Here is a 144179-nt window from a genome sequence, read left to right as displayed (position 1 = left end):
ATAACAGATGTACTGCTGTGCAGGGGCGTAGCCAGAAATTTTTTTCGGGGGGGGGGGGGGGGGGGGGGTTCAACCATACTTTATGTATGTTCGTGCGTGCGTTTGTATGTGTGCATGCCTATATACGCAAGCAAAACTGAAAAATTTTGGGGGGGGTTTGAACCCCCCCAACCTCCCCCCTTGGCTACGCCCCTGCTGCTGTGGTTCAGCAGGTGGTATATTTCATTCACTTTGTGGGGTAAAGCCAAAGCATCACCTATGGCCACTGTTTGCATTGCACAATAGAATCTCATTAAATGGAACCTGAAGGGACCAGGAAAATATGTTCCATTTAGTAGGAGTTTCATTAACTGAGTGATGAATAGTGGTACAGCAGTCAAATACAAAAACCAATCAAATTAGCGGCAGTTGTGTTTGAGCAGATACTACGCGTGTGTGAATAGTGAAACTTGGAGCCAAATCGAATATGAATCGAATAGTGATGACACCGAATGGAATACGAATACAAACTAGGTACTATTCGAATAGTTTTCAAATAGTAAGGCAACCAATTTTCAAAGCAGCCCCAGAATATAACCATTTCCAAAAGAGTTCAAGAATTGCACAACACTTTATTTGAAACAAATGTTCACATGCTTTAACAAAGGAACATTGCAATTACTTTTAACCAACAAAAATACCACAATTATGTAAACTGAGGCAAGCTTGTGTGCATCAGTGGCTAGAGCCTTAGACGTATTTTGTCACTGCAGGTTGAAATACAGCAGTGATCACAGTATTCAAGGTGGCACTTTGTCAACAGCTTTTAAATAAAACTGTTATATAAATATTAAACAATATTCATGAGCTACGTTCACCATGAATGTCATGGTGAACGTAGTGGACTGATGACTCTGTCGCTTTGGCGACAATGGAGTTTTAAGCAAAAGTGCCTTCTTCCTGTGATCAACATAGTGTCAATAGCCCCATAAAACCTTGGGCTGCATGTGTGTTGGCAACTCGATGATTAAACCAAGAAACGTTATCCCTCTCTGTTCCAATGCTTCGTTTCTTTGAGGTTTTTTCATCGGTGCTTATTCAAAAACTATTTGAAATATATTTGGCATTTTTATTATGCACTATTTGATTCAGTACTCAAATCGAATAGCGCATATTTGTTATTTTGCATAATGTATTTGTTATTCGTTATGCGTAGCATATTCATTATTCAAGATTTTTGAACGTTTGCACACCCCTACCATATGCCTTAGAAGAATATACTGAAAAGAGACAGGCTGAGTTTTGCATTACGTACCACAGTGGCTATGGATTGCACTGTCCAAGGTAGCGAGTTCGATCCTGACTGTACCAGCCACTTTTTGGGGTTGGTGAAACGTAAACATGCTTGGTATTGTGCATTAGGTATATGTTGTGGACTCCAGCAGGTCAAAATTTTGTCTGGAGTCTTCTCCTACTATGTTGTGCTTAATGAAATATGGATTTTAGCATGTAAAACCCCAGAACTTGTTTGTTTTTTACCTCAGCATTAAGTCATTAAGCAGCACGCTATTTGGCAGGACCTATACTTCTTTATTTTTGCATTTTTAAAAATAATTGCAGACGCGTATAAATTTAACATAACTACACTTTTTATACTATGACTGAAACCTTTCTGCATGAAATTTGGCTTACCCAGCAGTAATATTAATGTGCCAATGAAACATTTATTTACAGAAACAATGTGCTCTTACTTCAAGACCAAGCAGGAGTGAAATAGTGCCAGATAGATAGCATGTATGAAAACATTGAGACCAAGCACTAGTGTGGTAATAAATATAAGAAACACTGACAGTCTGTTTGCACATTTATCAGTCAGTAATCAATTAGGTCAAACAATATTAGCAATGCATGTGTCACATGACAAAAATACTCTGTAACCACATAGTTATACACTGCACAAATCTAATCATATAAGGGTCAATGGTAATGCCCATTTCATTTTGTCTGCGTATATTTGACAGAAAGGTCTGGTGAAAAGTCATTATTTTATATATACCTTAACAATATGAAAGTATTACTGCTTTAAAATGTTCCAAGCAAGGCATGTACAGTGAAACTTCACTCGAACGAAATTGAAGCTACGTCAGGAAAAAGTTTGTTGAAGTGAAAGTTCGTTGAACTGAAAAAAAACTATGTTGTAGTTATTATAAGCTGAAGAAAACATCAGGTGCTGAAATGAAATTTAAAGCCATTTATTTGTCATGCTGCTCATTTGCATACATGGGTGTCGTTAGGACTTGGTCTTGGGGGGGGGGGGGGGGGGGGCAACCTCTTTGTCACCCCCTACCAACGCCCATGTTTGCATGTGAATTTATACTTACAGAGGATCTTGTGAAGAATGGAGTAATCTTTTACTACATCTGTGCTTTAACACTGCAATGGTCATGAATTGAGCTATTATGTCCAAGCTCTCATGAATCTTCTCTGGCGCAACATTCTGCTGGGCAGAAAAGGACTTTAGTTTCTCCAAGTGCATCAGTGCTTCAGTGCTTCTACACGAAATATCCAGTTTTAGGGGCGAAGCACCTTAACTAAGACCTCACAATGTCCATCCGTCCGCTGTAGTCTACAGTCAAAGCGCAGGTGCAAAACAGCTGTGCATAAACCGTCTACAGAGCGAGCATAGCGTGCATATGGTTTAAAAATAGACCGTACTCGGCATGGCGCCGCTCAAAAGCTGCTCGAAAACAAGCGCATCGATTAACAGGTGACAACGTGCGCAAAACCTTCTACAGAGCGTGCGTAGCGCGCACATGGTCCCAAAATAGACCGTTTTCGGGCGCAGCGCCGCGCGACCTCATCTTTGCCAACTTCAGGCTAGATCCGATCAAAGAACCACTGGCTCTGCATTTCACGGATCACAAAGCAGTAATAATGAAGGCAAAGTAGAATCTACAATTGAACACAACGTACGAGTTATGACCAATAAAACACATACTGTATATAACTGTACACACGCATTGTCACTAATTTACATGCGTGAGTGGGCAATGTCATGGAAGAATCACGATTACGGAATGATCCCCATTGCTTCGCCCACTCATCATCATGCACTTCGTAGATATGCGTGGATTTTTTCCTCTAGAGGCATGCACTTCCATTTTGCACTCATCATAACCTGCGCGCATTGTAGGGCTAAAGCTGCAGCTGTCACTGCGGTTATCACTCTGGCTGGCTTTGAAAATATGTAGGCAGACAATTATTTCAAGTGGGCCAATAGAGTACACATTTCATCATGTGGTAATGAAGCGTCGTTGTCAACGTAAAATTGTGGCATCCGCGATTAGATCTGATGGCACGCCGCTTCAGAGCATTGGAAATAAGCTATATGCTACAAGAAATGCAGTTGTACTTGATCAACATGACCTGGGTAGCATTGGATGGTGTAACAGAATATGTTTGTAGCACTCAAATAGACTACACACTGAACTTCGTTCAATTGAAGTGAGTTAGCCTTGCGTTCAGTGGCGCTTCCGTGGGGGATTTTAAAAAAGTTTGTAGAACTGAATAGGTTCGTTTAACTGACGTTCATTCAAGTGGTATATTACTGTAAAGTTGTGCAAATGATAGTGGTGAGACACATGTGATGGAATGGTTTCAAATATTTGTGCTTTCAAGATGGAATAGCCATTGTGATAGCTTAGCAGGAAAGGTGTCTCACTGCTAAGCTCGAGGGCACGGGTTCAATTTCTGGCCACAGTAGCCATATTTTGATGGGGATGAAATGCAAGAATACCCATGTGCTTAGATTTAGGTGCACGTTAAAGAACCCCAGATGGTCATAAATTGATCTGGAGTTGCCCAATATGTCATGCCTCATAATCATGTCTTTGGCATGTAAAATCCCAGAAAAATAATTATATTATATGGTTGTGTTCAAGATGCAGTGACTGTTGCATTTGTTCTATAAAAATTTTCTGTTATTGACTCATGGCCATTTATGCCATTGCTGATGGAAGTGCCAGCTACCTCCTTTCTACATTTCGTGAATTATTCAGAGCATTGGAAATTAGGAAGCCTATGCATTTTGGGCTTAAATGAAAGTTTACTTTTGTGTCCGCTTAAGCCTTATTTCTTACTGAGCAGCCTCACTTATACACTTACAAGTCTAGGCAACACTTCGTAGTGGTGAACAGAAGCAAGTGCAATTAACTTGGTTAATTTTAAACTGCGGTAATCCACTTACAAAACTGCTACCACCATACGGTGATGCTAGTTGCAGTCTTGCTCAAAATGAACCCCAGAGAACATTTATAAATGGCTTGATGTCGTTTATTGCATCGTACATACCTCATGCATACAATGGTGCCATCACATATAGTATGCAATGGCACCTCCAGTGCTAAAGTTGAGGAATAAAATCAGAAATAAGTGTAATGTTTATAGGGCTTGTCAGCAATGTTTTATGCCCAAGTTCCCGAAAGACTTGTTGTTTGTTACCACTGCTGAAAAACAATGCAAAAGAAAAATAATCTAAAATTTAGCCAGGGATGAGGCTCAAACAAATGCCGTCATTGCCTGCTCATTGGTGCATGAAATGAACATACAGTAGACTCCTGTTAAACGAAAGCTGAAGGGACCAGGAAAATATGTTTCATTTAACAGGAGTTTCGTTTACTGAGAGATCAAAAGGGGTGCAGAATTCAAGCACAAAACCAATCATGTTACAGGCAGTTGTTCCATTTAAGCAGCAATTTCATTTAAGAGATTTTCGTTTATTGAGAGCCTACTGTACTAACATAGCTTCAACTGCTGGGTGCAATGCATATACTGAATTATTCGAGGCTCTTGAGAGGTGCACAACAAAGAGAACAACAGGGGTCTCAGAATGGAACTGAATGAAGCGGTAGATAATAATAATAATAATAATATTAATAATGCCTTTTATTTCTTCAAATAAAGCAGTACATGTGGCTAGGCCTGCCAAAGCCAATTGGTGGCTTGAGTGGCAGAGCCTGGCAGACAGCGAAACAAACCGAACGCATTACAAGGTTGTAGTACATGGCATAAGAGCGATGATAGGACAAAAAACAACGTGCACATTAGATTAGAAGCAACAGGGCATACAAGCGATAGTTATTAGCAATATATAACAATTACAGAAATTGAGAGTGAACAAAAAACATAAATACAGCGAAAGTTTCTTAAGCAAGGTACCACACTAGATGACTGTTCAGTAGCATGCTTGCAAATGAGTACATATGAGATAACACCAGACATGACATGCATTAAAATTATCGACAGATACGCCGTAGCAGTTTCTTTAATTTGTATTTTGTTTTTATGCGAAAAATGCTGGGGGGTAGCACATTGAAATAAGTTGGAACATAATGGGCTCGTATTCTAGTTCCATACCTTGTTGAACACCGCAGTCTCCAGTAACGGACTTTGGGCCTTAGAGAACGGGAAGTGACATATGGAACCAGGAATTCTTTGTACCAGAAATGTTTTCAAAACAACCGTTTGAATTAAGAGATCATTGAAGTTCGGCATTAAGAGCACTTTGAAAATGTCTCTCTCTGAGTTCATGTTCAAGTCATAAGAAATATTTTTTAAGATCGAACGTAATATTCTGTTTAATCTATTGTGCCATCGGACAGCACAGTGCCCGTAAATGGTTATTCCATAACGCAGTATACTGTAGCCTAAAGCCTGTATTATCATTTTACGTACTGAAAACGGCATGTAGTATCTTATATTATATAATAGACAAGACACAGCGCGAAGTCTTTTGCAAACGTAGGCAAGATGACTATTCCAGGAAAGGTCACTATCAATGTATAAGCCAAGGTACTTCACAACAGATGAATACTGTAATGGCCTACAAGAGCAGGATGAACAATTCGAACAATGCAAAATGAAAGGATAGTCAAGGGTTACTTTCTTCAACGGATTATGGAAGCAGATTAAATTAGTTTTAGACACATTTATATTAATAAGGTTGTCACGAAACCAATCCATGGCTTAGTGGCAGCTGACTGCAGAAGAGTAATCGCCTCATAGAAGTTGTTAGCAGACGTCAAGATCACAGTGTCGTCGGCATATTGATATAGAGAAACCGGTATCGCGCTGTGAAGATAGCTCAAGATTCAAGGCTGCACATTTCGTCTCACACATAATGAAATATGTATGCTTTAAATCCTCTGGTAGCCTACCTCTAAGCAGCGGTAGTAATATTTGCATGATAAATTGAAAAAAAGAATGCCGTAAATTCTGCCTAATTTATTTTGACAAATTCAGTTTCGACCAAAAATTGTCGATTTCTTCAACAGCCGGGCGCAAAAGTAACTGAGTTTCTTAAATGTTCCTGACTGTTCTTGTCGGCATGTCAAGATACCAACGGGTGGATCTCCTATCTTCATTATGGAAACTCCTTGTTACGAATGTCTGAAAGCACCAGTAGTGTACGTACGCTTCTCTCAAAAGGTGAGTGGGACAATGCATATTAATGCTCTTGTGATTTATCTAGTTGCTCACGCCAGCTGTTACAACCATTATACGGCAACGGGGTGGGCCAAGCCCGCCCTCCTCTTTGCTTGATTTTGCTTCTTTCTACCGTCCATGTCTTCACCGCGTTCGAGAAACCTCCAGCCCTTTCTGGTCATGTGCAAATACGCAACCACAATACAGTGTGTATAACAGTGAGATTAGGTAATTGTGACTTGATTGGAAGTAAAATGTGTGGCTGCTGTACAGACTCAATGTCTCACTCGCTTGTACTAGCACTTGGGTATGCATGCTACTTCATTCCTGTTCTACTTTGATGAATAAACAGTCTGTACCTTATGACTGTCATATTATGTCATTTTATTTTAACAGCAATGCTAAGAAACCAGGATATATATTTCCAGAGAAAAAGGAAACACTTGTTCAGCTGTATACAGTGTTGTATGCGTTACCAAAAAAAGTAACCAAATACGTTACCTGTTACTCTAACAAAGGAGGAACGCGGTGCCGCCCTTTATTACCCTCAAAAAAAAGGTAACGCGTTATTGTTACCATTACCAAAAAAAAGTCACGCATATTAGTTCTGCCATTACTCCAGGGTCAGAAACTTGAATCAGTGCGCCCTCACTGCAGGAAGCAGAATAACAATTTAATATACCTTATATTTATATTTCACATAAAACCTCTAACCAAAACAACGATTTAAGGTGAGTTACTGATATAACAAGACACACTTTATATATATATATATATATATATATATATATATATATATATATATATATATATATATATATATATATATATATATATATATATATTTTATCATTATTATTTGGGCATAACACATACACAGGGTTTGCCGTGAAATAAGGCAAAGGAGGACTTAAGCCTCCTGGTTAGGCCTTACCTTGCTGGGGCAGCAGAAGCAGCGGATTTATCAATAAATAACGACATAATCGCTAATACAGTGAGAATATAATCACTAATTACAGTAATAACATAATGAAAGTAGTGAACATAACCAAAGTAATGACATAATCACAGTAAGAACATAACCACAAAGGCAGTAAGAATTAACAACAAGAACATATAATCACTAATGAAGTAACTAGTGACACTTAGTAACAGTAGCACTTAGTAACGTTGCAGTGCAGCCACCAAACATCCTTATTATTATTGAAGTCACACTTAATTAACATTTGTACAACACATCCGAATCCGACGCAAGAAACATATTAATTAATAAATGTTTAAACTCACGAATTGTTTTATAATTTCTCGCTACTTCAAGAACGGTAGGATACATATTGCATAAACATATAGTTTCATACTCAACCGTTTGCATGCCATAGTTTGTCCTGGGTTTCTTCCTTCTGTTGATGTGCGCCGTAAACTGTATCCCGTGTATTGACTGAGGTACCGGTTTGAAAATGTCTCAAAGCTGCTGGAGACTTCTTTAAATAACACAAGTGCGCCAGACCTTAGCAATATTATAGTGGCCTAATGTTTACTGTAGAGTTGCATGTGATGGCTCATCACTTCGGGGCACATGGTAAAGCCATTTCTCAAAGTAACAGTAAACAGAAAATGAGGTTTCACCATCAACGCTCTCCGGGAAGGAAACATCACTGATCTCTCAACAAATTTACAGTGATTCTGACGGTATGCTTCTACTAGCATACAAATCAAATGTGCAGATCTTGTAGGAATAAAGAGGTCCTTAAATTGCATAGTCTCGGAAAAAATATTTGTAGCATAAACCATTTTTGCCGCTTTAACCTATAAAATTGCCACGAAAATTGCGATTGTTTATACGAAGGCGTTCAAGTTCGGCCTCGCTCGCTTAGGAATTCAACAACTAGAGTTGTGTACCCCCAGTAAGAAGCAGATAGAAGCAAATTTTGTTTTGAAAACAACTAATAAACAGTGCTATAGTATTGCAGGGACAACTTGCTGACATCTACAACTTGTAGAATTTAAGCAACAACTATGTCTAAGCTGTCGTCGTACAGCGTGCTTCGCTTCTTAGTGATACACCCGCAGCTACAAATAGGCGCTCGACAGATGCATTAGATGATAGCTCCTATTGTCAACAACACCTGGCAGGCTGATAGCAGTCCGCCGCTGCGACATAAGGATAGCTCTGGGAATGTGGCGCCTACGAGACAAAGGAGTTTTGTGTAAGACTGCCAGAATAAAAAGTAACGATCAGTAACGTCACACATCACGTGAACGAAAAATGTTAACGAAAGTACGTTACCCATTACAGTTACGAGGTGGTAACGAGTACGTTACTAAATTACCTGCAAAAAGTAACGTGTTACCGTTAAAGGCATTATTTGTATGACGCATTACCGCCAACACTGGCTGTATATATGTATTCACCAAGAAAAACCAATAGTAATGTGTTGAAAGTAAAAGCCAAAAAATAGTGAAATGCTTGATGGAGAATTGTTTGTGCATGAATATAAATAACAATGGCTGAGCCAAGTGTGGAAACAGGAAGGATGTCAATATATATGGTGAGGACGGAAGTCTACGCATGCAATGGGTACGGTATGTACATGTATCGAAGAAAACGGCCGGCAGTGCATTAGAATTGCTACGCAGTGGGATACCATTAGCATAAACACAGGTATACCTATTTCTTGTACAACAACATATACAGCAAGGGCAAAATGAAGCTTTTGTTTGCATTTGTGAAGGGTGATGACCTTTTCTGTAGTGTTCTTATGATTTAGCCACATAAGAGAGTTGAGCTAATATTGATAAGAACATCGAGCACCAGCTTTGTCGCCTTTGGGGGAAGTGTATCGCAGTTGTTCGTCCTGTTGCCAAAACTTAATGTCAAGTGGCTGGTACCAAAAGGAGAGAGTACAAGAGTAATGCAGAAGTGGAGCATATTAGGTTCCTGAGAGTCATGGCACTGGCTGAATGGTATATCCCAAGCAACACTTACCTACCTTGATGCAAATTATGCTGGACTGCTGCTGTGAGACCACTATCGCATTGTATGTAGAGATCAATTAAAAAAAACGGATGTGGTGAGGCTGTAGGTATGTAGAAATGTCAGTGTGGTTAACTTCAATCTGAAAAGGCTAATATTGGGGATAATTGACAAAGATTAGTTCAGATTCCTTACTATGAACTTCCATCACCAACTTCTTTGTAGTTTCACTGATCTTGCCTTTCCTTCCAGGATTACTTCGCTGGGAGGACAAGGTTCAATGTCTTCTGGGAGCCAAGGGCTTGGTTTATGGGCTACAAGAGAGTTTGGACTACAGCCTAGAGCTCTTGCATGTAAGGTATTGTGACAGTTTCCTGCTACCTCATGTGCATGCTTCCACACCGCCTAACATAATCGAGATTACTGAGATTATTTGATTCAGATTATTACATTGAGGTTATTTTATTTTTTTTGGCTAGCTTGTTGGGCTCAGTAGTATGAAGCAGGAAGACAGAGCTTAATTTCAATAATAGGGACTTTTAGCTTGTATGTACACTTTTTAACGTTACCATGTTACCGGAACATATGTTTTAGAAAAGTTCTAGCTCGCCATACGTAAACGTTTACGTACACACGTAAACGTACACCTTTACGTTTGTGCAAACCACTAAATGGTGATTATAACTGCATTTAAACTATATTTAATTTAGATAATATTGACTTACCACTGCGGCAAAATCACAAGAGAGGTTTTTAGCGTGTGCAGTATCCCGGTATACGCAAAGGGGTTTAGGAATACCAGGTTACAGGACGATGGTGTCGACAGGCCGGTAACCAGGAATTTTTTTCAGGGGGAGGCCCACTTGCCGAAAAGCTTGACTATTTGAGAAAAACACATATTTTCAATAATTACTTTTAGTAAAAACACCTACTTCACCAAATTTTTGGGAGGGGGGGCCTACACCCAGGCCTGTAGCCGGGGGCCCCCCCCCCTGCCGCCCGGCTACAGGCCTGGGTGTCGACATCTTGTGACGCTTCGTACAACCACAGTCATGGACACGTTTGTTTTTGCCTACTGTTTTTGAGGGGAAAAAATTATTAAAAAGGCAACTCATTCGTAATTATGCCACTGCTAGGCATTTACACTGGAAGTAGAATGCACGTTTCTGCAATAGCAATTTTGTGCTTGTCTGGTTCATCTTAGCCCCGCTAGATGGTGCCACCTATCCAGCCTGTCGGTGGCTTTAGGCCTCTCACGTTTCAGTCTAGATTCAGTAATCCTGCTGAAACAAGGTGATTGCAATTGGCACTCACACTTCGGCTTATTTTGACTCGGCGGCTGGAGTCTCCACAAAGTGGATATTGCGAATAGCCACGAACAAGGGTAGATTTGAGAGATAGAGCCGTAAACGTAAATCGTATCCGGCAAGTAGTTTACATTCCATAGCAGTCTACGTTCCGTAAAGGCTCGCGCATGCGCAGATTCCTTCCAGCATCTGGTAACACGGTAACGTAGAGAAGTATACGGACAAGCTGAAAGCCCCTGATAGCAGATGTTAACTTCGCAAGCTTCTTAGTGCAAAAATTCGCATGATTATTGGCTATCAATGCCTTTGCCTTTTTTTAATTTCTTACTTCAGATATTTGGTAATGATACTTGTGTTTTTTTATAGTAGTTCATTGTTTTAGTTTTAGTGTGTTCATTTAGGTAAACTTGACATATACGCTTGCTCCAGGAAGGTTCTCTTGGTCCATGGCTTCCAGGATTGTTTGCCGGCAGGTTTTACTTCGCCCGTCCCATTCGCTGCGCTCCCCAGAGAAAAATTGTAATGTGTCCTGTGCTCTCGGCTACCCCGAGAAAGCACTGTTAATAAAATGCTCTGCTGGGAATGTTGGTTCATTCTGGAATAGATTTGAGTGCAAAAGGATGAGACACAAGAAGAGAAGATGGTGAAACCACACGAGCGCTCACTGCCAACTGGTTTTATTCGGAAAAAACATGAGAATATAAAGTTCAGTACACAACAGGCACGGCTGTGCACACATCAAGTCAGATAGATGACAAAGGCTTATCATAAATTGCGTTCAATCAACTGCAACTCACTCACCCGCAAACACACCGACGTTTTTCTAACACAGTCTGTGCCTTTCTTTTTTATGTAAAACGCCTCCAAAAGCTCTCATGCCACAGTGTCTCTGCTGCAGCCCGGTACCTTCAGTTCAGAGAACAGAGGCAAACAGTCACACTCTGCACTGTGCGCCGGAAGATTTGCACGCCGATCATTTGTGAGCGACAGCTCATGCTCACGTGCCCGGTCGTTGACACACCGGCTCGTTTATCCGATGTAGGACTTCCCGCAGCTCAGTGGCAACTCATACACAACCGCCTCCGCACAATCCCTGTAGAGCCAGGTGTGCTTTTTTCCACAAGACGCTTTCTTTTTTACCCCGCCAGCTATGCGCGCACAAAGCTTCAACAGCTTGTTCAGCGCTAATATGACGATAGGCACATTGTGCCTAGTCACCACTTTATTGAGGTTGTGCGTCACATTGTGGATGTACGGCAGTACCTCGGGCCTTATGGTGCTCTTCTGTCTTTCCTTGCTCCTCCCCTTTCCTTTAATTTTCTGGAGCAGCGACTCCGCAATGGCCACCAGAAAGGTTTCCGGATATTCTGAAGACCGCAGCTGTTCCACGTGTTGGCAGAAACTGGTTGGGGCTGCGTGGTTGCAAGACTTTTAGAGCGCAGATTCTAAAACGAGTGAGGCAATTACTTGCTTTACTGTCTTAGAATCAGCTGAATTGAACGGCAACAAAGGTTTTCTGGAGTGTGGGTTATAGGTCCAGCAAACACGGGAATGCGACAGGGTAAGCTTTACATCTAAACATTGCAGGTGCTCTTCTGACGGAAGCTCATGAGTAAATGTCAAGCCATGCCCCGGCCGATGGAGGGTGTCTAACACCTCACGCAAAACACTAAAATCGGTAAAATCACTAAAATAGGTAAAATTCTGCTTCTTAAGAACAACTAAAAAGTCATTGACATATCTGCACATCTTAATCACTTTGTCCTAGTTAATAGCATGATCTAAGCGTCTATCTACAGCCGACAAAAAGATATCGCACAGTATCAGTGCCATACATGAACCAATGCAGATACCACATTCCTGCACATAAAGTTTGCCGTCAAAGGAAACAACAGTAGCACCTAAGTAAAATTCCAAGAGAGACATAAAGTCTTCAACACTAATGCCTGCTCTGTCCTGAAACAGGCCCCGCCACGGTGGTCTAGTGGTTATGGCACTCGACTGCTGACCTGAAGGTCACGAGATCGAATACCGGCTGCGGCGGTTGTATTTTCGATGGAGGCGAAAATGTTTGAGGCCCGTGTACCTAAATTTTGGTGCACGTTCAAGAACCTCAGGTGGTCAAAATTTCCAGAGCCCTTCACTACGGCATCTCTCATAATCATATCGTGGTTTTGGGACGTTAAACCCCAGATAATATTATTATTATTATGTTCTGAAACAGTACGTCCCCATAGTTTTCAATACACTCCCTTACGGCAACAATCATTTCTAGGGATGGGCGAATATTCAAGCGTTTCGAATATTCGAATGAATATTGAAGTATTGGAATTCGCTTCGATACGAATTTAGATTATTCGAAATTTTGAAGTATTCGAAATTAACGAATATACGTATATATTTGGTCACACATAGCTTCCTGTAAAGGTGGTTTCACTGCAGCGTCTGGTTGCTGTGCCGTGAAACCACCCATCTAGGTGAACTCTGCACTGCCGCGAAGCCACACTTCAAGGTTAAATGTACATACTTTTTTTTAAGTTTAAAAGCGTGTTATATGAGCTTATATGCACTAAGTCTAGTAATTTTTAAATTGTAACATATTGTACCACTTATAACTTGCACCCTACTGCTATTCAGATTTTTATATACTATTCAAGGTTTCTTCCACTTCATTTCAAACCAAAAAAGTGACATTCACTCATACCTAGTTCCAATTCTTAAAAATATTGTGCAAGGGTCATGACGAAAATGCTCATTTTTCTTAATAATATGTGGTGAGTACTATTTGAACTATTCCATTTGAAATTATTCGACCAAATCACTATTCGCTTCGGATTCGCTTCGAACCTCAAATTTACTATTCACCCATCCCTAATCATTTCCTTATGTAGGATAGAATAAAACAGGTCTCCACGTCAACAGAGAAGAAAAAATCCACCGAATGATTGTCACATACAGATTCAATCACCTCAAAACGAATTTTTTGCTGCAAAAGGGTCATCAAGAGACAAACTACCTAAACATTTCAGAATGTACCGGCTAAGGTACAACTGCCAGGACCCCTTCTCACTGACAAGAGATCTAAAGGGTATCCCATCTTTGTGAGTCTTTGCAGTAAAGAATATAGACAGGCATTTCACATGCAGGAATGTTCTTTGCCAGTCTGCTCAGCTCAAGCTGGTTGCACCTTTCCACAGCTGCAGTTTTTGTTTTAGCTAAGCTGGTTTTCCTCGGGACGAAGTTCTTGGATAAAGCTATGGCTGCTTTTTCTTTGAAACCTTCTGAAGGCAGGACAACGAAATTCCCTTCCTTGTCAGCTTGAAGCTGTGGGAGAGCACACACGCCCATTTCCTTTCCTTAAGGCTGGCGCGATCGCGAACTGACGGTGGTAGCCAAGGGACCACTAGGAGAGGAGCACCGTCGCCCTTTCCTGCCGGACAACCCCTTCTTCCCCGTCACTCTGCGCGCCAATCCTCGCTTCCCGGCTCGCGGAAACAACCCTCGTGGTGGGGAGGGAGACGGGAGGTGAATAAAACAACCGGGCATACGAGCAGACGGTCTCTCGTGCCCTGCTGACCGGCGAAGGAACATCTCACCGCCCCGAGACCCGCGAGCCGATCATCGACCGAAGGTGTAAACCATACCCTTTGTTTTCTACGAGAGCGGACTATCCCTCTACGCGACATTTACGCGTTATTGCTAGCGTAGCAATAAAGTGTTGTTTATTGTTCTAGCCTGTTGCCTTATTCGCCCGAACCCGTCGTAGCTGCGATGACGCGTGCTACGGGAAGGGGACGTTGACACGGTACGACTATTTGCGGCTGGGACCGGAGCTAGGCTTCTGCACCAGCCATGCATAGAGCGGACCCCTTAAAAGCAGACATGCTGTTTTCTCTGAAGAAATCTAATACTAAGCTGTGGACACCTTGGGTCGCTGAGAAGGCTTCTTCAAGGTAGCAGTCGAAATAATGTCCACTCCCTCCAGTAGGCACCATTCCTGTTGCTCTCTCTCAGTCTTGTTGGCAACTCTCCTGTTCACAGTGAGCAGTTCATGTGCAGGAACGTTTGGTTCAATGTAGTACTTTGGTCCCACCTTCAAAACACTGATAACCTCAGGTGGGACAACTACATCCCCAATAACTACTGGGTCATGTTGAACCTCTTGTCTCTTCTCTTGATGTTTAGCCAACTGTGTCAAGGTGTTGCACCAAAGGATCTCAGTGCTCGTCACTGCCTGTTGCCGCCAAGAACACAAAACGTTTGATCTTACCATTTCCCTGTACCTATTGTAGCAGGCTACACGAAGCAAGTCGTTGAGCAACCTCCTCTGCATTCCAACCTCAGAGCAGACAGTGCAGCACACCCTCTTTGCATGGTTCGATGAAGGTTTCACCAAACCAAACAGTCCGAGCACCTCATTGGGGCCAAGTCCTTTCCGAAGGCAGTAGCCAAGGAACCTGATGTGACACGAAGCAACGGCAATCTGGCTTACCAAAAAAGCTGGATCGCTGACTAGTGAAGGAACATAAAAAACAAGGCCCACACACCCTGGAACTGTTAGCTGAGGTGTGTGGTGCCAGCAGAGGCCACGGTAGAAAGCAGACCGCGTGACACCTCAGCGTGCACATTGGCTTTTTTTTTTCATGTTTCACGGTGCATTTTCACATCCAAGGGAAGAAGCAGTGCCCAGGTTTTCCAAATGCACTGAAGGGAAGCATTTTTTTTCTGTTTCTGCAGTTATTTTGGCTTAATTTACAGAATAAAGCACGGTAACTGCTCAGTTTTCTGAATATAGATCATTGTAAGGGCATATCTTTTCATCCGTGGTACTATTACACTATATTACTGTTGTCTGTTTCTTTGCAGTGGGAAATGTTATAGTGTTCTTCCTTGCATGAGACAACTGTGGATAGAAACTGGGCTAATTTTCGTCAGTGAATCATATGGCCCTCTCATCACACATTTCTTTATTATTTGATCGCGCATAGATATTGATGTGGTGGACAAACTCAAGCATGATTACATTCAATGTTAAAGAAGCCCGTTTCAATGTTAACCCATTATGACCCATGTTAAACTTGCCGTAGCGGTCTTCAAAATCCAGAAATAATGATAGAATAACGGAAATATTACATATTCTAAAAATTATTATTCAATGTTCCCTGATTCCCAAGTTACAGTGCACTGGGCAGTGCACTGGGCTGATGAGGTTTCAGCGGTTAAACCACTTCTCAATGCACTTCCATCTGCTTGTATGGAAATTTTTCAAGGATCCTTTTCTGTATTACAAAGTGCACATACACTTTTCGCACAAAACTATGCCCGCTCTTCTATTTTGCATATGTCCTTGTTTGCATGACAATAAACGTCATGATTTATTCAGAAAAAATTAAAAAACTTAGTGAGCGATATTCTTGAAACAGTCTTCACTCTTTGTTTTCAATGCTCGGCTCTATGTGTGTGGGGATCCTGCAAGTATTGATGCTTCGTCCACCTGCATGGTGCCTCTTTCTTTCTTTCATTTTATGTTGCATTTAGATTTAGAAGCCCCCAAATATTTTTCTGACAAGCTGTGGACCTTGATGGTGGCTGCGTATAAATATAGCCTATGTTTGTAATCAAGGAGGGTGGAATACATTTGGCAGGCATTTTCAAATCATGAATGGTAGTTTACCACTACCCCTCAAGAGAAAGGTACATGACAGCTGCATCTTACCGGTACTTACCTACGGAGCAGAAACCTGGAGGCTTATGAAGACGGTTCAACTTAATTTGAAAACGACGCAGCGAGCCATGGAAAGGAAAATGATACGTGTTGTAACCTTAAGGGATAAGAAGAGAGTAGAGTGGGTCAAGGAACAAAGGGTGTTAAGGACATCTTAGTCAAAATCAAGAAAAAATGGGCATGAGCAGGGCATGTTGCACAAAGGCAAGAGAACTGCTGGTCGTTAAGAGTAACAGACTGGATTTATTCCAAGAGAAGGCAAGTTCGCGAAGGGGAGGCAGAAAGTTAGGTGGGTAGATGAGATTAAGAAGTTTGTGGTAATAACATGGTTGCAGCTAGCAAAGGACTGAGTTGATTGGCGAAACATGGAAGAGGCCTTTGCCCTGCAGTGGGTGTAGTCAGGCTGGTGATAATGTAATTAAAAAAGCATCACAGCTGCATTTGGAAATTGATGCAATCAGAGCGACACCTCAAGCACGCGAGAAATTTCCAGTCGGCATATATATACATATATATATATATATATACATATATATATATATATATATATATATATATATATATATATATATATATATATATATATATATATATATATATATATATATATATATATATAGGATAGAAGATTACTTTTAAGGGCTCGTTTTGCTTTCTTAGACACAATATTAATGAGAACTAACAAACAATAATGCCAAGGAAAGTATAGGGGTTGTTATCTGTAATAATTGGGATATAAATGTGAAGAAAGTGAAGTGGATGAAAAGATAACTTGCCGCCGGCAGGGACCGAAAATATATGTATATATGTCCTGATGTGCGCTGTATTCTAGTCACGTGTAATTTTCCAGATTTCGTGGGCTTTCTTTATTAGCAAAAAAAGCGAGAAAGTAATTAGTTTGTTGTTGAAAATGCAGTTAGATGTTGTTTGAACATGCCTACATATGCCTTATTGACATTTTATGATTAGGTGAGTATTTGTCTAGTTAGAAACATAATTAGGGGACTAAATAACTAAACCTCAGTAATGAAAAAAATGAGTAATGGCTACTACAGTATACTGGGAACAGTATGCCCTAGGTGTGCCGTTCCTCTTTTTTCTTTTTTTAAATCGTGCTGCATGATATTTGGAACACCCTGTGTGTGTGTGTGTGTGTGTGTGTGTGTGTATATATATATATATATATATATATATATATATATATATATATATATATATATATATATATATATATATATATATATATTTTTTTTTTTTTGCCCCTTGAAACAATCCCAGTGCTGGCCGGTTCGTAATTTTATATCTGCAGGGCCACACTTCAAGAGGCTGGAAGCAAGTGAGTCGTACATATGAGAACACTCTAGAAATGCCCATAGAGGTGTGCGTATATGCCTGGGACGGTTTCTAGCACGACCTTGGTCAAACTGCTTCTCTGGGTTCACGCCGTTTGAAAGACATGCATTATCTGTTCACCTGCCACAACAGAAAAGCAATAGCAACACGCAGGATCAACAAAAAAAAATGCTCAAAGCAATATACATGTGTGTGTGTGTGTCAAGTCATTGAGGTAAAATCATAACTAATTTTGCCGGAATATTGTTGCAGGATTTGATTAGCTGACCTGCATTTACCACAAACGTCATTCACAGTGAAAGCATTTGAGCTGTCATCGTCACTTTTCTCGCCGTCCCTATGTTCCTTATGTTTTGGTAGCACACTGACAATATCAATATCATCTACATTTCCTGCACTCTCGAGTGCATCCAATGTGTCGTGCCAGTGACAGCACGGCATCCTTCTGGATGTGCATATCTACAGAAAAAAATGAAACGCATTTGAGGATAAATAGTTCCCAGCATCTACTTTGCCCCTCGTACACCTTGAGCTATCATTTCTAAATCAGTAGATCATATAGCAGTGCGAAACCATTTTTTCCCCGCCTCATCCAAGCTGCACCAACAGTACGGCAGCCTCCCCAATGTGTGAATAACCCTGAGCAATGCGGAGGAGGAGTCCGCCACGCCCACCTCTGAAGTTACGCTCTCTCCATCCAGCTGCAAAATAGTTGGAGCAAAACCTGCCAGTGTGCAATCTCTGAGGCCATGCTTGGTCAACCATCTACATGAACCACTAGATTACTATCATCATTATTCTCCCCGCAGGGGCGTCTGCGCAAACAGGCGTTTGGTGTGTAGTGACACCACGGACTCGAGCTAACGGAGGGTTTCGACCCCTCTCACACCTCACCGTGCATGGCTTTGCTGTGTCCGGGGAAAAGGGGATCCTGGGGGTTGAGCCGATGCCGGGTGATTGGACCTTTAAGGCCCCCCGGCGGGGGCCAAAGGGACAAAACACCCCTTTGGCGCCGGCTTCACGTAGACGGCACCCCTGGGCTAACCCACCCAGGGGAAATCAGCAATCGCCTTTTCCCGTCTCTCTCTCTCCTCACATATCTTCATCTTTTCTCCCACTTTTCATCCTTCCTGTCTTCTCTTCTCTTCTATTCCGTTTTTCCTGGCGGCAAGGGTTAACCTTGTGTGTGTGCCCTCTCTTGGGCACATTATATTTGGTTATAGTAGCTGTGTACAGCTGGCGTTGGCATGTCTTAAATAAACGTAAGTGCTGTCGCATCCCCATGTTGGGCTCCATGGTGGGCGGCTGGCATAGCTGCCAAATTTACGCATAATCTATGGCCTCAACCTCCTTTCCCAAAATTAATGATCGTCCTCTCACAAAGAGGGGGCGCACCGAAGGCACTGTAAATATTTTCATGGAACCTCAAGAAATTTTTCCACGATTCCATGTGATCCACTGCAAAACAGTCTACAAAAACACCAGAACAGTCTCCCTCTTTGTTGCATCCAAATGCCTCACCGAAACACTTGGCCATGGTTTTAAGGCAACAAGAATGACTAGCGGAGATCTCCTTGAAGTTAACATCAAAGCACAATGTGAAAAACTTTCCAAGCTTACTTCGTTCGGAAACACACCTGTCTCCGTCACCCCGCATCGCTTTCTCAACAGCTCGCGAGGTGTGGTATCAGACCAATACTCAATTGTAATGAGGGAAAAAAAACTAGACGCCTAAAACACCATAAGAAGGATGAAGAAGCACAGGGGAAAAGTGTCCTTTGACACAGAATTAGCTCAAGTACTTGACGATGCAGAGGTGCTGAAGGTCTTTCAGTGTGTGGAAAATTTTTTAGTTATTTTAAACATTAATCCTCTGTTGACTACCACAAGCTCAGTGGATGAAATTCTAGCACTTTTCAGACATGCTAACGGCCTTTCGTTCACGCATGAGCTTCCCATTGACAATAGATTGCAATTTTTAGACTTGAGCATCACTTTCTCGGAGCGACACGTGTGCTGGGCCTATCGCCCACATTCACGCAAAGAGCTGTTACCTTTTGATTCGGCCCATTCTAATCTTGTTAAAAGGGCCATTGCGACCATGTGTCTCCAGGGAGCGCTGGTGAAATCTTGTCCTCACAGGATATCTTGTCATGCAACATAGTTACATGGATCAGGTTAGGTGGCTGCATTCAGCTGGCTATCCTAACTCTGTCGTTGTATCCGTTGTCGAAACCCTCCTTCAAAAGTTGAAGGGCACAAGGAAAAGCAGGCAGCCCATGGTCAAAAGATCTATGGTGGTACCTTATGTTCATAAGGTATCGCACAACCTTAAGAACGTGGCTAACAGGTACAATGTGCCTACGTAAGTTGCTACGTAAGTTGGCTGGCTTATGTCCACATATTTCTAAACCACCGATGGCCTCCACTTGTGGGAGAAAACACGCTTCGAAGTATGTGGATTGCTCGGTGGGCGTGGTGTATGAAATCTCACTTAGTTGTGGTCGGGTTTACATCAGCCAAACTGGTTGGTGTTTGAATGTCAGAGTTAGGGAACATGAGCTGTCACTTCGAAATAATTCGGCAGCACATTTGCCTGCACACTGCCATTCCTGTTCTTGTGAGGCGAGGTTTTCATGCTTCTGTTTTTGCCAAAAGCTCAGATGCTCTGGCCCGGGAATTAATGGAAGCTTTTTGGATAAAGAAGAAAGACGACTTGTGTGTAAGTGACACATCAGTGGTATTGCACATGTCTGAGTTTCAATTTTGCTCATCGTTGCTTGATTAGATATGCCTTTCTATTGACCTCGTGTATTTTTTTATGTGTAGTGACTAGCTGATGGAGTGCGGTGCGCGCATGTGTGGTGCGGCTTATATATTTTCTGCATTTCTTCTGAGAGTAAATCAGTTGCGAGTGTGACGCTCTTTTCCTGTGCTTCTTCATCCTTCTTACGGTGTTTTAGGCTTCCAGTCTTTTTTCCCTCATTACGATGAACCAACTAGCCCAGCAACAAGTACTTCCAAAACTCAATTGCTTGACTTGACAGAAAGTGAACTCCTCGAGGGCTGGAGCGACCAGCGTGTGATCAATGTGCAGCGAATTAAAATCAGGCGTCACAATAAAGAAATTCAGACAAAACACCTCATTCTCACATTTGGAACAAGCGCACTGCCAGAATATGTCGAAACAGGAGACTTGAAACTAAAGGTCAGAGCTTACATCCCCAACCTGCGACGATGCTTCAAGTGCCAGCGTTTCGGTCACGGCTCTGAGAGCAGCCGTGGCCATCAAACCTGTGCCAAGTGCAGTTCACACGAACACCCTGCTGACAACTGTGTCGAAACTCCACACTGCATAAACTGCGACGGTGGGCACCCAGCCTATTCTCGCACATGTCCTTCATGGAAAAAAGAATAAGAAATAATCACATTCAAGGTAACAGAAAACATCTCCTTTAGGGTCTTTCACTCACGGACATGGCACGCAAGGGGGTATACTGCCACAAAGGTTCACGGCGGCCGCACGTACCACGCACAATTCATATACACAAGAAGGCAAACTCTGAAAACATGATTAGTAGGGTAGAAGGATTGACAAGCACATTAACTGCCTCTAATAAATACACAAGGCAACAGCTTGGAAGACCAAGTGAACATCCTGGGCGCACATTTCGAACAGGTGTCCAGCTCGTCGCACTACTCTGAGGCTTTCCAAAGGTACCAAACGAGAATACAAAAGCAGAAACTAGAACGCAAATCTACAAAATGCGAGGCATACAACCAACCTTTCAGCTTAGCTGAGCTACAGACATTAATTCCGCCCCAGGTTCTGACCGTGTGGTGTATGAAATGCTGAAAAAACCTACCTCTCGAAACGCAAGAAACCTTACTTTCTCTGTACAGTGCCATATGGTTTTCTGGCGAGATCCCTACTTCATGGAAGGAGGCTATTGTTGTTCCAATTTTAAAACAGGGCAAGGATCCATCCTCCGTTGCGAGCTACAGGCCCATCGCACTGACAAGCTGCCTGTGTAAACTTTTTGAAAAGATGATAAACCACCGACTTATGCAGTTTCTCAAAGAAAACAAGTCACTTGACCCATACCAGTGCAGTTTTCGAGAGGGTAGATCTACCTCTGACCACCTTATACATATCGAGGCACCAATCCGCAATGCTTTTGTCCACAAGCAATTTTTTCTTTCAGTCTGCCTCGATATGGAAAAGGCCTATGACACCACATAGTGCTTTGGCACACTACGAGACCTGTCACATTTATAGGTGTCCGAGGAAAGATGCTGACAATAATGGAAAGTTATTTGTCCAATCGCACGTTTCGTGTCCGACTGGGTAATGTCTTGTCCCGAACATTTGTCCAGGAAACCGAAGTGCTGCAAGGGGGTGCCCTGATTTGCACACTTTTTATCATAAAAATGAATTCACTGCGTCTGTGCATTCCACCGAATATTGCAGATATGTCGACAACATGCAGATCAATTTTAAATCATGCAATCTTGCAATGTGCAAGCGGTAGGTTCAACTTGGTAACTAAATGGGCAAGTGAGAACGGGTTCAGCCTTAATCCACATAAAATCATGTGCGTCTTATTTTCAAGAAAGAGAGGCCTCCATCCCGATCCAGACATTGACCTGCACGGCCAGCGGCTACCTGTGAAAACTGAACACAACTTTTTAGGCATAATTTTAGGCATGAAAGTGACACCGTTGTACCTCACATCAAAAATCTCTAAAACAAGTGTCTGAAAGCTATGAATGTACTCAAGGTTTTGTCGCGGACATCATGGGGCAGTGATACAAAATGTTTGATGAATATTTATAAAAGCCTAATACGCACGCACCTAGATTATGGGGCTATAATCTATCAATCTGCGACACCAAGCGTCTTGGAAATGCTTGACCCTGTCCTCCACTTGGGTATTCGTCTTTCTATGGGTGCTTTTCGCACCAGCCACATAGAAAGCCTCTACGTCGTGTCGAACGAGTGGTCGCTGCAACTGCAGAGATCTTGCATGTCCTTTCTATATTATCTCTAAGTGAATGCAGACAAGGAACACCCCTCACACTCCACAACTAATGATTTGTCCAGTTCTGCCCTGTTTAACAACCGTCATTCGGTGAGACAGCCCTACTCATTTCGCGTGAGGGGCCTAGCTGAGGAAACGGGTGTGCCGCTTCTTGAACACTGCTTGATGGCTCCTGCCACACATCTCCCGCCATGGCAGTGGTAGCTCATAGAATGTGATGTATGCTTCGTGGATGTTACGAAACACGTGCCTATAGCACATATCCGTACATACTTCCTCGACCTGCAGCACAAATACACTTTTCCTAAATTCTTCACAGACGCCTCAAAGTCTCACACTTCTGTGTCCTGTGCAGCCGTTGGTCCATCTTTTACAGATGTAGGTGTGCTGTACCCCAATACAAGCGTCTTCACAGCGGAGACATACATGAGATTGGCGGCCTTCAAACATATCAAGGAATTAAAACTACAAAGTGCAGTGATATACACCGATTCCCTAAGCGTGGTAAAAGCTCTGAAAACTCTTACAAAGCACAAGAATCCTGTCCTTGTTTCGGTCTACACACTTTTATGCACAGTCTACACGCTCAAACAACACGTCGTAGTGTGCTGGGCGCCAGGGCACCGCGAGATCAAGGCAACGTGTTGCCTTGATCTGTATCTGCTAACGGAAACACTGCCAACGCATCCATAGCTATCCCTGCACTAGACCTAAAACCTTTCCTTAAACGAAAACTGAGGGCTTATTGGCAGAGCACATGGGATAAGCACATTCAAAATAAACTACAGGCCGCACCTTGGTAACTGGCAGCGAACTTCAAAATCACGCCGCACAGAAGTAACACTTACAAGGCTAAGAACAGGTCACACCTACAGCACACATACATACCTTCTGTCCGATGGTGACCCACCCAGGTGCGAGAAATGTGGTCAACCACTTACGGTCCTTCACATTCTCATTCAGTGCAATGAATTAGAACTTATTTGAAAAAAGCACTTCCCATTACCCTACCGAGAGCAAATACCACTTCATCCATCTATGTTCATCGGTAGGGACCCACTTTTCAAACTTGATTCATTGTTCGCATTTTTAAAAGATCTGCGTAGTTTTCACGTGACATACCCAGGTAATCCGCACCACGACCTCTGAACAGAGATCGCTGCTGCGGTAACTACATCATCGAAAGCACCTGTCTCGCGGCCCTTGAACACAAGGGCATTGACGAGGCATTCGTACTCATACCATGTCTTTATAGTTTTATTATCACGACCTTTTGCCACTGATTCTCACTGCACACATTTCCTGTCACTCTCATGATTTTAATTACCCACCTACAGCATGTGGGATCTTAGGCCCCTATACAGCCACTTAACATAACCATTGCTCACTTTCGCTATCATGTCCTGGCGCTCTTTGGCCATCAAATGGCCCTTGCGCCAATAAACATCATATATCATAATCATTATGCTCAGCCTGTCTTTTTATGTCCACTGCAGGATAAAGGCTTTTCCCAATGATCTTCAGTTTGCCCTATCTTGTGCGAGCTAATTCCATTCTACCCCTGCAAACTTTTTAATTTCATCGCTTCACCTAACTCGCTCCCATCCTCAACTTCTTTTTCCATGGTATCCACTTTGTTGCTGTAAGTGACCACCAGTTGTCTGTCCTACGCATTACGTGGCCGGCCTAGGTCCACTTCTTTTGCTTAACATGAAATAGAATATCAGCTACACCTCTTTGTTGTCTGACCCATTCTACTGCCTTCCGATCACTTGATGCCATTTTCCATTCCATTGCGCGCTGCATGGTCCTTAACTTTTTCTTGAGTTTCCTTGATATCCTCCAAGTTACGGCTCCATATGTTAGATCTGCAAGTATGCAATGATTGTATGCTTTTTGTTTTAGTGACAGGGGCCGTTTGCCTGCCATATTCTTGTAATACCTGCCGTATGCACTCCTGCCCATCCTTATATTAGGTGAATTTCCTTTTCGTGATTGGGCTCTCTGTTAGTAGTTGACCTAGGTATATATATGTGCTCTTGTGCAGACTCTAAGCCAGTGGTCCTCAAATGGGGGTCCATGGACCCCAGGGGGTTCGTGAAGCCATTTTTGGGGGCCTGCGAAATCCATCTTCGAAAAAAAAAAATACGTGTTTTTTTTAGAGGTACATAATGTCCCGTGACAGCGGCCCCTTCTCATTTTTGATATGCTTCACTGCATAACACCTTTACATTGCGGCGGAGCTGATTTATGTTTCCCTTTCTCCATGAGATGGCTGTAAAGCTTTTGTTACAGTTTTCTATGACCTATGCACGTGAGCATACTTTTTCTAGGCCTGCACATTTGAAGAGCCAACATAGAAACAGGTTGAATGTGGCTGCAGACCGCACAACTTATTGACAAGCTTATTGTCAGCTATTGCCTACATCTCATGCAAGAAATCGTTTTGGGGATACTTGTCGCATACGTCGTCAAACCCTTTCCAGCAGACACAAGTGGCACATACCCGTTTACCACGGGCCGTGGTGTATGGGTATGCGCCACAGGTGATTGACAGTTCATTTCTACCCTAGAACGGCGAGAACAGACATCGGTAATTTAAATGTGAGAGCAGCATTAAGAAAAACTGACATCAGCAGCATTGACCCAATGAATGGAAAGAATAAAAATTAGGATCCCAGAAGGAATCGAACCCAAGCATTCTGCATGGCAGTCAGTTATTCTACCGCAGAGCCACGCCAGGTCTATAACTGGTTTGGAAAAACAGCCTATGCAGGCGTAATGTCGGTGCAACGTCAATTGTGGTCGTGGTGCTGGCTATCTAATTTTTACAAGAAAGCAGTAAACACTACATATGTACTCTTACGATACAGGCGACATATCAGATTAATGTCTGTGGTTCCAGTGTTGGCTCCGCTTTTATAGCAGTCTAATAAACATTGTATTTGTATTCCTATGATCCAGCAAGCTATACTGAAGCATTGCTCGACCCCGGAGGAATACATTAACGAAAGTTACGTGTGATATTCACATGATTGCACCATAAAGTGCGCTTAGTTTCGATAATACTGACATATGTACTCTGACGTGAGGGCTGACGTTACGTTGCACCATAAGTTACCCTTTAAACGCGAGTGTAGTCGACTTGCCTGGTAAGCCCACAATGTGCTCGCAACTACTACGTACTACACTTACAAAAACACATCGATGCACCTCGTAAGGCTTGTCTCAAAGCCATAAAATGCAGCTTAGAAGTACTCGCTGACTGCTTCGCATAAAACTGATTCCCACAACGCATGGGATCTGCCGAATTTTTTTTTGGGGGTGGGGGGGGGGCTTATACTGCATCCTGTTTATCTCTCTAGAAAACAGTCCTGACTGTCAGATATACAATACATCAGTGCTGGGCAGTATCGAAGATACATGTATCTTAGATGCTATCTTAGATACTCTTTGGGTATCTTGTATCTGTATCGCAATATGTCTCACAAAACAAGTATCTGTATTTCCGATACATTCAGCAATGTATCGTGTATCTTAAGATACAAGATACTACTATAAAAGCACCACCGTGTGAAACAATAAACGTCGACCGAAATTTCGGTTCTCAAGCTGATATTGCTGCCACTAAGCCACCTGAATAAAACTAATGACAGTTACATTCTTGTATATTTCTGCCAGAGCACTCCAGCGAGCACAGGTGATGAGGTTTAGGCGTCCCTATTGGTGGAGCAGTCTTGTGATGGCGCTCGAGCCATCTCGACAAAAACAAGCGTGCGAACGTCTACGCGCAGCCTACCTTTTTTCCTAGAAATTTTCTTTCTTTTTAGTTGTGTTGATGTCATGACACCAGTTCATAGCCACTGCCCTCTGCTGCGTACTCCAGTGCGTGCGGCACCTTTCGCACAAATTCTGATGCCGCTATACTGTCGCTATTGAAGTTTGTCTAGCGTGCTGCTTTGTTGCAAAGTCGCAAGAATGCAAGAATGGGGCTGCTTTGCGTCTCGCGGCTTTCACACATCAGCGATTTGAAAGATCTCTTGAATGTAAGCTTGACTTGCATAAGTACGATGAGATTGAATTACAAGCAAAGGATATTCTAACAACCGTCCCTCTATTGGTGCCGACGTTAAATGCAATGGAACGAGCATTTAAGTAACAGGTAATATTTTGACGTACTGTGTCTTTGTTCTTCCTGTTAAATTGTTAGAGAAGCTCTTTTAATGATAATTTGATTGTTAGCACAAGTGCTTTCCTTGCTGTCCTCCATTTGCATCCCATACATTACCTAGTCCCCTGCATAGTTTTAACAGCGAAGCTGTTTAGCAAATCGTTCCTTCTCCGACGAACCAAGACTATCATCATCATAAACGAGCATGTGCTACAGAAATTGGGTCAGTTCCCCTACTCACCACTGGTTCCCTAAAAATGAAGAAGGCAACAGTTAACACAAGAAATGACTGCGAAGCGACGGCAGTGAGCCGAAGACCCCGAGTACGTACAACGAGAGAATACTAGGTAACGGGAAAGCAAACGGCGGCTTCTAGAAGACCCCGAAGCGATGGAAGGCCTACGCCAACGAAGATGAAAGGTGCCCGATGCCGTCTGGCTCGTCTACTCGAAAGACTAAGACTGGGGGGCCTACGTCAACGATGATGAAGCTTGCGCCCGATGCCGTCTGCTAGTCTACTCGAAAGACGAAGACGGGTCCTAGCCATAAGCTGATCGGTCTGATGCGCCGTAACAGCAAAGTTCATCCCCGCTACAGCCAAGTTCAAGCAACAGTTCAAGCCAAGTTAAACCAAAAGTTCACCAACGTTACAGCCAAGTTCAACCTCGCTAAAGCCAAGTTCAAGTCAAGTTCAAGACTCGCTACAACCGAGTTCAACCTCGCTACTGCCAAGTTATGCATGAGACCGATCAGCTTCGCTGTGTATCGAGCTTTGCGCCACTTAGATGCAAGCTTTGAGCCATCTTTTTCTCCCGTCTGTTTATTGTTATATGTCTCTTATAAAAAACGTTCTCTGGTTTATACTTATTTTTAAACTGTCTGCGAACGTAGTTTTATTTCATATTTCACGGGCTTTCTTTAAAAGCCCGAAAATATTCACCACACAGCATGTATGCTGTCAAAAAAATGGATCGGTCGTTTTTAAATGCGCTCTACGATGTGTCGAAGCGCAGTTGGCCCTAAAGTGGATATTAAAAATGTCGCATAATTGACCTTATTTAATTAACCAGTTAAGCTTATGACAACACATGCCATAACGAGCACCACATGACGGTACACCAAATACCTTTGGTTTCATTCAGCGGCAGTTAACCACTTGTTTTTTTTTCCATATTTGGTTCAACTTACGTGAAACACCCTGTATTACTTATTCGCTTTGATTGTTTAGAATGGAACCACCTTGCTATTTGACTTAAATATATTGATTTTCCTTTGTTTAGGTCACCTTAAAGTATTCTTCTTGTTACAGATCTGCAGGTAAGCAGAGCGAGAAGTGGCAATAGTGTGAATAGCAGTGATAACCTGTGGCGCTTTGTGCCTCTAGAACACGTCTGAGACGTTTCCTGGCGGCTCAGGTTCTCTCGAAGAAGAAATGGTAAAAGATTGCACGTTAGTGAATATGTTCCCAGCGAACGCCTTACGCCAGCAGATAAGTAAAATATGAAAAATCACTGCAGTTTTATGTCCTCAATTGTGTGATTATATAGTTCATTGATTATATAGTTCATGTCAATTGTGCGATTATATAGTTCATCATCTTCACACGATGCGTCACAAACAATATCGCTACCGGCGTTGTTGCTGCTCTACACCTGTTAGTGGATGCGGCATTACAAAACCAAAAATACGCTTGCGGACAAGGTAAGACTGCACAGCGGTGTTTACGGCATCGTGCGGAGGGCATCTTAATAAAATTCTTGCAAGTAGCTGGCAACCTGCTAGCAGGTCGACAAGTAGAGCCGCGACAACCATAAGTGACAGAAGTGTGAAGCAAAAACCACAAATAGCACAGCGGTTAAAGAGCTGTTATGTTAAGCAGCCAAAAAAATCCCAATAAGTTGTTTAGGAATGAAACTAATATACCTTGAGCAAGAAAGTTAGTATCTTGTGATACTAACAGGTATTTTATTAAAATTAAACAAAGTTGGTCACAGTTAAGAAATTTTTCAAGTAAACACATTTCTCTACATAGGCCTTTGCTGCTTCATTATATAGATCTGTAATAGCAAATTTGCAAATGCATCGAAGTATCTTAAGATACAATTGGGAAGTATCGTACCGGATACAATTATTCCGAAAGTATCTTGTATCTGTATCTCAAATGCTTCTTGCCCGAGCATCTTGTATCGCATCGCGATACAACTTCAAAGTATCTTTGTCCAGCCCTGCAATACATCATACAATTCAGCCACGAAGAAATTATGTAGACCAAGACTGGATGCAATGCAGAGCAATGTTTATTTACAAATTGCTTTCAACTTTGGCACATAAAAGCTTATAAAAAGGTGTTTTTGTATTTGTGTATTTGTAAAGTGCAGCTTTTCTGTTAGTTGATGTCAAGAATGCATGCACATTTCACTCAATAGCAAGGCTACACAACAAAGTTTGAAGAAAGTTTCAGTGAGGCTCTTTTTACAAATGTACTACTTGTTATATTTAACACCTTTCTGCTACAACATATTATATTGTTAAGATGAATGAAGTGAATTGAGATCATGAGGCATAGGTGCTTTCATGTAACTAATACTGTACAATGCAGAAGCATCTGATACACAAAAATGTTCGAATTATCACAAAATTTTCAAGGTACTGCTTTTTCATTTGTATAAATAGCTACGTTTCTGAACACAAGGTGCACAACTGACAGTGATTTTGCCTTTGTTGTGAAATAACATTTGCTATACTTTATAAACAAATGTACACAGCATATGAACAAGCACAGTCAAGCATTAAATCATCACGTAATAACAACTTGTGCTATTTATATCTGATCGCTATACATTATAGTGAATACTGAGTACACAAGAATTCAATTAAAAACATAACAGGAGATATAATACTTAAGACACCATTGCTTGCTTGGCATCTAGGCACAACCTTAATTTTGTGGAAGGTAAAGCCACTTGCTAGATGTCGGCTTAGATAGAACTTCAATTTGTATTGTAGAACTAACAGTGCAAAAGTGCAACATACTTAAGCAAGTGGCATTTCACCAAGTTAACCCTGACAAATATCACAGACTGGGCAGAAGTCCGGAAGAGAATGTTCAGGAAAAAAAAAGGCTATGTCCGTTTTTGGAACCTTGACATGTAAAAGGCACAGTCGGGACAGTACACTGTCGGAGGAGACACAAACTTCTTGTGACACAGGTTGCAAGGAACTTGGGAGCTGTCATGAGGCTTGACCACCGAGTCCACGTGGCAAACACTATCACATGAGTCAGATGAGTGAACAGAACTTATGTCCTCAAACTGTGAAGGCTCGTGACACTCTCTGCTGCAGTCCTGCTTCGCTGCATGCTGCCGATAAACCCGTTCGAGAAGCGGGTTGGGTACATAGTCATCCTCCTCTTCCTCTGCACAGGCTACTAAAACCACTTCATCAGAAAAAGTGACACACTTTTTCAGGGCAGTCTTGCGCATCTTGCCAAGCTCCATTTCTGGTTGAGGTAGCTGCTGACCTTGAAGCACATCTGGTGGTGTTTTTGCAGGAAACTGAAAGGTGTCGGGAGATGTTGTGCGTTGCTGCTCCTTTATCATTTCAAGTCGCTGCAATGCAGTTTCATAATCAGGAGGTCTTGTTGGTCGCTTTGATGAATCGCTGTTGGAAGGTGAAGTCGTATGCAGCGTTGCTTCACCGACTACTGGGACTGCTGGGTGTCCTCTAATCGTGCTAAATGATCTTGTCTCCGCAGGATCAGATTTAACATACGGGAAAGCCTTCCCATATTGCTGCTGTGCTGATGGAGGCTTGAGATGACTTGGTTTCTGTTCATAGCTGGCTGTTCCATAGCTGCCTACTCCGCTGCTGGATGCCCCATGGTTGGATGCCCCATGGTTGGGTGCCCCATGGCTGGATACCCCAATGCTGGATGCTACAAGATTGGCGTCTCCATGGCTGGGTGCCAGATGATTGCCTGGCCCATGTATTGTGCCTATGATCGGTGACGTGCTCTGGATTGATGATTGTGGAACAAGCGGTCGAGTAAATGAAGCATGGTGGCGAACGGAGTTTATGGAACAAGGTGCGGGGGGTGATATTGGAGCTTGGTATGATGGTGGGAGACTGCCACTAGAGCACAATGGTGTGGCAAGATTGTGTGGCTGGCAAGTTTGCCCAGCTGGAGCCATTGGTTGTGAATGGCTTGCCGAATTGGCTGTTCTATGGCATGGAGCAGCAGCTGTCTGTGCGAACTGCGCTGTACCAAAAGGTCGGCCCTGAGGCGTGTTCTCTGAGCGCATCTGTAGACTTGCTGAGGCACTTGTTCTTTCATTGCGCATTGCCAAAGATGAGGTGATCACTGCTTGTGATTCACAAGCAGAATCTCTAGGTGTAACCAAGTTTCCTGCAGAAGCGGGAGCACCCTTGTTGGCAATGAAGGAAGGCTCCTTAGCAGAAGGCTGCTGTAACTCTTCACGCACAGCTGACACTTCTTGATCTGGTGCAGCAGGACGCAGGATCTTTTCAAATTTCAACGCAAGGTCTTTAACAGATTTGGGTTTTATATCCTCCTGCTCTTCTGCACTTTCCTTATGCTGCTCGTCGGAATTTTGAATGACTCCATTAAGAGACTGTGTTGCTTGGCTCTCAGCAGGATATGCCTGAGGAATAAAAGAAAAAAAAAAAGAAATCTCACTTGTGAGGTATATAACGGTACACTGGCATCAAAATTCCTTTTAGTAAGAGGATAAATTATCTTGTCAGAGGAAAAAAGCCATTTCTGCTGACTTCATTTCTTTGCATTGAAACTGCTGCATAGTACTGAATTCCAGTAAAAATTGCAGGTGTCTCAAAGGGGCACTAAAAGAGAGACATTACATTGCATCAGTTTAGACTAATGTGACTGGATTCCTTGAATGTCAAAGTGGGAAGGGGGACGGGGTAAAGTACAAAACAAATTAAGTTCTCCAGCAAACTGGCACTGGTGCTGTGGCATAATTCCACATGCTTACACATACCAAGCAAGTTCGCATAGTTAGTGTGTTTTGGCTTGGTTGCAAGTGTTTGGCCAATGCCCTACGAGGCTCATTGTAGCTGGGTCTAGAAAACGTGCAAGCTGCAAGTGGCCATCTGATCAGAGTTCAGAAAGCGCAATTCTAATCCATCACGCGAGCACAAGCAAATGGCTCGGAAAGCAGTCTTTCCAAACCGTTAACTTGCCCTTGCATGATATCAGAATGCCACTCATGTCAGAAAATGTGCCATTCTTACCAACCATGAGAGAAAAAGTTAATGGATTGCTTTCTAAACTGTTACTATTCAAGATTGCATGGCCTGCTGTCTCACTTCTGGCAGTGATTTGCTTTCCTGCTTTCCTCTAGAGCATTTGTTTGTGAAGGCGACACGACCACACCTCAGCAACTGAGCCATCAAATACAGTTGCTTCTTCAGTATAATAGCATCGTAATTGACTAATACTGCTCAAGTTACTTTTATTTTTAGTGCCTTTTGCATGCACTGCTCAACACATTGGAGCCTGACACCGGGAAAAGCACTTACCAAGATAATATAACAGTGCTCCACAATCAGAATAACTTCGCTGATAAGATGAATGCACGAACAAAGCAGTAGAGTTTTATTTTTCTAGAATAGCAGTGCAATTCGACATTGTTACTTGCTTGATGTAAGAGATGAAAAATTCGTGAACACGAAGTGTCGCTGGAGCCGGCGTTTCGACAAGTCCACTTGTTGAAACGTCAGCTCCAGCGACACCCCTGTGTTCGCAAATTTTTCATCTCTTCAAGCTCTCATCTTCCCCTGAACTTCTGCCTTTTTTGCTTGACGTAAGGAGTTCTGACAACGCCTTAAAGGCACATGAAATAGGTAATTAATTTGCAATTATGCCAAGTTACAAAGATCTCATTTATTTACAAAATAGAGAAAAAGAAAAGATAGCTGGCAAATCCATCCATCAGTGCTAGCATGAAGTGCTTCAAGCCACTACAATTAAATGACACGCATGTTGATGCAATCAAATTTTTGTTGGCCATGCCAAATTTCAACAGAGTCGTGTTCCATTTCCACAGAGGGATACTGATGCCATAAATCTGCCATATACTGTGTCATATATGTATCTGTAATACTGCAAAAAAATGCAATAAGGAAGTTACACCACATACACGTCAACTCTATCAAATCAATGTGGGTGCTCTGTGAGCCTGACCTCTGGCTTCATCAATTTATATCAAGTTCATGTAAATGAAGTTTATGCTACTCGGTGACTTTATGTGCCTCCATAACCAACCAGTATTTGCTGAGCCCCAAATTTTTCTTCATTCTAAAACAACTCTGTAAAACAAATCAACACATGCTAAATCTCAACAAGTTCTGTTTCACGTCAAAACAATCCAGTTAGCGATAGAGCTCTGTTCTCCTGATACTTCGTTATCCTCCTTCAGCCAATGAAATGGCTAAAAAAACTTGTATACTTGCAGAGTGATATGCTTATAGTTGACTGTACCAACAACATGCAGCATTGATTGCAACCGTTTCTAGAATTTTAGCTTTCATTTGTTATTATGATGCACTTTTTTGTTAACTATGCTACACTCTTTTTATCCGCTAAATGTTTTAATGTGCTATTATCAAGCGTTTTGTATGTGGTATTGGAGTATATATGTTGAATTTACTCACATTTTTATTGGCAACTTGGGTAGCAGAATACATCAGTGGGTGTCGAAGAACTTCATCTTTTCCTGAATTAGGAATGAAAGGTATATTAAAGAAAACCACCACAAATTATGATTAAATAATTAATTTTTCAAGTTTCACAATGCAAACATGAGGCATTCTATCTTTTGTAAGCATATTCTGCTATACGAAGTATAAGAGCAATGCATATCACACAAAATAAAAGATTCGTGGCCGAAGTGAACGTGGCCCAAGTGAGCATGGCAAAACGTGATAAGTTTGATTGGCTGAGAGAGAATGAGAACCGTGTGAACTGAAGACAGGAAGGGTAATGGGGTCTGAGAGAGGTCAGCTACCCCGGACTGGGGAAGGTGTGGGAAAGATTTAAAAGGGAAAAAAAAATTCATGCACATCCCCAGTCAGCAACGTGAAAACTTGGGTTGAGTATAGACTAAGGTGCTTTAGAATAATCTCGAAAAACATAGGATGATATGAAACTTCCAATCTTAAAGCAACACTAAATGACATAACCAGAAAATCATTAACACCTGATTCTTTTTCTCCCACAGTGTACACAACTTAACACTAAGAATAAAAGCAGTTACCAGTGCTTAAGTATTGCATAAATTTTTAGAGTCAGGATCTATTTGTGTAATGATGTAATAATCTGCTTACCAGAAGGTATCAGGTCTTTGTCACGTACAGTCTTCACATCATCCACATGGTCCCCTTTCTTGAGCATAGCCATCTGCTTTGATTGAAGTTCACACAACCAGTTATTTCCACTTGGAGCAGGACTGGAATGCTGTTCCAGCTTCACTGGTGTGGCTGGCTCTCCGCCCTGGTGGTTTCGAACATTGTCGGTTGACTTGGGCAGTGATTTCAAGATTTGTGTTCTCTTGTTATGCAGTTCTGTCAAGAAACTGTTTGGCTCCAAAGCCATGCCTTGGTTTGCATTGAAGCCCTTGGGGAGGCTTAGAGCCGGGTTTGCCATATGACTATCACTAAAGCTACATATGTCAACCCCGACAGTTTTGTTTTCAAACACCTCAGGCTGTTGCTGTCGAGTCTGTGGCCAACAAGGTACCTGTATAGCTGAAGTTTCCTGCAGTTCAAAAACAGTGTTCCTGTGATGCAGCATAGTAGAAGAGATCGCCCCTTCAGATGGCTGCTGTCGTGGCTGTGGCCAACATGGTGTCTGTTTAGCTGAATCATCTTGCTGATCACAGACAGTGTTCTTCTGATGTAGCAAAGCAGAAGTCACACCATCAACTTGTGGAGGGTCAACCTTGGTTAAAAGTGGTCTCTGTGCATAGCTCCTGCTAACAAAGGCTCTGTGAGGTTGGTGGAAGCCACGGCGTTTGATTGTGGCAGAGTGATCTTCACGAGCTTCATCTTCATTAGAGGACTCTTGCTTCATGCCACATTCATTTTTAGCATCAAAAATTACAGTGTCATCAAGTGCCCTTGATTCAGCCTGCGGTGCATCTTTGCCTTCCCGAAGGTCAGGCAGACTCCTGTTTTTGCGACGCATGAAACCACCCATCAACTTTCTCCGAATCCTGTGCTGCTTCTTCATTGATGCTGAAACGTTACTGGCATCTTCAGCATCATGGCTCTTCATGCCTGTTGGGTTGGAGAGTGTTCGGTGTAAGGAAGACTTCTTGGACTGCTCCCATTCACTACAATAGTCACTGAATTCAGGGTCTTTCATCTTTGTACCATTGGTCTCACCAAGGCTGCCCACTCCATTTCTAATTTTAGTCTTAGGATTGAGCGTGTATTCTCCATCAGACATCATTTTAATAGCCATATCATCCTGACTGCTGGTGTGCCACTGGTCTGCGAGAAAATCCTTGTAATTTTCCACACCATCTTTTAGACGAAGAGAAGACTGGGCAAACAGTGCACTATTTTTCTTTTTGGAGCTCTTTTTTGGTAGAGTTGCATATATTTCTATGCTTTTCACTGGCTCTGACAAATCAATGACTGTGCATGCACTGTCCCTGCTGCCCTGGCGAGTGTGACGGCTGTGTGTGCTATCTCGGCTCCCTTGACGGCTGTGGTGAGCATCATAACCATTGAATTCCTTCCCTCGGCGGCGTTCTTCTGCTTCTTTCAATCGCTTGGACAGGTTGGATGAGCGCATCACACTCGTGCTATGCTTCATCTTTGCTGCAATCAGTGACTGTGCATTGCCATAAGGAGCATCCATGGCAGCTCTTGCTTTAGCTGTGGAAGAAAGATTAGCATAATCTTAGCACTCATTTGTGAATGAAAACACTGTCACAGAAAGAAATACCAACAGCCAATGCCTATGAAAATCAGATTTCAAAGAGAAAAAGCAAAAATGGCTAGAAAAACCAATATGAGACTAATTAGAAGAGTTCAAGTGCTGTGCTTCAATGGGAACAATACTGCTTATTTACTGCTTAACTTCTTTTCTACTCACCTGCAGCTGAATCACTGAAGAAAATGGCCATTTTAAGGTCTCCTGCTTGCTCCTTTTCGTATGACATCTTCAAGCACATCTCAGCTTGCGAGCACAGCTTGTCACAGTCTTGCGATTCTTCTTCTGCACAAAGAAGCAAAATAATAGTGGATAACTTAATTATATACACTCCTAAATATGTTTTCACTGTACATGTGGAACAGCTGGTGAGTAAATTAAAATTCTACACCTATCGCAGGAAGTTAAAATAAAAAAGCTTTTGGCTTCTATATGGTAACATTGTCGACAAATTACCAAAGTGTGCAGCAAATATATCTTGTTTTTAATTCTTGTGGTCAGCACCCAATCTTTAATTGTTTACCACACATCCTCCCAACCAGCCAGGTTTCCGGCAAACTCTTGACTACATGTAAAAGAGGACAAAGGAGCTTACAGATGTGTTTTTTTTTTTTTTTTTTTTTTGCAAGACATGGCCACAAATGTTTACGTAGAAACTTCAGAATTTTTTTTTTACATAATATTGGTATTCTTCCCGTGACCCAGTACATGCACCAAAGAAAAAAAAAAGATTTCTTTTTCTTATTACTGCAAAATCTGCATAACAATTTTGGATGACTTCCTGTGGCTCAGAAAGCAAAGAGAAAATCTGAAGAACTGTTCTTCGCTTCCCAAGCCTTAACCCTAGCAAACTATTCTTCACTTTCCATTATTCTACTTGATGCAAAGTTGCCCTAAGTGGCATGCCCCAGCAAATGTACCACGTCTGCTTCTCTGTTACACTCGTGCTGTAGAGCCGACACATGTTTACAACAAGCAGAAAATTGCAAATAAATGTGCTTTTTAATTTACACAACCCCTTCTTTTTAAAACCTTTTATGCATATTTTGAAGTTTCAAATAATGCAAAATGATCAAGCAGTCGACATGGCTCAAATAGGCTCAGTGCACGCAAAACACTGCGGAGTGCTTGCGAAATGCTTTTGAACACTTTGCGGCAACTAGGTGCACCAAATGTAGGTTGTTTTCGTAAGACATGGTCACAAATGTTCCCTTTAAAAATTTCAGATTTTTGAGCAAACATTTATCGATGTACTTTGGTGGAAAATACTCTTCTGACCGAAAAAAAAAAAGTGCTGTAGATCAGTTTTTATTTGTTTAATTGCAGAGATTCTGTAGTGTAAATATAGCTTCCAACAGATCTATTACACACGTATGGCAGGTGGGAAGTATATTTCCTATCGCCTGGTTAAAGAGTGGAAAATATGTTTCCCACCGCTCGTCAACTGCAAATCATAAGTGTGTAAAGACATGATACTCACCATCCCCTTTTCCACTGATGAAGACATCATCAAAAACAGAATCTGAGGCTGAGTCGCTTCCTTGCAGCAGAGAGTGGTGAATGGCCCGCTCAAGCCGGTTAGAAATGTGTACAGCCTCTGGTATTTGTTGCAGGCGTGGGTCTGCCTTGGCTGGAGACCCTGGCATTCCTGCAGATGGGTAGCTGTCTGTGCTTGACAGGGAATAAGAGTCATAGCCTTTGTCCACAAGTATCCCTATGTTCGAATACTCGTGCTTGGAAAAGTTGTTCACTGGCCTGCCAGGGCTTCCGCAAGCTCTGTGTAGAAGAAAGAGGAAACAGATACACATTTGCAACCTAAACAAACACTGCACATTAGACACTCATCAAAGAAACTATAAAGACAAAGAACAATAGTGTTAGCAAATTACACGTAGATTCTACAGCCATCTAGATCACAATCCAGTTCTAGACTTGGGTGACCAACCATCTACCATCTAGTCCACAGTCACATATCAATTGTTCTGAAGGAATCTAGTCATTTATTCTCAGTGAAGCTCACGTTCCACACAGGATCAAGATGAATATTTACACAAATAGTTTGAATTAGCGCATCAGACAAGAAATGTAGCATCGACTCGGCTACTTGGTGATAGCTGTTATTTTGTCCAATGATTTTCAGTAAGCCTTAAGCAAGAACTTTCACGTGCATGTGCATTCCCATGAAACACAAAAGCTCTATAAAACGTCTTTAAAACATTTAAAACCTCTATAAACTTCTATAAAACATTTTATAGAGGTTTCGTGTTTTGTGGGTTATTGATAATCCTGGTCCTAATAAAGAAATTCAGCGGCACAGAAATCAATGAATGACTTGCATAATGCTTATTACTAATAGCTAGAGAAATGCACCTTTCATAAATGATCTGCCCGACCTAGCTACAACCAAGAACTCGACCAATATACCACATTCCTTAACTGTTCACACTGCATTTATGTTGTGCACAAATTCGTTAAATAAAATTGAAAAAAAAACAACTTTCACCATGTTTACTGCATTAAAAGAATCTCTACACTAAGTTGTTCTGTGTCTACATAAAAAAAGTTAGTTTATGTTTATTTTATGTCACTTTGAGCTCTGTAATTATACATATACAAAACACATTCATTAAAGTCTTAAGAATGTTCTACTGTCCAAGGAAAGTATCCATACACCGAAAAAACTCCCCCACAAGAACACGGCCTTGCTGCTTCTACATCTTCCAAGTTTCATCCAGATAGCAGCCAAGCAAAGAAGCATAATATTTTTTTTTTAGAAACTATTTCCGTCAACTGCACTGCAATGGCTTCCATCATTACTCACCTCCTTACACCTGAAGCACAGTAGTAAGACCCATCCAAGGAAGTGCTGCTAGCTGAGCTGGCACTGTTTCTATCTCCACTCCAATTTCCAGAGTCTCTTCTCCGGCATGTGCCATCAACACAGTCAGATGCCTTCTCCCTCATGTGCAGCGAGTTCTCAAATGATTCAAGACTGCTGCTGCTATTTCGGCTGCCAGGTACGACTGTGTTGGTCCCGTGCAGTGCTCGTTGCCTCTGCTTGTGTTGAAGGCTCAGTACACTCTCCACTGCCTGCCTGCTGATGTATGTGCTGTTGATATCGACATCCAAGGTGTTATCTCTTCCTGCCTGTCTGGCCACACGGTGTACACCTTCCATTGTGTGCTGAGCTTCCAGGTCTGACCCATTGCCGTGTGGCTCATAGGGGCGCTCTGACATGATGGACGTGTCTGAGTAAGTCCGTGCCCTTGGCTTAGCACAGTGAGCAAAAGCCATGTCCAAGATGGGCAAAGGCTCCTGCACTGCTGAGCGGCCTCCCATGCTGATCCCCTTCTTGTTGCTCAGGTAGCTGCCACGACTCCATAATGCATCACCAGAAATATGCATGCCTGCAGACAGCTGCTCACTCTTTTTTCCATTTTGCTGCCCATACCTGTGCTTTTCACTTGTTGATCGCTTCAAGTCCATTTGTTTTTCTGTAAATACATAGAAAGTAAGAACTTTTTTAATGATTCGCATGAGGTACAACTGACTCCTCCATGTAACTTCACTACGGGTAAATGATAGAATATGCTTTATATAATTATTATGCTACTATCAGATTGATGTATATTTTTATGAAGACCATAAATACCACAGTGTCTGCCATGTGTAACTTCCCAGATGCCCAAATTTCCCAAGAAGTTCTTGAGGTTTTTCCCATGTTCAACTATATTTTCTGACTTCAATTCTGCTATGTGTGACACAAGGTAAACTAACTACTTTTCTTTGTGGAACCAAGTTACAGCAAATGCAGCTACTATTTATGTACTAAATTAAAACAGCAATAGTATAATAATCAAGGAGCACATGCTTATTTATAACTTTTTACATTATGACATGTAAACATGACGGTAAAAACCACTAGCACATACAAGTAGCAAATGAGTGATTTTCTTTGCATCGAACCCTTTTGCAAAACATTTTCTACTTGAATTTGGACAAATGCAGAAAAGCTATTCTACGTGGAACAGCTGGGCATTTCAGGAATTGTCGGGAGAATGAAGGAAATTGCTTGGTGAAGTTACAAGAAAGCATGGTGTAATTTCTGCTTGTAATGACCTGAAAGAGTGGCTCTTCGTTGGTTTGCTAGTACTGTTTAATGAATTAAGTAGCCGCACTGTAAGTACTTGTGGCTCCTTCCACAACAAATTGATTGGTCTTGCAACTTGATAAGTATCTGAGTGCTTTGCCAGCATATTGCGACATCAACCCACCGATGTTGATTAACTGTGTCTACCAATGGCTCTATATTAACATGACAGTGGTAGCTATTTTCACAGTTGATGAGGCAGCATGCAAGTGCAAGAACTTGTTATTCAACTACATGGTGTTTAGTTTAAAAGAGAATATTCACCACTAGGTAGTTGAATACACGGCAATGAACATGACTGACAACACAGGCACCAAATTTCTTATTTTACAAAATGGATGGCAAAATATGTGCATACAAATTATCTTGTGCTGTACACACAAATTTTTAATGCTACTATTCCTTAATTGTAGATGTTAAAAGCATAACCTGTATAAAAAGTCTGTCAAGAAATAGCCAAGAAAATTAGTACCTGTGTAACATTGGGAAAGAATTGTGCCCCTCTCTCTTTAACACTACAGTGGAAACGTTTCTAAAATAGGGCATTTTTTTTTTTTGCTTAAAAGCAAATCTTTTTGGCAAACTGGAACATCACTGAATGAGCAGAAAACACAGTTGGGCAATAAAAAACAGGTAATGAAAAGGGTAAAGGTACTGCAAGAAAGGTTATCTTCATTTGAAGGATGTTGGCATCCATTGGCATAAATACTTATGCTCTGAGTTGTCATCACATTTTGCCAATTCGTGAGATGATAGAAACTTCTGTAGACAGAAAATTAACTTCCAACAAAGCCTCATTGCTTAATGTTTGCTTCTTCATGGCAGTAGTATGAAGTTTATGAACAACCCTCATACTATTGAGCATCTAAGAAAAGAAAAGAAAGCAAACCTTAAATTTTGAAAGCGATAAACCTTTTTTATTAGCCCATCATTTTTTTCTAACCATGTGTATTTCATTCAGTAAAGGTTATGTTCATCAAACAGTTACAAAGAGTAATTGTTTCTATTTTTGCCTGGATTATATTTCAATCAAATAGGAACTAATGAAAAAGTTTTGGAGCTCACTTTTGTGTTCAGATATGTAGTGTATCACAGAAGTTGGTGCAGTGGCTGTAGACACAGGAGTTCCATTAGGGTTTGCATAAAGCAGGAGCAGGGGCTGAAAGTGCCCTCTGTGACATTTGTCCACTACTTGCTGCCAGTGGGGGCCAATCTGAAAGGGAAGAAATACCCATCCCTATAAGCTTCATTGCCACCCAGCATGCATGCAAGCAAAATATGGTTTATCCTAAAGGTTTTGTTGAGCTAAAGGGTGCATGAGCATTCCATTCGTTACTCGACAAATTTTAAATCTTCATCTGATTGAATAGTCCCTGTTACCTAATTTAATTATATCTTCTAATAGTCTTCAAATACTTAACATGACCAAACATGAAATTGAAGCACGCATGCAATAACTCCAGACTCATCCCTAGATGAAATGGACGCCTAAACCGCAATCATTCGTGCTGGAATTTTGTTCAGACATGATGTTCAACAGTGCGCACCATTTGCTAATATTTATGGACGCTGCTGCTGTGTGTAATTGTTTTGGATACCCGTTGTTGCAACAAGATTTGATGTAACAGTGAAAATATTTGTAGTGAAAAAAACAACTAGAGAAAAGGTCAGCTTTTTTCAGTCCATCGTAACCATATATGGTATCAGATTTTTTATTTTGTGCAAACTGTGCATGCAAACTTAAAAACAGTTGCCTAATTGCCCTATCTTTGTTTCATTTCACTGCTCCTGCTAACACCTGCTGCACAGATGTCTCCAAAAATTAACAAGACTCTATGCAGTTTGAGATGCCAAGCTTTGCATGGCTTCTAATACAGCAGTTTAAATTCTGCACTCAAGCTATGATCAAACAAAGAATAAATCCAAATGACAGAACACGAGGACCAATTGAGATAACAGGACACAAGTCATGAAAACATTCTAAACACATGAAATAAATTATCAGAAAAAGAAATTTTAAGAGCAAGTTTTGCTACAAAAGATCAATGTAAATTTTCGATAAAGACAGATACAAACGTTTATTTCCAGATATCAATTATGACATTTCTGCTTTGGTAAACACTGGTTGTTAAAATTAATTAATGATCTGACCACAGTTACTGCATCTCATAGCCCCTAGACCTCCTTTCGTCATCAGGTCTTTTACAAGTAGAACTGCCTTAGGCATGCACATTCATTTAAAATATATACATGTATGTTTACCAGTTTAACATTGACAAATAGGGGAGGATGGTTTTTTTTTTTTGCTGTGCTTTGAACAGTTGAATGTTGGGAAACAAAAATGTAGATACTGTAAGGACTTTTACACTTGCCTCTCTCACAGTGGCGTCATCAAAGTATATCCAAACACACAGCTTTGTGTGGAAGAAAAATGTAGAGTAATGTTTGCCATAGTAGGTCACTATGCCTACAAGGTGATGAGTCACTGTGCTGGCCCACCTGGTATCTACAACTTTGTGAAACATCTGAAAAAGAGATTAAAAGGTTAGCTTTATATTATTAGAACTAAAGAGAAAATCTGATTATAACTACTGTCTTTAGCACCTTGAAAACCAACCTCATACAAATTGCAACTATTTTTCTAACGTGGAACCAAACCATATATCAGGAGATGAATGACTACTATGAATGACTAAAAGTGTTTGGTTAAAGCATGGTTTATTCAGCTTTAATTACATAGTATAAACATATACATGTGGAAAAAAATTGCAAGAGTGGTATACACAGGTGTTTAGTAAAATGTTCTAACTTTCAAATTCCCATGTACTTTCGGAATAATATATCTGACACAATGAAATCCAAAATCATTGAAACGTTCTCTCTTCATCTACTGATTCTGTTTTCATGTTTTCTGCAAAGGCAACTCCATCCACCTTTTTCACGATGCCACGGTGCATGCACCCTTCCCCTAGCTGAAAAGTCGCGAAACGCCTCTTGATCTTGGAGGCTTTCGTTCCGACGATACCGGTTTTCCCGGCCCCTACCAAAACCCTACCAAAATGGCAGAGGGCAGCACAAGAAAATGAAAAAGACAGATTGAATATCTTTTTCTAGGAACACTGTAGTTCAGTGTTTCTCAGCCATGAATTTTCGGGGACCCTTGTGGACCTGTGGAATAGATGAGGGACCCCTTGCAGTGAGAGAAAGAAAAGTGGGGGGTGTGAAGTACGTGGCTTTTATTTAAATGGGCCTCCGCGGACACCCCTGGGTTCTGTAGAGCCCCAACCACTGCTGTAGTTAATTCTTTTCTTCCACAGTGGCTCAAGACCTTTCTCGCTCATCTCCCAAAGCTCAGTGAACACATAGGGCAGATGAAAGTTGCATTCACATTGTGGAACTTTAAATAACCTTTTACAAATGAATGAAAAATGAGACACACCACATGATAATGGGTAATTTCAGTGTTATTGTTCACACATGCAAACAAATGCGATGTCACACATTACCTCATCCATATTTACAGTCATCCCAATGCTGTCGAGAACATCTACAATGTGGTCTACGCTTGGCCTCTCAGAATCCCAAACCAGACCAAGACTCACTGTAACAGGAGAAGGAAACATGTCAATTAAAAAAGATTTCCACATAGTTTAGCAATAGTTTAGCAATTTATGGCAGTGAAAACAAATACCAAACTGCAATTCATGGTTCTTACCTATGTCCGGTCGATTCATGAGGGTCTTGCATATCTGGATTTTGGCACCACATGAGCTCTGTAGTTTAATAAAAGTACAAGAAGTGAATGAAACAACAATCTTATAAGCACTTCCACACTTGGTGCAATTTCAAACATGGTGACAGTGACAACAGTGGCAGCACGCAAGCAAACTAACAAACATTTTCCTTACTGGGCAGTCTCTGATGTCACCCATTCCTCCTGCTCTTCGCAGCAGCTCTCCAAAGGACACTGGCTTTTGTTCCTTACCATGTGCAAGAGATGCCTGCAAGCTGAAATTGTAGATGCAACAAAAAATTAAGCAACAAAATCTCAAGTGCCCGTACAAGCAGGAGATATATGCATGAATTCTCTATTGAAGCCCTACCATAAAGCAGAGGCAGAGACGTAGTGAACCATCTGAGTAAATGGCAGGGGCTCTGATGATGCTCCACAAACATGACATACAGTCTGAAATGAAAACCGAGAGTGCACACACAGTGTTGGCATTGCAGAATAAATATGCACGCACCACTAAAGAAAAAAAGGGGGGAGATTGCAGTGGCACTTACCTGCTCAACAAGTGTCATCGCAAACTTCTGGTGAGGAATGCAGTGTGCAACGTTGCACATATCTTCAACCTCCTGACTGGCAATGTGGAAATGAATCCGTTGAAGAATGTTCTCCTAGAAAACAGAAAACCCATAGTCATTATTAGACACTGTAACAAGCAAGTCTTCAGTTGTACATGAACCGTGAGTTTAAAGTAAAACTTTCTTGCAGACTAGTTGGTAGGAAAGAGAACTAGAGGTGTAAGTATGCCTTTGATTTTACTTTCAGACACGGAAGTTGTTATCCTCAATGGCCATGTATCACGTTTTTACGCTTTCAGATTACATTGGTCTTGTTTTCATCTTCTTTTATCCATTTTGCTTGGTATCAGTTCCTGTTAGCAGCACTGTTGATTGTTTTTCATTGTTGTTTTATAGTATTGTTACAAGGACTATATTCTTTCTTCTGGTTTTTAGTGAAGTAATCATTTTTCTCTGTCATAATAAATGGAAGAGAAAGGTAACTTGCGCACCTTGATGTTTGTTTGTTTTTTACAGGAATATGTGTATGTCTGTGTTTATGTGTTTTTATGATCATTTGTATGATATATTCTTTTCTTTCTCAACATTTCCTGCTCTACATACAGTCAGGGTAACATGCTAATGGTCCCATTTATATTAGCATTTTATCAATGCAAACTTCCTTTGAAGGTAAACAGTTCAATTATTGTCCGGTTAAATGATGTCATGATAAAGGCACAGTTGACAATTAAAACACTTGTCAGTCAGGAAGTAAACTCTCTTGAAGTATGTTCCTTAAGTTTCCAAATGTTCGTGCTGCAAAAGTGTTTAATGCACATTAAGAAATATGAAGACAAGCGTCATGGCAAAAAAATTATCATTTTTGTGTTTATGTAGTATTTCCTTGTCATGTGCCTGTACTTTAATACCCCTTAATACTCAAGGTTCTAGAAACTCCTGAAGTCTCAAGAAAGTCCTTAGAATGGACACACTCAGCAAACCAGCTTTCTAGTTCATAACAGCTGCTTGTGATGCATAAAAATGCTTGTGTTTCAGCTTTTATGACTGCACCATTATCAGCCTGGTAATTTTGAAGAACAAAAACGTATTGGTGGCTGGTTTTCACTACCTCACACCCATCATGCCAGAACCAGCCTAGTATTCCAGACAAATGAAGTGTTATTTGGCTACTGTGCACTTATCGGTCTATATATCCTGGAAAATTCCACTGGCTCTCAATAGCATATGTCTGATGCCACAAGCACAAGGATGGCTATATAAGTGGTGGATGTCACAGACAAATAGGCACATTCAGCCCACTTTCAAGCTCATAAAAACCCACTGCTCACACTAAAAAAGCAAAGAATTTGTTCATGTGAGCTTGAATATGGCGCTAAGTTGGCCTGATCGATTATACAAAATGGAAAACACGACAAGGCGCAGGAGGTGGTCACAGGATGGACTATTAACTATGTATACCTAATTTCTGAAAAAACCATTTCCAAGAAAGGCAGACAGAAAATACACACTTAAAAAAAGTGAACTTTTGGACTCCTACATAAGTCAGTGTCCTTGTTAATGTTGAAAGAAAGGTCATCTTTTCATTTCTCTCTCTCTCTGTTAGTGTGTGTGTGTGTGTGTGCTCATGCATGCACGTCTGCACGCACCAGCTTTTATATACCACTCAAGAAAAGCATTTGTGAAGTAAAAGTGTTCTGTTTCAGTGGTTCTTTCTGTGCCTGGTCTATGTGCTGTCTCCGTCATATGAGTAAATGGTAGGTCTGATCGAAATTTACCATTGAATGTCAATGTTCCAGTGACCAAAATTGTTGATTATGGTGGCATTACCCTAAAACTTAGCTACTTCCATAGTTGCGATGCTGGTAGCTTTTGCATTGCAAATAGATAAGACGAAACAGGCTTTATCTTGGTGTCTAGAATATGGGTGACTATGCAATGATTACTCTCATGTGTGTGCTTGGTTTTTTGGCAAGGGATAGAAAAAAAAATTTGAATTGTAGCATCGCGCTGTGAACACTTAAAATGTGACATGGCTGAAGTGACAAACTTACAAAACATTCAGCAGCATCGTCCATATACCCCAGTTGAAATCTCCTCTGGTCAAAGAAGGTCTCTGCCAATGCCCTCCGTAAAGCATCAGGTGGAAGGGCAGATTCTTGACTGTACTGGAACTGGGCAAAAAGTTCCTGCAACAATGGCATGCATATGTCTTTTTAAAAACTTCAGCTATAAATTTCACTCTTACTGGTAGCAGTAGCCATACACCACCCACTAAAGCGAAACGACATGAAAATAAAATTCCGCAGCATGGCTCACTTGATGCATATTTGATCTACCTACGCTTCAACCCACATTCTAGCTGAACAGAGTCAAAATTAGAAAGATTGTTCATTAAATTGCAACTGTAAGTACATGAGAAATCATTGAACTGGGAATGTCACTAGATCCAATGTTTTGACAAGCAGACTTGGCTTTGTCAGGGCTACCCTGACGAATATAAGCCCAATTGGCTCCATAATTCAATCATAGTTCAACTTTGTTATCACTGTCCTGCAAAACATGGCAGTGAACTGATAATACAAGTCTCAAGCGTCGTTTTACAATTTACCAAACGTGCTTACCTTCAGTGCACAGAATATGCATGAGTCTGACATGCAGATGTGTCCACTCAAGTCTCTGAAGCTTCTTCGAAATATATCCAAATGCCATAAGACCTGCAAGCATGAAAAAAAAATATTCCTGAAGGTCAGCTGCAACAATGTGAGGGAGTGACCAAGCATGATTAAGTGAACAGCTCAACGGAAGGGATGTTCCAACGGAAGTGTTCCTTATATACTCCAGAGGGAATAAAGGTGGGTGACGGGTACGAATGCAGGTTGGTTACTTCAGTATGGAAAGTAGCTAGGTGCACTTGATGACAAGTTGCCAGTCGAACTGTAAGAGCATACTAGCGGTACGATGCTTTCTCGTTTGCACTTTGCTGGATGGCGCAAGTAAACCACAGTCGCTGGTAGATATGAATGTTGCCTACAACTTTTTTTTTACAAGGAAATATAGTTACACCTAGAATAAAGTGATTTCTAGTTCATACCTTTCATGGTACGGGGATAATTAAAGTAAGCCTCCAGCATGAACAGCAACCACCTGTGATGCGTTGGCGTAACTAAGGGCCTTTAAACCATTTCCCTCAACCCCCCACCCTTCGTACCTCATATATGCACAGCATTATGTGTACATACATTCCAGGCATTTCTATAAAAACTTCCAAGTTGTTGTTCAACTTGAAGTCAAGACTTCAATTGTTCTTGCACAGTGCACCCTTTTTTCTTTTCCTTTTTTTTTTTTGACAGGGACCAGGTGGATGCTGGAGATGAAAGAAAGCACAAGGTGACACTGTGTAAACTGTATCAGCCTGTATTTTCGTCCATCGTTGGTACCCATCTTGTTCCTGTCAGAAAAGTAAATTATGCAAGAACAATAAGCAGTAACCTATATAGCCTAATTCATAACAACTCAAGTCATATTTAAGTTTAAATTTTCTTATTTAAATGAAGGGTGGTTGTGCTGGAGACATGCCATCAGTGTTGGCGACTATATAGCGGTGAGTAACACACAGTCATTAGTCCGTAAATAACAGCGATACCTTCATTAACCTTTAGGCTAAGTAGTTTATCAGGGTCATTTTTATTGGAAAATTAAAGCGAGTTCTTTGTAAAAGCCATAGCAATCTTTGCGTATGGAAAAATGCGATTAACTGCGAATCTGCGGCACCCCAGTCTCGTCGCACACGAGACCGAAACTAAACGCAGAACGCGCGCATGGCCACACCCCTCGAGACGACGTAACTGCACACGTCAGCAAACTGCGGGCAAAGGCGCTCGGCCGGCTCGGCTGCCTCATCAGTTTGGGTTCAGTCGTCAATCCGCCTTTTTTCTTTACTTTTTCACGGCGCATGCATACTTTCCCTAGCGGAAAAGTCGCAAAACGCCTCTGATCTCGAAAGCTTTCGTTCTGGCGATACCGATTGTCCCGGCCCCTAGCAAAACCCTGCCAAAACGGTGGAGGGCAGCACAGGAAAATGAAAAAAGGGGGATTGCGGGGCGGCGCAGCACGGGCAGGCTAAACACCCTAGATTTTTCAAAAATAGAAAAAAATCTAGGGACTATAGGATAGGCTGCCTGCCTCTCGGTGACGTAAGCAGCAACGTCGCCCCGAAAGGCGTGGCCACGCGCGCGCTTTTGCGCCCGGTTTCAGTTTCATGTGCTCTCAGACCGAGGACCGGGTAACTCTGGTGCGCCACAGTTCCGCGAATAATCGCACATTTACATGCCGTAAAGCTGCCATGGGTTTTACAGAAAGCTCGTCTCAATTTCATAATTGACAGGAACCCGCTAAGTTTAGCATGAAAATTTACAACATATTTTTGTTCATTAGGACGTGTCGCGCCCGTCACTGCATGGTTAGGTTAGGTTAGGAGGGGCTCCCCCCCTCCCTTTGCGACAATCATTCGACAAGCAGTGGAGTTGATATTTATTGTCAGTAGTGCCTTGCGTGGAGAAATTGTAACTTCAATTTTCCGAATAATGATTTAATCGCGATTATTCATGACAGGTCACACTGAGGTCGTCCCAAACTCAACGTCTGTGGCCTGTAAGAGTTGTGACGAAAGAACACCTAATCACTAATATATATATATATATATATATATATATATATAGAGAGAGAGAGAGAGAGAGAGTCCTAGTTTATGTGGGGCCCACGCTCCAACTAAGGAAGACTTTTAGCCTTGGCCGCCACCATCAGTATCCAGCAGTATTGCCATTTTACAAAGGCACGGATGCATACATATGGGAGGAAGTATGTTGGGACCCCCCCCCCCCCCCGCCCCCGTTTTTCTTCCGAAATAGCCCTGCCTACGCCCATTCAATGAGGCAAGTTCAAGTAGCAACCACGGCTCCAAAGCATCACACGCTTCGCAGAAATGACTACATATTTGCCGTTTCTTTCATATCCACATATTTTCTTCTTTCCGTACTGCTTAAGCTCAGTTTATCGTACAAATGTCGCATCAACTATCCCAGCAATTAGAAATTCTGACTACATATGGGTCGACACGCAGAGATGAAATATTTGGTAACGAAGCAGGTTATAGTTCCTCGTGATGTCGCATAAGCCCTGCACCTTAGCTAGCCGCAGGGAAGTACGCTGTTTTTTTTTTGTTTTTTGTTTTTGCTGAAACTAATTTTTTTTCACTCGCACTTGGTCCTTATTGGCACGTTATTTTATTCATTTCCTTGCTTTCGTTCCTGATCAACATGCACTACTTCGCCTGAAGCTAGTCGATTACAGGGAGATGAACGCCTTTACCGTCCGCCGAGGTCATTCTCACTACATGCGTGCGCCCGCTGTTGTCGCAATAAAAATTAAGACAGTGTGCCCGGCTAAGACGCCCTAAATACGAGGGACTTTCAAAATAAACAGTTAGTGGCATGGTATTAGCTACACAACATTGCATTTTGCAAGATCTATAGTGCTACAAATATTCTTAATTTCACATAACACTTTTGGCGCATTCATTACACCGCATCTGCCAGATGGAAACAGTAAGGTTTGTTGGTTCCGCCCATACTTTCCCGACACCAGTGACCAGTATCTGCAGTGTGTGGCCGTCTGGAGTTTCCGTTGAAACGTGAGAAGGGAGAGAGACATCGAGAGCGATTTGCTGATGAAGTGCATTCTCGGAAAAGCTTACGATCACCTTTATGGTCGTGTGAGAGCGGGCGGCCAGTTCGCTACAATACGATGTCTTCAGGAGACCATGCAGTACCAGTAAAGGAAGAAAAAAAAAACTACGAAAAAGCGCTGTTAGAGAGAATGTTGTCCACCGTGGCGCTTCTGATCTGTCCGCGGGTCGAATGGATCGTCGGCCACACAAAGTTTTCGAGGCAGTGGCGCTATTTCCCTCCGCTTTTCTGCTTAATCATCATCGTCTGGTAATAAGACCACCAGTGCTGGACAGACGCGCCGCGGAGAGACCACCAGGGGCGAGACACGGTGAGAGAGAAAGAAGAAGGGGGGGGGGGGACGCTCGCTGGCGGCTGATGTCTCAATCTAGCCAGGCCAGGGGAAGATGCGCGCCTGTTTCCACCCGCCCGACGGCGACCGTCATCGGCCCCGGTTCGGCCATGAAGCACAGGGCGGCCACTTTTGCCTGGCTGTATTCCGATTCCAGCGCGCCGTGCTCGCAATGGCTTTTCGTGATCCTCCCCTTTCCTGTGGCTGCCCGAGAGAGCAGCGCGGGAGGCGCATGGCCGCGCGCGTTTCACGCTGCGTGCGCGCAGGTGGGTTCAAGACCACCTAACCTAGCCTCCGTGGTCACGCATGGTGCGTCCCTATGGTCACTCCCGGCACAAAAACGGAGCTCAGATCCACAGGTGCTGTCAGCTGGATCCACGCGCTGCTCATAAACGCGCACTAAAAATAAGCTTTTCTTTTTCTTGAAAATGCGAAAAATGCCCACAGAAAAACATTTCCTCTGGACGTAATTATTCTCGCAGTGTGCATTCGGAAAGATTTCCGAATGGCATAATTTAAAATGCATATATACACCTCAAGGCAATCATGATCTGTGTGCAGCGAAGCGTATGTGCGTGTGTATTGTATGTTTAGGGGGCCCTGCAGAAATTTATTTGGAATATCGCAATGAAGCCACTGCTACTCATAAACTAGTTTTCATTGCGGATCACGAACGTTAACCAAAGACACATGAACAGGGAGACAGGAAGCACGTGTCTAAAGTTCGCGCGCTTCACGCAAATATAAGATGTAAGATAACTAGATGAACTACGTAGTCAAAATTGATTCCTCAAGAGGCTGCACCGGATAATTCATAAATCGGCCACGACGTGGCTGACTGCGCTCTCCGCATTTCGCGCTGACCGCCAGGCCTCGTCCGTGCATTGAACACCGGCGCATTTGCTGGATGGTCCCTCGCTGCGGTAACCCGTCGTCAGTCACCTGAGGCCTGCTCGGCGCCGCAGCAGTCGACGGAGCTTCTCCTCGCCGCCGCTCCAAGTAGCTGAGGATGCCAGGGAGGGAGGAACGGTGCCTTCTTTCCTTCAACCGTACGACTACCACAAAATAGATACAAAAGCAACCTGCTGGCGGCGGACCTGTTTCTGCCCTCCTCCTCTACTTTCCACTTTGCAGGCTGGGGAAGAATGGCCATACCAGAAGCAGCGTCTCGGTCGCCATCTTGAAGCGTGCCCTCTTGTGGCGGCGACCCTCGAGCCACCGGCCGGTTGTCCATATGTCCGCGAAAGAAGCGGCATCTCCTACTGCGCATAACCTCAGTTGACTGCACGCTGCCATCTGGACATGCTGATATTGTGGGCGGCACTGTTCTGACGTAGTTGAGGAAGACTAACTCGGAAGGCATAGCACGAAAAAGAAAAAGCAGCAACCGACGAAAATGTGCGAAGAGCACAGAAGATGGGTATATCCTCTCGAATCGAGGAGTATGGGGTACGCAGGTTCTCAACTGTCAGTTTTTGCATAACATTGAATCAGCTTGCGGAAGACAGGGAGGTCATTGGGAGAGGCCTTAGAATAGGCTGATGGTGATGATGAACTCGAAAGGTACACGCTGATCAACGAACTTGTTAGGTGTCGTAAGGAAAAATCTGGGGACACTGAAGCAGTGACCAGAGGTCGAATTGCTTTCGCAGATAACTTTGGCATCAGGCGCCGAATTCAGGAAGTTGTGGGTTCGTAAGTGCTCTTTCCCATTGAATGGCCGCATTCACATATGCCCACCATCATAGTCGCCCGAAATCTTACTCTTCTTACTCAAGCGTAAGAAGATGTGAATAAATAAATAAAACCACAGTACTTTTCGGTCCTTTGTCATCGGTGTGTTTTGCCATCGGTCGGTCGCTTTTGCTTATGATATGTAAGTACTGACTGAAATCTTCTCTCACGAACAATTCCAGCGTAAAAAGTCTTTTCTTTCTTTCTTGTTTTCTTTTTGCAAATTGGGGCCCGGACTGAATGTATACAAACCGTTCGCGAATTCTTTTAGTTATCGGCCATATTCGTTACCATGTCCAACACCCTGATCGGCAGTCACCTGCCACCGCAAACACTTTCTTTGTACATGTGTGAATACAGGCTCTGGCGCCGAATCCAAAATGCTGTTTTCTTATGCGCGATGCTTCACTTTAGATAGTCGCCTTAGATGATATGTTGACATCGCGATTGGCCGGCATTTTTTCTTCTCAACAGATCCGGCCTAGAAGATTATTGTGAATCCGGCCTAGATCAAAGTTCTTTGTTCGTAAGCATCGCTTGCCAATGGCCGGCCGTATTGTATTCGCTAAATCAATCACAGAGCACGAGATGCGTGAGGTTATGACATGACTTGTCATGTTATGTGTAACATGTACAGTTGAACCTCGATACAACGAACTCCACTATAACAAATTTATCGATATAGCGAAGTATTTCACTTTCGGCAACTTCATCTCCATAGAACACCATGTATTTTGAACCTCAATATAACGAAGCGTGTTTATCCGCAATTTCAATATAACGAAGTTTCGGTACTGCCGCAAAGGAAGACCGAGGAGATAAACTGACACTTCTGTAAAATGGTTGAGTGATTCTGGTTGTAGCGTTGCTTTTAAGCGATTTTAGCCCGCAGCTCTTTTGGTTTTGTGGCGTGCGACGGTTATCGGCGAACATGACAGCATCGGCGGCACTACTCCGGGCAACACCCGAGGTTTTGATGACAAGTTGCGGCGACAGAACAGGAACGATAGCTCCGCTTATTCCGCATTACCACAGTGCGTTTGGCCTGCATTTCTTTCAGGTTCACGCGTGACGTTCGGCCGCTGAAGAGGTCTCCACCGGCGCAACATCAAGCCGTGATCGCTAGATCTGAGGATGAAGAAATTTAATTTTTTTTTCACGTTATTGAAATTAGTTCTTTGTACTACCGTGTTGTTCAAAAATTGCCTTTTGTGACTATAATTTGCTTATGAACATCGAATTTCAATTTAACGAAGTTTAAATATAACGAAGTAAATTGCCGATTTTATCCACTTCGTTATATCGAGCTTAAGTCTATAATGTACTATTAAGTAGCACTGCTAACGTCCGCCTGAGCTTGCATTACGTTTGCCACTGCTGATGCCGCAGTGTACGCGCGGTGATTGCGGCGGCGCACCGGCCCAGTTAGCCAGTGTGCGGGCATTTGGCTGTGGGACGCTGGCCGTTCGGCCCTGAGCGTGATGGATAGCCTCCTACACGGCGTCCTCAGTGGACGGCCGTAGGATGACAGCGCTGGCGCCAATGGCCGCAGGCTAGCAAAGCGGTCGCCGCCCGTGGGAGCTCGCACCACGGAAAGCCCAGAGTACGCGTCCTTTGCAGGCCTGCAAGGTTCGGCCGTTGAAGCGCCGGCAAAGTTTATGTTGACTTTTTTTAGATGTTTCATGTGGCTACGTCGGATAAGCACGCAGGTTCTATCGACAATCAAAATGAAAATGCAAAAGAAAAAAAAAACTAAGCCACTGTACTCTGGTAACTCTGCACGTTCGACTTGCAAATCAATATTACTGTCAATGAAACCAAGAATAATTTTTCAAAAGTTCATGATTCAACATTAACTGCCTGCGCCGCTTGGAACATATATATATGAGATACGTAGTGTACCTGGCATATGTGGAAACGCTAAAAGAGAGCGAACCAGAAAACGCCGACATCTGCTGCAACACACAAATCGTGCGCAGTTGGCTCGGTAGTCGGCGCATTGATGTTCAGCTTTCTTCCGATGCCTTTTCTCCTTCTGAGAAACGCGACCGTGAGCGCCGCTGAACACGAAGCGTGCGCTGAGCGCAAGAGAGAAATTAAAATGGAAAAGAAGGAAGAAGCACTCTCTTTCCCACTGACGCTTTTCCAGGGTGTATGGAACAGCTGCGCGAGTGCGTGCTCCGTGGGAAGGAGCCGCGGCGACGCCCGCTTTCTTGCGCACCGTTTCTTTCGTTCGGCCGTCCCTTTAAAGCCCTCCCCAGCTTCCGGCGGGCGTCTCGAAGGAGGGAAGGACACGCGGTGTGGAGACGCCGGGGCGGAGACCGCGGCGGCGACAGGTGGGGACCGCCGCCTCCCTTGCTAGTGGGTCGCCGGGGTGGGGGTTTTCGTGCTGGCGCTTCTATGGCGGTATTACGTGCGTCGGGTCAGATCGCGGTACCCACGCAGTCGTCATAGTCCCAACCACCACTAGATTACGACGAGGTTCGCTCATTCTGTCGTCTCGTACATCGGGCCACCACCACTGGTCGAAAACTTACGCAATCCTCGACGAAGTCCTTCTTGACTCGTACATTGCAACTCCGCGAGAACACGCCGCTGATGATTGTAGAACAATGTGGAAAGAACCGCGCAGCCAGATAATTACGCTTAAAGTGAAAGATTAAAGCAGTTTAGACTGAAGTTATTCTTTGAGAACTCTATTGTCGTTAATTTCGCCATCAAATTCATTAATCAAAGCGAAAATGAACACCAAAATTTCATTTCTGAATTTCGTGCCGAAACTTTCTGTTGAAATTTCCTTTACAATGAACTACCAACTCGGCCAAACTCTCACGTTAATCGAAACTTTAGCAGCTGAATTTCAGTGTGACGTCAGGGATTTCAATGTCTTTTCTCGCATTTTGGCCGCATTGGCTCATTAAAAAATCCCAGTACTTGCTATTCTAGGTGTCTGGCTTCCTTGGAACACAGCGTCATTCCTATTTATCGATGAATAATTATATAGGCCCTAGCAGACGCCGCCAGCTCTTTGACGTCACGTCGAGTTGATGCAGGAATTGATGCCGGCACCCGTTTTTTTTTTTTTTTCTTGCGCGTTTTCTCGCGTACCAAGCGAGAAAACGCGCTTTTGGTATTGTGGAGGGTAATGTGCTCGTAAGAGAAAAGTCGTTTGTCTCTTTATAGTCTCCCTTCAAGTTCAACCCACACGCAAGAAAATGTGGGGGGAAAAAAGAAACGCTCGTGCGCATTCCAAGAACTTGTGGTCACCATTCCCTGTTTCTTTATTCGTAACAAACTATTCGATGTCATCATGCCAGCCCGTATCAAGCATCAGATAAATGGCCAGTCGCAGGAGTTGAATGGAAAACACGCGTGGTTTTTGCCGCCTGCGTCTTGGAACGCAGTCATCTTTTTCGCGACTACTCAACAGCCCTGGCAAACTCGGGAGCGTAGTACAAGAGGCCACATAGGGCAGACGGAAAGAAGAGTAAGAAAAAAAAATGCGATAATGGGTCGCGTAGACGCGCAACTCTTCACCGCGGGCCAAGTAGGGGGGAAGTCTTGCGCGGAAACATTCTTGGCAGCCTGTTCACGCGCTCCTTCAATGGGTCGTTCGCGTCGAGTGACTGAGAAAGCGGCCATGCATGCGATCTCTGCGCTTTATTTTTATAATGCTGCAACGCGCCTGCCACGCAATTAAAGCATGTACGCAATAGGCGCGCAATTGCGTGATAGAGCCGATACTAATTAGACATTGGTCCGCGATCGCCGTCCCCTCGCGAAGCAGGTCAGGGCAAAGCCTCTTTTTTTTTTTTTTTTTCTCCCGCAGGGTTACACAGATATGCGAGACGCCACGACGTTATAAGGTGTAGAAGATCAGCTCGACCTGGTCAGCTCGACCCCCCCCCCCCCCGAAAATTTTTAATTTTGCTTGCGCACACACGCACACATACAAACGCACGCACGAACATACATAAAGTATGGTTGAGCCCCCCCTTCCCCACCCGAAAAAGATTTCTGGCTACGCCCCTGCCTGGCGTATTTCGGAATGGCCAATGAAAAGCGCTCGTGGTGCCGTAGTGCCGGAGGCACTTGCTTAGTTGACTGACAAACATAATTGACCAACAGTATTCCGTATTCCGTGGCACGGCATAGGCTCGCTGCAACACAAATTCCACGTGAGCCTCCGTTACCCTCGAATACACTATGATCCATGAAGCATATTTGTCAGTCACGGTGGAGCTTCGATAGTGATTGCGCGTTGTGTTACGTTCATTAGCGCGTTTTTTTTTTCTGTTTTTTTTACGCAGAGATGCAAACGCTATTCGGCCGGTAAACTATAACGGTAAATTAACTTCAAGATGTAGACGACGTAGCACATTTCTTTAGTTTTTTTTTTAGTTGAGGGATAATCATGATAGTGAATTGTTGAAGCCTGTATCATTCATGACGCAGCTTTTTTTTTTTCTGCTTAAACGTATTGCAATTCAAATAACGTGCTCATTTCGTGTTTTGAGTGAAAAATGCGATGGCTCAGCGAGTGAGACGAAGGCTGATGAGTAACAACAGCCATTAGAAAGAGTACTTTAAGGATTGAAAGTATACGCTTACGCGACAACACCTAGCGCACACTGCACACTATGGGCCAACGGCGGGCAATCGTCGCCCCCGATAAGTTCTAATCAGTCTTCCAGGTACGTTTGGCAATACCTCGGCGTTTGTCTCGCACATCGCATGGCAAACGCAAGTTGCTTTTTGAACCGATTGCCGTACAGGGCGCCCCCTCCTTATCGCACACGCGCAGTGATAGCGTAGCGACTAAGGCAGACTAAGTTGTTGCGCTGCTCGGCTCGAGGGCGCGGGTTCAATTACCAGCCATGGCGGCCGCATTGCGATGGTGGAGGCGAAACGCTAGACACCCGTGCACTTAAATGCACATTAAAGAACCCCAGGTGGTCAAATTCAATCCGGAGTCGTCCCACTATGTCCTGTCTCATAATCATATCGGGGTTCTGGCTTGTAAATCCAGGGTCCGTACTTCCAGAAACGTCTTACGCTATAAATTTTCATAGGAGAATATTTCAGCCAATCGCGATGCAGGACGTATCACTAGCGAAGCCGACTGACTAATGGGAAAACGCACTTGCGAAAGAGAAGTTTTGTGAATTCGGCCCCAGCAGTCGTGAAGCGAGCACATGTAAGGTGCGTGCTGAGTTGAGCATTGTAGTACGCATATTCAGACATGCCGTGTACATTCATGTCAAGACACAGAAGAAAAAAAAAACAAGACTAGCAAATATAAATTAATTAGTAATTAAACTGTGATATTGCCTTAGCGATTCAAGACATGAGGGTATGAAGCTGGTGGACAGTCGTTCCGTAATGCCTTTGCAATTACATGTTTTGCTAACATATGATCGCTTTAGAAGACTTACCAGACTACTAAATAGGTAGAATTTTGTATAATTTTACCTATTTGTAGTGGCACGCCCAATCGCACCCGGTGAATGTTATGCAACAGCTGTTATCACTCACGCACCAACTGCTATACGCGTTAGGAGTTCGGTGCCGAAATTGGATCGTAAACAAGCTTTCGCACGAAAATCATGCGGTATACGGAATGAAGTTTACAACTGAAAATGAACTGCAACCGCGATTTCGCTCCTTCGTATTCGTCAATTGATAAATTACAGCTCACACGCGGTGGTCACCATGATGTAACTCACAAATTACACTCCCACCATCTCGTTTGATGGTTGTTTCCCTTATCAGGCTTCAGTCCCCCCCCCCCCCTTCCATCCCCCCGAAATGTTTCAGCTTTGCATGTGCATATATACACGCAACCGTACAAACGCACGCACGAGCATACATAAAGGGTGGTTGAACCCAGACAAAAAATTCTGACTACGCCCCTCGATTCCAGGTATACGGCATTCAGTGGGCTAAAAACGCTAAACTCTTGGGGCCGGATTCACAAATCTTTACTTTGGTAAGTACTCTTTGCCGTCTGCTGGCCACCTTCGAAATTATACGCTATGGTAGCGTCAGAAGTTTTTGTGAATTCGAGCCTTAGATATCTGCTTCAAGTACGAAGCAAGTGAGCGTGGTGACGTGAACACTTGCACGGCCGTTCGCTTGGCTCGCCTGCGGCTTTGCAGAACAGGTTCTCCGGCTAGGTTCTCCCACGTCACTGCGGATCAGACGTCCAACGAAAAGCATTTCCCAAAAAGCGTGTCTTCGCCTACCAACATGGCGCGCGAGGAAAGATGCCAACGTGATTTCATTTATCTATTTATTTAGCAATTTTCGCTCTGTCGATGCACGTCCCCCTCCTTTATTACGCACCGAGCTCAGTATTGGGAGCGTGACCCTAATGACGTCTGAGGCGTTTACTCAATTTAACAGGTTATGTGCAACACGCGAATGCTCTGAGGCCCCGATCATTCGCGTGCTGCTAATGAACTGTGAGCGCCTCGTGAAGAATAGCTCGCGACTTTTAGGCGTGACCATGAACGCTATATGCACTCCCGTCCATCTTATTCATTTTGTGAAACCCTTTACGGCGAGACGTAGACACCCTTCTCGCGGCTAGTCGTCCACTGCTTTCAGGTTCATTCTCCTGCTCCGCGCACGTTTCTTCGCTCAAGACGGTCAATTCTGTCAACTCATTAAATTAAAAGCCAGAGACCTCGCGTGGTCAAGCCAACATGAAGAGAATATCGGACTGCAAGGTTCGCACGTTACAAATTCTGGGGGCAACCAGTCTGGAAGAAACTAAACTCTGAATTATTTACAGATAATAGTAACGCCATAAGGCTGAATATTATCATAATTCAGGCATACATAGAGTTGGAACACTTTCCTCTAATCAGCATGTGAAAGCAGGCCTAGCCCGCCTGAGATCCGCGTGGTTGCGACACGGCAGGAACAGAAAATTACGAGGACGCGGCAGACTCCGGGCATTCTGCTCTACTACACTCATTGTCTCATCGCGCTTTGCTCCAAACACGAGTCTGCTGATTTGACCTATAGGTTGTTCCAATTTAAGTATATATAGCAGGCAGTCTATATTGGCAAGGGAACACGCACCGGCAAAGAGCGCCAGCCTGCCTACCTGTACGGCGCTGTTGAGGAAGCAGTTGTTCTGGCCCGGCATGTTGAGCAGCCCCTTGGTGCGGGTGATAGACATAGTGCAGCGGGGCATCATCATGCTGTGCGCCAGACTGGTGGCGCTCGCAGACACGCTCTTGGCCGGCGCCATGACCGCCCTCGACGCTTAGGCTCCTGGGGAGCTGCTTCTCACGGGCCCTGCGAGGAAAACGAGAAATGTCTTGGTATAGGCATGTGCCACCTACTTGCAGACCAACAAAACTCAAGGCACATTCAGCAAGTTACTAGCCAACAACCAGGATATGCAAACACGACGATTAATTGTGAGTATAAGCACTTGTTTTTCTACCCTGTGTTGCCACATACAGGTCACCTTTCACTTATAACGTATATCCGGTGAACTGACTTTCTCTGTAGCTGCATGTCATGCCTACTCAAGCGACAAAACACTAACGCTACATGGGCGGCACACCACGTTCGATTATACGTGGCGACAATTAGAAATGCCAGGTGCAACGAGTGAGCATACGCAGCTCCGCCGTCGTCAGTCAACCGTAGTTCGACTTCGCTTCGTCGGTTCGCATGTCGGAAGCTAACTGCACGGTTCGCTTGGTTTACGGTTGTTGACGCACGCATAAGCGTCGGTAATTCCCACGCGCGAGAGCGAACTACATGTCTAAATCGTAACGTATGGCGCATAACAAACGCTTGCATTTCGTGTTGGCATACGTAACTTCTAAGTATACTCCAGCACTATAGTGCTGGAGTATCTCATATACGAGAAGAAAGCCACAGCTATACGATTTACAAGCTAACTGACACCTCGTTTCATGGCCGTTGCTTATTTGCAAATAGTGCTTAAGGCTGCAGTTCTTGTTAGAATTCATCGGCGAGAAATCAGGCAGCGAAATGTCCACACCTGTCTCTAGCTGCCGATGTCCAAAAACGCAGAGTGTGCCGCTGACAACATGTATAGTCATAGACGGATAGTCGCAGCCATGTGCGGCGCGGCGAAAACACTTTCACGGTAACCACGGCTACTGCGCAGCCCAGATGGAGCGGCTGCGCCAAATATGCAACCACTGGTCCAGCAGCGTTACACAACCGCGGGTCCCGCATGCGCCGACCGTATTTCGCGCTGGTGCCGTGAGAAGAGGAGGCTCGCGCTGGCAAACAGCCGTCGTAGTAAAGTGCCCGCGAGCAACAAAGCGGGCGTCGCCCCGCGGGTCTTTCCGCCTTCGGGTGTCAACCAGGCCCGGTGCCCGCATACCGGTGGCATCCATCACGGCGACTGCCAAGCTGTCGGAAATTGGCACTATAGCTCGCTGTCGCCTTTGATGGCTTTATTCGGCGGCATTCACACTCGCATGGCTGCATTAGCAAATCTAGCACTGCGCGTGGCGAACGCGAGGACAATGGCGGCCAGAAGACCCTGGCCATTTCCCGCAAACATTTGGCGTTTTCGGCTTCGGAAAACGCATCACGCATGACTGCACTCATGCTGAAAAAAAAAGAAAAACGGACCAAGTGCGGCTGACGCACGATGGGCGGAAATGCTTCAGCACAAATATGCGCAGGCGCGCCCAACACTCTCGACGAGGCTGCCGGTACAAGGTTCATGGAAGCTCCCGCGTCACGCACGAAGACGTGGACCGGCTGCAAGGCGAGCACTGCATGAGTCGCGGCCTGCGTACACAGCAGCCGAGCTCTTTTCCCTCAATGGAAGACAAGGCATTCCACAGGGTTGTTGCGAATGCCATCTAAACGCAGTGCAGGGTCAGAGTTAAGACTATCCAAAAATCATAGACGGCAGCGAGAGGACGCCTTTCGAGTTGGTGGCGGCAAATGAAAGAAGTGACGCATCGTTCGCCGTACCACAATGCGCCCAAGATCGCGCGCGAAGACAGCACCGTGTATCACGGCGTATGCACGGCGTATCACGCCGTGTATCGCGGCGTACGCGGGCGCATAATTTACGAGACAAAAGGGCGGTAGGGACTCAATGTGCAAAACTTTCTCCGCTTAACCCGAGCGGCCATTTGTTTTGGTCGCCATCTTTTGAGGCTGATGTTTCCTCGCTCAACGCGCGATCTGCCGTAAGGACGCGCGTGCCACGAGCAACGCACTCTGAACCGGTTTCGTGCGCAAGACCTGTTATCGGGACGGACGCATACGGGAGGTCTCCAGAGCAGCGGCCGCTGTGTTCCTGGTCTGTACACCACAACACGGCGCGTCTGAGCTGATGCAGGCATATCGCCCGCTCTTGTATCGCTAAACAGCGTGTACAGGTTGGCTGCTACACATATGCACCGTCATACAAACGGAAATGAATGTTGTGGCTGGAAACCACCGCTTGTTGCTGCCTGCTTTTCCTGTCCCTTGACGCAACAACCAGACCGCTTGTCCTTGTTGAGACTGGTATTCGTTGCTGCTGCTTTCGTCACCACCGGAAACCACCGTGCACAACACAAACTCGACAGCCGTGCGGTTTAAACGTTCGCATCACGAATGTACACCCATAAATGGCTGCAAATGTTTTTTTTTTTTTTTTTTGACAAACAGACAAGTGTCAGCTTTTCGAAATTAGAATGCCTTAGAGCACTGTAGAATCAAGTTTCATTATACTATCCATTCGCTCAGCCACGTATTCGCGTAGATAGGAAAGAGAGAGAACGCTTCTTAACTTTGACATTTGTCTGCCACCAACAAGTATTTGGAGTCAGCACAAGCCCATAAAGAAAAACGCCATGTGTGATATATGTATCTCACGTAACATGCCACCGAAAACTAAATCTGCAATGTTATGTACTATACTTGCGCTACACACGATAGCAGTAGCGTAGCCAGAAATTTTATTTTGTGGAGGAGGGGGGTTCAACCGTCCTTTATGCATGCACGCGTGTTTGTATGTATGAGTGTATGTGTGCGTGTATATATATATATATATATATATATATATATATATATATATATATATATATATATATATATATATATATATATATATATATATATATATGCAAAATTGAAAAATTACGGGGGGGGGGGGGGGTTGAACCCTCCCACCCCTCCCCAACCTGGCTACGCCAGTGCTCGATATGGCTGTTTCGGGCACGGCATAACAATAACGAGCAAGTACTGACTGTATAAGTACCACGTGATGTCGTTCACCCAGCCAGGAATCCTCCTTACGCAGCTTATGGAGCCAGCAAGGGCTCCTTGCTTACTTCACCGAGAAACGCTTACCAAACAGCTTAACCGGACATCATACGTGCAACGCTGAGTAAGAGTAACGTAACTGGACGCACGAGCAGCTTAGAGCTGATGAGAGTGATAAATGTCCAAAGAATTCGTCAAATTATGAAAAGCGGGCAAGCGCTAAAGTAAAAGCAGCAAGTTCATGCTGAGCCCTCATCTTGCAACTGCTCTCTGTGTTGAGGGAATCTATTGTCAAGGGACGCCCGTTCACGCCTTGTGCAGAAACGTGCAAGGAGCTGCCCAAGTATCCGCTGCCGATGCGCTTCAGCGCTTCCGCAGAATAGCGCAGTCGCGATCTGCCGAGGCGGATGTCTCGCCGGAGCTACGTCTGAGTGCGGCCAACGGTCCAGTGGCCCGACGCAGCCGGTGACTCCGACCGCCGCTCGCGCGCCACACTCGAACAGCCAAGGGGCACCCCAGAAACACTGCGCGACCGGCAAAGCGTGCGTAACCAGGCTTAACGGACCCGAGCCGCGCTCTTCTATACAGATCCGCGCCGTGGGGTCAGAGTGAAGTGAAGCCCCGCGGGTTTATTGTTTCCTGGAACGCATCCGCGATACACGACTTCGCTGAGATTGTTATTCTTTATTTCCCTTTCTTTGTTTCTTTCTCAATGTGTTTAAGCTTTTGGCTGATACAAGGCTGTTTAAGGTTGATGAGCGCGCTATACAAGGCGGCGGGCGCTGCACTGTGAAATCGAGTACAAAAGTGATGCGTTGGCAAAAAGTGCAGAAAATGCAGCGAAATCGAAGAGATGCAGTTTCTTAGGTTGATGTCGAAGTGAGAACGAGGCGGCGTTAGTTCGAGTCCTCTTCAATCTTGCGACATCCGGACCAGTATCCGGATTGCGTGAACGAACCATATATCAGCAGCAGCAATCCGCCATTGGGCCTCCAGGCACAAGGGCGCATTGTATAAACGTACAGAACAGCCGCGGTCCAGCTTCTTCGACGACCGGTCGTGTATAGGAAGCTGTATACATATACGATCGGCGGCGCCCCGAAATCGTATAGTCGTAAAAGAGAAGCAACGCCGGGATGCCATGCAGGAGCTGCTCGCCTCGGGCCTGTCACAGCGTACGCATTGCGAAATACGACGCAGACGAGATCAATTGCAGCCTTGCAGGACTAGCATAATCCAACGGTGTTGTCCCCCTCCACCTCATGGGCTCAAAGAATGAAATGGTAAAATATACTGAGATAATAATAATAATAATAATAATAATAATAATAATAATAATAATAATAATAATAATAATAATAATAATAATAATAATAGAAATAGATAAGAAATACGCCTACAGCCATTCGGCCGTGTGTTACGCGATCCCTTGCCTGCAGTACTTGCTGCGCGAGTTCGCTAATTTTTAATAACAGTTATTAACTGACCAATTATTATTATTATTATTATTATTATTATTATTATTATTATTATTATTATTATTATTATTATTATTATTATTATTATTATTATTATATGATCCTAACGTTTTCTAGTATACTGAAGTCATTAGCAGTGTCCACTGTCCCGGGGGCATTCGTTCGCGTAGTCGGTGATGATGTCATGGAGATGCGGCCCGATGATCTCCGCAAAACGACAGAACGCGTGCATCTCTCCGTGCCGACGCTTCCGTGGCCATACTGGCTTTATAGTCTCGTATGGCGCTAACCTCAATATACGAGAGGGATGACGTCACGCCGCGCGTTTGTGTTGCAACGTTCCCATAGCTGGCGACTCTCGGAAGCGGTCATCGCCGTCCATATACCGATGGAGCGCGGCCCGTGAGAATAAACGGACAACGAAGGTCGCAGCGCAAAAACAAAAAAAAAAATAAAAAGAAAAACGGCCCCCGACGCTCCGTTAGAAGGAAACGCGGCCTGGCGTCACCGCCGAGACGGGCCGAGATGACGACGGCCGGCCGACTCTTCTCGCAAGAAGCGATGCACCGCTCTCTCTGGCATTGAACTGTTAGTTTAGCTGAAATTGCACCGAAATTTAGGCCGATAAAGGCACCTTGTAAAGTGCATGCAGCGAATGGAGCCGCAAGAACGCTGAACGCCACGAACGTCAGATAAATGTGTACATACAAACTGTCACTCCCATGCCAGCTGGACAATCGCCGCGCCAGAGTTCGTAATATGAGTGTAGTAAATTCTACGCTGGACGCTCAGTGGCGACCTTCCAACGAGCAGCGCCAATCTTAACGTCAAAGGTATACCTACAGCTTTCTTTCTTTTCTTAAGTAATTCTCTTTGCTTTCTAGGGACACAGCCTGACTTTGATGATAAGAGTTCCTCGGGTTACCGTACATCTACGAAATACTCTGTTAAGCGATCGTTAGGCAACGACTATTTGTCCTATTTTTTTTATATTTGTCTTAATTTTCCTTATCTGAGAGCGATCGCAAAATACGGAAACATTTCGTCCAATTGCACTCGCTTGTGACACAGTGAACGTGGAGTGCTTTGCCTGCCTTGTGCGTTCGGTATCCGCAACTCGCCGTTCCCCATCGCTCGTTTGACGGCGGCTGCCAATTTTCACTACAGCGTTTCGTTCCAAGAAAAGTGGAGGATGTTGTTTCTTTTCACGGAAGTATTCGCGCACACCCTAACGCTGGGCAGCCAACCGTAATCACGTCGCACAAGAATTCCGCGCGAACATACACTAGCGAAGAGCGAGGCCTCGTCTAACCGGAAGTGACATAGCAAACGACCCGCCACTTTCGCGTCCACCTCAGGTTCTTGTGATTCTTTCGACAAGCTTCACGCGATGCGGGAAAACTCGAACGGGACAGATTGGTCGCGCTTATGGACGATGTAGCACACGCCCAGAAAGAAAAAAAAAGAAGGAAAGAAACGTCATAGAGTAGACAGCAGCGATTCGTTGTCAAAAGCATAGCCTCGTGCTTGCTCTGTATCTTATGCATGCGCTACTGTGACATCATGTGACCGTGCTTCAATCTTTTATTGCCGTTTCCCCCTCGATCTCGCCCGAAAACTAAACACGCAGCCAGAAAGGTTGTACTGTCACCAACCACTTCGCGACACTGCGCCGCAGCTAGGTGAATATTGCCCCCTCTTTCTTTTCCTCGTCGTATATATATCCTTGCGGAATATAGGCAAGTCGTCCTATACCCGCGCACACTTTCCACTACGTAAACCTTACAAACTCGCGTAGACTTTCGGAGCGATGATTCACTGCCCACATCTCGGCAGAGTCGACGCCAAGGATAAGGGGCGACGCTCTGCCGGCCGAGTCTTACCTGCATGCGCGTTTAGCCAAATCCGCCGTCAGTCTCTTTTGTTTCTGCTAGGAAGCGCACCGCCAATGCAATCACGCCGGCTCGTTAGGCAGCAGGCTTTTGCGGAGTCCCGGCTGCGCTTTCTTCGATCGGGCTCACGGTCGTGCGAGTCACGGCGTATACCGTTTCTCCGGCCCAGTATTCTCAAGCGCAGCCATTGCTTTGGCTGCCCGCTTTCCCAAGAGGGTCGCCGCTCTCCGCGGCCGTCTCTGCTTCCTCGCAGGGACACTCGTGACCGCAGTCTGCTGCTCCGAGGAGAACCCATTGTCTGGCAACGACGCGATTCCACCGACAGCCATTGTGAGGCCACCAACAGGCAGCTTTCATCGCACGCCACCAATGACATGTGCCCGAAAAAAAAATATACACACGTCTGTGTGCCCGTGCGATTTATAAGCAACGCCAATTCCTCACCTCCACCCACTCGCCTCCTGTCATGTGGGTAGTGGCAAGTCAGGACTTACCGAAGAGAGTAGCACATACGCTTTATTTTTCTAGTGTAGAAGAAGGAAACCAACGCCTGATCAATCGATCATTTTTGTCAAATTGCGCCATTATAAGCAAAACAGAAATTAATTCTAGAGGGGACGCGCGCGCTTACCCTTTATCGTGTACTACATGCGTGGAATGTGCTCGAAAGTGACCCCCGTAGCATAATATTCCAAATCGCTGTGCCCTTCGTGAATGGCTCGCAGATTGCTGCGCCATATTTCTTGCCGCCGGTATCTGTGATACAGCGCGATAAATGATAAGAATGAGGTAGAATGCAATCGTCGTTTCGTTATCCGGCACCCATGCGAACAAAAACAATCGTTGGTGCGCTTTCACGAGCAGTACGCGCTGCTTATCTGCGTGGAAAACAGCAGCTTCAACCAAAGCACGTTGCCAGCCCGGAAATGCGAAATATATGCGCGAACGCCTTATTTTTGCGACTGCCTCACTACTTTGAATTTCAATCGCCGTTTGACCCATTTCCTCCTTGTGGGATATTAGAGAAGCTGGCTTAGTGTACAGCAATCGAAGATGGGCGTGGCCCGTTCATTTACCTTCGTGTTTCGAAGTAAATTTCCAGAACAAGCTCGCTGCACGACGCGCCCAACAGGCTCTGTGGGAACGAGCGCAGCTATTCGCTTGGTGCACCCATCGAGCGACTTCTGCAGCGGCTAGATGTCATTGTGACGGCGTACACCACAACAGTCAGCGAGCTATGAATGTAGCGGTCACGGAGCGACTGGCGCCGAAAGCTTTGAATGTCGTTTCTAGCTGTTTTCGTTGCGGCAGTTCCAAACACGAAACGCGTCTTTCGAGCGGCATCAGCAGAAGGTGCGCGCCTACAACGGCTCGTAGCGAGCGCGCACGCATGCGGAAAGACTACGGGAGTGGACGTTCGCCCGGGAAGTGGGACTCTGGAATAATCAGCCAGCAAGCAAAGGGCGTGTAACGTATGACAGCCCCGGAGAGCGTTGCCTGCTGTTTGACGAAGCCCGTTGCTGCAGAAGTGGCAAATGCTACAAGTCCTTCAGGTGCCACTGCGAGAAGCACAGCCTGCGCGTGCAGCCCCAAGGACAACAGCGTCGCTGGCGAAGGCTCGGCGACTGGTTCCTCGTGAGCGCTGCCCTTGTCAAGACACAGCCTTCGCTGCAGGTCCGTCACACCGAGCATAAGCTTAGCTTATGGTGCTCTATACCTCGGTTGGTTCGCTCACGTCTGTCCATTTTGAGCACCTTTGACTTTTTTTAATGACAACCCTACTGACCGGTCTTGGCGCCGCAACGAACGAGATGGCATGGAAATAAGGGTGTGATGGTAAATTCTTTAATGCACTTGTGTTTAATAAATGCGAGCACGCATTACACCCAAGTAGCAGTGTAGCAGTAAATTTGTCACAAACGAGGTGCCGAAATTAAGGAATAAGATGAAGGGATTGTATAGCGGTTACACAAGTGCAACAATAAAGTAAGAAGAGCGCCTATTGCCTTTGCCAATTTAGTCACGCAGCGGGAGGAAACTGGCGCATGCAAGCGCGGCCCCTGCGAGCGCTATGTGAATAAGCAGCGCTTGTTGACGTACGCAGACTGGCAATAGGCAGTTATTGGGTCCACACAGCAAACTGAATCCGAGAAATCCTGCCGCATGCCGAGCACGTCCCTGCCATGAAGCTCGCCGTGCGGCGAGAGCGTTGGCGAGGGAAGAGAAACGTGCATGCGGCCCGCTGGTCGAAATGCCACGATCGGCACGAGAACGAAGCTGCCGCGGCATGCATGCATCGTTGTATACAGTACCATATCGCAAGCTGCAGCGGCGAACGGACGTTGGAACGCGCGTGTAGCCACCAGGGTTGTACACTCACGCTGGACAAGGAACTTCAAGGAACAATTGCCCTTCCCATGCCCCGCTATCGATCTTTCGCCTTGTGTGGGGCGGGCGGTGCAATTAGACCGGCTTCAGCGGTACAAGTTCACGGAACCGCCGCTCGCGAACCGGGCATTCTTGTGAGGCGCGCTCTTGCCCAACTTGCAGCAACCAACGCATCCTGCACGCAACTGTAGATGACGTTGCCAAGCTTCGAGCCGCTGATCCCGCTTCATACGTTCTCCGGAACGGCACCGGACGTTCCTCCGCGTGCCTTAGCTCTATGTGAAAGATGAAGAGCAAGAAGGGCCGCTCAGCTCGTCCATCGCACTTTCCCTTCACGGAGTCTTGACCGCTGCATGCGCCAGATGAACGGTGCGAGTCCGCATCCAAAGAAAGCCTATTATAAATGGACGGCGCAATCACTCATCGTGTTCAACGTTTCGTCTCATTACCTTTTACGCGGGATAAAAATAATGCACGTAAGCTAGAAGATGCCTGTTCCAAAGCCTTCAGGCGTTCGAAGTAACCTGTGCTTATGTGCCTTCGTCCTTGCATCGAGGCTAATGTTCGCGACAAGACAACACGTTTCCGATAAAGGCCGATAAAGGTGTCATATCATGTCGGCTGAAGCGTGTGACGCAGCTTACTGTCTCGGGGGTTACACTGGCCGACCAGTGTAACCCTCGAGACAGTAAGCTGCGTCACATGTTTCAACCGACATGATATGACACGAGGATTTTAACAATAAGTTTTCCCTTCGCTCGCTTGGGCTTTGAATATACTTGGCATTTCTCGCACAGACTGAGGCTACACGCGAACCGCACATACACAAGTGGTATGTAGCTGGCTCGCATCCCTAATGGTTACACAGCGGCTAGAGCGCCTCGCGAAGTCGTCGAGGGGCCTCCAGCGCCGCTGCTGGCCCCCAACCTGTCGGCGACGCCATTATCGAATTCCAGAGCAGGGGAAGACGCGAGGGACCCTTCGACCGGCCCAATCTCATTTGGCTAGGATGGTAGCCGCGAGGGCCCGTGTAATGGCCGCTCAAAGCCGAAGCCGCGCGGCCGAACCGATCTTCATGCCCTGGGGCAAAAATGGATGACCGCCGCGGCAGCGACGCCTCCTGCCGGAAGGGTCGACGTACCAGCCTCGCATCGCATTGACTGCCGCATGGGCCCCGAAGGGGGTCAATTTGGCCAGCTCGTTGGGTCGCCTCGTGGGTCGAGCTGGCCGCGGTCCTTGGTATTCTGCTCGTCACTGAAGTGAGCGGAATCGCCGAATTCGTGTGGCAGGCTGGCCTTGGTGAACGCGCGATGCGTTTCATCTGGGCATGTATACTACGAAGAAGGAAATGATACAGAATGTCGTGCCGGTGACAATAAAAGAAATGTTAAAATAATATAATCGAAACGAGTCATTCGTTATTCCTTGTACCATATTTGCCCCTTGGTCAACAATATTCTTTTCGACACAAAGCAAGCTCGCCAGACGTCCGTTAACTGGGGCAAGAGTTGCACGCGGCCCGCACGTCGCATTGTCTGCCGTGCAGTTTCGTTTCTTGAGTGCGACCCACTAGGAAAGCTCGACGCAGCCTTGTTGGTGGCGTCCACGAGCCGTGCACGCGCTGCCCGTCCGGTTTGTCCGGCAGCAAGGGGGCCGCGCTGCCCTCCCCGGTTTTACAGGCGCATTCGGAGGGCGCGGCCAAACCGGCTCGCTTTTCCGCGTCGCCCGCTGGCCGAGGCAGCGGACGCGCCGGCGAAAGCGGTTCGCGATAACGTGAGCGCAAATTTCATAGAAAACAAACGGGCTGCCCTATACGCGTCGGCCTAACAGCGCCTCGCGTGCTGCCGACGGACTCCGGAGGAGACGGTCAGATGCGCTGCGGCCACAAGGCCACAACTGTTCGTAAAAGCTGTATACATATATATATACAAGGGCGTCCGCAGAACTTTTTCCAGGGGGGTGCATCAGCAGAGGGTGGGGGAGGGGGAGGGGGGCATACAGCATAGGTAGCTTTTGTTTCATAGTCGTGACATGACCGGCAATATTAGTCCATAGCACTATATGTAACGTGCAAAGTTGGCTGGTAATCCTGAATGATGTTTCACGCAGATATGCGGGACTGGATTGTGCTAATCAAGCTGTGTAGCTTACTGCTACTGCATAGAAAATTATTATCCAAAATTCCAAGGGGGGGCAGCTGCCCCCCCTTGCACCCCCCTCCGGACGCCCATGTATATATATATATATATATATATATATATATATATATATATATATATATATATATATATATAGCGTCCTGTGAGGATATCCAAAAGCCGCACTTATTGACGGGGCGTGGTTAAAGGAGTCCTGACACAAAAATCTTCGCCCCGCGTTTTTTTTGCTGCAATGTGTTGCTGGGGGCCTGTTAGTCATAATACGGCACATCGTTTGCTGCAGTGCGCGACAGATAATTAATTACAAGCTCTTCATTACCGACACAGCCTCAGTTTCGGTTTCACAGAGCTCCAAAAACGACAAGCCGCCGGGTGCAACTATCACCACCTAGCGAGTGAAACGCTCGGTCACGTGAGCACACAGAACAGTGACGCATTTCCGCGCGGTCTGTCGTCGCCGGGCTCATCGTCGTCTGATGGCGACGATTTTCTTGCGGCGGGGATGGAAGGAATTTTCGACGTGGCGAATCACTTCAGGTTTGACCCGCTGGCGAGGGGCAATTCGTCGGGAAGCGCGTCATAACAGAAATGGCGGCTACGACGTCATCATAACTTGTACCGGCTGCAACGGTTACGTAGGGGAAGTAGGGGGGTCACCTCTGGCGGGTCATCTCCGAGGGTGTCAATGCACCAGGTGCGGCCTATAATGCTGGATCGCGCTCGCGAACTTCAAAATTCATATAAGATACATTCCAAGCTTTATTCGCTGCCGATATTTTGCAGATGGTACACGCACGTACACGGGAATCGATCCAGCAGGCTACCTCGGCCGCGAAATTTTGTGTCAGTACCCCTTTAAAAATAGTGGGGATGCACCCACAGATTGGGATGCGCCGCACGCTAATGCAGCCTTACTGTTGTTATTGTCGTGACGCTACTGCTAAATTACACTGCCGAAACGCATCCGCCCGCAAATTAAGGGGCCCGAATATTTTACTGAGTTTTTTCATTCGTAAGTGCTCTTTGCCACTGGCTAGCCGTCTGCGAAAATTATGCTCATCCAGCATCTTTGAGGAAATTTCTTTAACGATTCGGGAATGATAAACGTGTCGCTTGCAGCCGTATCGTGTCCCTGAACATAATCAACGCCATGCCCGTTTCTTGCCATTGGTCGTAAGCGATATATCTATCGCGTGGCTGTTTTAAAGAAACGATACTGCATACTGCACTAAATGTTAAACAAAAGTGTAATAGGAAGGGCTGTCTACGATATATAGTATCCTCGTTTAACGTGGTATATAACGCACCCACAACGGACATCTAGGGGGTGTCAGTATTTCAATCGGCTCCCATCTCAGATCCATTAATCAGGTGGAATAAGCCCAGCCGCCCGTTTTGGATGTGCCGGAAAGCGCGCACGAAAAGACAGGTGCATTTTGTATTCTTATTTTTATTGCTTTTCTTTTTTACCATTAGGGAGTATACAAGCGTGCTTACAGGACCACACTGGTGACAACAGCGCTCACGTAACTGTGCGTGTGGAGTGAGAGGAGCTAGAGAGGTAGACGTGCTGTTTTGTACGTGTGTGTGAGTGTGTGTGAGCGTGTGCTGCGAGTGCAAGGATTGACTGACATTTCAGCGCAGCGCCTGCTGGGGTTACGCCACCGTTCCGAGTCAACGCTCCTTCGGTAGTCCGCACCCACCTTCTGCCAACCAGGTTTTTTTTTTTTTTTTTTTTTTTGCGACGTGCAAACGCCGTCTGCGAATGCAAATCACTCAGACTTCACGTTCCACCAAAAGTTAATGCCCTAACTATCTGCTTAGAGCAGAAAAAGCGCAGAGATATCGCTTACAACGCACCGCGTATGCCGCACCAAGTACTGTGTGATCAAAGCAGATGAGCAGCCTCCCGTGGTCGCTCGTAAATTCACGCGCCACCTCTTCTCCTTCATTTACTGTTACTGTAGCGACAACGCTTTATTTTTCTTTTCACGCTTTATAATTGTTACCTGTTAATCGCTAAAGATGGGAAGCTTGCCTTTCCATCCCGCGTACACTGAGCTATAGCTTCCGAAGTCCCCGCGTCCATTCTTTTACGTCGCCAAGCATTACGGGCCGGAGGCGTTCGCAAATACAAAGCCCGACTAAAGGCCGCCGATAAGACACGGCTGGCCGCCGATGGGACGCAGGTTATCGGGCGCGATAAGCGCAGCGGCGACGAGACCTCGGCGAGCCCCGCGACAAGCATGCAGCGCGCTCGCCGAAGGGTGGGGGGGGGGGGGGGGGGGGTTTGAACAAGGCAGGCCCGTAGTGGCTGCGGAAGTAGGCTCTCTCCCGTGCCGGAAGTGGCTGAACAAACAGGAGCTCTCTGCCAGGAAGTGCGATTTAAAGGTCCCGCCATGGGACCGAGAAAGAACACGCAGGTAGCGCCAACACCCCCCCCCCCCCCTTCTCGCCCCATCGAGCGAAGCTGCCATACACGTACGAGGTGGTTCCGAAACCGCTGACGCGTTCACCCTCCAGGCTCGGGGGATAAACCCCGGATTTCCTCTCTGCCGTTTCCGCTTTCGCCAACCGCACTTTACTTACGCGTCTACATACATACACAGACGAGGGCAAAACTACGACATCGGGGCCGTTCTCAGTTTGCTCGTGGGCAAAAAATATGCCCTTTTCTGGGGCACGGCGCCGGACAATCTCCTTAAGCTTATCTGTTTCCACAAGAGCTGCAGAAAGTGAGCAGATCGATGTGTTATACTAGGGTTCACGAAAAAAGATGGAAAGCCGCTGAATATTCGCGTCTTCTATAGGACTGTACACTCGGAAAATTTACATTAGTTGGTCAATATTTTATTCGGTGACCCTAACCTCTCTGCTTGCAGGTACTTCCGTGAATGCTGAGCAAAATAAGCAGCACTTCGATGAGGAAACGTGCGGGCCTCTTAAGAATGGATCCTTTAATTACAAGTATACGCCGGTGCAAGGGCTCCCTCGAAATGTGGGTCGTTTAGTGCTCTCAAACGATGACGTTGCGGAGCACCATAGGCATTGGACGGTGAGTGAGAGGGCGAGGGAATGTAATAAATTCATAGAGCAGATGAAACTAAGAGAGGCGCGAGCGCCCTGATGCTCGTGTATGAATGCGAACAGCGGGAAATCTGCCGGGCGCGGTGAACCGGGCGGGATAAATGCTCGAGTGCATTGTCTCGTTCGGTCCTCGCTTTTTTCCGCGTTGTTTTCGCCTTTGTTTCGGGCCGCACGCCACGCGACCCATGCAGCTAGCTAGGCAGCGCGGATGCGTGCCGGCTTCACGCTGCACCGATTCTGAGGAATGTTCTATTTCTCAGTGGCAGCACGGCGGCGGTGGCTCTCCGCTGTTGGCGGTACTAACGAGTCGGCACGGAGGCGACGTTGTAGATATAGTATACTGAGCGGCGGTACGAAATGCTCTACGAGGAAACCGCCGCGATGGTGTCGTTTCTACATTGTGAATGGTCTGTGATGCACGACAGACAAGAAAGACGGTATATATACGAAGGAAGAAAACTGTGCGCGAATGTTTGCGTATCAGGACTGTGAAGGGAACTTTTTATTTATTTTATTATTGTTTTTAGGAGGTTTTATCTGTATTTAGCTTTCGCAAAAGCTTTCATCGTCGTTCTATCTTTTCTTCTGTCCCTGTGTTTGCGCTGTTTTATACCTTCCAACAAGTGTCCGTATTAGCTGTCTTATGTCTTCCCCTTTAAATGATGTCCACGCCGATCGCTTGGAGGAAAACATGAGCAATGAAGTACATCGACAGCGGCACCGGTCGTCTCACACCTGGCTGAGTGGCACTAAGCCGTAACTGTATGAACTAATGTTGATTAATTATGGGGTTTTTACGAGCCGGAACAACGATATGATAACGAGGCACACCAGAGCGTGGAACTCTTAAAGGAGTACTGACATGAATTTAAAAATTTTTCGGGTTGTTGCTCGAAATGAAAGCACGGGTGTCGAGAACCCTAAAAAGAGTGTCGTGGTGCCTGGGGATGCATTGCATATATTTTTAATACCGCTTCTTTCAACCAGCAGTTTCGGTTTCGAGAGGGCGGCTTCATAGTGACGTGTCAAGTCTGCCCGTGACGTCACGGGCAGACTGCAACCCACGAAATATGCACCTGCTGTCCTTTGCTGTCAGTCGAACGTGGTTCATGATGAGTGAACTGTCGTCCAGTGCCTCCGACAGCAATTTCTGTGATTTAGGCTGCATGCAGAATCCAGATTTCGCAAACCAAGTGAGCTGACTTGAAACGTCATAGGGCTCTCCATGCGGTGAAGCTGCCTTGCAGATGCTGGGAGATGAAAACTTTAAAATCAAACTTAAATATTTATACGTGTTTCCCGGATGCGGTGTGGGGAGAGCGTTAACACTACATGCCAAGGAAAACAAAAACGTCCGTTTTGCTGCACTTCAAAATCGTGTCAGTACTCCTTTAACTAATTTTGACCACCTGGGGTTCCTTAATATGCACCCAAACCTAAGCGCACGGCTGTAAAAATTTTGACCCCATCGAAAAGCGTCCGCCGTGGCCAGGAACCGAACCCGCGCCCTCAAGCTTAGCAGCGCGACAAAGCTGCCAAGGCGATTCGGTGCGCACCTGCCTGCGATTCTTGATTTGATTTGCTGCCGTGTTAACGCGACGCCTGCAAAACGCATTCCACAACTACAGTGCGCTGTGCTGCGCATCGTGCCGTAATCGAAGTCGCAAGGGCCGGCCACTCGTGGCTAAGCTTCTGCCCAAGGATCTCCAACAGACTGACATTGGCGTTTCTATCACAAACGAAAAGGACCGCAGTCTTTCTGTCACGGCGTTTTTCGCGACGCTTGCCTCGAGACTGGGAAAGCCGTCCACATGGACCAGAACGCACCGTCTTCGTGTGCCGGCGCCGCAGCACGTTCTCGGGGTCCTTTGGCGAGTTGCGTGAACCAAGCAACACGCGCCAGCGTTCCGGAGCGGAGCAAAAAAAAAAAAAAAAAAAACGCGGTTCGAGGTAACGGCATGGTAACGACACTTCGCGGCCCTCCTTTCACTCTGTGACAAATGTTTTGAATGAGATGGCCGTGAGGATTGCGCCTCCGGCGCCGCTGCGAAGGACAGTATACTCTGCTGCTCGCATTGGCCGCGTGCTCCGGGCTTCCTAGCTCTCACGAAGGACGACAGGGCGTCGCAGGATCCCGTTCTCTGCGCGGTGCCCGTCTAACCGGTGCATGGGAGTCAGCTCCCAGCCAATTAAGAAGCGAGTTCCGCTCGATTCGTTTTCCGTCGTCGTAAAGCTGCTTAATAATGCGTGGACATCAGTGAGAGCTGCACTCGAAAAAGGCTTCGGCCTGGGTATCCTTCATCTTGGACATACGAGTAGTTGTCGTGGCTTGCTTGAGCCAATGTTGCACTTAATACGTTTACCTGTCGCAGCTTTCACCGCAGTGTTAAGAAAATTTGATCGCATTTCGAATGTAAGGGCCCATATTTACAAAGCTGCTCGTATCGGTCAAAACCACACAGAGTGCTGTTCGTAGAAAAAAAAAAAGAAAAAGACTGCGGCTAATCGTGACAGCGAATAATACATCATTACGGAAGAAAGTCGGCCAATGACGAACATTTGTTACGAATGAAAAGCCTTGTGAATGACATTTCAGAATTGGAATTTATAGATCATTTCGTACTCAAAAGCGGCTCGTAAAAACAGACGCCAACCAGCCGATGAAAGCGAGAGAAATAGGTTAACTGCACGTTGTCCTCATAATAGGGAATATAATATTAGCGAAGGCGGCCGGCCATGCGCGAGAATTCCCACGAACGAAAAGCTTTGTAAATGCTGTCCTGCAGTTCTAGTATAGATTAGAAAAGGAAAATTTGGCGACATGTAGTTAATGCTTTCTTTTTAACATGATAATGGCCTGCTACTGGCTACGCATCCAGCACATCGACCGAAGGCACATGAGACCCTCGCATTGTGTTACGAAACGCACTGTGCACTGCAGCGTTGTACGACAGAAAAGGAGAACAAAATACGCTGCACCGCTAGACAATGCATTAGATTTACAAACACACGCGACCACGAGAGTGCAACGCAACATTTCCAGAGCGAAGTGCCGGGCAAAAGAAATGTTAACCGCATGACTTATTTCAAGGCACCGCCGAGGACGTCTGAAGAATGAAAAAACGCACACGCACGAGCGTTTTGGAAGGGATATACCTCAGGGCGCGGGGCCGCACAACCACTTGGGCAAGATGGGCCCTCGAACATGCAGCCACATCTCATGATAAATCCTATCGTTAACTACGTACGTGCACAGAGCAAGCACCGCGCACACATGGAGAACGTGGCGCTTGTAATATAGGCCGCGAGGCCGGCCATCCATCCATCATGTCCGCGGCTTGGCCAAGCCCACGCGAGAAAGACTCTGTGATCCCCTTCTGTGCCTTCTGTGCCTCTGCTTTCTATAGTAGTCATGGTCATCCAGATTAGCCGACTAGCCGAAGCTGCTCGGCCCTTCCCCGTTTATTCACTGCGCCATTTGCGCAAACCTCCCAGATTACGTGGACAGCACAGCTATTAAGCTGTAGTGTCTCTCGCGGTACTTGGTACTTGTTGGTACCTCACAGGTCTGTCTGGAGTGAGCTACCACCTTCCAGAACTTGAGAACGCTGGCAATGTGGCATGAGTAACTCATGATAAACAGGGGCTTTGTGTACCGTATTATCGCACCCCTCTGTTTATCATGAACCAACACCAACTCGCCCAACTTTTTACTTTAACGAGTAACTCTACATCGCACGAAGCAAAACGCGATAGCGCGTTATTGTGGTTCACCGAAACTCTGTGAGAAAGTTCCTTTCCAACCGTGTGACTGGAGCAAGATGGCCTTGTTGTCGACTCGTTTGCCGACTTGTGTGTATATGCACGCACACAACGCTGACCTCGCGAAAGCTAAATGCATGTAAGCAACTCTTACATGCATTACAGGCAAGCAGTGGGTGATTTAACGTGCATGCAAGAAGCCTGAGCGGTGACGACGCCGCAGCGGCACCACTTCCCTCCATGTCTGCAGGATCCGCCGAAAGCGCCGCCAACTCGTTCTTTCACGGTCAGAACACATCCGCTGGTCAAGAGAGGCGAACCGCGTAATCTCTGTAGCGGCGGCGGTGGCGACCGCGAAACACACCGCTTCCTGCAACCACCGTCTTCCAAGGTGCGGAATCGTGCAAGACCTGCCCTGGTCTTTGAATTGAGCAAGTCACTTCGTTGCTTCCCGCCGTGAGGAATAATGCGGAGGGACCGACGCAGCGCCTGAATTGAGGAATCGTATATGCTATCCAACATTAGATATCGGAGAACATGTAGGGCCCTAATTCACCAGGCCGTTTTGTTCCTACATGATGCTTGCTATTGGCCGACCGCATTTGCTAATCATACGTACAACATGAGTATAGCGTTTGAAGTCTGCTCTTACGAAAGAGTTTCAACCAATTAAAACAATTGTGAATACGAGCCCAGGTGCCCCGCCAGACGGGTATACCACGCGTCCGTCTTGCCAAATGTGTTGTTTGGCGGTGAAAACTGAACACGCCCCTAAACTTTCGCGTAATAGCGAAGTAACCAGCTCACATTGACCAATTTGCAATGCAACTAACAACGCGCTTGAGCGTACTGTGCTTACTAAAATAAAATAATGGGCAGTAAGCAGCCTGACACATTTAATGTACAGGCCTATAGTTGTTATCGTCTACATGCGAGTTGGCTAAGGGGCCAAATATTGTCCAAGTATGAAATCACCGGCCGGCCTCACCTCCGTATGTTTGCCACTGACGCCGTGGCGGATTCGTGGAGGTAGCGGAGGGAGAGCGCGGCGTTGTACGCGGACCCGGCTTCCCCACGTGACCCCTTTCTGCGGACGAGCCGCCATTGTGGACAGAAGACGCCAGGTCGTCGCCGGAGAAGGAGGAGGTAGCCCCTGATTCGCATGCGGCGGCAGCGCTTTGTTTCGGCAGCGCAACTCTTCGCCGCCGGGCGCTCTTGGTGAAAGTCAGTGGGCCATGACGCCCCGCAGGTGGCGCCGGGGGCTTTGTTCCCGCCGTGCGCACTCTCGGCCATTGAGCTCTTTTGTGGACGGCGCGCGAGCTGCCGCAGGCCGTAAGTCGAGGACGAACAAGAGAGACACTATGAATGAATGGTGTGCACCATGCAGGGTTCGAGATATGCGGCGATACGTTCAGAAGGCGCACTGAAAAAGAGGAGCGTTTTATGAAAGCTCCCAGCCGTAACCGCGGCCAGGAACGGAACCGCAATCAATAGGCGGCGCGAAAACGCACGGCGTCAAGGGTTCACCCAAAGGCCGCGCGCATCATTCCTGACACGGCAACGCCAGGCCGAAAGAAAACCGTGAACCGACGGCAGCCTTCCAGCGCCACTCGACCGGCAACGTACGCAGCTCAAAAGGAAACTGGTAGTAACTATTACGGCACGCAACAAAAGAATGACGCCGAGCGAATCTGCAAGAGGCTTGCCACCGCGGGCTTCCCGGACGAAGTGGCTCAAGCGGGGACTTCACTTATGCATGGTGGTCCTCGACAAAGCGCGCTCTCAGTCGCCCCGACGTGATGCCTCTCTCACTTACTCTAATTGCCGCGCTGGACATTACAGCCGGTGGCCAGAGCTCAGCCGTGATCAGAATGCGTGTTCCGAATGGTCCGGCTCGCTCGCTCCTGGCGCACCGCGTCGCACGCAGGCGCAACCTCGCAGGTTGGGGTACAGCGTCCAGGGCTTGCGCCCTCTCGGCTAGCGCATGTCACGGCTAGAATACTCGTCGAGCGTGCAAATCCCCCTCTTCCGCGACGGTGCGGGGAAAATGAATAAAAGAAGCGCAAATTAAATCGGCCCGTTCCATTGTTTTCGAGCAGCGTGATCTCCGAGGTCGAAGATATATGTCAGTGGGCGCGAATGCGCGGCGGAAAGGACTCTGGATATTGCGTGATCGGCACACGGATCGTCGGTGTCCTTGATCACACAGACGCAAGCAACTGCGGAACGCCGTGCCAGCGAGCGGGAACAACGAGTGCCCGGCTTGGTCGAAACAGCCGAAGCCACGACGGCACTGCTTCGCTGCTTCCGCTTCGCTGTGCGAAGGTGGCCCCGGACGAGTCGCATGCCATCTCAACTCTGACTGTCGACCCCCATTAGCGCATGCAATTACCAGCGAGCATTACAATAAATGTATAACTGTTTTGCTATATATGTGATGCTAGATTGAACTTGACCCTTTCAAAATGCCAACTTTCGCAAGCCTAATTTCAACCAGGAGACAAAAAAAAAGAGCCACAAATAATTCGACCTTTTTTTTTAACAGGCATAATGCACATGGAGGTCAATAACCATGCATCCCATGATTAAAGTATGGCGTAATTAAGAATACTTGACACACTAATTTTTCTCGCGTGTCGATGAAGGTAGCCCAGACGTATATCCTGTCCCGAGAGCATTCAGTAATAACACGAGGCGGTGCTTCCTGCTGAAGTTCGTATCACGATCTTGTTTTCTTCCCTTGTGCTCGTTCCGATAAGGTTTTCTGTCATGTCTTTCTTTCCGTCTCTTTTCGCTCTTCCAAAATAATAAAAGGAAAAAAACTACAAATTCGTAGCAAGAGCCAGTGCTGGGACCAGTCTTTCAAGCTTCCATGCACCAGCTTGCGAGCACAAGAACCCTTCCATGGTTAGGACCAAATGGGCGTCCACGCGGCCTGCGGTACCCCACGTCCGAGCCCGTGACGGAGAAGCAAGTGCAGGACCGCATCCGGCCCTCCTGTCAGCGCTCGGTTTGCCGCGAGGGCATCCACAGACAGACACGACGAAGAGATGTGCTATAAAAGAGGTTCTTTTGCCTACTCGGAGGTCATAGAAAGAGCAGATATGGAAACAGCTAGCACGCGACTCGAAACACGCGCGTCTTCCAAGGACCTGTTACACGAGAAGCGCGCATACGCCCTACGGCTGACTCATCCTCATCGAGGCAAGCGCGGACGCTGCAACGCACGCGAGAGAGGCGCGCGACAAGGAACGAATTACAGCCTGCAGACGGCACACGCTGCGCTTTCGCCGTCTCGCCACCGCGACAGCCATCCGCACAGCGCCCAGCATTGTTCCAGGCGTTTACGTGCGACAGGGCTGGATAATGGATTCGGGTGTTTCCGCCAAGGCGCGACGGCGCCTTCGACGCCAAGGGCGTCACTTACGAACCGCCCCTTAGAGGAGCGGCGGCGAACAACGTTTTTAAAAGGCCTGCGACAAGATGTCCTTTTCTGTGTCTCCCGAGAGACAACGAGTGAGGAGCTCAACAACCAAAGCGATCGGAATTTGCTTAACATTCGCTGCTGTCATGCGTTCAGCTGTTATACAGCACATCTGCTTAAGCAAGCGCATCGCTCGAGCGCCGCCGCCTTCCTATTGAAGAAAAGGCGCGCTTATAACGGAATGTGCAGGGCTGCACATTTTTTTTTACATTTATTTTCCATTTTCCGCGCTTTCGTCATTGGCTCGCCACAGAGCCGCTATCCCTCCAGGATCGGTCAATCTTCGCGACGCATGATTATACAAGAATGGAAAATTGAACGTTACAAAATACGCGCACAGACCACAAAGCCCTTTGTCAAGATGTAACCAATTAAGCCACTGCGTGCGTAAAGCCGATGCTTGATTGTGTTGCGTAACTCGTGTGCCGTACTTGACGCTCCACAGATGCGACCGGGTGAAAAGAAGAAAATTTTGCGCCACCAGTGGTAGGATATCCAGTGTGTACGGCCTGACGATAGCTCTCTGGTACGCGCTGAGTACAAGGCCCGCGGAATCGTTAACTGGTATGTCAGTGCGTGGAGAAACGAACAAACGTTATGTATTCTAGTGACATATATAACAATAACCGAGGAGCTACAACCACGAAGCGTTCTTCCAATTAGCCCTCACCCCATTTGTTCATATCGCAACAGTTAATCTAATGTCACGGGTATGGAAAGGTGACTATATCACTACAACAGCGACAGAGTGCCATACCGAAACTTTACACTAAATAGTGTCCTTTTTATGTATGTATGTATGTATGTATGTATGTATGTATGTATGTATGTATGTATGTATGTATGTATGTATGTATGGTGTATTTTATTCTCTCTCCTGAGTGTGTAATGGAAAGGCCACGAGCGCTCGCGTCGCTCTGCGAGCGACTACCAGGAACAAGACCACCTCGTGACCACCGAAAGCGCACATTCATACGTCCACTCGCAACCATAGCCGTGCGTCCTCGATCCCCGTGCCTGTTGCGCAGTCAGCAACGAGCATTCAACAATCGCTGACCCCGCGGACCCTGAAGCGTGCGCAATATGCACGTACTGTTCCTACACAGTCTATAGGGGAGTTGCAAGCGTGTTGACAAACGCGCCATTGCCAAGCCACCCTGTTCGTCGAGACGGTGCATGGACAGCCAAAGAATCCAAGGCGTGCGCGAGGCATCCGCGTTCAATAGACCTGAAAAGCTTTTCGCGTACGAAATTTGAAAGTTGCGCGTCCTGGCCCTAGCAGTGCGACGGTGGTTGTAAAGCTAGAGCTTGGCCGTTTGTTTTCGTGTTTGCCCGGTGCTCAGCCTCCGCGATTCCTCGTTCGAACAATGCAGCGGCGGGCTTCCATCGTATGTTCGCCTTCCTTGGTCTCGGGCGCGAGACCTGGGTCTTGTCAGCTGTTATTTGTGGAAGTATGTAAGCCTTAAACAAAGCGTGCCGTATTGCCGCCGGCGCTCATGGGAAGGGAACCATTGTGTGCTGGCGGGTCACAGGAGCCTCCTCCATGTGGAGCCGCGTTACTTTCGCCGCCTGATGCTTCCGCCATTGTCGACCGCCCGTGGCTTCGGCCGGCCTCGTTTCGCGAAATCCCAGAGAGACAAATTATAACTGCGAGTTGATCTTCGAGAAGGCAGTAATTGTCGATATAGGGTCGGCCGAAATCAGTGAGAGAACGCAGTGAACCTTTCTGCGCAAGCATTAATTATGATCACGCAGGCGGAAGGAAGTATACGACAGCGCAGGATTGGGCTTTTTTCAGGAGGGCAGTCTGCGCATGCGCAGCGGCGGTGACGACACGCGCGCCATGTTTTTTGAGGGTCAAAGCGTGTCGACAGGAGCGAAGTGAACGCCACCTGGCGTGAAAGAGTTGCAAATTTTCCCGAAAAATACCAGGCCTCCGAGAACGTCTACCGGCACGTGGCGGGCAACTTCGGAGGCCATGGACCCTCAGTTTCGATTTCAGCGATCTCCACTAGAGGCGCTGTTCAGACGTGAAAAAGGCCCAATTAATGCTTCCGCCTGTAAGTCGCGGTGAAACCGTCAGAAAGGGGCACATGTGCTGTTTGAGAAGGCGCCGGCTTTAGAGGGGGCGTTCGTCCTCTTGTGTATGCATTCAGGCATGCAGGAAAGGTACTTCCGTCGTTATACACAATGCCTCTGAGTGTTCTTGGGGTCATGGTGCGAGACAAACGCCGATAAAAGCGCCAAAGCGCATATTGAACGCATTCATGGACGACATATTACCGTTAACGTTTAGAAAACTATAACAGCATTGCATTGTACCAGCACTAATTCACAAAACTACAACTTGGGGTATAGCATTCAAGCTTTCCAAGAAACTATGTGTATATATATATATATATATATATATATATATACAGGGATACGTAACAAGCGATAGGACAGAAGGTGATGGCACTGGTGGGTGTAATGTCGAGGAAATCAGCGGAGTGCTTTAAAAGAGGCAGACGGCGGTAGCGAATATTCTAAAAGTGGTAAGTCATGGTAGCCAAACGAACTTGGTTAGCCACTCCGCGTTCTCTCTCCCTCTCTGGTAGGTTATACGTAGAACAGATAACTGGAGTCCATTCCAAGCTGTGCTACGGGTTACTAATGAAAGGGGATCGCAGTCCTGCAGAGGACTTGGTGGGGGATTAGGGGGCACATGACAGAGTCGGCTGGTCAAAGAGGCCACTGACCATATAAGATGCTACAATACCGCTACGCTGCCGCTGCGGCTGTAGCAGCGTTGCTTCTGTGGCGAGGTCACGTATTCATAACATACCTCGTTTCTTTAAAAAAAAAAACGTTTCTGCAATGGCGCGTCTTTAGTAGGAGTAACAGTAGTAGTGTGTGAGAGAGAGATTAACGGCCTTACTGTGGTATTGTTTCGAGATTTGGTTTCAGGCGGTTGACAGTGTTATAGCTTCTCATTCTTAGTGTTATTAATGTCGTTGTTTTCATACCTATGATTTAGGTATAGGTGGCATTAGTTGTGGCCAAACGTCTTTTTTTTTTTTCACATTTAATACGAAAATGCAGCAGCAGCAGTAGTAGTAGTAGTAGTAGTAGTAATAGCAGTTGGTGGTGGTGGTGGGGGGGGGGGGGGGGGGGCGAGTAGCAATCGTAGTAGTATATATATTGTTGAAATTTGGGCTTGTTGGTACATAGCGACGACGACAAAGAGCGCTGAATGAACGGGGACACAACAAGTAGTATGTTGGCCGTGCTCCTATCATCCTGATTTGTCGAACGTTACAATAGCTTCTTTACGTCACGCGCGCATAAATTGCTTAAAAAGAAAACCAGAAATGCTATCGTCCGACTGAGCACTTCCATGGTTTTCCCCGAAGGGTCCCAACGACCAGGGCACCACAACTCCGCGGACACGTCGCGAAAGAAGGCCCTCTGGGCCACGTGAGGTCACCGAGGCGACCCCACCGGTGGCACGGGCCGGTGCTCGTGGCCAGACTGGCCTCCTCCTCCTCCTCCCGAGCTGTTCGGTGCGGCCGCATCATTTCGCAACGGTTCTCCGGAACTGGTTCCCTTCGCGGAAATCGCCACAGCTTCGCCGATCGTTTCTCCTCGCCGCGTCGTTTGTTCTTCTCCGCCCCGTAAAATGAGGAAGATTCGCCCTGTGGCACGTCCGCGCGGATGCCGCAACATGGCTTTTTGCGACGACGAAAACGCTCCGCCGCACGTGGTCGAGCGACTGGGCGCATCGGAAGTGCGCATTCCTATAGGACGAACCCCCCCCCCCCCCTCCATTTCCCCTTGCTCCCGACACCATCTTCTGCGACCAAGGGAATGTATACAGCCTTGGTTCGCGCCATCGAGACCCGACGCTCCATCATGGCGGTTCACGCGTCGGTGGCATGCGCTACACAACGGACGCGACGCAGCATTTCGGGAGAAGTGCGGCTGATTCCGATAGAAAGAAGGGGAAAAAAGCGAAATAGAATTATAAAGAAATTCTCAAACGCCCTTCGCATGCCATCGAATATGCGCCTTGCGCTGTCGGAGCAGCCGAATTTATAAAAAGGAACGCGGGACGGAGGTCGAAAGGCACGGCATCTACAATGCCACCGCTTTTGTCATGCGCCCTTATTTTTCCCGAAGAATCGACGGGCTTTCCTTCAAAAGGGCACAGATGCGAGAAAGCGCCTTGAGGAGCTCAGTCGCTTTGTGCATGGATGGGGGATGTGCCGCGACTATGACTTCGATGACTCAACGTCGGACTTGGTGCATTCTTATCAAAGAAAAAAAAAAGAAAGAAATAAAACTTGGTACCGACAGGCGGACGAGTTGCAAACTATGCATTCTTTCGCCAGCGCGCGGCAGAGGAACAAAACAAAATATAGACATGGCCAAGCGCATGGTCTGTGTAAAAGTAAACTTGGCTTGCGCACTGAACTGTTTCTATAGATACAGAATTTCGTCATATATCCTGCTTTTATTTTTTCTTGCGTGTTAGGATATATCGGCCCGACGCAAGGTTCAATATTAAGAATATCTCGGGCCAGGCCCGTAGCCAAGGGGGAGGCCCTAGCCCCCCCCCCCCCGAAATTTTGGTGAAGTACGTGTTTCTATTAAAAATAATAAAAATAGGCGTTTTTCTCAAATAGTCAAGGTTTTCAGCAAGTGCCCCCCCCCCCCCGAAAAAAATTCCTGGCTAGGGGAATGTCTAGGGCTATGCATCCGAGCGCAATCAGCGGAAAAGAAATCAACGCAGTGAATTTCTCGTGCGCAGTGATGGAGAGGTTGTAATCAGGCGCCTCTCTTCCATGGCGGCTATATATACTGCTACTGGCGCATGTCCCGCACTTGTCCCGACCGGCAGAACTGAGAGTCGCCCCCAACCCTGCTCCTGTTCGTTCGTTTTCGTCGTGAAGGCACGCACTCACATCGGAGACCGCATCGGAGCGAAGCACTCAGCACATATGGGGTGTTTTTCATTCAGAGCAAACTTACTGATCGCCAGTTTTGTACCAGACGATATCGTTGGTTGGTCTGGACGGACGGACGGACGGATGGATGGATCACTTATCTGTGTGCGTGAAGTCGATCGCGAAGGGTTACGAGGCAAGTAAGCATATTACGGCGCCAAAATGCGCCTTCGGAGCCGGCTTCTACGAAGCGTGTTCTGCTTATATGGTTTAAATATATAGAGCTCCTAAACCGCACAGGACGCGTCGACATGGAGAGCACCCCGCATGTCGAATTCACAAGCCGGTCGTAACCACATTACTAGGGATGTGCGAATAGTGAATTTTGCAACCGAATCGAATACGAATCGAATAGTGATGACACCGAATCGAATACGAATACTAATTGAATACTTTTCGAATGGTTTTCGAATAGTAAGACAACCATTCTCAAAACGGTCCTAGAACTCCGCAGCGTTTTTTTTTTCTTTTTTTTTTTTTTGAAAGAAATATTCACGAACTTTCACCAAAGAGCGTTGCGCTTACTTTTAACTGACTCAAAATACCACGGTTATGAAATCTGAGGTAAGCTCGTATACAGCAGCAACCACAACCTTCGAAATATTTTCTAACTGTAGGTTGAAATAAAGCAGTGACTGCAGATGCTTTGCCGCCTGCTTTTAAATAAAACTGAGACATAAAATCTAAACAATTTTGAACCGAAGGCTACGCATACAGCTAAGGCGGTAATGAAACATGAACCTGCCATCGCAACATGGTCCTCGGCACTGAAGGCATGTAGACATCGGTGTTGAAAGCTGTATCTGCAAGAACAATTTACGCAAACACAACCCTTGCATCTATTGCTATTCATGAAGCTGAATGCAGGTGCACCTTCAGTTCTTACAAGATGACGACAGGAACTGATTAATACGATGCAGAGGCAGCATTGTAAAAACTGAGCGAGTATGGAGCTTTCATAAAAAAAAAACGGCCTTCATACGGTAATCAATATAGCGTCGGTAGTTTCGTAAAAGCTTGGGCTGCATGCATACTGGTAATTTAGTGACTAAAAGAAGAAAAATGGCCTTTAACTATTCCAAAGTATCATTGTTTTGGGGTTCTCCCGTCGGCGCTAATTATTCGAAAACTATTCGAAAAATATTCGGTATTTCGAGTATGTACTATTCGATTCGAGTACCGAATCGAATAGAATGCTATTCGATTCGTTATTCGAAATTTTCGAATATTCGCACACCCCTACACATTACAAAAGGACCAATGCGCCTGAGGTATATTATACGCGAACTTACAGTGAAGCAACTACAACATATATCGCGAAACGTCGGTGCGAATTCCTTTATGATAAGAGAAGGCCAGAAGCTCCTAAGCGGCTTGTGACCGCTCCAAAGCATAACAGGTTGGAGCATGCGCTTGAAGGCGGCTGATTCCGACACCTGTTGAACTTCGATACCTGGAGCTGCGAGCCACTGCAACATGTCCATCACGATTACAGAGGACGCTGAGCCCGGAGGATGCCCCGCTGTGCGTCAGCTGTGCACGGAGCGGGACGGTGCTTGCGCCCCCCTCCGGCCGAATTCCAGCCCGCGGCGGGACGTAATGCTCCGCAATCGTTCGACGGCACGGCCCCTCTCGTGGCCCCACGGGTGCCGAGCTCGGCACCGGGAACGTCACGAAGTGGTCGTAGTCTCCCAATATCTGCCGCTTCCATAAAGTAGATCTTTCGGGCGAACCACCGCGCGTGCCTTATCTACGCCCTCACGGACGGAGAAAAATAAAGAAACGGCACGATCAGAGATTTCGGAGTGTGGTTGCTCGATCGAGGGGTGTTCGCTTCTCGGAACAAATATCACAAACATTCACACTTTATCTTAAATATGGCGGAAGGGATCAGGGTCCGACGTACGCTTTGCATGGGAAATCTCCCGATAAAGCGACAAAACATTCTCGAGTGACATCCGAGCTGACAAGGGAAGCTCGCGAAGCTCACCGCCAGACGCGAGCAGCCTCCAGTGATGTGCCCGTGCCACAAGAGGGAGAAGGTTTACCATGATAGCGTAAGAAGCAATAACTATATACAGTCGTAGTTCAACTTTATAAAAGAGCTCCCAAAACACAACTGCTTGTAATTATAGTTAGAAGCGCTCGCACTCTGGGCTGCGAGTGATTTTCGCTGAAACGCTCTATACTGTCGATATGGGCAGTATAGAGCGTTTCGACCAGGCGGTGTTTTTTTGTTTGTTTTTGTTTTTCACTGAAGGGGTAGTACGACTGAAATGAGGTCGCCGAAGGCATGTGCAACGATTATGTGACGATAGTATGATCACGCGGCCAGTGCGTAAGCACGAGAGCCTCAGTGTCACACGTATAGCGTTCAGTGAACGCTAAGGCCTAAGGCGTATTCTTTGTAAACCTTTCAATCGGCATCATTGCCAATCCATCTCAGCAGCAGTGTTTGGCCACAGTTTGTGCCTAGTCACCGTTCCTCGACTTGGTCGTCGAGTGGGGCAATGTCACGATTCACGAGCGTTGTCCAGAGATGCCATGGAAAGCACGCGAGGCCGTCAACAGGCGTGGTCGTGCGGAGCCTCCCACAGCACTGACCGTGTGCGATTCGAGCGAGGGCTTGAAGGGTCGTCCCGCTCGGCGTCCCGACAAGTTTAGTAGAGTAGACGTCAGCGGGGCACAGACCTCCGTTCTCGTTTCTTCATGTGCAGTTCACGACTTACGGTCCGTTGACGACTACGATGGACGACGTGCTGCCAGAGCAAGGACGGACCTGGAATTTCTTTCTTGCCGGCGTGGCTCCATTTAGACGGGCTTCTGACAACGCCTTTCGTTCTCTCGCAGCTTTTTGCAGACGAAGGAAGCACGACGAATAACAAAAATTGTGGCTCCAACAATTGGTGTCAGTGGGTCGGAAAAAGTCTGCGCTCGCAATACAGAAGACACTAAACACTGTGAACTCATTTGAGCGAAAAAAAGAAACGCAGGAAAAATCTGCATTTTTTTTACTTGCCGGTCTATACAGTGGCTTTCGTGCGAATGCGTGCCCGTATGTTATGTTCCGTCATACTATAGAATGCCACAGTATACTATATACATCAGGTGCAATGCAAAGAGCCATATAACCACGCGGCAGGTTGGTTCTGCTTGCGCATCGTTAATTGATACAGCACGGTCTAATATGATAGGACGCGACTAATTAGTCATGTCACCGATGTCGAGAGTGTTAATACAGTCGACGGCGGTGCCTGAAACGGTGCTGTCTTTTCTTTTCCTTTTATGACGGATAAGCTTCTTAGTATAGCCGAGTGGCAATTAGCAACAACTTCGCCTTCTGAATGCCGACCATATATAATGTGCCGCGTTTGAAGAAAAAAAAAGGGCAAACATTTCTCGCCCTCCCTATGCACTCCAATATTCCCGCAACTTAAAGAAATTAATGCTACCGTCGGCGCCGGTATGTTTAGGGCTAGCTAATAGTATAACAATAATCATATAGCAGCACGAAAGCGCCTAAGCCATTGGCTTAGCCGGGGGGGGGGGGGGGGTCCCAAATGTATACATTTTGTATGTGTATGTATTTTGTGCGTGAAAACGTCGACTACAAAAAAAAAAAGTCGGACCTCTCCTCCCCCCGAAGAAAATTTTTGGCTGCGCTCTTGATTCACTGCAGCACCGCGTCGCCATCCATACCGCAATACTACGCAATACGAGTCCAGCCATCAGTCGAGATCACGTGATAAGAAGTTGTTGACGAAGGCGGCGTCCTCTGGCAGCACGGTGTCGTCCTCTGAAGGGCAGGTACGCCGCGCAGTCCGTCGGCGACGCGACATCCGATGGCGTCGCGCTTCCGACGTCATTGTTGTGTCTCCGAACGCATCGACTTCGCTGGCAGGCGCGCGCGCACACGTCTCGGATAGCGGCGCCTTGCCTTGGTCCATTGTTTCGACCCGCGTCGGGTGTCATCCATACGGTGGACTGGATTACGACAGGTGCCGCGGGAGTGAACGAGCTTCTGACGCGCGTGGAGGGAGAATGCCAGAGGGAGCACTGCAAGCGACCGGCCGTCTCTGTGCGAGCTGACAGAAGTAATGAAACTAAACAAACAGGCAAGCGGCCAACTTGCGGCGCGAAATTGCTATTTGAGACGAGTCTCAACACAGCGTGTACAACGCTCGCGAGAGGATGAAGGTCTGGATTCGTTTCCCGCCTAACCGCGAGTGATCACAATGGTGGTGATGATGGTGAATTGTGTACCAGGCAGGTAGCTCTGAAGCGCCTTAAAAGAAAAAAAAAAGTGCCTTGAGCTAGCAGCGCCCTCTTCCTAAAAAATGCAGGTCGGCCACAAAGTCTTACGGTACGGTACTTTACGGGGCAGAGGATTCGGTAAAAACAATAAGAGCAAAATAAAAACGGTGCTAAAATTTGACAACGAATGTTCTGAATAAGCAAATAAATAAATAAAGCTGGCTTGGCATATATCTTTGAATGCGAAGTTGAAGGTTTTGTGACCTGCATAGAGAGAGATCAAGACAAAAATAATGGAAGGGCAGGGAGGTCAACCAGAATTGAAACATCACGTTTGCTACCCTACACGAGAAGGGGGGAAGTCACCCCTTATGTCAAGGTATAAAACAGCGTAAACTTTTTGTTCTTTTTTTTATAGCACCAGAAGATATAAGGACAAGCGTTCGTCCTATGTGTATCCTCTTGTGCCGTAAAAAGTTCGCGATGTTTTTTTGCATTACTATATAATCAATCGAATATAGGCTGCTAAGCTCGAGGGCGCTGGTTCGATTCCCGGCCACGGCGGCCGCATTTCGATGGGAGGCGAAATGCAAAGAACACCCGTGTACTTAGATTTAGGTTAAAGAACGCCAGGTCGTCGAAATTAATCCGGGTTCCCAACTACAGCGTGACTCAATCATATCGTGGTTTTGGCACATAAAACAGCAGCGATTATTAATATTAAGTCAACAAGTTAGCAGAAATTCACGTGTTGTGAGCCGCGATATTTTGTGGCCAACTGTATACATGGCCGGCAAAGTCTGGTGCCGTATTTCGAAACTATCTATTTCATTAAAAGAAAAATACAAAAAAAACGTTGAACCCTTGGCTTATTAACTCCACCGTCACCGACTCGGCACCATCGGTGATCGGAAAGTATCGAGAAATTATATTTATCGCTGGACCATATGGAGAGCTCTCCTCACACTCGTATACGCGCGAGTGAATAATGAAGAGAACGGACGAGTGGCCGGCGGTAATTACGGCGAGGTAAATTACGCGGTGAGGCTTCCTGCAGTGACTAAGTGGACCGACAAAAAAAAAACAATTTGCGCTCGCTAAAGTGACGTAAACGCCCCGAATGAATCCGCGGATTGAAATCATCGCCAAGGTTGCGCCGCCGTTCCGCAACGCGTTTCTACGGTATCATCCGCGCGTTGCTATCGGCTATACGTGTGCACAGCTCTCGTGTGTGCAGGACGTGAGTCACCGGCGTCTAAAGGGGCAGCCAACCACTACTCGTCCATGACGCCAATGGAGACACAATGCAGCAGGCGACGCAGCTGCTGTCGGCAACGCGGGCCACCTGCTGCTGCTGACACCGGCCAAGGCAGCAGCCGGGAGGGAGATCACTTCGTTGACGTCACTCGCTCACTCAACGCAAACGGGCTGGCATGCGTGCATAGCAGAAATCGGCTCAAAAGTGTCGACAACGAGGTTGTCGCCCCTTTGGACACTACACAAATGTCAGCAAGAACTATCGCCCCGCGTATTTGCTCCATGTATTCCGGCATACTGCTCGAACACCTGAAACTTCTAGCCATGTCTAATGAGTGACTATGCTTTTTTAAGTGTACCCGGACTGGGGTTCGTTTTTCAAATAAAGTTGTTTTCTCACTGTGGATTTTACATGCGGAAGCCACCATACGATTATGAGGCAGGGGCGTAGCCAGAATGTATTTAGTTAGGTTGTGTGTGTGGTCCTTAAGCGTGCATAGAGTGTTTGCATGTGTGCATGCATACAGGCATACAAACTAAAAAACTCCGAGGGGAAGGGGGTGGGGGAGCGAACCCCTGAAACCCCCCTCTGGCTACGCCAATGTTATGAGGCATGCCACAGGCAGGCACTTTGACCACCATTTTGCCCGTGTCGTTATGTAGGCGCTGTGGTCGGCAATTGAGCCCATGCGCCCAGGAGCTGAGCAGCGCAACACCCTAACCTCTAATGATTGAGGACAGCATGTTGGACCCGCCGTGGTAGTTTAGAGGCTCTAAACTACCACGGCGGGTCTAACATGCTGTCCTCAATCGCCTTTGAGAAGTAGCGCTGGTCCACCTTTTTAGGTGGCACAGGTTGAAAGCGCAAAAGACGAAGACAGAGAAGAGGCTTGACACACACGAGCTTTTGCGCTTTCAACCTGTGTCATGCCAAACCAACAAGCCCAAACAGCTACCCTAGTGGTTTTTAGGTGGATTTCTGGAAGACGCGGAAAATCACCTTTTGTAGAAACCTCAGCTGGCTAAAAGGGACTCATTTTTGGCACGACACGTGCTGAAGTTGCGAAACTGAAACTCGAGCAGTGGAGACGTCCTAAGAGCAATCAAAGACAAGCATTAAGCTTCAAATAGCAGACAGTTATGCGTGCTACAAAATACATCTTTCTGAGATCACTTCGAGACGACCATAAAGAGAACGCCGATGCATTTTGTAGCACGTTTATGAGAATGGATATATCGGAAAAGTGTTGCCGTCTCGGCGGTCTTGCTTTGGTTTCCCCATCTCGCACATTTCGCTAACGTATTGGCACTCTTCTGCTGACGAGCGGAAATACGTCAGCACAGTCAAGCAGTTTCATCTAAAGCTACACGTAACAGAGTACCCCGGAACGTGTCTACCTTTGCAGGTGCCCTCATTGTACCAGTTTGCAACTTTCACACACACACAAACGCACACACATGCATATATATATATATATATATATGAAAGAAAACTAGTCACAGTGAAAAACATAACAACATTTATTCTGAGCTTTCGGCCCGGCCGAAAGCTCAGAATAAATGTTGTTATGTTTTTCACTGTGACTAGTTTTCTTTCATATAATTAAACCAATAGCCAGGAACATTCTTTCGAAACCCTATATACATATATATATATATATATATATATATATATATATATATATATATATATATATATATATCGGTGAAGCTACACATATACAGGCTAACTGTTGTCTCTGCTACGCGCAAGCGAGTTCTGCAGACACGAAAATATTTGTTAACGCGTAAACAGCAAAGGAAGGGCGTGTGAATGAAGGGGGGCCCGAAAAGGTGTAGCACTGATGTAATTTATCACTTATTAAATATTCGAGGAGATGTCTACGTGACAATTCTCGGCAGAAGCTAAACCACGCGCTGCGGCAGCGCCAGTCTCGGACAGGGCTATGCCCCAACAGGGATAACTGCATTCGGTAAATTAAAGCGATTAGGTGCAGAGCGCAACCAACGTAGAAATAGCGAGCGAACCGTGCAATCGGTCAATTATTTGTTCTAAAGTACAAAATTCATTTGATTCTTCTAAACCGCCCAAATGTGAGACAAACAGTGCTGCTTGACAGGGGTTGCGGACTCGGCGCTGGCAAATGAAATGGGACTATTTGCTCTTAGCACAACGCGTTAATTATACGGGCGTCGTGGGGCTACTCTTCAGAAACAGCTTTAACGCCCTAACAACAGCGAGGGTTCACAAAGAACGACCAGACTATACAGGAAGGGGGCATACAAAGCGCCGAAAAACAGCGCGAGCCGCCCGTCACATGCCACCTGAGACGAAGCGGCTTCTCTCCACCGCGGGGCCAAAACCGGTTTCCGGACAGGTAGGCATCACGGCGGCAAGAAGCCGCCCGCGGGCTTAGGAGAAGCGCCTAACCCCGGACGGCTATACGGTTATCACCTGCCATTACAAAGTTTGGCGTCGGATGTACAGGCTGTTTCAGACTTAGGGGAAAACTTGGAGAGCAATGGAACGTGCTCCGAGTTTTCCCCTAAGTGTGGAACAGCCTGTAGTACATACGTACTACATCTGTAGCCAAAACATGATAAAGATTTGCATGAACACTCCGGCACTACGCACGCTAGGTACAAGCAAGTGAAAGAAGCTAACGAATACGTAGGAAGCAACATTACATCCACATTTCATTAAGCAGAAACTCGCTATCCACATTTTCGAAACGTTTGCCGGAACTTTCAAACACCGACAGGCGGCCGCCGAAAACAACTCGGGCCACCGTAGTCGGGAAAAGGATGAGCGGTACACAGGTGCAGAGGGGCTAAACGCGTAAGAAGTCCAACTCAAGACGAAGTGAGGCTTCGTCGTCTCGAGTTAAAGGTTCCTGCACGTTTAAGATAACATAAATTATATCCTGCGGATTCCAAATGGCGCAACTTCAGTGCAGTGAGTGATCGTGCTCAATTCTTCGTTACTTTGAGGTGCATAGTTTCTGACGGAGACAAATATTAGAGTCGTGTCATAAATTATTATTACTTAGAAGAAAAAAAGTCTAGAAAGCAACTTGGCTCTTGATGGGCCACAGTTCTCTCTGGTGTCATCAAATAATTATTTCGTGCAGCAACACGAGCAGCTTACCTGAAGCTGTCGCTGAGCGAAAGTGGTGCGCTGTGCCCCAGAGAGACTCATATCCAGAGGCACGGAGGTTCATCGTGGCAACTTCAGTATATAGCGAGTCAACGACACAACTGACAAGCGGAGAATGCGCCGTCCTAGTCCCGTCACGAGTAGTTCCCGTAGACACTCAGCCGGGCAGGTGCAGCAGTTTCGATCAGGTAGCTTGCGAGGTGGCAACACACCGCGCGGACAATCCCCTCAGAAACAGAACAACGAAGAAAAAGCGGTAGGAATTCGGGCCCACTTGTTCGAAAACGAGCCTCGCGCTCTTCTTTAAAAGAACGCGCAGAACACACAAATGTTCGATAGGGCGCAGCGCCGTCGGACGGGAGCACGCGACACGCACAAAGATAGAAGCCGTGCGCTCGTATGCGCGCTACACGCACTAGGGGGGACCGCTCGCGAGGAAGCCGTGCGCTCGTGCGCTCGTACGTAACGTCACGTTGCCGCGTTTTTTGCCCTCTCTCTTGTTTCCCTTTCCGCAAAATTTCCAAGAGAAGCCGGCGTGGCGGCCCGCAGACTTGGCCGTAGCGGTTCGCCTTCTTTCCCTCACTTTGTGACGTCAAAATGGCGGGAGAGACAAGCAGCGCCCCTGCGCGTGACGCTTTGGAGGTAGGAAACAGCGCGGCTTCCTTCGAAATCTCGGCTCGGCGCACGGCTTCCTCGCGCACGGCGGGACCCGTCGTGCAGGTGTTATTTTTTATTTCCCCCTCCCCAGGTGGACTTCTTACCTGTCCGACTCTTCTTTCCATCCACGGGCCCCCGTGGGCTCCTGAAAAACCGGTTTCAAGTTGTTTTGCGCGCAGGGAAGAAGGCTGACCCCCAAGGAGGAGAGATCTGGTCTCCCCTGGCGCCCCTGGGCCTGTGGATGTTTCGGAGCTGCTTTTACGTTCGCGCGCACGGCTTCCTGCGCTCTTCTCTGGCTCCTCCGAGGCGGCGACTGCGGATTTCAGCCATGCATCTACAGAAAGCCTGCTGTGCGCGGGAAGGAGGGGAGTAGGAGGTTTCTGGGAGCAAGGGGTTGTTCTTGGAAGCATAAAGTTTCATTTCCCTTCCCCCCCCCCCCCCCCCCCCCCCAAGACGCTGCGCCGTGCTCCCGACTGGGCTGCAGAAATAAGCGTCTCTTCCCCTACATAACCACAAACAGCAAGCATAAAGTATCCCGGGACGGGGGAGGTAAAAAAGGAACTAATGCAAAACGGAAACAGAATAGCCTTTGAAGAGCTGAGAAAGGTACCAAGCTTTCGACGGCGCCTACGCGATGCAAGGGTAGAGAACGGACTGCCACCAAACGACAGCACCGGACAGCACACAACCCAAGAACCAATGCAAGCACCTTGTTGCCGCGTTTACCTGCTTCGCCGGCGCGCAAACTACGTGATGTCTGAAGCAGCATTCTTGCTCTGAACTAGATTATTTGCCAACAGCAGCAAGCTTTTCTCGAGCTTAGCCCAGAAGGTGTCTCTATTGATCATACTCACTACTGCAGACCTCGCTTCACCACAGCTCGTGATGCGCCCAGGCAAAAAAAGAAAGCAAGAAATCCTAGGAGCTGGAAATATTTTTCTGCTTCTTTGCAGCCTGGGTAAGCAGGCTGAAATCAAGTGGCAAGCACTGCCACAATCTTCCCGCACGCAAGTTCAACACAAGGTTCTGTTGGCCCAGTGGAATGATTTGAGACGCTTCTGCGTTGCTCGACTGTGTATTTTTCGATCAGCTCACAGCGCAATAGAAAGACGAGACGCAGACCAAGGATAAAACGGGCTTTGCAAGCACTTCAACAGACACTATAGGGGCGTAGCCAGAAATGTTTTTCGGGTGGGGGGGGGGGGGGGGGGGGTTCAACTGTACTTTTGAATCCCCCCCCCCTAAAGCGCCCCTCCGGCTACGCCATTGAGACGCTGGGCGACAGTATTTAGGAGAACAAATATTATGCAGCATCAACGCACGTGGTGGACTTTACGTGAGGTGAAACTTTTGTAATAAAAATCTTAGCTGAACACAACCGACGGCGATGCGTCAATCACGTCTACAAGCATACTATGTGTAATAGATACTATGTGTAAACCCTCTGCCCCTCAGAAGTTGGGAAGGATTGCTCCTCTGCTCATAAAGAAATCAGGCCTACCGCCTGTAAAATCTGGTTGTACAGTTAACCACGTCAATAAGTTAGTACCTTGCAAGCTGGATTGTGTATATATGATCCCTTTGGACAGAGCGGGAGATGCATCAACACAAGGCTGCAAGAACACCGACGCTCGCTCTCCTCCTCCACTGCCACTTCCCATCATTTGGCCAATCCTTGTCTTTCGCGTGGGTGTAATCCGTATCTTCCTGACACTGTTATCCTTTCACGCCATCATAATGAAGTAACGAGACAATTAACTAAGGCCTTTTACAACGCCAGATTAAGAGACAAATGCGTAAGCCAGGCATCTGTAACCCTCGCACCAAAGGAATTTCAATATCTCATCAATACGTGTGTAGCATAGTGCCAATTGACAATGTGTTGTTTTGATGTGTCTTTCTCCTCTAGGTTATGTCCCTCCTGTTGATATCACCTTGATGTGGTTCGCTTCGCACTTGTGTGATAAATGTCTGTGTGACGGTGCTAACTGCATATAAGGGGCATTTTTTTTTTTCAATAAAAGCTTCAGTTGTGAGTACTTTTGTGTTCATTCTAGCGTTGTCTTTCCATCATCATGAACCCAAACGAACTTGCCCACCGTTCTGTTATTCGACAAAGTAGTGCTGGCAAAGACACTTCTCTTCCTGCAAAAAAAAAGGGATATATATGATGTCGGCTCATGTACATCTCGAAAGCACATCGACCTCATGATGAAACAGCGCAATATATAATTCTTTATAATTTTTCTTTATAATTAACAGTTAGTAAAGTATGGGCAAATAGGTGTGTGCCCGCTCTTGAACTATTCTTGTTGACAGGCGCATCGTGAATGTCTATGTGCCACTGGGGCACGAGAGTATACAGAATCATCATGTTGCGTGGCTATATTAGACATTTCTCCTTTGCATTTGTGCCATACACATGTAATCACGGTTCATCTTTCCACAAGCAACGTCTTATAGGCTGGAGGAAAGATCATAAAGCATGATACACATCTACATAACACAACCCCACTTCTGAGAGTGTAGATTGCAGTCATATACTTTCGTGAAACACTTAGTTCCAAACAAAATTTACAAAGCGGAGCCTGTAAAGGAACCTGTAGCTTTTCTTTAATTAAAAGAAATCGGCAACAAAATAAATATCTAGTCGCCGATACGTTGAATTAGATAACCAAAATGTAACGGGATTCTGTAGACCAGATCTGTGTGAAAAGAAATTAATGGAGGGATACTGAAGCATGAACTTGCAAATTAAACCTGGAACTGTCCTGAGGAGCACGTACACCCCTGCTTCTTGTAAGAAAAACAAACAAACAAATAATAAAGGAAAATGGAGACAACTGAAATTCATGCGAGGATGTTGATTAGATGAAGCCTATATGTGCTGAAAATTTACTGCGCCAAACTGTGGTGACATAGACCTAAGCTGGCAAAAAAAGAAAATGAAAATCGAGGTAAATTCAGAGACACTCGCTCTAGCGAACCAGCCATTTCATTCAAAACGACGTATCCTCGGGCTCAAAACACCGTAACAATAAGGTCGCCTTTTTTTGTTGTTGTTTTTTTTGCGATACGCAGTTCAAGCGTATTTTTTTTTTTTGTCCTCAAGCATAATGTTCCGGTGTGTTATACGTATATATGTAGTATGAATCACTGCGTAATTTACTATGGGAATTCACAACTGGGGAACGCTGCTAATAGTTTTGTGGACAATGGACACAGTCATTGCAACCATGCATGACGGTAAACAGGACAGATACAAACAAGTTACGCCGAATTCGTCATTTCTGCCCAACATTTCTCTCCATGGGCGTCGTCGTTTCGACTCGTTTGCACTTAGACATAATTCATCGGGTGAGCGGCCACACCCATCAGCGCTAGAGAGCCAAGAGGAAGGCCACAGTTTCTAACCTGCTTTCTGTTTCCACCGGCATGCATGTTCACGCACTCGCAACGAAAATGTTTCAGTGGATACATTATAACTCACTCTTAAAACTGTAGAGCAGAGATGCTTTTTTTTTGGTGATGCATTATTCAGGCGCCGGGTAAGCTCTGTGATAATCACCGATTGACTGTTCACTTGCCTGCTCATTTTCGATGGAGGCAATAATGCTTGAGGTCCGCGTACTTAGATTTAGGTGCACGTTAAAAAACCCCAAGTGGTCGAAATTTCCCGAGCCCTCCACTACGGCGCCACTCATAATCATACCGCTGTATATGCGTTAAGCTTTCGAAAACGTGAGCGTTCGTTGATCGTGAGACTCCTATCAGTTTAGATATGTGTATACTCAAAACGTGCGCCGAAATACATCGGTGTTTCACGTAGTGCGGATTTTTATGAATATAGGTGAAACGCTTAAGAGCAGTTGGCTGCACAGGATATTTCAAGAGAGAGAGAGAAGAGGAAGGCAGGGAGGTTAACCAGATGGTATACCCTCGGGTATGCTATACCCTGCACTGGGGAGGGAAAATATGGGATTAGAAAGAGAGAGATACAAGAAATGAATAAGAACAAAAGCGCGACCACACACACACGAGAGAGTTCCACCCAGAGTCATTCAGACAGGACTGCAGATCGCAGGAAGCCCAGTAGCGCTTGTATATGGCCTTCTTCTGCAAATCGGCATTCATTTCGGGCTGCCTATACATGCATTGAGCACTAACTGCGCCGAGTCTCAACATGTTACTCGAAACTATAGTGTCTTTTAAAGTTTTCTATGTCTATTCTCGCTGTCCTAGGTTGACATAGACTGTGAATCACCCGTGGGGCATAATAGACGGACGGACGGACGGACACGTTCAGAAGGAAGGGTGCGGCGACAAGCGCATCGTGTCTCTGTTTATTCGCGCAGCCTTTTTGCTTTCAAATAACTGTAACGCTATCCCTTTGACAAAGTTAATCAGTTTAGTTCAACATTCGTTTAGTGTATGTGTTTTTATATTGTTAGTATTTTTAGTATCAGTGCGCCCGGAAAATAACTTTCCAAATACGTTAGACAGACTTCATAATCGCCCTTTGTCGGAAGAAAGGGTCCCGGAACACATGGCTATATAGTCCGTCCTCAGCACAGAAGGCGTTGCAAGCGTTGTTGCGCTTTTTAAGGAAAACCGGGCTTAAAGACAGACTTTAATTAAACAGTGTCGTAATCTACTTCCTTTTTTTTCCCTTGTTTTCCGTAATGACTTTTTTTCTATTCGCTTTCATTCCCCCTTTCCCCGCGCAGGGTAGCAAGCCGGTCTAAGAATTGGCTCACCTTCCTGTCTTCCCGCCTGTTTCTTCCTTCCTTGCTTGCTTCCTTAGTTCTACATTACTGAAGCTGTACGATGTGAAGGTTCGCGAGCGTTTCGACCTTCTACAAAACAAAACTTTTGCAAAACATACCAGCTATAGAGAAGCGAGTGCTTTTGTTTCCCTCAACAAAATTGGAAAGCCAGTTCTGAAAACGAGTCCAATATTTGAACCCATGTCGACAAACCATGCATGTCTCCATCGATGCAATGCGTTTATAAGCTTGAGTTCATCGCGTCCTAATGCGCAGCGCATTAGGGAGATTACACGAAACACGCCGCACACTTCACAAGCGCTAGTGCTTGGGAGGTCAGTAAACAAGGACGGTCACATGGATTGGCCGGTGCGACTCGCCCTCCAGTTTTGTTTTCTTGTTTATTTGTTTATTGGCGGGTCAAGCGAAGTGCGCGTGCTTTGTGTTTCCTGTGGCGGCAGCCATCGCGTCGTCGAACAGGCACTTGAGGAACGCGGCCTCCCGGTCCGTCCCGTGCCTGGCGTCCGCGGATACGCGCCGATGGGGCGCCGCTCCGCGAACAGACAGCACCGGGCAGATTTCAATCGGGAGCTGCTTGCCACCTCAAGTACCATATCTTTCCTGCTGTACTGAAAGCGCGGCATTGTGGCTGAGTGACGGGCACAAAGTGCTGCCCGCTGTTTGGAGTGTATGCACTGGCATGTAGTCCTCGCATACATTCCTGCATGGGGAAAGAGGAAAATTTTCCATTTAAATTCTTGAGAACTAAGCGCAGCATAACGTTTACTGTGGATGCCCTTATATCATGCGAGAAGTAAGAGTGTAAGAAAGCTCGGTGACTACCAATATACGGCGATCAACGCAGACAGCGGACGCGTATACGTGTCATGCACATGCATGTTGTCATACGCTATCCGCCGATATCACGGCGGCCCTCACGTTTAAGGTTTTTTTTTTATATATATAAAAAGAATAAACGTCGCTGAAAAGAAGCGCTACCAACCAAAGTTCCTATTTAGTTCGCTATAACCGGTCATTAGCTATATCAGTGTTCGTTATAGCGAGGTTCAACTGTATTATATTTCGGAGGTATATATTACTCGAGATCAGCGAATCCCTGCAACGTCGTCACCGGCTGCTCCAATTCGCCCGAGTTTCAGCGGTCCGCATATGGTATTTGCGCTCGCGTTAATGAGATCTGACAACACTTGCCCATTCCGCTACCCCTTCTCCCTCGTGTCGCTCACACAAGCACACTTCTTGCCAAGACAGATTTGTTTCTCCACCCCATGACAACAAGAAGATTGCACAAAGCGACTTGCAAAGCAAAACAGAAAGAGGTAGACAGCAGATTTGGGGGAAGCTGCTTGCGTTTAAATTTGATCGGCTGTTCGCTTTGATGAGAGATTCCCATAGCTCCAGGTACGATGCTCGATCGGAACATTCAGAACTGCCACGAACCCGCAAGAGTTGTCTCGTCTCAGAGGCATCCTGTTGCAAGAAGCACAATAATTGTATACCAAGAGCGCGCAGCATACGTACCTTTGTTCGTGTTAGTGCACAGACAACGTGAGCGCACTGAACTTAAAACTCACTAACGCACGAAGGGTGCATCAGGCCAGTTTGTACAGTGCATAGCTGATGCAAAAAGGCGCGTTTTTGGAGGTAGGAGGACCCCGATGTGGGCGAGTTGGTGTAACATACTTAGTGACAAAACGCTGCGCAAAAAAAAAAAAAAAAACACGAGGACCAGAAAGAAACACTTATGACAGGCGCAAAAGAGATTGCGCCTGTCTGCTGTAAGTATTTCTTCGTGGTCCTCGTGTTTCTTTGCGCAGCGTTTTCTCATTAAGTATGTTTGGAGGTATACACAGTACATAAGGAAATTTCGGATCGGAATCACTGACAAGAATTTTAAATTGGACAGCGTATGACAACATGCATGTGCACGACACGTATACGCCGTATATTGGTAGTCACCGAGCTTTCTTACACTCTTACTTCTCGTATGATATCCACAGTAAACGTTATGCTGCGCTTAGTTCTCAAGAATTTAAATGGAAAATTTTCCTCTTTCCCCATGCAGGAATGTATGCGAGGACTATACATGCCAGTGCATACACTCCAAACAGCGGGCAGCACTTTGTGCCCGTCACTCAGCCACAATGCCGCGCTTTCAGTACAGCAGGAAAGATATGGTACTTGAGGTGGCAAGCAGCTCCCGATTGAAATCTGCCTGGTGCTGTCTGTTCGCGGAGCGGCGCCCCATCGGCGCGTCTCCGCGGACGCCAGGCACGGGACCTAAACGTGAGGGCCGCCGTGATATCGGCTGTATCGAAAAAATATTTGGAACGCGCGAGGCTCAAAACTCGAGAGGCAGCATAAAAAGCAAAATAAGTTCATAAGACAATTCACAATAAGTTCAAGTAACTCAGATTACGTTCAAAGACAATTAACAGCCACATTTTCTCAATTTGGCTGTGACATTAAAAATCTGGTTAAAAATTTGGTTTAAAAAGTTGCGGAAATTTTAGCCATCCAGCGCAAAAAAAACTTCAGTTTAAAATTCCACAAGGATACAGGCAAGGATTACCTCGTCTATAGAGTCAAACTTCACTTGAACGAACTTGAAGGGACCTCGGGAAAAAAATTTCTTAAAGTGAAACTTGGCTGATTTGAAACAGATATATGTTGTAGCTTGTTACACATCCTAAAGGTAAGATCAGGTGTTCATATGAAATTTGAACCCATTTATTTATCGTGCTGCTTATTTGCATGTGAATTAATGCTAATTGAGGATCTTGTGAATAATGCAGTAATCTTTTGCTGCACTCGTGCACTTAAGGCTGTATTGGTCACGAGATGAGTTGTCCAAGCTCTCACGAACCTTCTCCGGCACAACACTCTGCTGGGCGGAAAAGAACTTCAGCATCTCCAAGCGTATCAGTGCTTCTACGCAAAATATCCAGTCTTTCACCAAGGGACATGCGCTTCCCTTTGGCATTCATGATAACCATCACGCGGTTGCAGGTCTAAGGCTCCATTGCGGTGGATATCGTGGCCTCCGCGATTAGCTCCGGTGGCGCGCCATTGGCGAAGCTGATCGCGAAGGCCACGATAAAACTATGCGACAAAAAAGACGGCTATACTTGATGAAATGATCAACATGACCATTGCATTGTGTCACGGAATATGTTCGTAGAACTGAAATGAGCTGATGCACTGAGTTTCGTATAAACTGAAGTGAGTTAGCATTGGCGCTTCCATGGGTGATTAAAAAACGCCAGGCCTGCGCAGAAAGCGCAGCATAGTCACAGCGAAAGCATGAAGAGCGGCATTTCTAGAGCCCGTTGTAAGCTCTCTCGGGGCTATAATATAAGTACACTTTCAAGGCACCCACTAGGCCATAAATAATAATTTTTGTGGAGTTAGGAAGCACCGACTACGCCACTATTCTCCATTTTGCGGAGATGCGAGGTACCCCCTACACATCTGTAAGGCATTATGTGTACTTTGTTGATGCGGCGGCTGATGAAGATGAAGATTTATGTTTTTTTGTTGTTGTTGTGGTTTAACGTCCCAAAACCACGATTTGATTATGAGAGACGCCGTAGTGGAGGGCTCCGGAAATTTTGACCATCTGGTGTTATTTAACGTGCACCTAAATCTAAGTACACGGGCCTCAAGCATTTTCGCCTCCATCGAAAATGCGGCCGCCGCGGCCGGGATTCGATCCCGCGGCCTGCGGGTCAGCAGTCGAGCACCATAACCACTAGGCCACCGTGGCGGGTGAAGATTTGTGGTTGAGCCCTTTGTAATGGGTTGGAAGCTTTAAACGACCCACCAGTTCCGTAATTCGCATTGTGTGACTCCAGGTCGTTATTTCACTCTCCTACCACGCACGCTATGTAACATATATGTTAACGTGAGAGAGAGAGAGAGAGAGAGAGAGAGAGAGAGAGGGACAGAACTTTATTGGGGCCCTGAGGAAATGGATCATGGGGGCCTTATGGGCTTCCTTGGTAACTAATACAATTACATTTTCGAGGTACCCACTACGCTATAAATTATCATAATTTTTGTGAAATAGGGAAGCAGCCACTATGCCATTTTTCGTCATTCTGCGGAGAACCGTGGTACCCGCTACACATCTGTAAGGCATTATGTGAACTTTATTGGTGCTGTGTCTGATGACGATGAAGAATTATGGCTGAGTCCTTTGTAATGCGTTGGAAGCATTCAACGACCCCCTCCTTGCGCACTTCGCATTGTGCGACGCCTGGTTACAGAATTCGCGTTGCGTGACGCCTGGTTGTTGTTTTGCTCTTTTACCACGCCATATTACATACGTTAATGTGGTTCCTTCCCGACATGTTGCCTGTATAGGTAGTAGCGCACCCAGGAATTCTCTCAGGGGGGGGGGGGTTGAAATTCTGAGAAGCCTACAGGAATGTGGAATGGGGGGGAGGGGTGCAGGCACATTGCATAATACGCCATTTCGTTGCTTAGGCTGGAGGATTGCAACGACAAATAAAATATGAGATACCAAATAGTAATACTACTACTACTACTACTACTACTACTACTACTACTACTACTACTACTAATAATAATAATAATAATAATAATAATAATAATAATATATTATTATTATTATTATTATTATTATTATTATTATTATTATTATTATTAATTAATAATAATAATAATATCAAATGTGATGATGATGATGATCTTTCAGCATTTTACAGAAAGATCTTGAAAAACTTGAGAGGGCCAAGAAACCGTTCAGTGAAGCAGCGCACGGAGAGAATAAATGGCAAATTGAATAAACCAACGCGTAATATGGTTCCGACAAAGATGTCTGGCCAATACTTATTTTTGCTAGTTTTTCAGCTCCAGGTAGTGATAAGGGTGCTGACGTGCCGGCCGGCTGGTGGTCGCGCAATGCTGTTAAAAAAATTATTACTATGTTAGCGCAAACAAATGGGACGCAAGAAAGGCACACGAGGACACCCGGCGCCGTGTGCCTTTCTTGCGTCCCATTTATTGTGTCTTGTGACCGATTACCACAGTAATCAGGAAATGTCATACAAACAAGCCCCATTGGCAACTTCAGCAGTTAAAGAACTCTGCAACTGAGAATTTTGTGCACAATGTGAGCAGAACATCCTATATTATACTTCCTTCAAGCCTCGCCAAACTACAAATCTGAAAGTGCATCGTAAATATTTACTATAAGCTTTGTGGCATTGATTATAAACAGTATATACGTACAGCTCAATGCAGCACACGTACAGTATACAATTCTCAGCTCACGGATAAACTGCACTGTAGCCACGCTTACCGATTTGCCATGTCATTCGGGTGCACAGGTTCGGCGACTGAAGTATCATCAGTGATAAGTGACAGATCGATTGACGCATCTGAAGGCGGTAAGTGCTGAGTCTTCGCTTCCTTTTTGGCCGCAATCGGGCATTCCGGTGCTGTCGCTGCATCTCTTAAATCTGAACACGGAATCTTTTTCGGGAAGAGGATCGTGTTCCGGTGTTCGACTGGCGCTTCGGCTTCAGCGAAATTACTGGGATGTGGTAGCTCATTCGACGCAGATTCGCGCAGCAGACACAGCAGCAAGTTCTAGCGAGCGAACTGAACGTGTGCATGGGGGCACATCAAACTTCGTAGCTTCCGTTCGATGTACAACATACAAAAAAAGTGGTAAAAAGAGAGAGGGCGAGAGTTGTCTGAAAAAGATGGTTGATCCCACCGTCATAGGAATCTGAATACCACGAAAGTAAAGCGTGCCCTTACAGAAGTAACTGAATGTTTACTGTGCATTGATATAAGAGAGATTGCACAATGTATATTGATGTCAGGCAGCTATAGCACCGTTTAAAGTGGATGACCCACTTTGATGACTGGCGGTACTTCTCCATCCCGACGACTAACGTCCATGTTAAATTATTAAACAAACCCTTGTGGTAGCTGTAGTAGTTAACGGTGAAAGCGTAATCAGAGAACGAGGTGCGATAGCCAGAAGAGCGTCGCATATTGGACGCAGAACTTGGTCGCCATCCCGCGGCATGTTAAAATGTGATTGAACACCACGGCCGGACTGGAGGGAAACGCAAAGCGCATCGTGCCGCCCCCCGGCCGCGATTTTTCTCGGGGCGAGCGCGTGAGCGGTAACGCGGTGTCACCAGTGTCACAGCCAGGTGAAGCAGGCGCGCGTCGCAGAGCTATTTTTGATTTGGATTAGCGTGATGCTATGAGCGAGGCCCACGCTTTTACGGCGCTTGGGCTAAGATCGCCACTTCGCGGTGTGTTAAGGCTTTGACAAAATTGAACTTCTATTGAAAACGCGCCGAATGGGACGGACGTGTAACGCGTTGCAGGTGTTAATCACGGAGGCCACAGTGATACGAATTCCATTACTTTACCGTTCCCAGAGGGCAACACCACCCCGCCGACCGGGAGAGTGGTAGATATAAAAGGCGCGTTTGTAAAACCTCTAGAGTCTGTGACCGTGGCGCAGTGGATAGCGTGCCCGGCATCTGTTGTTGCGGACCGAGCGGTCTTGGGTTCCGTTGGCGGTAATTTTTTCTTTGCCATCTGGTCGTGCAAATTTTTCGACGTCATTTCCGTGACGGAAATACGTCACTGGAGTCTTGGTGGACCCCGGCATAAAACACTTTTGTGTTAAAAGATAGACAGAAAGAGGAAATAAGCATCGCCTCGTCTAGCGACTTGATACCGCACCACCTGGCCAAGCCGCGCATGAGCATCAGTTAAGCCACGCCCACCGACGGAGACATCGCACGCAACCTCCTCGTGCATGACCTGGCTGCGTACTCCCGAGGAGGCAGCCGTGCATAGCTAGACGTGTCGGTCGACGGGGAGAGCGCGCCGCGACGGGCCCGTGCTTCGCTGTGCCAAGCTTTGCGCGACTTAGTGCAAACTACCCGCAATTTTTTTTTAATGCGAAGCATTTCTTAGCGAACCTTTGGCACTTTGAGCGTTTCTATCTATCTATCTATCTATCTATCTATCTATCTATCTATCTATCTATCTATCTATCTATCTATCTATCTATCTATCTATCTATCTATCTATCTATCTATCTATCTATCTATCTATCTATCTATCTATCTATCTAGCCGCCTACGTCTGGGCGCTTTCGTGATCGCCTCCTTAACTTGGTGTAGACCAAAATTGGTATGGAAGGGTAAGAGGATTTGACGAATGTGACTGCCGGGTCATGACATGGATTACGTGGAAATCCTGCTGCGTACGTCGTCGAACCCTTTCCTCCAGACACGTGTGGCACATACCCGTTTACCACGGGCCGCGGTGCACGGGTATTCGCCACAGGTGATGGACAGTTTATATCTAACCAGGAACGGCGAGAACAGACATTGGTAATTTAATTGCGAGAGCGTTAAGAAAAGCCGACATCGGCAGCGTTGACCCGATCATTGCAAAGAATAAAAAAATTCGGATCCCAGCATGAATCGAACCCAAGCATTCTGCTTGGCAGTCAGCTATACTACCACAGAGCCACGCCAGGTCTAGAAACTGCTTTGGAAAAACACCGCAGGCGTAATGTCGGTGCAACGTCAATTGTGGTTGTAGTGCTGGCTATCTAATTTTATAACAAAGCAATAATACTACATATCTACTCCCACAATACAGGCGTCATGTCAGGTTAGATTCTGTGGTTCAAATGTTGGCTCGGCTTTTATAGCAGTCTAATAAACATTACATTTCTATTCCTATGATTTAGCAAGCTATATATATTCAAGCGTTACTAGACCCCGGAGGAATGCATTAACGAAAGTTACGTATGATACTCACATCATTGCACCCGGTAAAGTGCCCTTCGTTTCGATAATTCTGACGTATGTGCTCTAACGTTAGTGATGACGTTACGTCGCACTATAAGTTGCCCTTTAAACACCAGTGTTGTCGACGTGCCTATAGTAAGCCTACGGTGTGTGTACAACTACTATACTTACAAAAACACGTCGATCGACCTCGTAGCGCTGGGCTCAAAGTCATAAAATGCAGCATAGAAGCACTCGCTGACTGTTTCGAATAAAACCGATTCCCACAAGGAGTGGGATCTGGCGAATGTTTAAACGGAGGACTTCGCCGATGGCGCAGTGGCGGTTCTCACGTCAAACTCTGTGTCTCGGAACGTGTGTACGACAGAAGCAATGATTGGCTCCCGCTTGCAGTAAAGAAGTTTTAGGAAAGAAGGACTGACAATTAATTAACTACGACATGCAATACCCAATGATCAGGAAGGAATATTTATGGGGCAGTATATGTGTAATAAAGGTTTTCTAATGCAGTTCGACTTAATTTTATTTGTAGTGTTCTTTTAAGATAAGAATATACAACGTATGAGGAGGAAAGCAAATAATGATGCCTGCATAAAACTGTAAACGTTGTCACTTATAAGGTAGCGTAAAAGGCACATATAGGGTAACTACAAGTTCTACAATGTTGAGCGCATCGAAAAGATAGTTCTTGAGGAGTTAGCGAAGCAAAGCAGAATCATTAAATAGCGTGTCTGCCTTTTTTTCCCCGCTCTGTTTCGTTTTCTTTTTCAAGACCAAATCTCGAAAAAGGAATGTGAGCGTTCACAATTTAGCGCAGTCTCAAGATATTCTGCAATATGGCCGGTTCTATACGCCGGTCGGCAGTGTATCCAGTGTACTGTGCGATGTCAGTGCACGTTAAAGAACACCAGATGGTCAAAATTTCCGGAGCCCTCCGCTATGGCGTGTCTCATAACCATATCGTGGTTTTGGCACGTAAAACCCCAGATATTATTATTTAATGTGTAATCCAGGGAAGTTACTTTGCCTGCATGCCTGGCGGCCCGGCTCCGACGCGCAGCGCGCTCTGCAGTTGTCACCGGATAATGCCTATCCATGCCCGTGACGAGTTCCTCTCGAGTAAGCGGGCCGCGGTGTTGTTGGAAAAGCTCATGACCTGATCGGCCCATGTCTGTGGACAAGTGTGATCAAAAAGGCAAACCGACTCGCACAACACGCCACAGCGCGGTCGGTCGGCGCATGGGAAATGTCGCGTGACAGTCTGACGGTCTGTCCATGCGCGCTCGCAAAGGCTCCATTGAGGCTTCCGCCACTAATCTCCAGCGATCATCACTATGTAGCCTATAGGCTATAACGTAGAACAGTGGCTCCCACAAATGAGTTCTGCTTCGCATCCCCTGTGACATCCCGTGCGGAATCTGGCGCACAAGCATCCCCCGACTCGGTCACGTGATATCGGTTGCACGGCTGCGAGACTTGGCCGCTCAGCGCTGACGAGCGCCTCGGCATTTATCGTGCCCGGTGGGCAGCCCCTGGAAGCAGGACGTTGCTGCGTCTCCTGTTTCAGTTGAACAATATGTCAACATGACAGTCGACGGGCGTGACTGCTGGCAGAAACGACGACATGCCGATGTTGACAATATACACACTCTTAAAGAAATAGTGAACAAAACGCGTCTATCTACTAGTTTCGAGTGTGTTTTGCTGTATATGTTCGCGGCTAGTAAATGCTGTCGTTACTAACCAGAGAGCTTTTCTTATTGTTTTCAGCAAGGTACTATTAAGTCACCTATGTTGCAGGATGCTTCGTGGATGACCGTAGTATGTTATGCTGCAATTGTGACAGTGTTATGCAAAATTGATACTAAGTATAATTTTATTGATAACGTTAGAATAACTTCTTTGGGCTACGTTTTGGGCGATATATATATATATATATATATATATATATATATATATATATATATAGCCCGGCCACAAAGCTGTTTCCCTGTTCCCATGCGTGATTTTGTGCCTTTTTAGAAAGGTGAGTAATAAGCACAAAAGCTCACAGTGGTCCAAGGAGACTCGAAAACCGAAAGCGAAAGCTATATGGTGCGGATCCTTTATCATCATCAGTGCTGGGCAGTATCAAAGATACATGTTGGTTATCTCGAATCTGTATCGCGATACGTCTCACAATACCTGTATCAGTATCTGTATATGCATTAAACAAATTAAAATACACGATACTGCGATCGGAACACGACCGTGCGAAACAATAAACTTTGGCTGAACTCAGCTTCTCCAGCTGATACTGCTGCCACTAAGGCACCTGAATAAAACTAAAGGCCGTGATATTTTCTTATCATTCTGCCAGAGTCCTCTGGCGAGGGCAGGCGGTGAGACGTGCTCGTCCTTAATGGTGTAGCAGAATCACGTGGCGGCGCTCGCATCGTCTCGACAAAAAACGTGCGAACGTCTACGCGTAGCTGACCTTTTGTTTTCTTGATTTTTGCCCCCCTTATTAGTTGTGTCAGTTCCATGACACTTGCTTGTAGCCACTGTACTGTGCTGTCTACTCTAAAGCGTGCGGCGTCTTTCTCACAAATTCTGATGTCGCAGTTGTGTCGTTATCGAAGGTTAGATTGCTCGCTGCTTCGTTACGAAGTCTGAATGCAAGAATGGGGTTCATTTGTATCTCGTGACTTTCACCCCCCAGTGATTTGAAGGATCTCGTGGATGTAAGTTTGACTTACATGCGATGAGATTGACTTATTATATGCATTTGAGATTCTAACTGTAGCACCATCGGTACCCATGCTGCAGCTGTAACAGAACAAGCATTTACCTAGCAGATGTCTTGGCCGTATCTTTTTATTCCTTCTATCTTTATTCAAAGGGTACTTAAAGTCATAGGCGCTTTCTTGGCTGTCCTTCTTTTCAATACCATGCATTACCTAGGTCGCTGTATTGTTTCTCCCCGTCTGTTTACTGCAACATGTCTTTTGTGACGTGCTTCCAAAATAAGCTCTCAGCATTATTGTTACTCTTAACTGTCTGCTGTTGAATTATTTACATTCCACTCGAGTTTTATTTTTTTTTTTTTTAATATCAAGGTGATGTTGAGGACGGATATGTAATTATCCGGGCGTGCGTGGAGTACACAGTAACAAAAATTCTGCTTACTACTTCGTAAAATAGCGAAATTGAGTTTTTCTATCGTCTAACCTTGACAGGTAACTTGACGATACTTCATGCATAATTGTCATAACTATTAGGGGTGTCACATGTATCGTGTTTCTGTACTCATTCGCTGTGGTTGTTTGATACGAACCGCCTAGGCTTTCTATTTTATTTAGATATATTTCTTTTCATTTTTAGGCCTCTCTGAATTCTTTGCTGTTACTTCTCACCAGGTAATAGGAGCTATATATGTGGCAATACCGTGAGCAGTGGCTGTGTCCGGCGACGCTTTGTGCAACTATACAATCCGTATCACCCGTCACGGTGGTCTAGTGGTTATGGTGCTCGATTGCTGACCCGAGGGTCGCGGGATCGAATCCCGGCCGCGGGATTCGATACAATGCAGTGATGAAAATTAAGCTTTATGGTTTTCTTAAAATTCAGCACTGGGAGGCACGTGAAGGCCACCTTTACAGAAAATGTGACCAGGGAGACACAAAGTGAGATGACAATTATCGCTATCACCCGTCCAATTAACTGAGATTGACTAATGAACATTTTTGGTGACTTCACTTAGCGGGCATGTCGGTATTGAAAAGTTTGAAAAGAGGCAATCGTGTTTGTACACAGTTACACCTGGCAGAATTATTCTAGCATGTCCGTGCTCCTAGATATCTGGCTGCAAAGTTTCATTGTGGTTCGCATGATTACGCATGCAAGACATTGAAGCCCGGCGCAAAGCACCGCCCCGATGTCCCGCAGAAGTTAATATCTGCCATGTGGTTTGACGTCCCAAAACCATGATATGATCATGAGAGACGTCGTAGTGGAGGGCTCCGGAAATTAGACCACCTGGGGTTCTTTAACGTGCACCTAAACCTAGGTACACGGGCCTCAAACATTTTTGCCTCCATCGAAAACGCAGCCGCCGCGGCTGGGATTCGATCCCGCGAACTTCCGGTCAGCAGTCGAGCGCCATAACCACTAGACCATCGTGTCGGGGCATGCCGCGAAAGTTGCATGTGGCGTTTAGGAAAAGGTTATAACGGTTACCCTTTTACTACCGGCTGGCGATATCAATGAATGACTGCGCGTCATAACAGGGAGAAACATTGCGGCGATCCTCACTGCCTTGCATGCGCAATCATGGAAACCGCAATTAAACTTTGCTGCTGGATATATTGGAGCACGGACATGCTAGAATTTTTCCAAGTTAAACTGCACAAAAACGGCTGCCTCTTGAAATGCTATATAAGTATGCCCGCTTAGTGCAGTCCATAAAAATTTATTAATATATATTAGTTAACTAGTTGACCGACAGTAATAATTAGCATCTCACTTTGTGTCCCCCCTGAGAACACAACTTATTTGCAGAGCTGGTCTGCACGTACCGCCCAGTGCACAATTTTACTAGAAAATCATAAATCTTCATATTGATCACCCGGTATAGATACATATATACTAACTCATGTGTCAAGGGATCGAAGTACCTTATACAATTGGAAAGCATCGTATCGGACACAATAACTGCGGTAGTATATTGTAAGTACATGTACTCAAATACTTCTTGTCCCAATAACTTGAATCGTATCGCGATGCAATTTCAATGTATTTTTGCCCAGCCCTGGTCATCATCATCATCGGAACTTGGGAGGTCTTCGCGGGTCGCTGCACAGTGTGTTGATGCTGTGGCCAGGGGCGTAGCCAGGGGGGGGGGGTTCAAACCCCCCACCCCCCAAAAAATTTTCAATTTTGCTTGGATATATATACACGCACACATACAAACGCACGCACGATCATACATAAAGTATGGTTGAACCCCCCCCCCCCCCCCCAGAAAAAAATTTCTGGCTACGTCCTTGGCTGTGATTGATGATGATGGCCAATTATAGCCGAAAACTTTGTTATGGGGTGGCTTTCAAGCACCCACTCGTTACGCAATGCACATGGTTCGATGCCTTGTGTGATTCAACGCTTCTGCCACACTATATGATATCTGTTAACGTGATTCCTTGCCCGACATGGCGACAATACGTATAGGGTCCTTTTCCAACCCGGTTTCAAGCAGTGACGTGGCTCTTCGGTAGAATACTTAACTGCCACGCAGAGTACCTAGGTTCTACTACTGCTCGATTACTGCATGGTCAGAAAACGCTGGGGATCGGTAGTCAATGCTCCCGATAGCACGCAAGCCAAACATTATAGAGCGGCAGGCGGCCTATAGAATTTACAATGCATTCTCAAAGTCAGCTAGAAATCGCTCCCTCTTCCCTCTACGAATGATGCCATATACCGAAACTTCTGCGCCATATACCCACGTCCACGTCCAGGGGCGTAGCCAGAAATTTTTTTCGGGGGGGGGGGGGGGGAGTTCAACCATACTTTATGATGTTCGTGCGTGCGTTTGTATGTGTGCGTGCCTATATACGCAAGCAAAACCGAAAAATTTCGGGGGGGGTTAAACCCCCCAACCCCCCCCCCCCCCCCTTGGCTACGCCCCTGTCCACGTCGGTTGGCTGATTTGAGCATCGTGAGCTGCGAAGTTACCGTGGCCGCCGCGGGATGCAGCCACGTGATCACGCTGCGCGCTCGCGATCACACTGAAAGTAAGGCGCGCATTCGAAAAAAAACCAAGAAAAGAAAGCGCTCAAGGCCAATGACGCGCGCTGACGAAAGGACGCATCTTCTTGTCCCCTTGTCACCCCCCCCCCCCTCCCTGCGTCGCTTTCAGCTTTTCAGCGCGCTCGCTGGCACCAGAAGGACTTTGCTGGCACGAAAGGAGAGAGAGAGCGCTTGAAACGTGCGACAAATATCTGTAACTCCGCTCGTACTTGACGTATTCTAACATTTTTTTGCGACATGTGATTCGTGAAGCGTCGTGCGCTAATAGTGAGACTATTCCATTATAACTCAGGAAAATGTTGCAGGGCCCCTTTAATAAGTTTAAACTGGTGAAGTGTTCTTTTAGGGGCTGATTCTTTTTTTATTCGGCGTTAAGAAAGGTTGGTTACAGCGTCCTAGATCAGAGGCGAAACTTCTCTTCATTGAACTTAGCGCTAAGGGCACTATACATACGAATAAGTCACTGCGACGGCCGTAACCTCAAAGCATTTCCTTGCATTTGAGCAGCTCAGTGAAACAAAAGTTGGCGTCATTAGTTTATTTAATACCAGTATCGTCGACCTTGGTGTCGCCTTGCTCACTGGATAAACCAGACAGAATGAGACGCCGTGAATGTCCACGAAGACACTGTCTGGCAGTCCTCTCTTGTGCTCCTGCGTTTCGTGCCTTACTAGTCTGTCTGCAGTGAGTGGGCTCCTCGGTATTCTATAGCAAAATACAGCCTATAGCTCAGTATTCCCCTTCTGTGTCCCTTTAAGCCAGGAGACCTTGACTCGTGGCTTTAGCATAAGCGCCGTTTTAAAAATGACGGTACTTAAATCATGGATGGTAGCAAAGAATGGCAGACTGAGAAGAAAAGCGGCGACGACGCGTGGTGAGGAGGGCAGTTGCGTACGCCTTCACTTTGGACGCAGACGTGGGCGCTCGCCGGTCGCAACCCCCTTCCACACACACGCGCATGTGGACAGCGCCACCGCCGCCACGCCGCGCAGCCATTTAAACCGCGGCCGTGGACCTGCGGAGGCAACAATGGCCTCGACAGCCGACGCTTTTGTTTTGTCGAGGCTCGGCCGTGAACTCTGAGCATCGGAGGGAGGCCTCTCCCTCTCTTTTAAGGTTTGACCACGGGGAGGCTGTCTCTCTCCTGCTCACTCGGTCGTGGTCGCGTGGGGGCGGCGTACATGGCGTGCTGACCGGAGGCATAAGTAGGGGCAATTATTAAAGGGAAATTACGCTCGGGGCTATGTGCGGGCTTTGCTTCCAGGAATCGCTTTTCCCAGCAGTCGACTGACTCGTCCGTCGCAGTTATATTGGGAGCACGCCCTCGCGGCCGGGCACGAGTCGGAGGCCGAAGGACTGTGCACTGTGGAAGCACACATGGCATACCCCCTGTAGCACGTTTTGTACACCCTTTTTACACTCCGTTAATTTTTATGCGAGGTTCCAAAGCAGCGATGTCGATCAATTGCATTAAATGTTATGAAGAAAATACATGTTAAGGCTGACTCTGGACAAGTCAAAGTAATAACATTTGAGTCATTGGAGCTTGGTTATATAATGTCGCATATGAAGAACTGGAGAGCAGCGGACTCTGAAAATTACCGCGTCATCGTCACAATCAATTGACTCCGCGCTCTGCCGTTGGGAACCGATTCCGCCACGGGACACTCGAGCTGCGCACTCTGAACAAGCGTGGCTGTAATTCTGCCCGTGTACGACCGGTAGCCTCAACGAAGGACAGCGTCGTCGTCAGCGTTCACCGTCGTACAGGATACTTCCACACGAAGCGCTGACTGGGAACGAGACGATGTGCGTTAGTGAGTGCGGTGACCCGCGCACGCACAGGTCCGAGCCGCGGCGTTTGCCTCTTTGGCGAGTCTCCTGCTGACCCGGCCGAGGCAGTCATTGCTCTGCTCTGGCTCCAAGCGTCTGCGGCGTCGACGGCGCCCAACGCCGCGGAGAGTCTCCACGGGTCAGCGCTGATGGGCGCGCTGGCTGACGGCCGCGGGGTCGCCACCCCGGGCTGCCGCGGAGCCCGTCCTTTTCTCTTTCACTCTCATCTTTGCACGAGACCGTCGAGGAGACTCACGGGGGCCGTGGAGGGCGCATTATGCACGCACCTGCCGCGTGTTTTTACCAGCGGGACGACCGTGTCGTGCGTTCGCCTTGTTGTCCCCCCCCCCCCTTTTTTTTTCTTTTTCTTATTTTCTTCTTTTTGTTATTATTCTCTGCGTGTTCATGGAGTACATGGCGGGGCAACGAGATGAGTCGGGCTCGTGAGTAAAAGCTCACGCGCCACGTTAGAGAAGGTCGCCGACTCGCATCTGCAAGCGCCGCGTCGATGCACGAACCGAGATGCGCTAATAACGATGTGAAAACAGCGCAAGCCTCTAAGAACGGCTTCGAAGTCAGACACGCGATTGCTTTTGACCGGCTGTACGTGTGTCAAGTCTCCCTTGTTGGTTACCCTATGTGCTGGCATATATACGACAGCTAAAGGTTAGTTAAGCTAGAAAGAAAGTCTGCTCCAAGCCTCCCTGTAATGGCGAGGTATAGTGGCGTAAATCCTGAAAAATCTCAAGGGGGGGACACACATCTTGATGCCATGGCTGCCATCTTGTTTTTCTTAAATATACGTTCTTTTTAATTATATAAAAATCGAAATCTTGTTTTCAAATAAATTAAGAAGAAAAGGAGCATGCCTAACACTGGTTTGAGCAGAGGAACTTAAAACGAGGTACGAAAGGAAGACTGAGAAGGATCTGTCTTTTTTTTTCGTCCCTTGTTTTAAGTTCCGCTGATCAAACCAGTGTTAGCTATGAACCAAACTAGCTCCAGTGAATACCGTTTTGAAGGAGCATGGGCCTGAGCAGCCAGTAGTTGTCAACGTTAACTCGTAGGTAACTCGTAGGTATAACTCGTAGTATGTAGCATGTTTCTATCTGACATGTCACTCAAGTTAAACCATCGACTGAAAATGCTAGCATAATTTTTGTTATAACGCATAAAGGTAAGTCTTTTATTTAACTTCAGCTCCACCCGTGCAACATGTTAGCATCCTACGATTTACCCCTGGAATCGGAAATTTTCGGAGCCCTCCACTATACGGCGTCTCTCATAATCATATCGTGGTTTTGAGACGTTAAACCCCAGATATTATTATTATTATTATTATTATTATTATTATTATTATTATTATTATTATTATTATTATTATTATTATTATTATTATTATTATTATTATTACCCCTGGAATCGGTCTTGTAAGGCGTGTTTGTATTCACCAGTGATTTTTTTAAATAACACAATTATATTCGAGAAATGGCATTCATACTTCATCGTCTACATAAATAAAAAAATTACACCATCTCCCACTAAAGGGAACCATGTGGGGATGCGAAGCAGCGCTTGGGTCGACTTAATGTTCCGTTCATCACGGGCACCTTGCCCGATGTTAACGCGTCCTTGCAAGTGGAGCACACCATGGATTCACTGTAGTTGCTGTTGCTGTTACTCGTCCCGAACTCTTGTTGGAGCACGCCACGCGGGTTCATCGCCACGCCACGCGGGAGCACGTGCGTTCATCGCGCGTCTGCCTATACGGCGTCTCTCATAATCATATCGTGGTTTTGAGACGTTAAACCCCAGATATTATTATTATTATTACCCCTGGAATCGGTCTTGTAAGGCGTGTTTGTATTCACCAGTGATTTTTTAAATAACACAATTATATTCGAGAAATGGCATTCATACTTCATCGTCTACATAAACAAAAAATTACACCATCTCCCACTAAAGGGAACCATGTGGGGATGCGAAGCAGCGCTTGGGTCGACTTAAAAGTTCCGTTCATCACGGGCACCTTGCCCGATGTTAACGCGCCCTTGCAAGTGGAGCACACCATGAATTCACTGTAGTTGCTGTTGCTGTTACTCGTCCCGAACTCTTGTTGGAGCACGCCACGCGGGTTCATCTCCACGCCACGCGGGAGCACGTGCGTTCATCGCGCGTCTGCAGAATCTCGTTCCCCGACGCCATCACGTGATTGCTGAGAGAGTGTAAGAGGGAGAGGCCACAGCATCTTACCCAGCCCTTTACACAGGCCCGAACGCGCTAGCGCGTGCCAACGCGTTGGTTCATCGCGCGTCTGCAGAATCTTGTTCCCCGACGCCATCACATGATTGCTGAGAGAGTGTCAGGGGGAGAAGCGACAGCGTCTTACCCAGCCCCTTACACAGGCCCGAACGCGCTAGCGCGTGCCAGCACACATGGTTCCCGAGCGGACGGTCACCAATGGAAGGACGGGCACAGCCCCGAGCAAAAGGTGCTTCGCATCTAAAACGGAGATGATCGGGGCACGTCACCCGTAGCATTTCAGAAAGCTGCCTTTTGAAACAGCTTTCCCTCTTGTGCCTCGTTTCGTTTCAGATTGCTTAACTGTCGAGCAATTCAAATGTGATGTATAAAAGGTAAACCTCAAGGGGTGCCCCCCCCCCCCAACCTGAATACAAGGGGGGTCAGGACCACCCAATGATTTACGCCACTGGCGAGGTTCAGTAGTTATACGGCAGAAAAACAGAGGTATGGCCTTGTCTTCTGAGCAGGATGGCTCGACCTTTGATGTACATGCGCACGGCTAGTGTTGCATGAGATTAAATTTCAGAATAATGTGCAAGAAATTATGATGAAAGGATTATTGCGTCAATACATTGCAAGATTTCTTCATAAAAAAATAAAGCACGTTCAAGGTTATTCTGCAAGGTTTGCGTTGCAGTAAAACGCGTTACAAAGCTTTTACCTAATGAAGGAAAAGCTATAGGCTAAAGATAAGCATTATGGTTTCCACTGGCTATTACTTTCTGCACTTAGAAAATGAGCATTTCTTGTAAATCCTGAGGAGCCGGGTTCAAGTTTTGTAGCCGCTATCAAACGTCTGGGGCGGAAACTTCGGATCTGAATCGCCACGCGTGTTTCGTTGTTGCGCCTTGTCTGAGCGGGTGTTTTGCCAGAGCAATCCGTCTTTTCCGTGTTCCATATTCAAGTTTCATCTGCTTCGACCCGTTGCCAGAGCAATTAAGCTGTTCTTGTGCTTATATACAAAGTCTGGTTCGTGCAGTGACGCTTCCACTTGAATGGTTTACTAGCAAAAGTATGGAAATGAGTTTTGTCCCGGCTGCCTCAGGAGCAGCGCCACTGAGGTGAGCGGAAATTCTTTGAGATTGCTCAACCAAAACCACCGAGCCTGTCGGCCCAACATTTTGTTCCCTTGACCATAGTAGATCCAAACTTCAAAACTGAGCGCTGCAGTCACGACAGCGCCCACAATGGGACCCATGGTTTTCATAATTTCAGAAACATGTTTGTTCATTTCTTTTATCATTATTATTATATCTCATCAATGAGCTACACTGTTTCTCTATAGGGAGAACTGTTGCTCTGAATCATTGCAGTTTTCCAGCAGCCGAGGCCAACGTGCTGGATGATGGTGGGTCGATGAGTATATGTAAATTCTTGGACAACGGTACTTTTGGGTACAGCGTGTGCGATTTTTATCTAAGACGCGGTTTTGAGAGAGCCAGTTTATGAATAACCATAACATATGTTTCGCATCGTTCTCATGCGGTGAACAAGGTTATTTTTCCGTTCAGGGTACATTCCAATCAAAAACTGAAAAACTGCAGCGGCTTAAGAAGCTGTTACAGCAGTGGAAGTGCGTGGCCGAATCGAAAAGCCGAAGTTTGGCTTCCAAGTGGCACGCGCAAACTGTGGGTCCAAGCTACAGAATTTTTTTTTGTACTTCTGGAGACACCTTCTGTGACTATACCTACTAATTCTTTAGTTACACTCCCATCTGAACACATCTCGTCATCGACTCAAATGCGAGCAGCTGATTTGAGCAACCCGGCCAAAAGAAGGGAGAGTGAGGATCGATGTTTCATGAATGCTCATGGCGACACATGATAAGGTCGTTACCTATTTCTGTGGTTTTATCTTATTATTCCTAACATTAACTTTCTGTTGCCAGTTCGCACTCGTGCTGCATCCTTTCGTCATCAAGTCCCGCCTCTGCGCTGTTTTTCGAAAACACGTTCCTGCAGCAAATAGCTCAAGTTTAAACCTAGTTCCATATACAGTGCTTGATCATAGATTCGTTGGAACTTGGAAAAAGCCAATGTGTTGCTTCTAGCGCTGAATCTGTTTCCCCCGAAGCTGCGCTGACGTTGAAATTCCTCTCAAGCTCTTGCAACACCCACTGAGCAAGCAGTACGAATGATACTGAGTATCACAATTTGCAATCGCGTGCTGCATGCCAAATTATATACATACAGCGTATCTTTCTGCGTATCTATTCTTTCTCCCACCATCTTTCTCCTAAACTACTCGCCGGGCCACATTTCGATAGAGGCGAAATGCAAATACGTTCCCGTCTGAAAACCACAGGCGGCCGAAATTCATACGCATTCCCCCACGGTATGCCTCACAGTCAGATTGTGGTCCTAAAAGGAAACAAAACAAAAAGAGGCCATTGAACACTAAGCAAAAATTTACCTAAAGCAGTAGCCAGCCGCTTTAATCAACGGAATCAAAACTTTAACAAAGCAAAACTTTATGTACTACGAACAAATTTCTGTACCCCGCGTGAAACGAAGTACATGGAGTCATACCTCATACACAAGTTTAATTGCACTTTCCTCTCTTGGCATGTGGCAGCTTGGAATCCCTAAAAGTTATGTCATAATTAAAGTGTTTGTATATCATTAAGAGCATATATATATATATATATATATATATATATATATATATATATATATATATATATATATATATATATATATATATATATATATATATATATATATATATATATGGTTGTGTGTGTGTGTGTGGTGTGTGTGTGTGTGTGTGTGTGTGTGTGTGTGTGTGTGTGTGTGTGTGTGTGTGTGTGGAGAAATGTTAAGTGAAAGGCAGGGAGGTTAACCAGAAGAAAGTTTTTCCGTTTGCTACAGTCAGTCTGAGGCATGCAGAGTCGGCGTGTTGTTGTGTGGTTCAGTGTACGAATTCTGCGAAGCGCAGAGCGATTCCCACGTTGCCGCGCTGCCGTCGGAACACGGGTCGGCGCCGCAAAGAGGAGACGCGGAAGGCCCCGTTTTGGGAAAGAAAGGCGACTCTGTGGTGACGCCGTTGAAGCGCAGGGCCGCCAAAGCCGCCTCCTTGCTTGCAACAAAAGGGAGGAGATAAGAGCTGAACGGGAAGAGCGTCGCGCCGATGGGACGACGCGACACACGGCCGCCTGGTTTCAGTTATTGTTTGGCATCCGCACGTGCCCTTTTGAGCGTTTACCCGCGCTGCCGTAAAGGGAACTTACCGCTAACAAGGAACTTACCGCAAAAGGGGAACGCGAGGAATTGGTCTTGCGACCGCTTGGCCGGATGCGACCGGGGGATGTCTTTGTGTGCAATCTAGAGCACTGCACGGGCCCGGGCCGGCCCGAAAGCCCGGGCCCGGCCCGGCCCGCGGGCCGGGCCGGGCCGGGTAAGGGGTTCTTGGATCGGGCTCGGGCCCTTGGTCTTCGGGCTCGGGTCGGGCTCGGGCCTGAGCCAGGCCCGTATTAGGCCCGGATCTCATACGTATAGGTATATTTGCGTGTGTACGTTGTGTGGCTTTGTTTTTGTTGCTTTGTGGGGTTTAACTTCCCGAAGCGACCCAGGCTATATGAGACGCCGTAGGGCTCCGGGTAATTTAAACCACCTGGAGTGCATTGGTGTGCATAGAAATTGCACAGTACAAGACGTCTACAATTTTGCTCCATCGGTATGCTACATGGGATTTCAAGAAACGCCTAATATAAGTTTGAAAGACGTTCTTGGGTACCGTGTAAGGAAAACAACGGTAAACTGCCTAGATTAGTGTGTGTAAGATGTGCGCGTTTGTATCTAGGGAAACATTTCGAGTATGCAGCTACGCTCGCATGCCCGTAGACTGGCCAACGCGACTTGTGAGTCATTAATATCTCAGGAGCTGTTTTTCGTGCAATTTAAGTGCAAGATGCGGAGCGACTCTTATCCCAGGACAAACGCCGTTGTTGACTCTCCCATTACTATAGTGGTGATGCGCCAGACCATAGAGACACTCGTTTCCCCGAGTGGCGGTGACGGTAGCGGTGACTCGGGGAAGAAGGGTGGGACAAAGAACCTTGTAGCTTTGAACACGAAATCGTAGTGTAGGTTGGGTGCAGTTGCCTGCCGAGGAGTCAACACGACAGCTTTAATTTATGTAACGCTGCCCAGCCTGGCGTATTCCTCCCAGAAGCAGATAGAGCACGTTTTTTCCCCATTGCATTGTGCAATAGATGGGGTTTGCAGGAGACTTGCTACTTTTACTCAACAGCCCTAGCTCGTATGCAGTTGATGTAGACTCAATTTAAAAATGTCTGCCATGCTTTTTTTTTTTATTCAAGATGCCTTACAGGCCCATTGAAGGGCAATGAGTAAGGGGGGCATCAGTATTTACAAAACAATAAAGAGGAATACAGACAAAAAGCAAAAAGCAAAAAAAAGAAAAAGATAACAAACAGTAAGATGGAACAACGTTATACAATGCTAGAGTACAATGAAATCAGGTTATCACGGAATGTTTCACGTTTAGGGATGGATACAATGTGATTAGGAAGGTCGTTCCAATGTGCAATGGCTCGAGGTAGTGATGATGAGTTAAATGCCTGCGTGTGACCATGAATGCGCATGAAACTACGTGCGTTGTGGATACGTCGGGATGTGTGCACAGGAGAATGAAGTGGCAAACAATGAAATTTATCACTATAAATGTACCTGTGAAACAGACATAAAAGAGCAATGGTGCGGCGTTCTTCCAGTGACTGAAATGCAAGGTCTTGTTTTATTAGTGTAATGCTTGAATGATAGTCGTAGTTGCCAGAGATGAATCTCGCTGCCCTATTCTGGACGGCTTCCAACATACGTACTAGGTAGTCTTGATATGGTGACCATGTGGATGCTGCATACTCTAGTTGTGGGCGAACATAAGTAATATATGATAATGCGCGCACGTTAGATGGAGCGCTGCGCAAGTTTCTGCGGAGATAACCAAGAGATTTAGAGGCTTTCGATGAAACAGCTGCTATATGCGTAGTCCAGGATAAATCCGATGAAAGGTGAACGCCGAGATACTTGTAGGATGGTGTAGCCGAAACCATGATGTTATTAATCGTATAGTGAAATGCTGAGTTAGTACGCTTTCGAGTGAACGAGACTAATACCCCTGTCACACGGCAAATCTAATGTCATTTACAACAAATGACATTAGGTGAACTTAATGTCATTTTACCTGCCTGCTGTCACACGACGAAAACAAATGACATTTTAAAATGATGACCATGACCTTAGCACTCCGGAGCCGTGACGTTGGGAGAAATAAAAATCTATTAAAACTTGCATCTCACATGCGTGTATCCTAGAAAATAATTTTCTATCACTAAAAAGCTGCTCGAAGCCGTTTTACACAACTTGCCACAGCTGTACGACACAAACGAAGTCAAGCCAAGAACCAATCGAAAACCAACATGGCCGACGATATGACCGGGCGTGCGTACAGTGAACTAAAGCGTGCGAGCACGACTGACACTCCGGCTGCAGAAATGAGACAGCGGCAGCTAATTCGTGTAGTCACCACCTTGATCACCAAAACACGTGCAATCGGACGATCAACACCCGCGATACGGGCAACAGCAAGAGAGCACAAATGAAACATGGCCGGCGTCCAGCCGCTGTAGTTGAGAGTAGCTTTCTTTTAGAAACTTTCGCGTGTGCTGTTACGTGATCAAACCAGTAATAAGTTAATCTAGTAAAGAATAAGATATTTACGAATTACAAAAGTTACGCATACATAAGTCAACAGTTATCTCCCTAAAAGGTCCCTGGTGTCGAGACTACGCATTCGGTCCAAAATCGAATGCGAATGTGTTTCGGGAACTCATTCGACTGGAAATGTCATTTTCATCGAATGGCATTAGTTTCCCCGTGTGACAGCAAACAAATGAGATTACAAACGAATGACATTAGCTGTAAATGACAGATTTGCCGTGTGACAGGGGTATAACTTACATTTAGAGGTATTAAGGGACATCTGCCAAGTTTCACACCACCGGAAGGTTAGGTCCAGGTCATTTTGGAGAGCGGAATGATCATCAAAACATTTAATGTTGCGGTATATGGCGCAATCGTCGGCGAACAACCTAACTGAGGATGAAAGGTTAGCGGGCAAATCATTAATGTATATTAAAAAAAGTAACGGACCTATTACACTGCCTTGGGGAACACCGGACGTGACGTCGCAAAGGTTAGATGAGACGTCGTTGACCACCGTAAATTGCTCACGTGAAGAGAGGAAGTTGCGTAGCCAAGACAGGGTTAATGAATCGATACAAAGTGCAGATAGCTTGGAAATTAAACGACAATGAGGGACAGTATCGAATGCCTTGGCGAAATCAAGGAAGAGGCAATCGGTTTGATTGTTAGTGTTCATATTAAAGTGAAGGTCAGTCGTGAATTCGAATAACTGAGTGTCACATGAGTAGCCTTTGCTGAAGCCGTGCTGATTAAAGAAAAAAAAGTTATTTGATTCAAGGTGATCGTAGATATGTGAAGCTATGATATGTTCAAGTAGTTTGCAGGATATGCATGTTAGTGAAATGGGTCGATAATTACGGGTCGAGTGCCTGTCACCGGACTTGAATACAGGAATTACCTTGCCAATCTTCCAATCTTTAGGCAGCTCACCTGATGATAAAGACTGGTTAAATATGAGACACAGGAAAAGACTGGAAATATCAGTAGTGTTCTTCAGTATTTTAGAGTTAATGTTATCAATGCCTGATGAAGTAGAAACTTTAAGATTGGTGATGAGTTTCGCTATACCTTCGGCAGTGACGGTGATTGGAGCCATGAAAGGGAAAGGTTGATCTGGGACAAAAGGCACATTGGAACAATCTTCCTGTGTAAAAACAGAGGCAAAATACTCATTGAAAGCAATCACGAAAGCTTCATCAGAAAGCGGAGTTTGTTCAGTATCGTGTATTGTAATGTGATTAGCAGACTTATTGTAGGGTGAAATTATTTGCCAGAACTTTTTGGGGTTATTTTTGAGAAGTGAGGGCAAGTCCTGCGAGTAATATTTCTGCTTTGCTGCGCCTAAAGCTTTACAGTAGTCTTTTACGCACACCTTGTATTTATCCCAGTAGCACAGAGAATCATTTCGTTTCGCGGTATTATATGAACATTTCTTTTTATTGCGTAATGTTCGAAGATGTTTAGTAAACCAGGGGTTAGTTTTATCGTTGGATATAGTGATTAGCGGCACAAACTTGTCAACTAACTCTAATATTTTTTGTTTAAAAAGAATCCAGTTTTCGTTCACGGTCCGTGAGGCAAACGACGGCAGAAAAAGCTCGTGATAAAAATCTTCTAGCTCCGCGCTGAATTGATCAAAATTACCACGGTTATAATCCCGGATTCTTTTGTTCACTGAGCCTGTAAAAGATACGGGTAGATTGATCTGGAAATTAAGGAGCTTGTGGTCGCTAAATCCTTCTATGTAAGTAATCGCTCCAGTGGTCTCTGGTGCATCAGTGAGAACAAGGTCCAGTATGTTAGTACCACGGGTGCATTGGTGAACAACTTGTGATAAGTTGTAGTCGAGAGTCAATTCTAGAAAATTTGATGAGACGCGACATGTGGTAGACATGGTAGACCAATCAATGAGCGGGTAATTGAAATCTCCAAAAAGGTATATTATGTCAGCTGGGTAGAGTTGTGTAGCTCGCTCTATGTTATCACGTAGATCTTTGGGAAAAGAGAAATGAGCATCCGGTGGGCGATAACAGGATCCTATAAGTATTTTAGCGTATGTTGTAACGCATGCAGTCCACGTTATCTCTATAGAAGGGTTAGTATCAAGGGGAAATGATGACACTGTCTTTTTTACTGCTATTAACACGCCGCCTCCTCTTCTATCGATACGGTCACATCGATATATGTTATAGTTGTCCTTATCTGGGAACAGTTCTTCGTTGGTTACGTCGGGATGAAGCCAAGTCTCCGTGAGTATTAATATGTCTGCATCACTATCATCTAGGTAAGAACACAACTCATCCCTCTTGGGCAGTAAGCTTCGAATGTTAGTAAAAGACACAGATAAGGATGGCGACTTTAACTGACTCCGCTTACGCATGCGCGTGTTAGCCTCACGCTATCTCGTAGACAGCACAACTACGTTGTTAGAATTATCGAAAACGTAGGTGTTAGTGTCAATGCGAAGTTTATCAACGGATAGCTTAAAGGGTTTGTTTTGAGCCTTTGCGTATTCCAGAAGCTTTCGGCGAGCTTGTCGCGTTTTCGTAGAAAAATCTTCGCGAATATAAAAATTACTTCCCTTAAGCTTACGCGCATTTGACAGAATCAGCTCTTTGTCCTTGAAAAATGTAAACTTTGCAATAATTGGCCTTCGTCTATCCGTGTTAAATCTGCCCAGCCTGTGAACGCGCTCTAATTGGGGACTTGTTATGGAAATGCCCAGGTCGTCTGAGCAAAACTTCGCTATCTTATCTTCCGAGGCAGCCCAGTTCTCATTGGGGTCATCTTCAAGGCCAAAACAGAGAAGATTAGACCGACGTAACCTATTTTCTGCATCATCACACCTATTCGTAATTTTAGACAGCTGGTTCGTCACATCGCGTAAAGCGTCAACCGAACCAGAAGGGGCGGTTGCAGACCGAGTAACGTTGATTTCTTCCAGCGAATTCACCTTGGTACATAAACGTTTAATTTCGTTGTCTGTCGCTTTCATTTTGTCGGACATGACACGAAGGGTGTCAGCATCCACACCAGCCCCGTCAGAAATACGAACAGCGTTGGCTTTTTCAAGCGTTTCTACTTTGCGCTTTAGCTGTCTAATTTCTCCACTTTATGCAGGTATTATATTTTGTAGTTGTTCTTTGAAATGCAAAAATAAGATTGCGTGGTTAGCACTGCGTGCGTACATGAAAGAGCCATCTATGACTCCAATTATATTTTATATTGCCTGCAATCATTTCGCAAGAGTGTTACGCGCGTAATTCACCGAAAGTATACACAGTACCGGTGAAAGTTGTGACACTGAAAGAAGTTCCTAAAACAATCTAGAAAATATCTTGTGTGCGGCAGGTATCTTCACAATAACCGAAGGCTGGACAGTGCCGCCTTTATGCTCAATTGGCATAACTAGCTGAAACGGGCCGGGCCGGGTCGGGCCCAAACCTTTCGGGCCCGAGCCGCGGGTACGCGCCACATTTAGGAACACCGGGCCGGGCTCGGGCGGGCCGGAGCATGGCGTTTTCGGGCCGGGCCGGGCCCGGGCCGGAAAATTCGGCCCGTGCAGTGCTCTAGTGCAATCGCCGTCTGGTCGTAATTACGGCACTCGGAGCGTTCAGGTGAACCGGCACCCAGCTGCATGTAATGACCGAGTGTCATTAGACTGGCAGAGCAACGCACTATCGCGTACCATTTCGCCAGTGGCCAGGGCCTGGGAAGATTCGCGCTGCTTTGTAGCGGCTTCTTGAAAGAGACGCTGATGTGCGGGTGGGTTGAGCTCGAGCCGGGCCTTGCAACGCACTGTCGCGTACACACCGCCAGTGGCCAGGGCCTGGGAATATTCTGGCTGCTTTTGTGGCGGTTTCTTGAAAGAGACGTTGGTGCACGGGCAGGTTGAGCCCGAGCCGAGCTTTCGGCGCTGGCGGACGTCAGGGGCACGCTTGGGGGAAAGTGAGATGACACGTGTTGCGCAGTGAACCTATCCCCTCACGTGTTGTAGATTGTGTCGTACGTTAGACCAATGCCGTGTCTGTCATGAAAGTGTTCGTGCCATTGGTTGCGGTGATGCCAACCCCCAAGCGTGATTGGCTTGTTGGGGGACTCTTTGTCTAACTGAAGGTTGAAAAGAGGCTGTTTTGGATGTGAGAAGAGAGCGGAGGTTCGGGCTTGCACCCGGGCAGACGCCTGAACGTGGCTCTTCACCGGACGACGCTTCGCGCTGCCATCGTGCACTCGAGTCATCGAGGGGCGCCGATTCGAACCTCAAACACCTTCCCTCCTTAGCTAGTGTTGAAGCTAGCAGAGGACAGTAGGGAAAGGAAATTAACTGCTACCCTGCACTGGGGCAGGGGTAAGGGGGGATAGAAAGGTAAGAAAAGAAAAAAAGGAAAAGGGTTAAAAAAATAAACACGCACGCACACACACACACACACACACTCACTCAAGCACGGGAGTGTCATAATCGATTGTTCAGCCAGACCGGCACGCATTATATTGTCAATTGGCTTTAATAATTAGTTAAAATAATTAAATTGTGTGGTTAACATACAACCTATTATCATCTAAGTTATTCTATTTTCGGTAACTGTTTCGAGCCACCTGTTTCGGAACTTACCCCAGCGAGTCATATATTTGCTACGTCTTTTCATGCTTCTACGCGTATTCTTTCCTCATCACCCCCACCCCCCCGCACACACATTTTCTCGCCGGCATATGTATATTTTTCACTAGAGTAAAAAAAAAATAAAAAATAATCAGAAACTGTAATCGTTTCCGAGAGTCAGTGTTGCTTTTGCCGGTGTCGGCGTCTCCGCAATGCCGCTTCTCTGGAGAACCCGGGTCTTTTCGGCATGTAGTAGGAGGCTGCAGAAAATCCCCATTAAAACCACCCAACACCCTTACTACACCAACGAGCTTTGGCAGAGAGCACTGGTCAACTCCAATCTCGAGGGTCAGCTAAGGCTGGTCGCAAGGGCTAAGGACGCTGCCCGAGCTCAAGGCATATTTGACTAAGCGCACCTCTCCTGAACTCTCTTCTCAAATAAAGATGTTATTCTCTCTCTCGGCGGCGTTGGTTGTGAGCGAAAAATAACATTTGATGCAAGGAATAAAAATCAGGGGTCCGAGCCAGAATCGAACCCAGGCCTTCTTCGTGGCAATCAGGTAATTTACCACGTAGCAACGCCAGTGCTTGAACCTGCTTCGGAAAGCGACCCTGTGCAGCGGTTATGTTGTGTGAGGAGTAGCGTTACCGCATGTAATACTGCGTGGCAGAATAGTAGAATCGCACCAGGCGTCACACCATGTGAATTGCGCTATACGAGTGGGCTGTTAAAGGCCCACCCATTACAAAGCGCTCAGACATAATTGATATCATCATCATCCGCAGCGTCGACAAGGTGTGCAGCTGCATTTTAGTGCGCGCATTGCCTTATATGGATGCGTGGCGGGTATACATGGCTAATTCGCACCGAGGAGCGAAGCGTGGCAAACGAATGAGGAGGTGATGCGAATGGGGCCCTAAAACGCTGTCGTGTTCTACTCTTGAAGGCGAAGCTCAGTTAAGCATTCTCCAAACTTTATTTTACCTGCAACAACCCCTCTCTCGTCTGGTGCCCCCGCTCTTACCGTCATGCCCTGTCAGCTTCACAAAAAAAAAAAAAAAAAAAAAAAACGTGTGCTGCTCGTAGAGGTTGCCCTATCCAAAACCCCGCCAACTCGAGAAGGAGTGTGTGCATCCCTCCGAGAGGAAACTGACGACTGCGCTCGAATGTCGACGTGCCGGGTAAGCCCGCGTCATGCATGAAATTACTAGATTTACTCAAAGACGTCGATCCACCTGTAACGCTTGGCTCAAAGTCAAACATTGCGGCATAGACGGCTCCTCGCTGAGTGCTTCGCATTACACCGATTCTCACTGTGAGCGGGTTATGCCGAAATTTTTCCTTTCTCTTGTTTATTATATACTACCAAATTGTTTCCCCAGCTTTCAGCAGCGCCTCTGTCTTTTTTTTTTCGATTAATTTCTTTTTAAATTCGGTTATCCCCACCACTATTGATACAACCGCGAAATGACTACACTAATCTTCTTTTCAGTTTCTTCTTTTTGCAGATAGCAGACCGACACCACAAGACATCACCCACTAACCCTTTGAAACTTACATGCCGGGTATGACGAGGCGCCTTTTGCAAATAATAATAATAATCATATCTGGGGTTTAACGTCCCAAAACCACGATATGATTATGAGGGACGCCGTAGTGGAGGGCTCCGGAAATTTCGACCACCTGAGGTTTTTTAACGTGCACCTAAATCAAAGTACACGGGGCCTCAAACATTTTCGCCTCCATCGAAAATGCAGCCGCCGCGGCCTTTTGCAAAGATAGATCCACATATTGAAACGTCGACCAGCCTCTTCGTTGCACTCAATCCCTGTTTACACAACTTTTGTACTGCAGTTTGTGTCCACCTGTCGGGTCCCATCTTTATATTGGATTCCCAAGAATTCGGTGTTCCCTTACGAAAAAACGCATCAGCGTACGGAGCTATTTGTAAATGCCACTGCGTCGCTTACCAACGCGTGGCCGGAAGCACAAAAAAAAAAAAAAAAATACTTGACGAAAAATTGGCCTGACGTTCAGCTGTTCAACCACGGTCAGTATGGATGGCCCTTAAATGTTTCGCCTTTCACGTCTACCTGTTACGCCGCTGATATACATGCGCCGTACCACTTTCGTTGTCGCGCCATCCGATTCGTTAAGAGAATTCGACTGTCAAGCGCGGGAGCGTGTGGATGGCAGCGACAAGATCATGACTGTTATTACGGTGGCGCCGTAGTCGCCATCCGGACGAGCACTCGCTCAGGGGAGAGCAGAACATCGTCTCCTGCCTCTTGGGTGGGGCCAGGCACCTACCCCTTCTCAACGCAGCACAATAGCTGCGAGACGTGATTCCGGGTTACACACAAGCGCTGCCATGTTTAGAAACACTCGGCGGCGCGGCGGTCGCGTTCTCCCGAGTGTCGTGAATGGCGCCATTCTCTTTTCGCCGACAGGCCGCGTGCTGACGCCTGTTCTCGTGAACACGCGTCTCCCTCTTTTTCGCTTCAACTCTATTGTTGTCTGAGTGCACGAAAATTCAGTGATGGCTGCTCGGAGACACTTCGTGAGCCTAGAAGGGGCTTCAACTGCGCCGAGCACGAGCCCGCTTCGCACCGTCTACTTTGGTGGACGCTTCTGTATTCACTGAAAGGCGCACGTATTCGAAAGAAGCTAAAAAAAAAATCTTTTTTGTGTATAGCGTAGAATATGCGAAAAAAGAAAGAAAAAAAAACAGAATACGATGAAGTAGCTACAGTCACTAGAGCACTGCACGGGCCGTGATTCCCGGCCCGGGCCCGGAACTCGTTCAAGTTTACCCGCCCGTACCCGGCCCGGTGACTCAAAGCGAGGCCCGGGCCCGCCCCGAACCTGAGAAAATCTTTCGCTTACCCGGCCCGGCCCGACCCGACCGCAGATCGGGCCCGACATAGGCCCAAGCGAATAATCTAGGTCGTATTGCCCGTACATGGAATCGACAGCAAGACGTTTCAAGTGACAAATGTCTACTCTTTGTTCGTGCATGTTTCGCTAACAATTATACTTTAACCTACGGTAATTTCTTGTAAAAAGCAGCTCATGGTGGAAACATGTAGCTGAGAGGGGGGTACGATGAACGTTTGTTCGGACGCCTAATTTTTCTGCAAATTGGGATCATCAAGAGCGCTTTGTAGCACATATTGTAGCAAGGAAAGTGATTGACAGAATGAGCTCAGGTTTTATAGGCAGCCCAATATTTGTTTTTTATTGCACGCTGTATTGAAATTTAAAGCATGCTCTAACGAAAAAGTGAATCTTGCACTCTTCTGAAGAAGTAGCACCTGTCTTCAGCATAGTGGCGCCTTGCCACAGCAAAAGAAATAGACGAAAAAAGTCATATTTAGTACCTTCGTTGTAAATAAACTGTCCTAGATAAAAATTATAACGAACCGCGTGCACCACGCGTACTTTTAGTACTACGTATATAAGCAGCCCAAAGGGAGAACAAAAAACTATTTTTCAAAGCATACTTTTCATATATCACACCACTGCTAGTACAGTTTTTTTGTGTGTGTGTGTGGCATAGTTTATAGTTTATTTTTTCTCATGTTATTTTCCCAAAAATTAAATTATCAAGAGATTCCGGCTTGAAGCACGCCATGCGCTGTTGCATCACATATGCAGCCGCGCTAAAGTTTCTTGCGCTGCTTGCGCTAGCCGCAGGGGCGCACATCTACCTTGCGGATTGTGAAGGCGTCAGCAGCCGTTCTTACCTTCCACCACTGGACAAATTTCGCATATCTTTGTGGACCTCTGCGGAATGAATATAGTAGCTGTCCACCTCATCCCTTTAGTTCCCTCGTTCCCGAATAACGTGCCACTCTTCAATATTATGTTTAAAACTCCTCCTTGAGGGCTTCTTCCAGTTTTCAGCAGTGTATGTTATGCACGGTTTGCACTATGCTGTTTTTTTTTTTCATGTTCTAATGGTGTATGCCTTCCTAACGATGTTGTACCGGCAGAAGGTGGCCATTGGGCTATGCGGGTAGGACTGGCTGGAGATGGACGAAGCGATTTCTGTCTATTTTCGGGGTTTGTTCCAGTTTGGTAATAAAGGCGCGAATAAGCTTCTCGACGCTTACTCATTGGATGAATGTGGTTCGACGTAAGGGGGACATCACCCGGTACGGTGGACCTATGCTAATCCTGCACATTCCAACTCTATTGCGGCAGTATCATGTAGCTCTCTCGGGCTGCATGTGGCCCGCGGATCTCTCGCTACTGTCTTCGTCCAATTGTTTTAGATGCGGAGTATCTTAAGGCGGAGCTCAATCCGGTGGTGGTGGTGGTGGTGGTGGTGGCGTGCGGCGTGACCACCCTTACTACGCATGCGCATACCCTCTCCACACACCTCCTCTCCACTCCCCCTCACCATTCCCCCTGTCCTCTACCCCTCTCCCCTTTCTCCTCTCCACTCACCCTCTCCGCTTTCCCTCTACCATACCCCTCTCCACTTCCCCTCTCCCCTCCCCCTTTCCACTCTTCCTCTGAAACGCGGGCTAGACATGCCGAAATTCTCTCCTGCGCAACGCCGCGAGGAGCTCGAGCGCATGCGCGTCCCCTCCCCTTCTCTCTCCTCTCCTACGCTGCCCCCCCCCCTCGCCCGCCTGTCGACCGCGTTCCCCGCTCGCCCTGTGAGAATTAACGGCCAGGCTAGAGGGAAGATACGACGCGCGTAGCGTCCTTCTTCGCGTTCCACGACGCGAGGTCGGTAGCATGCCCAACGAACGCCAACGGAACGCGATCGTGCAAGTGCTCCGGCTTCGTATCGCCTCATGGTCCCCTTTAGCGGTAGATGGTGTGATTTTTTTCTTTATATGTACGTTCAGGAGCTACACAGGCATGACAGGTCTAAAGCATTTTTTTTTCGTGAGGCACCCCCTGCAGTCACCATGTGTTGATACATAACCGTGAAACAAAACTATATTTCAGAATCGGCGGCCAGTTTTAGTCCATTTGGAGATAGGTATCTATATGTTGTTGGAATCCAGCCGCCAAATCCCCTTCAGAAATGACCCATATATGAGATATGGGAAAGGTCTTCTTTCAAATGGCAACGTGAGCAGACATTCTGTCCACCCGATCCCCGCTTCTACCTTCGTCGCTGTCCTGGCCCTGGCGGGAGTAAATTTTCGTGAATGCGGCCTGTTAGCTGAGGTGAGTTCGAGAACCCTGATATAGCGTAACAAGACGACAGCTCAGACGTTAACAATGTGGGCACACAAAGCAGGCTGTGCATATCTATCTCCCGTCACATGACCACTGGGAGCCGTGAAGGAAAAAAGAATGGGTCTTTATAGGGATTCTATCTAACGATACCCCGCGCAGTCCTTGCGTTTTAGTGAAGGGCTGGGACTTTCAAGAACGTTTCTCCGCTTTGGAGCTCTGTGACCGTTCTTGCAATGAAAAGTTAGAGGTACAAATTTATTATATTACATTTCTTACTGCGATTACAAAATAACATTTGAGATATAAAATAATAGCGAATGCAGCCAATAAAGCACGGAATAGAGAATGTTAACTATATAAGCGTCTCATGTATTTACTTTTAGTTCGCCCGTTTCAGATAAATCAGGTAGCCCCATATGCAAGAAGCAAGAAAAGTTCATTACTTGACCCTCAGAAAACTTCTTCAAATAGCCTGCCCCAGATAAAAAAAAGCGTTTTTTGTTTTTCGAGATAAAATGTGGAACATACCTGTATGCACAGCGCATGTGTAATAAACTTAAAGGGACACTACAGAGAAAAACGATTTGTGTATTATCAGAAAATTACCCTTTTAAAATTCCACAATCACGCTCGCCGCGACAAGACTCTTGGTAAGCGAGAAAACGAGCAAAAAGAAAATACGGGTAGTGACGCCACCTTGAAATTTGCGCAGCAAGCGCCTTGATGTCATAGATTCCGACGGCGTCTACTGGGGCCTACTTAGTTCCTAATCGGTAAAAATGGAGTACATTGACCTCAGAGGGGGTCATACATACATCAACATAAAAAAATTTCAGAAAATTTTGTTGAGCGAATGTCGCCAAAATACGACTAATACACTTTGAAATCCATCACGGGCCGCACAGAGATTTCGGAGCGAAATTTAAAAATGGAACTCTGACAGATTTTTTCCGCTATAAATAAAATTATGATGATAAAATGAATGACATTCGAGTTTTCAGAGTACACTTTATCAGCCTAAACCGATTCAGTGTTTCACTTTATTGTCCCTTTAAGAACTGAGCAAAGTCTAAGCCCGGCCCGACCCGAGCCCGCCACCTCAAACCCGGGCCCGGCCCCAAGCCCGGAGCTCCAGGCCCGAGCCCGGCCCGGGCCCGCCGTGAAAACTACTTTACCCGCCCGGCCCGGCCCACGGGCTGGGCCGGGCTCGGGTTTTCGGGTAGGCCCGAGCGGGCCCGAGCCCGTGCAGTGCTCTAACAGTCACTGTAAACGTAAGTGTTTGCTTTTTTTAGTGGTCAAATTGTCTCCGTCGCACACATCACCCACTAGAGTACGACGCTTCAGAAAAAGCAGGAAACGGCCAGCGATTGAGTGAGACATTAACACGCACTTAACACACTTCGCACTAAGCTCTGCCCAAACAGGCACACAAGTGATCGAGTAACGCGCTTTTATATTACATGCCACCAAGCCAGGAAGCTTGTTTGCCATTGCTCGTGGGGAAAGTGTAATCGAAAGTGCATTAATTATATATTCGCCACGCTAGTGGACGAAGAACGGGGCTCCTCTTGACCCTGACTGACTCGAGGGTGGCACGCCGACCGCAGCAGCGCGCTTGTCTCAAAGTACACGTAGAGTCTCCGGTGTCAACCAGCCGCCTTCATGGCATCAAGTAGCAGTTCAGGAATGTCCGTTATACCGATTGTTGCGTGAACCTTGTTTTCCGCCGCGACACTGAGACGCATGGTCGTTTCCAAGGCATTCGCTGCTGACTGTATTCAACCATCCGCGATGTCTTTGGGACGTCGCATGCGTTTTTTTCTGTTTTCATAGTTACTGTTTCGATGTACACTAAACAACCCTTTAACGAACTCATTGCGGGAGGAAACGGAGTATGTTATAAACAAATTTAAATTCTGTGGATTTGCGTGCCAAAACAACGAAATGATTATAAGGTGCGCCTGTAGCGGGAACTCCGGATTAATTTTGACCACCTGGGGTCCTTTGACGTGAACCTAAATCTTAATACACGGGCGTTTGTTTCTTATCTCTCTCTCTATCTCTCTTTGCATTCTGCAGTCGCCATGGCCGGGAATCGAACCGGTGTCCTCGAAATTAGCAGCGCAACACCCCAGACGCTAAACTGTCATAGTTGACGGTTGCACTAGTCAATATTTTTGGAGGAATCATTGTGCAAGGTCGTGAAAAGTATATCGAAACAAAGCGACCTGGTGTCATTTTATATTGGAGCTAATATGCACGTGTGTACGACCTCACAAGTGTTTCTTCCAAGTAGCAGCTGTTCGTTTGTTTCCTAGGTCTTTCCGTGCTTCAAAAGACTTCTCGTCGCTATAAGGCGCTTAAATTTTTTTAGAAGCGAGCACTGAATGGTACGCATCTCGCGTTCGCCACAAGGGCATCCAGACGCAACCTGCCAGGGCGATGAAGCGATCGCTGCCGTGGTGGATGACACTCTCTCCCCCATAGGTACCACCACACTCCCCCCAGACACGTCCCCCGAAGCTGCAGATGAAGCCGTCATAGCCTTAGTATATAGTGCCTAGAATATTCTAGGCTCTCTATATATATAGCCTCAGCGACCGTCAACACAGAAGCATGGTATGTTCTATCGTATTCCGAAACTGCAATCCTAAATTTCGCGCGAGACCGAGCCCACGTCCCTTCTTTTTGCATACTGGACTCGCCCCTTGCACGCGCATACCTTCAACGAGCTGACTCAGACGTCTGTGCCTGAGTAATCGACCCGCGAGTTACAAACACACACTCTCTTCTCACTCTTCCTCACTATCCCCCACTTTTCCTCACTTCAGCCTGTACTCTTTGGCCTGAACCTCACGCTTCTGCTCCCTATTACCTTTGTCATTGCCCGGGGGATCATCTCTGCGAAGGCCTAGGGCACCTGAAGACCGGGGGGCGCGATCTTGTATGCGTTCTAACGGAACGTCCTTCGCGGCAGGCCTGGGTACCTCTCTCCCCATCGGAAGAACCGGTGGGCGCCCGGTGGGAAACGAACCTATCACCTCCCGCTTTGAAGGCGGACGCTTCTGCCACTCAACCACCGCCGCGGTTTTGCTACTCATCTCGAGAACGTGCCCATTCCTTTCAGCTATCTCCCACCTTTCGCTCCCCTTGAAAGTTCGCATGTATTAAGAGGTGTTCAAGTGAGGCTATATCTATATAGGCCCGTAAATTACGTTTCCCCAGAACATATCTTAATAATAGTAATAATAAGTGCAGGGGTTTTACGTGCGAAAAGCGCGATATGACTATCAGGGACGCTGTAGTGGAGAACTTCGGATTAATTTCCGCTACACACCTGAGGTCTAAGCACGCGTGACAGTATAATATGTTTACGGACATCCACCCAGAGCTGGATCATGTTCCGCTCAAGGTCTAGGCATGGCCTAACAGGGTGAACCGCGTCAGGCTTGGTTTGTACCTTCCCGGCGCAGGCCGGGCCAGAGCCACTTTTGAAATCCGGGGTCAAGCTCGGGCGGACAGCGAATGGCACATTTCGTGCTCCGACCGGGCTCGGATCAGGAAACAACAGTCGGTGCAGTGCTCTACGCAGACATATGTTACTGTACGTAAAGAAGACATTTCGTCGGTCTTCTTTACGTCCACTGTGAGTTCCTCAATTTAGCAAGTAGATAAATCACACCGCGCTAACCGCGGTTCCACATGAAGAGTGTACAACGAGTTATCACTGTGATGACGCGCTCTGCGCCAAATGTCGCGCAACCTCCACCTCATTCAGCCCGGTGTGACACGGCTACACGCTGCACTGCGTTCCGATAAGCCACAGCGCCACCGCAGCGTCACCCGAGGTATACGTCACCGACGGTGGCTGCAAAACCAAGCTTCCAAGCTTGGAAGAGTCTCATTGCTTCGCTACCCATACGAGTGTAGCGTCGGCTGCTAATCGAATAAATGATTGTTACGTTTTTACGTTGGGATTCGTACTTCACTAGACACGACATCCCACAGAAGTAAAAATAATTTAAGCAGCTTGCATTGAGTCGCGCAAGGCTGCGGTACAGCAGAACTCTCGGTACTCGGCTGGCACTTGGCTTGACTATTGGGGGCGAGATGGACCTATAGGTGGCACCAGCGCCGCTACGTTAGTGTGGATCGTCGCCCGTGCGCTCTGTGGAAGTGTACGGGGCTGTTGTTTCTGTATCAACATTCAATTTCCAAGGGAAGCTATTGTTCAGTTCCGCAGTGCCGCACATAATGCACAGAGCCAGAGATAAGATTTCGTTCCTATCCCGGCGACGCGCAACAACGCCGAGAGTGGCTTGTCAGGCGTCGGAACGCGGAAAGGCGCTTTCCGATGGTGCGCAGCAAGCACTTCGGTCACGGTGGGTTGAAGCGTTCGCTGACGAATAGTGATGCTCAGTCAAATACGCTAACACGTTTCTCACTCTTAGTCTGTAATCTGTGCATTCATGCTTGTTGTATGCGTAGTTTCTGCGTGCTACGTGCGTGAACATCGTTGCAGTCGGCGAAAGATCGTGGGGGCTTGACCAGTGCTGGCAGTCATGATTTGATTGCGCTTTTGCATACTTCCCCAAGTAAATGAATCGACTCTCGAAACATGCAATTCGTTCTACATCCTTCGTGCGCCACCTTCGCAGTGAATGCAAGGTTTTTTCGCGCTAACTGCGAGTCCTTTTAAGCGACCGTCACCGAGCTTTACTGTAGTTTCCGCGTTTTCCGTCGCGGTTACTCAACTACGAGAAACGCGCTCAGTGTTCCGAAGTATAAATACCGGCGCCAAAACGCGTCCAGTTTGTGCATGATCACGTACAAAGTAAGAAATGTCGTTTCGGGAGCCAGAAACGGACGGATCGTGTATACAAGATGAATGGAATGGAATGGAAAACACTTTATTGAAAGTCCGGCGATGTTTGATAACCCGGGCTCATGTCTCCCATGAGGGGACTTCAAGGCTAGAGTCACTGGACTCTATTCAAGGCCTTGCCTCAACGCCGCCTCGCGGGCCCTCTGGACTGCCCATTCTTGTGTCTTGAAGTTGGAGCTGCGCAGTGCGGCTGTCCACTTCGACGCGAGAGCATCCGGAGCTATACTGCCATCTGAGCTGCTGTGACAGGGCACTCCCATAACGTGTGTGAGAGCGTCGCTCTAGTTGCCTGACATAATTTACAAGTAGCCACTGCATGCTCATGTTGATATATTTGTTCTCTGAATCTTTTAAACGGACCTCCCAGAAATGATTGAGGCCTGATATAGTACCGAAGTTGAAGTGACCGTAGCATATATTTAATTAGCAGAAGGTGCCTCGCAAGGTGCGATACAAGAAATTGCGGTACGCGCCGCGACCAACCATATACGAACAGTTTGATGTTTAGTTAGCATCCTTCACGGCATGAGCAGTTAAATTTTGTTATTGTTTTCTCGTCAGTCAACTTGACGTAGACTTTTTTGGGGTATTTGCAAGGCCCGGAAGGCTGGAGCACAAGCGTATGTGGTGAAAAGCGACTAGCGTATGTGCTGCGGTCGCATTAAACGAATGCTTTTCGCATCGCTACTCAAAAAAAAAAGAGAACCGACTGGCTTTACGAACTTCCATTACAAAAAGGAAAAAATGAGTTTATTAAAGATCAACCAAATCGTTCCCATCAACTTCCATCGCGAATTCTCGAACAACAAACACAACACGCACGGCTGCTGGAGCGGCGATGGGCCACCGTCATCCACACTTCGGGCCTTCGTCCGTTCGCCGCTAGGTGGCGACTCTGTTCGATCTCGCAGCCAATAGCACACGTGCATGCATTCACACGCCGATGCGCGAAGTGTTGTCATGCATTGTAAATCACGAGTATTGGCTAGGTATCGATCGGGTTCGACTGGGTATCACTTGGCAATCACAGTACCAAGTAGCTTAAGGAGGAGGAGGAGGAGGAGGAGGAGGAGGAGGAATAAACTTTATTATCAACCAGCAATTTAAGTGCCTTATTAAATTTTTTGTCGCTGTTTCTGTTTATTTCTTTCTTTATGTCTCTATCAATTTCTTTCTCTCTCTTTTACCGCTCTTTACTATCTTTCTTCCTATATTTCTTCCCTTTCTTTCTCTCCCTCTATTTCTCGCTTCCTGTTTCTTTCTCTCTCTCTATTCCTTTCTCTTTCTTTGTTTCTTTCTCTCTTTCTCCCCTTCTTTCCCTTACTGAGGGATCTCAGTTTTTTCTGTCTTTTTTGTGCCTGTTTCTCTCTATCGCTTTCTCTCTCTGTCTTTCTGTCTTTTTTTTTTCTCTTACTGAACCGAAGGTGGCGGGATCGAATCCCGGCCGCGGCGGCTGCATTTTCGATGGAGGCGAAAATGTTTGAGGCCCGTGTACTTAGATTTAGGTGCACGTTAAAGAACCCCAGGTGGTCGAAATTTCCGGAGCCCTCCACTACGGCGTCTCTCATAATCATATCGTGGTTTTGGGACGTTAAACCCCAGATATTAATATATTATTATATCTTTTTTTCTCTCTCTCTCTTCCCTTTCTTTCGCTCTACTTCTCTCTTTCTTCTTCTCTCTCTCTCCTCCTCTCGCCCATCCGAGTTATTTCATCCCACGCCGGACAACTCGTCGCAGTGGGAGAGCGCGCGCCGGACGCACGTGTTCGCGGGGAGCGAGGCAGAACATGAAGAAGATGACGACGAGAGCGCGCGCCGGCATGGTGACGATTGTTTCTTGTCTACATCGCGAACCGGACAAACGGCGGGCATAACAGCTGTGCCGTTGTTTCCTATATTACTACAAATAGGACGTTAAACCCCAAAAATTATATCTTATACTGCAGAAATAAAAAAATTGAGAGATGCCGCATCTGTGACGTATAGAGACGGGGTGCGCAGGAGCATTGGCATTCTTATTGGGCGTACTAAACTGAGAGGCTTTTTTCCCGCGGTGGCTTGCTACTTAAAAGTGGAGACACTGCAGTCACGTTACTGTATCCACTTCTCAACGTGGCAGGCGAAGGAGGAGGCACCTAAGTCATGAATACACAAATGAACGTTTCTATGCTAAACTCGGGCGTCGCGTGCTTCTGTATATGCGTCATGAAGCGGCACCGGTAGCCGCAAGCGTGGCTCCTGAATATTCAAGACAGCACAGCGTCCTGAGTGAAAAAAAAAAGAAAAGCAACATGCACGACACCGACTGGTGGTGCGTAAATGCATGCTGCACTTCAAAAGAATAAGTCAGGAAACGCGACTCGCGGTTTTAACGCTCGTGACGGTTGGCGCTTAGTCAAGGCGTCCCGTGCACGTGTGACCTTTTGCGAAAACGCCGCACGTTCGTGCTTACGCATACGTATATACATATGTGTGTATGTAAACGTGACCTACAACTTAATCACTTATTGTCATTTTTACTTAAGTCGCTGTTTTCATCGCATGCATGGCAGAAGGCGCGCGTGGCGTTATTATGACTAATTACAGATTACAGATGACTAATTCTCAATAACGTCAAGCTGCCGAAAGGAACGACACCGATGTCTCTCGTAGGATTTCGCCTACTAAAGAAAGCGCCTTGCAACAGTGCAAGACTCTTTCTTGCGCTGCTGCAGACAGAGTGCACCAATGTCTCGTACCAATGCATGATGCCTTCGGCCTTTGTGTGCCGGAGCACGCAGACGCAGCAAAGACTGATGCGCGCGAAGAACGTGATTGTTTTGCGCACGGAATAAATGCCGCTGTGAGAGGGTGGGTATGGCTATAGAGCAGTATATGTGATGACTGTACATATCATAGTTATCACCCGACACCTGGAGTAGCAAGCTAGGCGACAAACCAGGCTAAACTCTCTGGGATTTCCATTAAAGATTATTATCTCCATCTCGCACCATAAATCTCTGTGCGGGCGCCAAAGCTAGGGCTTGTTCTTAGATTTATTTATTATTTTCGTGCTCTAAAATGTTGCACAGAACGTCAAAAGTGCTCGTCACAAAGTGCAGCTACGAATTGACAATTAGATTAGTTGTTGTGCGAAAACAAAACAAGACACTGCTATTCACTAGAGGTAAAGACGCCACCAATGACACTATATATTAATGTTTTTAACTACAAAAACTGATCCGCCGTGGTATCTCAGCAGGTATAGGATGCCGCGCTGTTAAGCTCGAGGGTGGCTCGGGTTCGACTGCCAGCCACGGTGGCCGCATTTCGATGAAGGCAAGGACACCCGTGACCTAGATTTAGGTGCACGTTAAGGCACCCCAGGTGGTAATTCGGAGTTCCCCTCTACGGCGTGCCTCATAATCATATCGTGGTTTTGGCATGTAAAACCCCAGCAATTATTAAACTACAAAAGCTATAATATAATTGTTGGCTTTTAACGTCCCAAAACCACGATATGATTATGAGGGACGCAGTAATGGAGGGCTCCGGAATTTTCGACCACCTGGGATTGTATACCGTTCACCTCTAAGTACACGGTCCTCAAGCATTTCCGCCCCCATCGAAAATGCGGCCGGGATTCGATCCTGCGACCTTCGAGTCATCAGTCGAGCACCATAACCACTAGACTACTGTGGCGTGTTAAACTACAAAAACTGCTATGCATATATAGGTTCATAAGACCATAAGTGTGCCGTCCTAGCCTTTGTTTGCTGCCGGCATGTCTGTAGAGAATGGACACTATATGTACTAAACGATTAGCATGTTCCATCCGTAGTGTGAGGAACTCATATACAGATGGTTTGGCGGAACTGGTCTCGAAGATGCCCGGTCCTTAGGGCTAACGAGGCGGCGTTCCCCCGCTCAGCAGGAGTCGAAGTTTGTAAACTTCCGCAAGAACGAAGAGGTTTGTGGCACTCACCAGCAGCGTCGGCAAGTTGCTAAAATTCAATAAAGACCACTGTTGGCACCAAAAATTTGTGTTCATTCGTTCGCTCGATCAAACGAAACCGCGTCGAGGAAATATTAGGAAAACGAAAATGCCCCGGAGAGGGAAATGGTTCTGCCAAACACTGAGATCGGGGCGCTTATTCACCTCGGTCGTCGATGTTATAGTGGCGGGCATGCAACGATGTAGAAAGGAATAAGAAAAAAATAGCATGTTTTCGGGAGATGGCGATCAATGAAGGTTTTGATACGTAGCTTGTCTTTATTTATTTATTTTTTTGCTTGTTGGCAGGGCGCACATAGTAACGTGGTCGCAGAGAATTGCCGACCGCAATCTATCGTTGATGGGAAAGCTTCTGTAGGCAAAATGCGTTCGCAGAGAAAAGAGGTATCTTTTCTAGCCCAGGAAACGCTTTTGTCGTCGACGATAGGCAGGCTCTTTACGGGTGAATGTTACAAATAGGAAAATTGCAGCGTTTTGAACGAACGTTCAATTCTTCGCATTTAATAACGCAAAATACCTGTCACGTACGGCACGTGTGGCACGTGCGCAGTCACGTGTGGCACATACCCGCATATACGAGAGTTCATGTTATGCGGGTGTGTGCCACAGGTGATAAGAGAGTCTCAATCAACGCAGTAACCGCGACCACACGCACTGACGCTGAAGGAAAGTGATAATAATAGTAATTGTTGGGGTTTTACCTCCCAAAAGCACAATATGATTACGAGAGACGCCGTAGTGAAGGGCTCCGGCAATTTTTACCATCTGGTATTCTTTAACGTGCACTGACATCGCATATAGTACACGGGCCTCTAGCATTTCGCCTCCATCGAAATGCGACCACCGCGACCGGGATCAAACCCGCGACCTCCGGGTCAGCATTAGAGCACCCTAATCACCCCAGCGGCGGATGCAAGGAAACTTAGGGAGCAGAAGACAGAGCACCCCTGGAAGACGCTGGCTACCATCCACTCATCCACGTGTTCCGCAACGTCGACCACGTGGATTACGCTAAAGCCGGGGTCAATGCTTCCTACAATAACTCTGCCGAGGGCAGGGGCGTAGCCAAGGGGGGGGGGGGGGTTCAAACCCCCCCCCCCCGAAATTTTTCAGTTTTGCTTGCGTATATAGGCACGCACACATACAAACGCACGCACGAACATTCATAAAGTATGGTTGAACCCCCCCCCCCCCCCCCCGAAAAAAATTTCTGGCTACGCCCCTGGCCGAGGGGACCATGTCCCTCACGATTACCGGTGACTTCAGCATTGATTTATCAAAACCTAACAACGCCTGGTTCTTAGACGGCATGAAAGACGGCTTGGATGGGGATAGCGCATCACAAGACCTCGGTGCCAGGACAGGAGGCATCATAGATCATTTGTTCGTAAGAGCCATCCGCAGTTTCCAACAGCTCTATACTATACCTCGCACTTCACTACACTTAGACCTTTCGTAGCCGCGATCACGAACGAATCCGATAACAAGTCCTGTCCAGCTGCTGGTGCTCACAGCGATGATGACCTGGCCAGGAACCCCTTCCACGCATGCACACGGCTTCGTGAAACGTGCGTGCGTTCTCCGTCATAACGGAAGCATAACAACTGTAACGCAACTGTAACAACTGCAACTGTGACTGTAACGTACGTGCAGTGCACCTGCGCGTGCCACTTGGCTGTGTATATATCTAAGGAAACTTTTCTGAATAAAGCTTAGTTGCTATTAGCGCCTGTCCTGTGCATTGTGTTCCTTCATTGTCCTGTTCGAATTCGCGCTATCCAGTATTGAAGAATATAAGCACTACATATCAGCTTACTGCTTCTGGTGTTGGTAACACCTATGTTGCTGGTGGCATCGTTAAGCAACTGTAAACTGGTTGTATAACACATGTGCGACTCTTCAAAATATGTGTGTGCGTATACCATTTGCACATTTCTCTAGCGTCATTCCGTAACGTTTCGCTCAATGTGAAAAATTGCGACACAGTCACCTTCCTGGGCATGCTTCGCATAACATCGATTCCCACGGTACGTGGGATCTGCCTAATTTTTTCTTCTTATCTTTCTAATCTCTTCCCCAACCTCTAGTGTAGGGTAGCAAACTGGATACTGATCTGGTATGGTGT

The 144179-nt window shown here is 46.2% G+C and overlaps 1 protein-coding gene and 1 long non-coding RNA gene across 3 annotated transcripts in view; one reads left to right on the top strand and one right to left on the bottom strand.

The window, feature by feature from the left end:
• The window catches only part of LOC119400479 (uncharacterized), a 14247-nt gene extending 2928 nt beyond the window's left edge, over positions 1-11319 (top strand). Inside the window, exons 2-4 of one of the 2 annotated variants that reach the window (XR_005185099.2) lie at positions 6312-6465; positions 9689-9794; positions 11173-11319. This is a non-coding gene — a long non-coding RNA (uncharacterized LOC119400479). The remainder of the gene's footprint in view (positions 1-6311; positions 6466-9688; positions 9795-11172) is intronic. The other variant, XR_005185097.1, reaches the window with a different exon arrangement.
• A 17994-nt stretch (positions 11320-29313) lies between these two features.
• Positions 29314-94849, bottom strand: LOC119400466 (uncharacterized). Its single transcript, XM_037667519.2, has 17 exons — positions 94445-94849; positions 59396-59589; positions 47094-47186; positions 46524-46658; positions 44452-44565; positions 44268-44350; positions 44073-44172; positions 43880-43937; positions 43671-43765; positions 42537-42689; positions 41230-41377; positions 38836-39508; positions 37495-37790; positions 36177-36299; positions 34400-35956; positions 33728-33789; positions 29314-31695 (listed from the first exon to the last, which is right to left on the bottom strand). Exons 2-17 carry the CDS (start codon positions 59540-59542, stop codon positions 30157-30159), a joined length of 5376 nt encoding a protein of 1791 aa, XP_037523447.1. The 5' UTR covers positions 59543-59589; positions 94445-94849; the 3' UTR covers positions 29314-30156.
• Positions 94850-144179: the final 49330 nt, after the last annotated feature.

Source organism: Rhipicephalus sanguineus, chromosome 1 (assembly GCF_013339695.2).
Source record: "Rhipicephalus sanguineus isolate Rsan-2018 chromosome 1, BIME_Rsan_1.4, whole genome shotgun sequence".
Taxonomy (NCBI): Eukaryota; Metazoa; Arthropoda; class Arachnida; order Ixodida; family Ixodidae; genus Rhipicephalus; species Rhipicephalus sanguineus.
This window is presented reverse-complemented; position numbering and strand designations above follow the sequence as displayed.

Coding starts and splice junctions, on each gene's coding strand:
- LOC119400466 (XM_037667519.2), bottom strand. CDS start 59,542: ATGGCGCCGGCCAAGAGCGTGTCTGCGAGCGCCACCAGTCTGGCGCAC. Junction 46,659..47,093: donor GCATATTCTGTGCACTGAAG/GTAAGCACGTTT, acceptor CCATTGTTGCAG/GAACTTTTTGCCCAGTTCCA. Junction 44,566..46,523: donor ACGATGCTGCTGAATGTTTT/GTAAGTTTGTCA, acceptor TCTGTTTTCTAG/GAGAACATTCTTCAACGGAT.